This window comes from Seriola lalandi, unplaced genomic scaffold (genome assembly GCF_002814215.2).
Source record: "Seriola lalandi dorsalis isolate HSWRI2012SDOR001 ecotype SW California unplaced genomic scaffold, Sedor1 jcf7180002054862, whole genome shotgun sequence".
Taxonomy (NCBI): domain Eukaryota; kingdom Metazoa; phylum Chordata; class Actinopteri; order Carangiformes; family Carangidae; genus Seriola; species Seriola lalandi.
Window position 1 is genome coordinate 83,797 of NW_019525415.1, and position 141,638 is coordinate 225,434.

Sequence of the window (141,638 nt, forward strand, 5' to 3'; positions counted from 1 at the left end):
GTTGCACCAGTCAGACGTTTGGCTTTTTACCTTCAAGATCTTTAGCCACACTACACTCACACCAAGCCTCTGGTCCCCTCTGGCACAATGCCGGGTTTTTGTAGGATGAATGCACAGGACTGTCCCATTAGTGTATGCTGACCATGTCAGAGCACACTTAGTGTTCAGTCCGAGCAGTCAGGCCCAGGGGCTATGTATTCATCAGGGCATTTAAATATTCCAGCGGTTGCCAAATGGCACCAAACACAGGCATCTGAGCTGAGCGGGATGCCAGACTAGCTGCAAGCTTGTCAGAGCACAGATAGCCACAGTGATTTAATTTAAAAGGTAGGGAAAGTGGTTATTTAGCATCCACATATCCTGTAATTTAAGCAAAGCAAAGCAATTTGGTAAAATGTTCTGAATTTCTGGTATTTCTAACAAAACGTGGTAATGTTTGCTTTGTAAAATGAGTATGAGTGTGTGACAGAGTGAAAATAAAGGGTTTTTCATCTTTCATTGCTCATATATCCATTTGCCTTTGCTTTGTGAATTCTCTAAACACAGTTTTATCCTCTACTGTTTTTCAAAAGACCAGTATGGATTGGTCACTTTGGTCTGTGGCATGTCTGCGTCAGGTGCTGACATACTTTATGAACATGATCTATTTCAACAACTTCCAAGGTCATTTCAGATGATTGGTGTTGACACAGAGCTGTGCAGATGATTTAATTACATCGTCTGTGTGTTTATGGATTTACTCTTTGGATCAAGTAATTAGCACGTGTCCTTAACAAGGTTGAACCGCTCATCCTTGGTTTTGCGCGGACATCAGTTCTAAGATGAAAATCACTGAGTTGGATGTAACATAAATGCATGAGTCTTAGTTTTCAGTGGCTTCCAGTAATAATACATAATCAGGCTCTAGTCCCGTCCAGCCAGATAGTGCTTGCTGACATTTTGAACTTGTACCACTGAAATGACGCTGAAGCCTCTGGGATTAGGTTGTGCAACAGGATATATTTGGTAAACATGTCCTTAAGTGTGCTCAGTGTTGTAACGCAAAGGCACAGACCCAAAACAACACACACACACACTGTCTGTCTGATAAACCTTGAGACATTTGTGTAGGTTCTCTCTCTCTCTCTCTCTCTCTCTCTCTCTCTCTCTCTCTCTCTCTCTCTCTCTCTCTCCACACACACACACACACAAAAGCATCTTTTTTTCATTTGATCCATTGACAGTAGTAGTCTGTCCACTGTAGTACACTGATGCAGCCCACACTGAGGCCTGTTTTCTGTATTCTATATTTAGTCAGGTCCAGCTCAGTGATTGAGATGATTAAACAGATGAGTCCCCTTCACTGGAGACATGCCAGGACTTATTAAGGAAGAAGTGAAGGGGCAGCTGCCATTTAATGCAGGTCATCAATAGGGAAATTCAAAATATTTGAAACTATTGAAGCGATTTTGTAAGTTTAAGCCAGAAATAACAAGTGAGCAGAGTGAATCATCTGCAGAGCAAATATTTGCTTCAATGCCTACAATGCCTTTAAACACAATCATATAGACCAGTGCCCTGCACTGGGGCGTTAGTGGGACAGAGGTCTAGTTTCACCTCATAATAAACTTTCTTTTTATGGAGCATTTCAACGAGATGCAAAGTTCATGACAAGTGATAAAAGGATAATAAATAAAAAGCCAATAGGATGCGCAGTAAAAATCCCAGAAAGGGAGAAAAAAGGTTAGAGGCGAATAAAACGGGCAAATTACACACCAGTACACTATTTCAAGCCTGGAAACTCCCCGGCATGTTTTATGACATACTGCAAATGAAGTCATGAATCGTCCTCATGACCTCTGGGCACAATGACATGCTGATATCCTCAGGTGAACATCCCACAGACACACAGCCCATCTCCCACCACGTCATCTCCCTCAGCTGCCTCTGCCTTTCCTCAGCTCTAATGAGTTATTGACCCCCTGTGGATGTGTAAAATAGAGTAGGTCTTCTTGGTTCTTCATTGCATATGGCAGCTGGTGTGTTTGTGCTCGCATCTCTGTATCCGTGTGTGTGTGTGTACACAAGCATGCACTCATGTGTAAAGCTATTTATATTTGTTCATGTGTGTGTGTCTGTGTGTGTGTGTGTGTGTGTGTGTGTGTGTGTGTCTGTGTGTTTGCTATGTACTGCAGGGTAGGGAGTTGCCGGGAGTGGGAGGCTGATGTTCTTTGCTTGAGGACTGTATGACTAGTTTTATCCCTGTCAGGATTGCTGGGATAATCTGTAATTTAACAACTGCTGGCTGTCAGAAATCTACAAATAGTACATACTGGTGTGCATGGTTCACAGCATATGTAATGCTACCTGTGTTTCTTCAGCACTCGAAGCATAATCATTTTTGTAACCTCACTCTCTGCTGCCACTGGAGACAACCAAATATCTTAAAGCATATGTGACTAATGCCATTACAACTGCTAAACAAACAAATGCGTAGCTTAAATATGATCTTACTCCTCAGATCATTCTAGTATTTGTGTACAGTGTATTCTGGATGGGAGACAATGAGATGGGGACAAGTGTTCCACCCACTTGCACGTTTTTAATTTCCACCCAGCTCCTTCTCACTGTGTCTATAGGGAAAGTAGCTCTTGTCATCTGGTGAAGAGGTGTAGAAGGGATTAGAGGAGGAAGGGAGGTGTCTGTCACTGTGAGCACTTGTGCCTATAGCTAAAGTACATACTCTGCAGCATGTGTCTGGGGTTTTAGAACTCCTTGAGTACGGTACATCACTGCACCATTAACTACCACTGCACAAGGGCACATCAGCTGGAAAAATGTAAAGCAAGGCCAAGAGACTAAACTGAACCATACCTTTCTATACCTTGCCTTGTCAGTTCAACCTTGTAGTATTTCTTCTTGGCCTTGTAGCAGAGAAATACAGATGTGTGTTCATCTCATGGTGTGTAATTAAAAACCAAAGACAGCATGACGCCCGCCTGGCAAACCCTTGCTGAAACAGTAATTCTTTTCCAAGGACATTGCACTATTTATCCGCCTCATCTGTTGAACACAATCCTCATTGCAGAGGTTCTGAGCAGATGCTATGTGAACATCTAAACACAAGGCTTTTAACAGGTTCACACTGTCTGTGCAGCCGCAGCCGCAAATTGAAATGGAGCTCTTTGTTTTGTGTTTTTTTCAACCGTGGCAAGTGTTGAAACCTTTATGCTGCAGCTGCTTCGACGTAGTGAAGTAATGGCTGAGAAAAGGCAGAAATCAGCTTTCGAGTTCAGCTCAGACTGACATTAACCACCGCATTCAGAGCTCACTGCTCATCATTGGTGCGCATACATTTGTATGTTGGAGCACAGGGGACTGCAACCAAAATAGACGCAATATGATCTAATTTGTTTAGCAAATATGAGGTGGATCATGTTCAGAATCTCATCTCTCATTTCAGCTGATTGATACTTAATTATCACTGGCTTTAAATCGTTTGGCTCAGATGTGAATATTCAATTTATTTGCTTTTTTTGATTCAGGCCAGTTCAGGCCATCAGTGTTTTCTCCGCACTCCCTAAACATTTCGCTAATCCTTAAAGATATATTCTACTTGAGTTTAGGCATTCAACGCTTGTCCACAGGGACTGTCACTGAGTGCTACGCTAGGATAAGCTTTAATTCCTAGATCACTATCACCATCATTACAAGCAAGCGACAGTAAGGCGAAGGGTCAGGAGGGGATCGGACTCGGTGGCTGGGTTGTTTGTTTGGGCAGTGGCAGTGTGGGCTTCTCCTGACGTCATTTGTCGGGACTTGGCATTGGCTGGCCTGACCAGTGACATTTGCTTTCCCACCATGTGGCCCCTGTACTTTGAGGCCAGATGGCAGATGATGCCTCCAAAGCAGATGACACACAAACATAGCACAAGGCTGCACACACGCGCACACACACACGCACACACACACGCGCACACACATACACGCACACACACACACACAAACACATTTACATAGACGCACACACTCACAGTGCTCACAATCAAGTTTCCCTTCACTCAGCAGAGAGAGGGAAGCAAAGCAACAGATCGATTTGTCACCCAAAATAATTTATAAAGTCCTGATAGAATGCCAGAAAGTAAACTTGGGGAAAAGTGGATGTATTATGATTGGAGCCGGGTAGATCGATGCTTTCCTCTCTCTGTGAGGCTCGGCTTGTTTGTTCAGGGTGAAATATCATCATGAAGGCACAGAACACAGCTCTTCCACCTACCCTTTATCTGGACTGCAAAATTTGTTTCTCTTCTCTCTGTCTCGCGTCCCCTCCTTTTCTTTTTCTTGTGTCCGTGCCTTAGTCCCATACGAGGGAATCGTCAGTCATCTGTGAATAGTATTCAGTGAAACAACCAGTGAACTGAGGTTTGTCAATGAACCACATATCTTGTGATATAGTCCACACGCCCAGGGAGACATGGGTTGAAAAACAAACAGAACCCTTTGTGGGGTGTATAAAACTGTGGCCTATTAACCTTGCTAGGAGGAGGCAAATCAATTTAGTCCTTTTGAAAGTTTTATCAATCATACGCATCACAGCTTGGAGGAAGACTAAATGAAGGAGGGCTTCCTCTAAATACATCATATCAGTAAACTGCGATAAGCATCGGCACTTTAATCTAAAGCTCCTTTGAGCTGCTTTGGTAAAATCATTTATGCTTTGCTAAGAAAGCACACAAACCACACACAGTCACAGGAAATTATAGGGACACAGAGGCGATGACAGGGAGTGCACATGGTGATCAATCCGTAAGAAAGCCCAGTGTGAGTTGCTTTTCTTAGCATATTTCATTATTTCCAAATTTACTTCCCACTGCTTTTGTTGTGTAACTCATCACATTCTAAATGAGCAATTATTTTCTGTGGGAACTGAGCCCAAGCATTTGACAAAACGACTGCACAGGGCATCACATAGAGGGGGTGGGGCTGATGTTTCCAACACTGACAGTTAAAAGAATTGCTCGAAATGTAGGAAAATATGCATATTTGCTTTCTGGCAGAGAGTTAGATGAGAAAATCAATACCACTATCATATCTGTCTGTCGGCCGGCAGCCGGCTAGCTTAGTTTTGCATAAAGACCGGACACAGAATGACACAGCTAGCGTCACTCTCTCAAAAACTAACAAACTACCTACCAGCACCTCTAAAGCCCCCTAATTAACATTATGCCTGTTCATTAATCCGTACAAAAACCAAATAATTAAAAATTATAAAAATAGCAGTTTAATGTTTTTAAAATTATCCGGGAGTTACTGCTCTAAGGTGTTTTCTGGAGGTGGAGCAGTAACTTCCTGGGGCCTCTGCTGGTTGCCTGGCAACCACTCAGAAACAGTCAGAAATAGTCCGGCATATAAAAACTAAACAGCAAATTGTGATTTTTATGATTTAGATTTTGCAGAGCTGCTGGTAGATAGATTGTGCAACTTTCATTTGGAGCTAAGCTAGCTGTTTCCCCCTGTCTCCAGCTAACCACTGCTGGCTGGAGGCTTGTATTTAATGAAGAGATATGAATGTGATATCAAAGTCTCAGAATCAGAATATCAGAATATTATCAGCAGCTATTTTCAGAGTAAGATATTAATAGGGGAAACACTGTAAGCAGCATCTTTAGCAATAAGAGTGCACATTCAAAATGAAAAGAGAAGTGCCGATAGGCTATGTGTCATAAACTCAATTGAAGTTCCATTGAGCACACGATTGCCTTACCCTTTAAAGAAAATCTTTACATGGAACAGCTTGATACAAAGATAATGATGTATTTCAGTCTTGCGGAAAGAGCAATATAGCAAATGAATGGGTGAGCTGCAATGAATAACGAGATAACCTGCCTATTAAAGATAAAGGCAGGTGTTGAGGTCATCAGCTCCAGAGCAGCTGCTATTGGATGGCAGTTCAATTTAAGAGGGGGTGGACCGTCCTTTGAGAGTTTTGTAATTAATCAAAGTCCCCCCTTTAAACTCAACTATTTCACGTTCAATTTTATCTGCTTGTCTCCCACGTGCAAAGCCCTTGTGTGATGTGAGCCCATATCTTAATTACTCTCAGATCACTGATACCCCCCCACACACACTCCTGGTATCTCTTCGAGAGACAGAAAATCATTTTACAGCTGAGAAGATAAGTCCCCGTGCTCCCTTTAACAGGCCCGGTAGCCAAAGCACATCTGACAGTGTTGTAATGACAGACAGGCAGCTAAGGGCCTTGTTCCGATAATTCCTCAGCCACATACTAATAATGAGCCCCCCACACCCGTGATGGATTTCAAATTGAGCCCCTGCAAAAATATTAGAATTTCAAAGCAGACATACATCGTTAATATGTTATTAATGGCAATGGCTGCTGGAAGTGGCCTGCTGCTGTATAAGTTTTTCAAGTTGAGTGAAGGATCATTATGAAACAAGTGTTTGGGCATGGGTATGTGCATTTATGAGCATTTGCTGGAGACGTATCCTGCTTTATTAGTGACCTGTACTAAGGCCACTAATCACTGCGTCTAATTTGATGCCATGTTCTACTTAATGCAACATTTGATCGTATTTGGTGGCCTGCAAATAAACAGGCACACTCTGTGGTCCACTCCATGTCATGTGCAGATCAGTCACCCAACGCATTCACAATGCCTTTTTTTTTTCCTTTGGTTCTGCTGCTGTGATGAACTCAAGTCCTTTTAAAATGATCAGAGGAATGCTGTTAAAAGTTAATCCATGAACGTTTTAATATATGTTTCATGGGTAATTAAAGATTTGTGCGCCCACAGGAGTGACTGCAGTGCCTGTAAAAGTGATTGCAGAGGTGTGTGTTTACACTCATGAATATCTAAATGGAAAAAAAAAAAAGTTTGGACAGGGGGCATTGCTGAAATCTCACAAAAACTCTGTGAAATGCCTGGAGTCGCTTGTCAGATATTATGATGCCAAGTAGCACATACGAGCTTTAGAATGACACAATCCAGCGTGTCCTTTGGTGCTGAAATAATTATAAATCCTTCTTTCTATAAATAAACCTGCCACATTAAAGTGCAATATTTTGATATGCTAAGCCATGGGTTTCTTTATCTGCAAAGGGAAAAAAATGCCAGAGGGCAATGCTGGGGCTTTGAGCATAGCTCCCAGGCTACGCTGACAACACAAGCATGTGGTTGAATTAAACAAGAGACCGGAATAAACACAAGGTGAGTGACCGAAACGGAAATCCTGATATTAAATAGAATTCAACTTTCTGATTTCCCTGATCAGACACAGCAATATAAAAGCATTTCCATTTCCTTGGTGCGCCTTCCGTCTAAATTAGAGTAGTAAAACCACATTTTATCACAATGTAAGATTCTCATTATGGTCGGGCAAACCACCACGAGTATAAACATTGTTAGAGCATCTATTACTGCATAAAGCAACACAAATATTCACCTGCAGCCATTTGGCTTTTTTTTCCCCCACTGGCGGATGAATCAGCATGCAGTTGTCTAATCACCTCCTTTCACTCTTTCAGCTTGTTGCTGGCTAATCATGCTCATTTAAATGGCTCACATGTGTAATTACTGCCGCCAAGCAGTCCCAGGCCTAACAGGTCAGCTTGCTTAGAGGGCCGAGCCCATTATGGAGACGTTAAGTTATGATCATAGCTGTAGGCCAGCTGTAGTAATACAACCCCAGGGAGCGAATGCCAGCTTTTCATTGGGAAAATAAAGTGTTTGTTTAACATAGAACGAGGTGTGTGTTGTGTGTAGCTTCGATTAGCATAAATGACCATAACTCATTTATGGCTCATCAGTGGCTGCTGTTTTCCAATCAGACCATTTCAGTGAAACCCAGCAGGCCCTAATGATGAAAACAGTGACTTTGTGTTTCTGTTTTTCTTCTAACAGCACAAAACGTCTAATTGTGTTGGTGAAAGCTAATGATGGTCATGATGAAGCAAGGACTCATGTCGTTGATTGTTAGTGTTTTCTGTTCCTCCAAGGCAGCATGAACAATGGAGGGAGGGGGGGGGCAGACATAAGTCACGTCTTGGGAAGTACAAAGTAACTTCTTATTTAGGATGCGGAGAGTACAGTGACACTCAGAGGATTAGTCGCGGCGTTTTCCATAAAGCGAAATCGCTCTCAGGACACCTTCAAGTCTTTCTCACTTTCCCTTTAACTCCCTGTTTTCTTCCTCTCACTTTTCTTTTACTCCATTGCCACATTCCCAGGAGGTGAGAGAAATAAGCCCTGAACTGTTGGAGGACAGGAGGAAGAGGAAGTGAGAACAGGGTGAACATAAATTCATGAGGTTTTTCACCAAGATGTGTGTGTGTGTGTGTGTGTGTGTGTGTGTGTGTGTGTGTGTGTGCGTGTGCGTGTGCGCTAGCTGCGTGTGTGTGGGAATACAGACAGACATCTGGAGATGTCATGGTTCCTGCAGGCTATAAACCAGTGTTAAAAAAGCAGCGCAGCTCTGCAGCTGGATTGAACCAGTGTTATGGCTGCTTTATGGACTGTGCCCATCCAATCAGAGCTCTAATTAAGCAGGAGCAGTATGGGAATGGCTAAAGCACAGCACCTCAAGATTCTGTTGTTTACTAGAGGCAAAAGAATCTGCACTGTGTGACTGCTGCAGTGCCACGTTGACATGCCTGTTTTATTATGAGCAAATACAGTTTTTTCCTGTGCCTTCTCTGCTTAAAAGAGTCTAGTGAGGCGGACCCAGGAGGCTTTACATTCTATTTCATTTCCATTTGAAAAACAGTGCACTGGAAATGACAAATGTGTGAGGCCTATTGAGGAGCCTTCAGGGCAGTAATGTAAATAACAGAAATTAATCATCTTCTCCAAAGAGGGAGAAACACGCCTCACAGTCACAACAAAGGTCACAAATCCGGCCTACGCCTTCATCTTCCAAACAAGAAATGACAGACTTCTGACACGCCACTAATGTTTGATTGTGCGGTCTGTGTGCTTTACCGCGTGTGTGTTTGCATGTTTGTGTATGAGTGTGTGGACGCATGTCTCTGTGAATGCTTTTTTTTTTTTTTCTTCTGTGCATTTCTGAATCTATTTGTGTACAAGTGTGAGGCTGTGAGTGTGCATCTGAGTCCACGTGTGTGTGTGCTTGCATGACTCTATTGTCTGTTTGAGTGAGTGTCTGGTCACAGATTCGTAGGATACCTTTTTTCTCTGTGGCTGAACCATCTACTTTTAGCTGACAGCAAATAGTTGAGCAGAACCAATTTAATCTTGTTTTTCAGCCCAAGATGACATACGGGAGAATAAAGCAGTGAAGCTTGTCCTAACTCTCCTGGTGGAGGCAGTCACTACAGGCAGCCGTACACTGAGGAATAGATGGTAATTGCAATGTGTTGATTTGAACTTTATAGGCATCATGGGAAGCTATGGCAACACAGTGTGGTATTACCATGCACTGGGCAGAAACATGTTGCAACCCTCTCATAGCTAGTCTAACAGCTTCCAGGGAAACTAATTTGCAGCTCGGGAAAATACTACCTGACAGATCGATTCACCAGTTGTACCCACAATTAATGGACGATTCACTCTCACGGAAAAAAAGAATCCTCTGGGTTGCTTTCGCACTGGGGGGAAAGGGAGCACAAATGTTGCTCTCCCACATCTCATAAATGTCACAATTAAAACCAACCACAAGCTCTGTGTACATTACAATTCCTCTCGGGGGACAGCTTGACATTTGGACAATCATGTCGAGTTTCTCATCACGAAAGAAGTTGGATTTTATGTACCCTGAAGAGCTTGCGCATTGCAGCATTATTGGGCTCATTTAGAGAGAAAGAGGCAATTGCATTGGAAATAAAGCGCTGCAGAATGTTGCACATATATTCATAGCAGCTAGAGCCACCGAAATAGGCTTTTTCAATGACAGAGATCTATACATAGAGCTGGTCTAGAGCTGAAGTGTTGCTGGTGAAGAGCACACACCAGCTGCCAGTGTGGGGAAAGAGAAGAAAATAGCTTTCATCACGGAGGGGAGAGGCGACTGCCGGGCCAGGGGGAGGCAGAGACTGAATCAGTCATACATTTTCAAATAAATTCACTTGGGTAAACCGGAATTTGAATCCAGGGGGGTACATAACGTAACAGAACTGCTCATCCTCCCCAGAGAATCTGCAGATGAACAGAGTAAAGCTACAAACAACAAATCCTTTCAGCTCCCAGAATTCTGCAGAGTCCAAACCAGATTAACAGTAGCTTTGCACAAACTAGTCGATGAAAATTTAGAGGAAAGGCCCCCGATTGTTTTACATAACTCCGGGGTGGATGTGACTGAACTAATGCTGACTCTATCCAGACTTCCTCCATTCGGAATGGCTGAAACTGGGTAGCTTAATCATTGCCCTGTTGCTTATGTTTTTGTTGATGGACAAAATTATGGGATTTGACTAAGAGGATTAAAATGACAGCAGTTAATGAGACACAGCTGGGACTGGATCACAACAGACAAAATTGTATCCTTTTTTCTCCCCTCCCGTCGGAGTGACAAATCCATAAACACATAAACAGACAACACATGCACACATGGGCATACACATCAACACACAGGCACATATGCTCCCTCTCTCTCCCCCTCTGTCTCTCTTACTTTCTCTCTCTAGCACACACCTAGAGGCCAGGAGACAAGCTGCCACTCACTTCCATATAATGCTTATTACACAGGGTTTATTATCCCATTCAAATGAACCAGATTAATTCATGTTTTTTCTACTGGATTATGGTTACTGGAAGTATTTAGCCTAACAAGACACACTGGGAATAATAGCATAATTGTAAGCTCTCCCTAACCTCTTCTCTGTCAAGATGTTCCTTTTAATGTTAGTTACATGAAGAGGAGCAACATATCACATGATAATGAGACTTCTGATTTAAATCAAATTCAAAGTATTTCTTGTAACATCGGCTTCCATGAAAGGATAAACAGGAGGTCAGTATACTGTCACCGGTCAGGCCAGTACACTGACATCCGTAAGACAAAGTAATTCTCTATTCTGACATGGTATCAATACTGATACATAAACTTAACTTAATATATTACTTAATATGTAACTTTTATACTTTTTTGAGCTGTGTACTTACATTATCGCAAATGTTTGCAGCAGTTCTCAAACCTAGAGAAAAACGTGATTTTAATGGCAGGTGTGATTTGGTCGCCTGTCAATGACATCATATGCCCTGTGGGCATAGGTCCGAGTTGTGCTTGCCTGCCAGAAGCTCAAAATTTAATTTTATCTAGTTTTAAACCACATAAACTTTTTTACACCTTGGTCATTTTCAACTATTTTATCCAATTAGATTTTTTTTTTTTTTTCAGGTTTTTTTTCATCGGACGTCTGGATCTTAAGTTATCAGACAAAAAAGCCAGGCAAATGTAAGACAGCTCGTCTCCCAGGCACTAGAGACATCCTGTCCTGTGTCCTCTGGGGAGTCAGTAAATCTCTTGATTTTGTGAAAGTGAAACAGCTTCATTCGTTTACCGGTTTAGATCCCCTGGTTCGTTCGTCATGGAGAGGAGCGGATCACTGCGGACAATTCACTGCCGGTAAAAACCTGCTGAACGTCTGGTTCATGAGTTATTAAAGAAACAAAGGTAAGCAGTCTCAACCTCCAGAGACTCCCTGTCCACCCAGCAATCTCTGACTTTTTTAAATCTATTTTTTGTGCGGTTTTGCCGTTGTTCAGATAGCTACAGTGAGACAGACCGGCTGCACTATGTTCAGCAGCTCTGGCAGCTTTGTTTGACTGTTGTTTTGTGATGGGCAGGTAGCATGTATGTAGTAGTAGATTTATGGGTTGTAAAACTTTAAACAATGAACAGAAAGAGGCTAAAACGCTCCATATAACTTAGGGGAAGTTGTTTGATTATTCTCTGTGGTCTTTTATCTTTCATGTTACACTGTAGTCATCTGGCCCTTTGTTAATTATTGCAGGTTTAAAGACGTGAACCATGATCCAATCATATCAAAAAATAAAATTCAGAGGTTTGGTCAAACCCTAAATAGAAACCTCCTAACACTTGCACATTGATTGACAGGTGTTTTAATGCACAGACTGATTGTAAACAGCAGCTAAATCAATGTAATCATTGTTTACTGATGGATAAGGGCTAAGGTCAGGTGTTAGGGTTAAGGGTCAGGGTGAAACGGTTGTTTACATCAGTAAACACAGCAGTAAAACTGGCCTAATTTAAGTTACGATGAGCTAACAAACAAACTAAAATCGTCAATCATCAGTCATGCAAAAATGCCTATAAATTATACGATTAAAAAAATAATAATCAGATATCTTCTACGTAAATGTCTTCATGTGATGTTGAGTGCAGCAACTACAGTATCCTGGATATGCAGCAGAGCTTACTTTCATTAAATTATCACAGATTGATTTCCTTTGATAATCAATGTCATGATAATTTCTGTCACCAGGTTTGTCCTCCAATCTTTCCGATAAGTCGGTGTTTCCATCCTTCTCTTTCTGCTCGTGAGTAATGACAAATCCACTATATCTGATGGTGATGTGTATGTAAAACGTTAATGACATTCCTGGACATGATGTCGTCACTAGCAGCCTGCAGCTACCTCCATACACACTAAAGACAACATGCTTAATTAAATTTGCAGGGACCGTGATGGGCCTACATGACAGTAATGTGGTCTGAACCTACATGATAATGTAAAATGCATGTTAATAAAGAGGCATCCAGTTTAAAGATTCTAAATAATGTAGGCAACACATTATTAATCTTGGCTGGCAGCACGTCGGGAAAGACAGAGTGCCTGCAATGCATGCACTTTGAAGCAATCCTGATGAAACAACTTGTGTGTGTGAGTGTGTGTGTGCCTGTGCATGTATGTGTGTCCATCTGTGGGGGCGTTTTAATCTATGTACACCGTGTGACTTCCACACACAGCAATGATGCATTATATTACATTTTCTCATACAACAGTCAAAAATGACATTCCCTGCATCAATTTGGTGCGGCACATTTATTGTGATTCCTCTCATCTTTCAATCCTGCAGACAGCCCAGTGTTCGCTTGGTACATTCAAAAGAGGCTGAATGTGTTATAAGCAAACTTTGATAAAACTAGCTACAGTTCTCCCAGAGATGCATACATTAAAGCGAGCCGTGCTGGTCGGTCAGATACAAAGGACAAAATGCAGGGAAGGATTGGAAATCAGAGGGAGATCACAGCAGCAAGACCGTGGCTGTGAATTTCAGTTACATTGTGTGATGTGGGCTGAGGAGTAAGCTAGCAAGATCAGAGGGATAACCCGTCCGTTTGCAGCTTTCCTACCGGCAAGCCTGCAGGACAGACACAACATCTCACCATGCAGTGGCCAGCCTGCTGCTATTAAGATTCAACAATTAAGTCCAGCACTTGGTCAGGCTGTAAACAGTCAATCTGCTCTAATATTTGGAAACACATCGCCCTTTCAAAGCTCAAGGGCCACAGCATTATTTAGCTTAGCCTGATGCTGTGATGAATTAGTGAAATTCTGTGTGTGTGCTTTGAATTTCATTATGCTAATATTAACAGACGGCCCATCTGCAAGGAGCATCAAATAGGATGTATTTCTGTTCAGTCGAGCCATTTCTGCCCGCTGGAACATAGATTTAACCACCTGTGCACATATTCTAATACAACATGATTTTCATGGAAGCACTGTGGCCATGGCTGAAGAAATTTCCTGTAATAGGAATTGGCATACTCACTGAAATGTAAAAAGCAGTGCAGGTGGTGCCCAATGACCCACAGACCCCTATCATCTCTAGGTTAAATGCTGATTGAGACCAATGACTTTGAATCTTACAGTAAGAGGGAACAAGAAGTTATGCTTCCATTTCAAATCAGGCTGAGTTTCAGCCCACACACAGGACATGCTTCAGTGGTCTGAGAAATTACAGGATACCACCCCTTCCAATTTCGCCATCACTGGACCAGACTGTTGCAGGCTTTTGAAACAATTACCCCAAGGGGACCAGAGTAACCTTGTTTATAGCTCATTGAGCATCCACAGTTCCAATTTAGCACAGGTAATTACAACATCGTTATCTTCTCCTAAATCTTCACCAAAGGTGTTATCACAAAAAGCTACCTTTGACTCAGGTGTTTGCCTTTTAGACGTTGATCGAAACAAACACAGCATCAGTATGCCCAGGCCTTTCTTGGACGGGCTTCTGTTCATTCTCCAGGTGTTGGTGACACAGCGCAGCCTGCTCACCCAGAACACATCAGTCACACTAACACACATCTGTCGCACCGGTCCAACCTACTCCATCACAGCCATGGCTGGTCTCTCTCCTTGAATGTCCCGCCCCGCTTGGAGAGGACAAACAAATTTTCTGATTTGCCTCTAATCTGCAGTCTACCCTCAGCGTGGGCCACCGACAACCCAGCACATCAAGGACAAGCACTCCATAGGGGGGCGATCCATTAGCACAGCATCCTGCCTCCACCATAGTGTGATAGGGACAGGGCAGAGAGATACGCTCCAATTAGAGATGGAGACATGGGGACTTTGCCCCTGACATGTCCCCGCTGCTCTACAAAAGTGTGAGCACACCTTTCTCACACAAAAGGAAGGCTTTCCTTCCTGTCATTTCTCTTGCCCCGGGCTGTTGCTGTTCATTCACCTCATGAAGCCAAACCATTTCGCATCACGCTGTTTTTTTCCATGTGTGATGCAGCCTGGGTGTGTGAGCCTGTAAGCATGATTGAGCGGTCAAGCTTATGTTGGTGTGTGTGTCTGTGGAAGAAAATGTGTGTGATCTTTTGTGCTTGCTCTTTGCGCCTGTGTGAATATGCTGTCTTGGGGTGGTCTTTGGCATGCATCTCTTGTCTGATGCTCCCATCAACAGAAATCCATCCATCTATATAGTGCTGCATGTTCTGCTTGCCTGTACTTGGTTGAGGTGGGCTGGACCAGCTTCATGCTTCATGCATTTGCATGCTGCATGAACACAATCTGCTGACGCCCCATGGGAACTCCTTCTATCCATTTGCATTGTTTTTACACTCCTACGTGAAGGGAACCAATTTGTGGCCATAGTTTGTCTGATTGTTAATCAGGATTTGTGTACATGAGAGATAAGAGACACAGAAGAAACCATAACAACAACACTCTGCTATGAATATTTCATCTTTGTTCTATATGAATAAAACACAACATGGTCCCCATTCAACCACAGGACGGCATACCTTTCACTACTCCCTTGTGTATCTGTCCATTCTAAAAGAGAGAGATGAGCACTGACTTATGAATGAGCTGTTCCATTATAAGGCACCTCCCATAGAATCTAAACTTCACCAATGGCCTGCAAATGTGAGTGCAGCCCTGAGAAAATCTAGTGTATTTGGTTGATTATGCAGTGTATCAACTATGCATGAAGCAATTACATACCAAGGCCTTGGGGCTCGGATGGAAACCAAATGGATGAATTCCTACAACGATCCCGCCCTCCACTCTCAATACATGTCCATTCATTAATCCAGCCGGGCAGCCATTTGTTTGTGTAAACATCCATTTAGCTGTTTGTTTGTCTGTTCGCTCAGCCATGTAAGTTTTCCTTTTTCTTTTTCTTTTTTTTTTTTTTTTCCTCATCTGCTTCAGGAGACATCAGTGTCTTGTGACACAATCTATAGGGATTTCCATCTGCGCTGAAGAGACTGGCTGCACTGATAAATAAAGGTCAGAGGTAGAAGAAGCAAGCCTGGGGACAAGGCTTGTGGTGACAGAAGAAGTGAGACGAGAAATAAAAACCACTGGATCTGCAGAGGCTTAGATTGATTGGAATTTAGAGAGAGGGAGGAAAAATTAAATTGGGGGAAGGGTTGGAGGGGGGTGCTGGATCAGAGTAGATGGCGAGAGAGAGAGAAGAGAGCAGGAGTCAGCATGATAGGGGCAAAGCAGAGAATGAGATTTTTGCCCTGAGAGCACCAGCTTCAAAAGCTTTTGGGGGCATGCCTTTACACAATTTTACTCTTAACATAATCCAGATTTCTGTGTGTGTGTGTGTGTGTGTGTGTGTGTGTGTGTGTGTGTGTGTGTGTGAGGCAGAGTGAGGCTAGGGATGAGAGAGATGTAAGAGAGAAGCATCTCTGTGGCAACCACACCCCCTCATTGATCCCCTTCAGAACAGAATTAATAACTCATCACCCATTTCACTAAGTCCAACATTTATGATTGCTTTGAAGGTTAAGCTACACACTGCATTAGCATGTTCTAAATTAATCTTGAGCATTGATTGATTCATATGCTGTGTGTGTGTGTGTGTGTGTGTGTGTGTGTATATGTGTGTGTGTGTGTGTGTGTGTGTTTTCAGGTCATCTCAAATACTTGTGTATGTCTGTTTCTTTGTTTTTGTGCTTGTCCGTGTGACTCTCTGTCTTCCTTTCTTCCATCTGGATTCTTTTAATCCCATTCTCTTCCTCTAATCCACCCCCCCGCAATTCTGTATCTCCCCCTCTCTCTCTCTCCATTTGCTTCATCACTGCTGTCTGCAGAGCGAGGAGCTGCATCTTAGATGTGATCACTTGGCAGCCATACACAAAATAAACATGTTGTGGTGGACAGACGCCTGTGTCCCGGTCCGGAGGAGCAGGAGGGGGAGGACAGACTGACGTGGGTGGGCCCTGCACCGGTCAGGGCGTCAGCAGCGGCCAGCGCCAGACACTTGGCCAGATGGTCCGGAGTCGAGCTCCCGCCACTGTTCATCAAATGCACCCGCTCGCTCTGTCTTGCCTCGCCATGGCCCCTAGCATCGTGTCACAGTGGAACCAGAGAAAATTAGCACCTAATTATAGGCTCCTCTCTGTGAAGAATGGTACTGGTGTTCGTAGTGTGTGTCAGCGTGTGGAGGCTGGGTGGTTGACTCACTGAGGGACCGGAGCCTTTAGACCACGCAGAGGACATGCACAACACATAAACAGGCCATGGAAGACACACAAGTGATTACACACTCACATGCATGGGAGCACAAGCAAAAGGCTGAACCTCTCGTCTTTCTGGTTGATTTGAGCCTCAGCAGGGTCTGCCCCCCCCCCCATGAGGATGCCACAACAGAAACCACTTGTGTTCCATCTCTGATCCAACAGGATTAATTACACACACAATAGAAGCTGATGCCTCTGGTTTCTATGCTCCGCAGGCTCCCTTGTGTTGAGGATGGTGTAGTTAATCTTCACTGGGAACAATGGATATTTTGTTCTGGTAGATTTAGAAGAGAGCTTGACTATGCTGCCATCTTGTGATTGCATCTAGACAAGTACAGGACGTAAATGAATGGACTTGGAGAATATCCTGCACTGTTTTATTAATGCAATACTAAATAGGGAATTGATGTCAAAGGTAAATAAAGGGCTAAAGGTGATTCAGTGGAGACAAGATACAGGTCGGGGACTCAGCTGAGAGCCTCGGTGATCAAGAGAGCGTGTGCTGACAGCTGCTCAGAGGGGTGAGCCAGCAGTTGTCAGAAAATAGCTGCACGGTGAAACTATGAAATTAAGAGATGGCTCCTGCTGAACTAGCAACGGCTCTGCTGCCAGCACGGTGAGAAATCAAATCAATTCAATCACAATCGTCTGGAAAGGAAGCAATTAAATCTTTATTAGGTCTGCAAAGACTTACCAAAAAATAGGTTAATATAACAAAAAAAAAGTCAGTTTCTCATTCTTAGACCATACAAAACCACATAGCATCACACTTCAATACTGCTGATTATTCCAACATGTCTTAACATTTATATATTATGCCATTCGTTTACAACACAACAGAAAGGAGAAAATAAATTTCATGGACCGAGCAAAACATCGAACCAACATCACTCAAAGATTCGTAAACCACGCTGTTGCCTTAACCACACTCTGAATGTGGATGCATACTTGTAAATGTCATTTCTGGAGTTAATACAAAACTTTGGCACAATCGATTTTCTACCACCACGAATACTGTAAGCAAATGTTCTTGCAGGTTTTAGTGTAATGTTGAGTATGTTGTAATCCGTTGAAGAGCAAAGGACTGCTGAGTTTGATTGATGCGTGCACATGATGGGGAAAGGCCGGTGGGTCAGAGGAGGAGGAGCAGCGATGGAATATTGGTACAGTTTATTTTAGGGCACAACCACTTTGTAAGGGCTCCCGGGGACGTTGTCGTCACCCCATTTGACGATCACGGTGTAGCTGCCCTTGTCCTTGACGGTGTAGGTGACGTTATAGAGCTTTTGGCCCATGTGCTTGACATACACCTCCTCGCAGGGGGTGTGAGGTCCATGCACGCCCACCATCAGCATGTTGGTGCCTGGACAGAGCAAGAACAGGGGGATTTAATGATCATGGTGTACAAAAGTAGCACAGGTTCATGTGTTTGTGATTACGATTCAGCTTTACTTCAGCGCTTCAGTGTCTTTCAGCACTTTGTTTTGGTTTTTACGGCCCACAGCTTTAATGTTCTGTTTACTCTCACATATTAAACTAATTTCCAGCATTAGCAGGTAGATGTTTTCAGTAAAAAAGCTCTGATAAACTGCACATGATCTGCCCAGCACCAATCGACAGATGAAGCGACTAGCTGGTGAACATGGTGGTGCATTTTGCTGCTGAAGAGCCCGATATTTCCCTCAGGAGTTGGTGTAGAACAGAGAACTAATGCGAGAGTGAATACTGGACTGGTCAGCTGTATGCCATATGGCCAAAACAATCTATTAATATTACTTTAGTCTGTTGTGTCTGTAGAAACTGTGGTTGCCTGATTTATGCTTTTACTCTATAAAAAGACAATGCGTCTGTGTCTGTTATGGATGATGGTCTCACCTGCTTTGCCGCAGTCAACTGTAAAGTTGTTTTTCTGTCCCACCAAAGCCTTGGACAGACCCGTTCCACGACAGACCACCTTGCTGGCGTCGGATGTCAGTTTGGTTGAGGTGGTGGACGAGGAGGCGCTGTACGCACCGGCCACTTTGGAAGTCTTGGTAACTGTTTCAACCAAGACAGAGGACGTCTCATGGAGGCTGTGTCCCCCTGACAGCCGGGCACCTGGAGGTGAGGGAGAGAGAGAGAGACAGAGAGAGAGAGAGGTTATCTAATGTCATCAAGCTTAAGTCCAGACATTACATAACGTACTCAGCATGGAGAGAGATATGAGGGGAAACAAAGATGCTGCTGCTCATGGGGAGAGTTTCTCTCCACAGAAAAGTGCAAGAGAGTGGACTATTGCCCTGGGCTCAAATAGAAAAATAATTCATACCACTTTCAAATAACTTGAAAGTGGTATGAACTTCCAAGACTCATGGGAATTCTTTTCAATCTTGAGAGTATTGAAAAAAAAGAAAGAATTTCTATGCACCAAGTAGTGACAAGAATATATTGCTACGGTGCCAGAAAAAGACAGCTTTTATGTAAGATGTACCACTGAGCTGTATAAACGCAGATGACATAACATTTTCCTGACTTCCACACTTTTTTCAGAAGAACATTTGTTTCATAAGTGAGACACTTGTCATCTGAAATCTACCAGATCAGATGGGAGAGTGACTGTGGAGCAGACCTGTGATTTTAGCTTTGAAAGGACTGCCCACTATGTGCTGTGGCCCGCCGTATTTGATGGTGATGAGATAGTTGCCGGGTGCCATGGGAGTATAGGTGATCTTGTATCCTTCAGGACACTCCCGACAGTCCATCTTAACCTTGGACGGCCCGTCGATGTTGACAGATAGAGTGGCTGAGCCTGCGTTACAGGTGTTGACCACAAACTCTGAGGGTACACCTGGAGGAAAGAAGAAGATACAGATGGTTAAAGAACGGCTTATAAAAAGGAAAAAGGTAATATCATGTTAAATTATCAGCAAACACAGTGCACATTTCATCGGTGGGGATGATATCTACCTGTGGTTCCTCCCTGCAGTCCAGGGCCATGTGCAGTCACCATGCCTGGGTCTCCAATCAGCCCTGGGTCTCCCACTCGCACGTTAAAGGGGCTTCCAGGAATGTGGCATCCATTGAACTTGACATCTATGGAGTGGACTCCATTCTCCCGTGGAATGAAGCGGATTGCGTTCTTGTCTGAAAGCACAAAAAGAGAGGTGGAGATGTGACAAACTTGCACTCACAAACGTAATTCTCACAGATAAAAAACTAAATTCTCAGACTTTTGAATTTTCACTTTGTGAGGTTAGTGCGTACCGCTGTCAAGCTCAGTGACATAGCATTCCTCAGAAGAGCCGGAGGGGGTGTGGACTTTGGCGTCTACCACACCTCGAGCCCCATTTCGCTGCACCATGAAAGATGCTTCTTGGTTCACCTTCAAGTCCTTCTCCTGCAGGAGACAGGGAGGAATATCATCAGAATATCTGTGTGTGTGTGTGTGTGTGTGTGTGTTTGTGCGCGTGTGTGTGTTTGTGCGCGTGTGTGTGTGTGTGTGTGTTTGCGTGTGTGTTTGTGCCCGTGCCCTGACGGACACAAAGCGTGTGACTCATCATGCCTGAACGAGAATAGATCGAGCAGTTGGGTGTGAGAGGCAGAAAAGGTCAGAGTTTACAGCGAGGCGTTTAGTGTTTTTGCCCCACAGGCGGACGAGCGGTCCTAGCAGATATAACAGAGAGGTAGCATGACATTTTAAATGTTGGTCTGATATTGCACTTCACCTGGCTTCTAGTGGAAGAGAAAGCACTCTGAAGTGGCATTTCACTTAACTAAAAATATATGTTTTTAGCATTGTTGGCAGTTGTAATGGAAACTGTGAACGCAAATAAAACAAGCGTCTGTGAAGTGAGGAGACCGACCATGTGAGCCGTCGCGGGTATCTTTATCTCCCGCTCACTCTTTTCTGTCTTCCTTCCTCCCAGACAGGAGCACAATCGCACAGACTAGCCGTCTGCCCACACATAGCACAGCTTGTGTTGCCCCACATGAGCAAGGGACAGTTAATCCAGCCCTTCATCACTGGCCAGCATCACAGTATTATAGTTGTGGATACTGCTCCAGCACTGGCATTCAAGTACACTTCAAGGGCAAAGTGCTATTAGACAGAAATATCTACAACTACTCTCACATTATGTTAAATGCAATCTGTTGCTTACACATTCTGAATGTGTGTCAGTTGTTTTAATTTTGTGCAACAGAATAAATTGGCTTTTCTAAACTGTGTGTGTGTGTGTGTGTGTGTGGTGTGGTGTGTGTGTGTGTGTGTGTGTGTGTGTGTGTGTGTGTGGTGTGTGTGTGTGTGCGTGTGTGTGTGTGTGATCTTACCTGAAGGCTTGTGACAGTGAGCCTGCGGGCCTCGTCTGACAGTGTAGCAATCGGAACAATGAATGGGCTGTCAGGGATGTGCTCGTTGTTGAACTTGATTGACACCTCATAGTCACCTGGGGAAGCAGACAGGTTGTTTACTTTCACCGTTAAATGAACTGGAGGGAGTATGGGAAGAATTACTGAAAAGTTTAAAGGTGCAGACACGAACAACACTCAGTTAAAACGTGTAAATGAGGAAAATTCTACATTTGTGCTACCTGGTTCTTTCACTATGTAGGAGACTCCGCAAGAACCGTCCTTCCTGTCCTCAAAGGAGATCTCAGCCTTGCTCGGGCCCTCTACAGCGATGGACAGACCACCAGCACCTGCCTCTCTGGTCCAGATACTGAATTCAGCTAACCAAGGTAAAACAAAGCCAGATCAGATGAAGGTTGTGTGACGAGGTTTCATGAAACATTTCTTAAATAGAAAAAACTAAATTCATCATGTCCACATGGTGAACTTACAGGGTGCTCCGGCCACGCCCCTCTCCAGGCCAGGTCCTCCTGCCCGGACCTTGTGTGCTCCTCCCTCCCCCATGGGCCCCACAGTAAACTGGAAGGGGCTTCCGGGGACGTGCTGGCCTCTGTATTTGACGTTGACCGTGTGGGGTCCCATTTCCTGTGGGATGAAGCGAACGCTGTAGGTGCTGCTCCCTCCATCCATGATGTCGGCATCCACCGTTTTCCCACCTGGGCTGGTCACCTGAGCCGTCATGGCCTGGGAGCCGCTCTCGACTGGTGTGGCAGAGCAGAACAGCAGGTTAGATACAAACAAGAGATCTCTGCAGGATGTGGATACTGTTCATTAAGACAAAGAAATATTGCAAAGCACTGTATATCTTTTTAGTATATAGTGTTTCTACAATTCAAAAGGGATGAATGTGGACTCTCACCCTCAGGTCTGGCAGTGATGCCAGCAAAGCTGCTGAGGCTCTCTCTGCCCAGAAAGTCTCCAAAAACATCTCTGAATGGGCTTCCTCCTCCGCCCACCTGGGTGCTCTCCTCCACTCGCACCTCCCTTTTGGTCTCTCCGCCGCGGGTTTTGCTGATCTCTGTGCGCTCAGTGCGCGTGTACGTGTGGCTGCTGCGGGTGAACGTCCTGGTCAGCCTCTCCTGAGCTGAAACCATCTGGAACCAGTTTCCTACACCGAGGAGAAAGCAGTGAGAATTCAAATGTGAGTATGAAGCAGGTTCATTTATTTTAAGGTGGTCGACCGCTGCCCTCTAACCACTTCTGGCTGGCTTCTGTACTCACCTGGGATCTTGAGGTTAAGGCCACATGTGCTGCCCACTGAGGCAATAGAGGACGCCTGCCTCTTCCTGGTAATACTCTCTTTGATCCTTCCTTCTCCTGTCACCTTCACTGTGAAAGGACTTCCTGCATGGGAAAAATGCATATACAGTACATCAGACAAAATTATCATTTCTTTTTTTAAGTGTCAAAAATTTCATATTTGTACATTTTTCAAGTAAAAGATTCAAACCTGGGATGTGCTTTTCAGCAAACTTGATGTTAACAGTGTAACTTCCAGGTTCTGTTGGACAGTATGTCACTCTGCACGTCCCATCCTCTACATCTTCACAGTTGATATCCACTTTGCTCGGACCCTCAATTGACAATGCTAGACCTCCATAACCTACAGGGACGAGGGAGACATAGTATTAAAGTATTTGTTGCTTCTGTATTTTTCTCCCAACAGCGTTTTCCATAAAGATGAAACAAACCGCCTCCGATGCTCACCTGCATTCCTTGTATCCACAAAGAATTCAGCCATTTCGAAGGTGTGTGCCTCCACCAGGCCTTTACCGAAAGCCTTGACTCTGCTGGCCTCGCCGATCTCTGACTGGCCAACCATGATCTTGAAAGGGCTGTTGGCCACGTGCACGCCGTTCTTCCTCACACTCACTTCATGTTCACCGACCTCCTTAGGGGTGAAGGAGATACCTGTGGACATAAACAAGGTGGAGAGGGGGAAAAAAATCAAGGAAAATGAAATCTAAATGCATTACATAAACCCAACAATGCCTTATCTCTTCCTGTTATTTTGTGTGTCTGTCGAGTGAATATCTCACCGAGGTGTCTGTTGGGCAGTCTCTTGAGCAGGCAGGGCTCCTCGTTGCCTGATGGAGCTCTGATACTGGCAGTCAGAGAGCTCAGATCTGTCTCTGTGATCTTCAGGGACACGTCAGCCGCTGTGCCGACATTCAGCTGGGATGTCCTGGTTATGGCGTCATCCCCTTAACATAAAAAAAGGTGCTTTAGATTTTTGTCAACCCTTAAAACCTGATTTATAGCGTAAATATACATGGTGTATAAAAAAAGTTTTAAAAAAGGCTGTGGGAGAAATACTTTATCTCCTCACCAGTGATCTTGGCAGTGAAGGGACTGCCAGAGATGTGCTTGTTGTCAAACTTGACAATGATGTTGTAGTCTCCGGGAGCCGTGGGCAGATAGGACACAGTGCAGGTACCATCTTTGTTGTCCTTACAGGTGATCTCGGCCTTAGAGGGACCCTCCACCGCCAGCGACAGACCACCTGGGAGAGAGAAAATAAGCCCCGTTTCTTCCTTATCTGCAGTGTGCTGTTGCCGACAGTTTAACCAGGTTAACTGTATTACCTGCAGATCTACTGTTAAGTGGCAAATATCCCCAGAAATGAAAGCTATTTTACCTTCGCCTGCATTCTTGGTGACCACGGTGAAAGTGGCGGCCTTGTTGACCATGCCGTAGCTCAGACCTGGACCGTAAGCAGTCACCACTCCACTGTTCACAGCATCCACATAGAACTGCAGAGGGCTTCCTACAGGGAATATAATCATCGGCAAACAGTGATTACACTCAGAACTGCGTATAGAGTCGCCTCGGCATGAGACATTTATCGTTTCCTGCTTACAAGAATAAGATAGCAAGAGCAGCCGCGTCTTATCCCCGTAATGTGGTGTGTTACTAACCTGGAATGTGGTTGCCCTCATATTTGATGTCCATCTCGTGCAGGCCTCTCTCTGTGGGCTGATACTTGATGGTGATGGTGCCATCCTTATTGTCAGTGATATGTGGGCGGGCAGTCTTGCCTGAGGGCATCCGCACCTCACCTAGAAATGACAGCAGCATGGTTAAATGTCAGTGACCTAAAAATACTGTTTGTTTGTGTGTGTGTTTGTGTGTGTGTGGATTTAGTTTCTGTATGAGTGGTGGATGTCACACCTGTGATTTCTCCTTGCTGCGGCGTGAAGGGGACGAGGAAATTAACGGGACGGAAGAGAGGATCCACGGTATCGCGGGGAGCGACTGGCTCATTTGTGGCCTGTCAATACAGGGAGAGGAGAAATAGTTGGTTTCATGCAATTGAATGTCAGGAGAGGAAAAAACAGAGCACACAACTGTGGCAGCTTTTTACCACTCGTTTACTCACCACCACATGGAAGGGGCTCTTAGGGATGTTCTGCCCCCCAAAGCGGATGGTAATAACATACTTCCCGGGTTCGGGGGCTGTGTAGTAAATGTCAAATGTCCCATCATGGTTCTCCACCACGTCCATGTCCAGCTCCATCCCCTGTGGAGTCAGCACCTTACAGGTCACCTTGCCTTTCCCAGCAGCCTTGGCATCCACTGTGATGACTGTATCCTCGGAGGTCTGCAGTTTCTGAAGACTCGCTGGGAAAAAGGGAAAAAAGGGGGGTAAAAAAAAGTGCTGCATAAATGCCTGAAAGAGCACAAAAAATAAAAACAAAGCCTTGGTTACTCACACACGCCATGTCCTCCAATCGACACTGAAATGAAAAATAGCATAGTTGTGAATATACATATAGAAATGATAATGAGAAGTATTTTTTTTATTTATCAGTATCGTTGTGGATCCACAGTAGTTTTCTTACCAGTCAGGAGGCATTTGCTGGCGTCTCCTGTGGGCAGGGACTGGATGCGGTATGGGGAGTAAGGAATCTCATCTCCTCCATATTTAATGGTGATGGTGTAGGGGCCTGTGGAGTCAGGCACGTATGACACAGTGTAGGTGCCGTCCCTATTGTCCTGGATGGTTGCATTCTTCGGTTTGCCCTCTGGGTCCTGTCAGTAAGAGGATATTGAGTTATTTTAGGTGGCAACTTGTGATTCAAAAGCTAGAGATCTTTGAGTGAATGTGTCTGAACCCACCAGAATCTGCACAGTGAGCAGTCCCTCTCCGGCATCACGGGCATCAATGGTAAACTCCACAGGCAGGCTGGCAGAAACACCTTTGGTGTCTAGACCGGGGCCACTGGCACGTACCTTGCTGGCGTCATGCCCAGGCTGAGACATCACCTTGAATGGACTGTGGAAGAAGGACAGAGTATCAAATGTAATTACTAAACCCAATCCTACAGAAGACAGAAACAGGAAGAGAAAATATGTTGAGCTGCACTTCTCTTTCTTAAATCCAGCCAGACAGAACGGGGCTTTAATTAAGACATATCTGCACATACTGCCTGGCTTAGTGGGATCTTAAAAACTCATACTGTACCTGTGTGGGACTTCCTGATCTGCATATTTAACAGCTACAGTGTAAGGGCCGTCCTGAGCTGGGGTGTAGTGGACTGTGTGGGTGCCATCGCCGTTGTTCTTCACACCAACTGGCTCCACGGTACCTGGGAATAAGATATTATGGAAATAATCACATACCACAAACTCACTGTTTTTTTCACTGTATTTATCTGTCACTTTATCAGTTTGTGGGTTTTCATTGCTGCCCAATTTGTCCTCACCCGTAGGGCCGTAGAGTTTGACGTCCAGTGGGGCCTGTCCAGCCTGAGTAGAGTCTACTGTGAAAGTCTGAGGAACATGGGCTCTCACTCCGCTGCCCAGACCTGGACCTGAGCATTTCACTTTGCTGGGGTCCACGGGGTCCTTCACTGGCACACGGAACGGACTGCCAGGGATCGGGTGACCTCCGTAGTTAATGTTGACGTCATAATCTCCAGGAGTGAAGGGGACATACTCCACACTGCAGCTGCCGTCTTTATTGTCTTTGCAGGATATTTTTGCCTCTGAGGCTCCCTCAATGGTCAGGCCCAGGCCCCCTGTCCCAGCACCCCTGAGAGGGAAGCCAACACTTTAAATTTATTGCACATATTTGAGTTAAGCCCCAACTAACATCTCCTTTAAATGCGATCCAACAGTACCTGGTCTCCACAGTGAAGCAGTTAGACTTGTTGGTTATTCCTCCCTCCAGACCTGGTCCGTAGGCGCGCACCCGGGTGGGATCGCACCCTTCCACCACAGACACTCTGAAAGGACTCTTAGGCACAGGCGCATCCTCATACAGCACCTCAATCAGATGCATTCCTGCACACACAGGTACATCAGGTCAATATGTGCTATCATACCTCTCCGCGTCTCTCTGAGTGTTTTCAAAGCAAGCAAATATTTTCTGGTATTGCCACTTGCTTTTAATTATGGGGCAGACAAATTCCCTTTTAGGGAGATAAACATCTGTTTATTTATGAAAGATGCCATCTAGAGTGCAGACGAGCTGGTGAACGTACAAAGAATTACATCTGTTCCCTATTCATTATTCTGTTACAACATTTTTCTGACAGGGCCCTCTCAGTAGGTCTACATGCCAGATTCCCAGCCACACTGCTACGATATCAGAGCATGTCTGGTGGTGGAGAAGTGCTCTGTGATCTCTTTGCTTTGTGTTATAGGTCTCTATTAATATCCCCTGTCATTCCCCTGCTGTATTGCTGTGTGCAGGCAGCCTTCAGCACACATACCTGCCTGGTTAAGAGCTTCTGTTCCAGAGCACCCTATTTATAAAACAGAGCCTGTCTGCCTGCCTGCCTGCCTGCTCTCTGCCCCTCAAACCTTTGCTTCACTGCATCATTCTGTATTTATACCCCTTTCTTTCTCGCTCTTTCTTTTCCCACTCCCCTGCTTTATTCCCAAATGGCTCCCCACACGAGCACCTGTTAGAGGTTTGAGGTTTAGAGGCTGTCTGTCTACATGCACTCGCTCAGACGGGCTGTCTATGTAAAACCCTCTGATTATCTGCAGCGGATAAATTGAGATTTTCAGGTTTGTAAAAGTTTGTTACACTTTTTTTTTTTAAAGAGATATTTGTTCCATCATTGTTGTTCTAACGTCTCTCCTCCTTATCCTTTATTTGCACTGTTAAATGACATAATGCAATATGCTCCTACCATCCTCAAATGCCGTGTACTCCACTCTGTAGGTGCCGTCTCCCTTGTCAGTGATGTAGTTGTCTGTGTTGGTGCCGGAGGGGCTGATAATGTGAACCTTCACATGATTTCCTCCGACCTTGTTGAGGGCGCGGGCATCAACGATGAAGTGGGTGGTGACCTCCCTGAGGACCCCTAGAAATGGAAAAAGCCTTTCATGTGATTTGTTGCCAGAGAGTAACATCAAACACAGTTCCAACACTACACATTATAAATCTTTATAACTGATTCATCAGCTGTTTATGACCTAGTTAAATTAATAGACATGAGAGCTGCAACTGCCAGTTAAATATTTCCATTACCAATTAATCAAGTAATCGTTTGGTCTTTGAGATGTAGCGGTGAAAAATTCTTGTTCCAGTTTCCCAGAGCCTAAGGTGATGTTTTCATATTGCTTGTTTTGTTTTTGTCTGAATTTTTAATGATATAAAACAGAGAAAAGTATCTGGGATTTTTTCTTAATAAATAAATGATTCTTTGATTTTTTTGCAATTACTTTTACGTTGAATTACCAATAATTTAATAACTTTTTTAGCAATAGTACATACTGTAAGTGCATCAGAAGCTGAATATGACGTGCTAACACATTGTTATGTTTATTTTGAGGTTCTTGGTCTTGTTACCTCTGGGCTCCACTCCTGGCCCGTAGACATGCACCCCGCTGGTGTCCACAGACGGCTCAACCTGCAGGACCTTGGGAAACTGAGGAATCATATGGCCACCATACTTGATCGTGATGGTGTGTGCGCCATGGAAAGGTGGTATGTACGTCACAGAGAAGATCCCCTCTGCAGTTTTCTGGATGTGCACTTCAGCCTTAGCCCCGGTCTCTGACACGATCTCGATGGTGAGCTCAGCGTCGCCTGCACGGGTGCAGTCCACGGTGAAGGTCGCTGGTTCGCCTGCCTTGGCCCTCTCTAGACCAGGGCCGCTGGCCGTCGCCTTGCTGGGGTCGAAGGCTGGGCGCACTGCAGCTTTGAAGGGAGAGCCGGGGATGTGCTGCTCTGCATACAGGATGTTGATGGCGTACTCTCCAGGCTCTGTGGGCAGGTAGGACACTGAGCATGTTCCGTCGCCGTTGTCCTGACACTCGATTTTAGCTTCGCAGGGACCCTCAACGGTCAGGCCCAGCCCGCCTGCACCAGCTCCCTTTGTGTCAATAGTGAATGGAGCAGGTTTACCCACAATGCCTCCCTGCAGGCCTGGGCCAAAGGCTCGCACCTGTAATGAGAACAGCTAGGTCAGTTTTTGAGATGTGGTGTCACAAACTTGTATTTGAGAAGTTGGGACAGAGTGAAAAACTACATGCAGCAAACTTTCACCTTTGAAGAATCAGCGGGCATCACTGCCTCCACCCCAAAGGGGCTTCCCATCACTGGGTTCCCATCATAGCTGACATCAACCTTGTACTGCCCCTCCTCTGGGGGAATATACTTCACACTGTGAGTGCCGTTGGCTTTGTCGGATTCCAGCTTGCATGGGATTGGTCGGCCAGAGGGTGAGGTCATCTTCACACCTACATTGCCCTGCCCACCAGCGCCCTTTGTGTTAACTGAGAATTCCTGATCCTTTCCGACCTCGACTTCTGCAAGAAAGATTAACACGACACACTTAGCATTTGCTATTAATTACTTTTATAGTGTATGTGAAGAGGATATGATTCAGTATTTGTAACTTACTGGTGTCTAATCCCTCCACTTTCACCTTTCCAATATCCAGAGGTGGAGCCACTGTGATGTGGAAGGGGCTCTTGGGAATGGGATCTCCTCCATGAGTCACTGAAATTGTCATGTTTCCCTGCAAAAACACCAGAACAAGAATGAATATTTATTGATACGGGATATTACTGTGAATAATCCTGCTCTAATGGTATTGGGCTTCAAACAGAGGCCTCCAGTACCTGTTGAAGAGCCGTGTACTTGACAGTGTAGGAGTAATCGTGGTTATCGATGATCTCAAAGTCACGAACCGCCTCTCCTGGGCCTGATGCTGCAAAATGCACCTCAGGCTTGGCCTTGCCAGCTCCCTTTGTGTAGATGGTGAAGTGGGTTGGAGTGCCCACCTCCACTCCTGAAACACACATGTTTTTTCAGTCTTATCAATCCAAGTCAAATCACATGATTTTCTGTGACATAGAAGTATTGTAGTTGGTGTTTGCTCGCAAATGAAAACACCTAATAAGTTTAGTGTGCTTGGTAGCTTTGTGTATATCTCACCTGTCTTGTTGAGACCAGGACCCTCTGCTCTCACCTTGCCAGCATCATGGGAAGGATCCACTTTGACTTTGAAAGGACTGATGGGAATTTCCTGAAGAAGGGAAATGTAAAAGTAATCAAAACAATAAAAATCCATCATTTGACAAGTGATGTGACACACAACGTCAGTCCCTCCTCCAACAGGAACTGTATTCTTACCTGGTCAGCAAACAGCACCATGATGGTGTATCGTCCTGCACCGGGGGGAGTGTACTTGACAGTGAAGGTGTCATTGTCATTCTTGATGATGTCAAAGTCGATGTCTGCCTCGGCGGGGCCGACCACTCCTGGGGCACACTTGATTCCAATGCTGATGTCCCCTAATGGTGCATAGCAATGAGCAATGAGCGTAGTTCATGAAAATTATTCAAAATTAGATTGCTTGAATAAACCCAAGAAGTCCATCCGCTACCTAGAGCTTTCTTTTGAGCAACATTTTACCAGTTTCAACTGACTTCACCTCATCTGCTCAACTCAGCTGCACAGATTCACCAATTTTGTTCATTCTGTGCTTTATATTTTCCAACATTCACAGCACTGATTTCACTAAGAGTCAGCTACACTCAGAAGTGTTTTTGTAACCGCCCACATAATCTCCTTGTACATGCTCACCTTGACCAGCCTCACTGCAGTCCACAGTGAAGTATGTTGGCTCGTTAGCCTTGAGCCCTGTCTTCTCCACTCCCGGCCCATAGACCTTGACTCTCTCTGGATGAGAACCCTCTCCAACCAGCACCTAATGAATTCACAGTGTACTTGAGTTAGAAGCAATTGGTTCAAGTAGGACTGCTGCAGTCCTCTTACTTTGTCTTTATTTGATGGAGTATCATTATATTAAATTGACTGAATTTTAAATGCAGTATAGCTCTATGTGTGTGTGTGTGTGTGTGTGTGTGTGTGTGTCTGTACATCGTCATGTGTCTTACCCTGAAGGGGCTGTTGGGCACGTTGACCGCCCCCCAGCTGATGATGATGGTGTGTTTAATGGGCTTGACAGGAGTGTACACACACAGATATGTGCCGTCTCCCCTGTCAGTGATCTTGATGTTAATGGTGCAGCCTTCAGCGTCCTTAGTGGATACAAAAGCATGTCAGCTATGGTCTGTACAGCCAAATGCAATATAAATGATGCGTTCCTATAAATAACCAATGGCGGTTTCACAGACTGGTGCTGTCCATACCTGCGCGTATATCTTGAGGTCGCCCTTTCCAGCCATGCGAGCATCAATGGTGAATTCGGTTGGTTTGTTCACAGTGACACCAGTTGCCTGCAGACCTGGTCCATAGGCTTTCACCTGCAGCCACAAGAGACATTTGAACTTTGTTTAAAATATAGTCAGAAACGATCACCATGGTAACCGGTTTTATCCTGACATGTATGCTTTATAACTCAGTGAGTGGGAATTACCTTCTCAGGGAAGACGTCATTGACTGCAGGGAGGATGTGGGCCATGAAGGGACTGTCCTTGATGTCCTTATCGTCACAAATGACATGGACGGCGTAATCACCGGGCTCAGTGGGCCAGTAGCGTACATCACAGGAGCCATCACCCTTATCGTCACACTCAATTTTAGCCTGTGATGGGCCTTCAATGGAGAAGCCTGAGCAAAAGAAGAAAGTATTCCCACATTTAGAGCACAGATTTGAAAATGAAAGAAACCCACTTTTTATCACTTGTGCACTCACCCAGAGTTCCAACTTCAGTGCCGATGGCCTCTACCACAAAGTCAGCAGATTTTCCCACCATGCCAGTTTTCAGACCAGGACCCCAGGCCCTCACCTTCTGAAAACCTGCCTCCTCACCCACCTCCACTTCGAAGGGGCTGCAGCACACAAGAATGCCCAATATTACCTTCTGTAAATGTGAATGTGCATTGTTAATGAATAGCTAAAGGCATCAACAGGACCCTACCTGCGCGGAATGGGCTGGCCTCCCCAGGTGATGCTGACTGTGTATTTACCAGGCTTAACAGGGTAATATTCACATTCATACTCTCCATTCCCTGCGTCTCGCACTTTCACTTGCTCCTCTGCTCCAGCTGAGGATAAATAATACAGTCAGTATGGATTCTTTTCAAGTCGAAGAAACATTTTATGCATTTTCGTATACCTAACCTATAACTGAGTGAATGCAACACTGCAGACGAAAACCCAAACAAAGAAAATAATTCCAAAATATGCACGAAGAGGAGTGAGGAGAGATGCAGAGAGCTGTCTGACTCACTTGGTCCTTTGACGGAGACGCTGAGCGCTCCGCTGCCAGCTCCCTTGGTGAAAACTTTGAAGTCTGCAACCTCCTTTACTCTCACGCCTTTAGGCTGAAGGCCTCTGCCTGTAGCTCTGCAGGCGTTTGGGTTTATGGCTGAAACGAATAACAACAAGTGTGAAAGAGAGAAATATTCAGCAAAGCAAAAGGCAGCTGAGAGTAGCCAGCAGCTGACAGCGGTGTTAGTGGCAAAGACATTAAAATATCCAATTCAAATGGGATTCCTTAAATGTTGACTGACAGAACCTGAAAATGAGAATGACGCTTTTTGCAGCACAAACAAACAACGCAAGTACAGAGCATTCGCTGCATGGGATATTGACACAAATGAAGTGCATCAAGGGAGCTTCTGACAACATTTCCGTCAGTCAGTCAGAAATGTTGACTGCAGGCTTAAATTGAATGCTGGCTGATGCAAATTTATATGCAATAAAAAAACAAACATGTCAACGGCACAAGCAAAGATATTTCACAGAGAAGAACAAAGTGGACAGAAAATGCAAACTGGGACAATCGGAAACTATTGGCACAACATTGCATCTCATCTCTCTGAATTTAAACCATCAAGCTGCAGGACGCAAGAAACAGCACCGCATTGAGCCGCGGCACCAGAATCTTAGAGAAAGCACAGAGGGGCGTCGACAAGGTGCGGCATAGGGAAAGGTTTGGGGAGGGATCTGGCTGAGCAATGGGCACAGGCTCCTTCCCAGCAGACCATACTAACTTGGGCGGCCGGGTTTTGGAGGGGGAGCCCCCTTCCCACCCTTCACTCCAGGAGGGGCGCGCACTGACTGAGGGATTATCTGCAGGGGAGCTCCCTTGGGAGGAGCAACAGGCAGAGCTAGAAATGACAGATAGGAAGGGTTATCGTCTATACTGGGTGGTTTGACCCAGGGAGAATAAAGATGACTGCAGATTGTGATGGATAGATCGCCCTGACACTAACAGCACGCTAAGAAATCTGATTTGTCTGACAGTAATTTACAACGCAGACAGATGGCTCACCCTCTGAGATGTTGACAGTGAAAGGACTCTTGGGGATCTCCTGGCCTGCAAACAATATGTGGATGGTGTGAGGGCCCTCTAACATGGGACGATAGGTGCAACGGAAAACACTGTCGCCCTTATTCTCCAGGATGAGCTCCACTGTGTCCTTTTTGCCCTGAGGATCGACGATGACCACGCTGACGTCGCCATTACCAGCACCTGAGGGTGACAGAGAAATAATCAGCTATCAAAGGACAGATCTGATCCTGTAGCTTGAGTCTCTCTAAGAAAACTCCAGTGATTCTTTTGATTTAGGCTTTGACTGTCATGTCATACATGTCAGTATGGAAAGTGGTAGAGTTTTCCATACTTACCAGCTGTGTAGATGTCAAAGTAGGTGGGTTTGTTTGCCACATTGCCTGTAGGCTCCAGACCTGGTCCTCTTGCATGGACTTTGCTGGGGTCACCCATATCCTTTGCCACGTTCACAGTGTAGGGGCTCTTGTCGATGTCCTGACCAGCAAACAGCACTTTCACCTAGAAAAAAAAAAACAGAGTCTGGTTTGTCCTTTTTCGTGCTGGGTGATCGATGCACTCAATGTGCAAACAACAAATAATAGCAGTTAGGTCCTTACCTTGTGGACACCCTCAACTTTAGGAAGATAGGTGACAGTGTAGGTTCTGTTTTTGTCCTTGTTGGGTTTAACCTTAGCCTGAAGAACAAGTAGACAAAGCATGAGAGGGTTAGATAAAGATTAGATGCTACACTTTTAAACTTTGAAACTTAGCACCAGGATTCTCTGAGAAGGCGTGTGGGCTATATGTTAATAGTCCTTGTGTATCAGGTATAACTTGCCTCCTCTTTGTGTCCCTCCGGATCCTCCACATAGACCAGGACCTCACCACTTCCAGCTTCCAGAGTTTCCACCGTGAACACAGCTGGTTGCAGCACCTTGTTGCCATGAGGCTCAATACCTGTAATGTAAATATAAAGACATGGACTGTGGTGAAATACTCTGCAAAGACTGATGCAATGCAACAATATTAAGGTCAGGCAACAAAGTGAATGCACCAACAAAAAAACTATTAAAAAGTTTCTTTAAAGTAAGCCGCTTGTGTTTTTGCTAAGGTATCTAAGTGGCACTGCTGCCTAACATCACTGCTTTGATATTCATGACTAAGAAGGGAAACAATACTCATTAAACATTCATACTGTTCATATGAATTGTTGTGAACTGTGCAGGTGCGGGCTACCCACCTGGTCCATAGGCTTTAGCCTTGTCTGGGAAAAGCTGTTTGGGCCTGAGAGGAGCGCCGGGCTTCAGTTTTGCTTTGGGGAACTGGGACAGGTAGGTCATGACTGAGTGCTCATCCACATCTGGGTCCACGATCTCCTCAGGTGCAATCACCTAGAGCACAGAGGAACAACTGGGGTTAATCACACAACATGGCTGCATGAATATCTGGTTGGCTTGTGTTTAAAAAGCATAGGTAAAATGAAGTGTAAAGTTCAGTTTTATGCAACTTCCTGCATTAACTGTGACCATAATAAAAACACCATAGCCTAATTTATGTTTCCGTTGATTGTATTGTCATTTGTAAGATGGCGATGGTTAACTCTTCATGCAACTTTTTAACCTCATTTTGCATAGTGCAATTGGATTTAACAAGGATATTTGTTCCCTCCAACTCTGACTCCTCTCGCCCTTGCAGCGCTTGTTTGCCTGTCTGTCACACAGTGGCACAAAGCCATGCTCCATGCCAGTTATATTTAACCCCAGGACAGCGGGGTTAAGGATTGTTGCCTTCAATAAGCCAGCCAGGGGGATTTATCCTGAGCCAGACCTCTCCCACATCTCCTTAACACCACCACACTGGAATCCAGCCCCCAGGCTCTGCAGAGCCATTACATACAGCCCCCAGCTATCTCGCCAATGCTAAGCCTCATGGAGAAGAGCTAACCCTGTGTCTTAGACAAACAAGTAAACAACCTGCATAGTGCACATTACAATACGAAGACTCAGAGTCTTACAAATGGGACTGAAAATATTGCACTCTTGCTCTGTTCACATTGTTATTGTGATGAGCGCGGGCAAATTTACACCTGTGTTTCCGTGGCTGGCTCGGAAGGTGTTAAGAAATCTCACACCTCCACAACTTCACGAATCTACCAAATAAAACTCCTACACCCTCACTCACTGAGAGCTACAATAAAGTAAATGGAAATATTAGAAGTGAGCTGGGTAATAAATATTTCATGATACCCTCCAGCGTGATCTCCCTGGAAAAACACTGGGCTCTATATCATCTGCAGTGCAGCCTTTTTTCAGTTCAGTGCAGCCTCACAGGTGTATGCACATGCGATGAGGCATGTTTGCATTTTCAAATGCATCATGCTATTTGCTTGGACATGATTTGTGCTTACTCAATGTCTTTCCACTGAATATATGTTGCTTAACAGAGGAAACGCATGTCTTAGATCAACCCCATCCAGGCGAACTCTACAATTGATATCTATATTGCATCTTACCTGAGGCACACCCAGCCAGTCGTCGGCCTGTTGCATGGCTTCCCTGGCATTCTGCACAGGCTTGTTTGGGTCCCACTCCGCCCAATCAGGACACAAACCTATCGGAATGCAAACAGATTAGACAATTCTGCACAGACAAATTCAGACAGTGTTACACTTGCTATAATAAGGCCACTTGGGCTGTCACTACTATCTCTCCAATGCCTCCAAATACAACCTTACCCACACTGCTGTGCTCCTGTGAATTAAAAAAAAAAAAAAAAAGTGGGACAATGAAAGTGTCTCCTGACTGTTCAAAAGAAATAACCTCGACAGACGCTCTGGCACTTTCACCGTGGCTGACGCTAGCCTCCTCTCTGCTGCTAATACCTAAATTGGATTAGTGTTGGAGATGGAGTGGCCACTCACTCAACAGGTCCATACATGCACACCACAGAATACCATTATCCAATTAATATAGACACAGGAGCAAAGTATTAACAGGGCTATGTTTATATAGATCTGTGAGGAATGGGTGTGCTGTGACGGCACAGAAGAAAAATGCTTTGTAAAGCCGTCAGCAGGGAGGAACCAGGGTGGGCTTTCCGCCATGTTATTGGGAAATCAGTGCTGTTAAGTGATGTCAGCTCTGGAGTAAAACCATAGCCATGTAGTTCATAATGCAACATCACTGTAGTACCAAGGGAAGCAGGCATATGATGTAACTATGTAAGAATAAAATAAATATAGTAACATGCAATTGTAGCTATCTGCCTGTTGAGTTTCTTCACGATCAATCCAATAAGTTACTTGTAACTAGTTTTGCACATTTGTATCTGAATTAAAAGCAGAGCTTCTGTGTTTCAGAACAGAGATAGTTTCTTCAGTAACCCTGCTGTTTGGTGAAAGCTGATGAAACAACAGAGCCTTGTATGGTCAGTGTTGCAGCACAGTGTTTGAAAGATGTGTCTCTTCAGATCAATGTCTCATATAAACACAGTTTAAACATGGCCTTCTACACTTCTGCTACTCCTCCACCTTTCACTCTGCGAAGCACAGTCAGAAGTGGACTCTCTAATGTTCAGTGTTGGAAGCAGAAGCCTAAATTGGCAGTGACTCAATTTGTGGACTTGTGGTCCTTGGATGTGTGGCTTAGGCACCTCCCTGTGACAGATCACTCTGCATTTTGATGCGGAGCCAAGCATCCCCCTTGACAGAAGAGGAGGAATGGTGCCCAAATTTGGGGGTGTTGTGTAGCAGCATGGCTATAAACACGAAAGCCAGGCTTGGGCCTCGGGGCTTGAAACAGTGAGAGTGAAAGCTTCAGTCATTGTGGGACAGCTGGCAGGGACGTCCTCCGGCCATCAGCAACCCCTCTACAACCCACTGACACTGCCTGCTCTCCAGAGACAGATTAAACTGGCTGACATATGAATCTGAATTTGGATGTGTGTTTGTTACTGTGTGTGTGTGTGAGTGTGTGTGTGTGTGTGTGTGTGTGTGTGTGTGTGTGTGTGTGTGTGTGTGTGAATGCTTACGAGATATATACAGCCCTCCTTTCTAGATGAGGAGCGAAGGAGACAAATTCTCTTGAGAAGGTGATACTGTCTCAAATACACTGACTGACACATGCTTGACCCAACCTCCGTAGCAACCAAGCAAAACCACCATATACAACGAGCCTGTCAACAGGCAGCGCACGTATTCTGACTCAGCACTTACTCCACCCGCCCTGTAGACTCAGCCGAAGCCACTACAAGCTTCTTACCGGGGGCACAGTTGTCGACCAGAGCTCCCAGGGCTTTGCCATCCCGCCAGTCACGGTTGAAGTTGTTGATGGGCAGCTGGGGCACTTTGTTCTGTATCCAGCCCAACAAACGCTGTTTGGGGGTCAGCTTCTTGGTCTCCTCGTCATCCTCGTCGTCCCACATGGGCATGGAGATAGAGTAGTGGAGGATGAGAGTCCAGATAAGACCCAGGATCAGCTTTAGATTCCCATCCACAATGGCTTTGCTATCTGTAGTTGGACAGCAGAGACAACAGTGTTGATGAGGATTAATAACTTCCAAAAGTTCACATAATGCACCATGTCTCACAGTATTGGGTCGTATACTAGTCAACTGCATCTTCCAGCTGTATTTCCATTCTCACTTGTTTTCGTGCCCTTCTAGGGAGATTTGTGCAGTGTAATAGTGAATTGGTTTAACTCCTGTATGTTGTATCACTGACCATTGCACCCTAATGCTAAACCATAAATTGATTATATAAATATGCTCCTTCCTTGCTGTTATGCCGAGATGACCAGCCTTTTCTGAGTAGAAATATAAACAATGATGATTGACTGCTGCGGAGACAAGAATCTAATGCTCCTCACTGCTTTCCCCAAGCCCCTTTCTCTGAGACAGCTGTCTGGCTGAGGACCCCTGACAATCTGTCATCCAGTGACAATGGTCCTCTGAAGACAGTGACAGCTGAGGATATGTGGAAGTGGATCCCCTCTCTGCATAAATACCACTTGGATTTCAATTACCTCCAAACTTATAGCGTTGGAGTGTGATAAATCAAACAGACAGAGATTAGAATCATCGACAGCGAGCACACAGCCCCTTTCCTGAAGTTCTCTAAGGAAAAGTTTGTCAAATAAGCAGTTTTAAATCCACTCTCATTTCCAAATTCAGATCCTTTAAGCCAAACAACCTCTGAGGAGTGGTAGAGTTTAATGTTACATCAACTAATCTTGTGTGATACACTCCACTTAATTTAGCAAGACTTTAATAACGGAGGCACTTGATGCCAGTTGTTTATCACAGGACTCTTTTATTGAGGCTGTTTATCTTTTCATAGACCAGTGGACCCCGTCGGAGGGTAATGTTTGATGTGTCACCGTTTGACTGGCACCGGCAGGTGGCACGACGTGTCACAGTGTAGTTTTGATCCCGCCATGTCCGGCTTTAAGGGCAACTGTGTGGTCAAAGAGACATCCATCAAAAGGTATCTAGTTACACACTGTGACACGTGTGCAACTAAGCCTGTGGTGATTTTTTTAGTGTCTCTGGGTCACTGTTACGACTGAGACATCATATTAATCGGGCTGCTTTGCCACCTGCATCCAGAAAGAGGCCAGGAAGTAAAATGCAAGGACTTCTTCTATTATCATGCCCTGTTTCTGTCAAAACAGTCTGACCTAGTGTGTGTCTGTACAGCTGCAGCAACTGTGCCAGACACTCACTTACACGTTCATTGCTCCACACATTATCCTGGACACACGCTCTGCTGACTTTGAGGTAATATCTGTGATTGTGACCTTTGCCCTCCTGTGATCAGCAAGACCCCTGAGTATTGAGACTGCCATTGACAGTTTCACTCAGTGTCATGTCACACACACACACACACACACACTTTCGAACAAACACACTCAGTGCATGTCCAGCTGGACAGACTGTGGCCTTCACAGTCCGCCGGCCAAAGCCTCAGCCATCCCGGGAATTTCACTCAAGTGTGTGGCAGGGTCATCAGTCACCAAAACAGAAAAATACTCTGTCAAAAATTTAATAACCTTTCTCCTGTATGAATTGTGTGGCTGTCTACAGGTGTATAATTAAGCCATAACTCTTCATATTGCAATATCTGTGCTTTTCATACCATGCTCCTAGTTTCTCCTCGGTTATTAAATAGTTTTAAGGAGCTGGCATCCTGTTCACTCTGGTGAAGTGAAGCCTTCCTGTGGATGTGACACAAATTCGACAAATCCACTACAATTTCATGTAATTGCAGCTATCTGTAACTGTAGTCTGATCCCCAAATCCCACCAGAGTTAATCCTCACCTCACGGAAATTGCTGATGGTACTGGACAGGAATGGCTGTCAGCTAAGAGCCCCACTGAGTCGGTCTGACCCCTGACCTGTCAGTACCGAGTTTATGTGTCTGTGTTTGTGTGTTGTACTGCTGTCCTCATATAAATTCTCATTAGTACAGTCCTAGTGAATTTCCAGCCTGTAGTTGACCAGATTGCTGCAGCGGGACTAAGATAAAGCACACTATGGAGCCACTAAGCCATTGGCCCTGACACAAGTGAGTGACCTCAGTGACACCTCTGCCGTAACTTTCCAATAAGCTGTTGACCTCTGCTCAATGCAGCTTTCCAGAGGCCTGTGAAAGCCATGTCTCACTGCTGGCTGACACCTGGGCTGATAACATACCAGCACGGCAGCTACAGAATGTGTTTGTGTTTGTGAAGATATGACAGCTTTAAAAATATCAAAAGACATGAAACGTTTTCATCTTTAAAATAAGCACTGCATCTTATTAGGACCTGGGCACACAGGGTCAGTGTCAGCTGTCATAAATCCTTCCCTCTTATTACTCGCTCCTGTCTAATAATAGCCTGCTAACGTTTTTATGTTTGCATTTTACAGCTAAATAGTTCCCATTCATAAAGCCATTAAAGACCGACTTACCTATGGAGACCAGTTTGATATGCTCTCTGTCCAGGAACTCTAGTGCCACAGAAACATTTTCCAGTTTCATCTGACGGAAGTTGGGTCTGCTGTGGTACTTTCTGTACATTTTCTTCTGGCTCAAAACTTCCAGGAGTGAAATGAGCTTCAGCCCATCACTAAAATCCTTCTGCAGGTCGGTGATGGTCTTGTTGACGCACTTGAGGTGCTCGTTGCACCACCTGGTGAAGGTGTTCTGCTGGATCTTCTTCCATGGCGCGTCCTCAGCCAGATCCTTCTCCGTGGCCGGCATCTCGTCGTCCTCCTCTTCCCCAAAGTCAGTGGCCTGGTAGTACTGTGGAGGCAGCTGCTCGTCGCTGTAGTTATTGCTCATCATGATGGCTTTTTCCGTGTCCACTTTTATACCCGGGTGACACTTAAGTGTTGAATTGTGCGCTCGGCAGCGCAGAAAACTTTAGCGGGTCGATGGCAAGCGGAGGAAAGTTCAAACTTGGAGGAGTTTAAAAAGCAGCCTAGAGACTTTTCGGATGTACTTGCGAAGAAAGCACTGAGGTCAAGGCAGTGATGGATTAAATTATCCGATTTACAACGTGCAAGGCAGCTGGTCGTCGCTTTTTTTTTAATTGGCACCCTCCTGACAAGTCGGTCCTTTCTAATATGGCCCCGAGAAGAATGTCGCTTTTTGAAGAATGGAGGTTGGTGGCAGGTGAGCTGGATCAGCACTGTAGGAGTTGACTCTGAGCGTGTTTAACTTGACTGTTGAGAGAGCAAAGACGTGGGTTTATAAAGGACCCCTGGCCACGTCACTCAGCCTCTGTGATCATAGTCTATTTGTTCATCCATAAGGATAACGGGAGTCGGGGTCGGTTTACTGGGAGGATGGGGCAGGGATTGGCCAGACCCCGATAGCGCAACAGTTGCGGCATGCTCCTTATTTTTAGGCGCTCCTATTTGGGCGCATGGGGGCTGGGACTTACCGATTGTTGTGAATGTGTGTCATGCTCAGGGTCCAAGCGGCTGAACAATTGAGCTAAGAAAAGAAAATGAGAAGTGTAGTGAGTTTCCCTGTCCCAATAAGTTGTCAGTTTACAGAGAATAATTATCCAAAAGTGTAATTTTTACACATCGATATCTCTCACTGAGGCCACAGAGACATATTTTAAAGCATGAGGTCATCCTGGTGAAGATGAAGCAACTGCATTACGTGTGTTTCACATCTATCTGCCACCACTGAGTGAACAAGCAAAGGTCAAACAAGCTCAGGATGGGTTATAGGTTGATATATAGCTTGATATTAAAGGAAAACTGTTTATTTAGGTTTGATATGGAATTAAATCAGTTTTCTGCACCAACAAGTAATGGAATAGTATTTAAATATACTGTAGGACAAAATTAAAAAATGTATATACGCACATATAGCACAGTTTACACATTTAAAATGATCTTTTCAGGCCACATAATTTGTTTTTGTCAAAACCAGAAAGGACAGAAACTGAGCTGTCAGTTTAAGGAAATTTCTCAAATGAATCAGCACCAATTAATATTATTTTTGCTGCAGGTTTCGGGACCGTCACTGTGTTGTGACTCAGCAGTCAGTGACATGGCAGTGACACCAGATGCCAGCAGCAGCCTTGATGAAGTAGTGGGAGGTAAGAATAACTGTGACACATGCAGAAAGCAATCTTGGGATACTCAGTCTGGACACAGACAGGGGTCCCCATGTTGATCCTCTACCAAGTAACACGATACTCTAAAGCTTTTTTTATTCATTTTAAAAACATTTTTAACCAGTTGTTTAACTGTTCTACAACTAATTTATCAAATTACTCTATGTACAATATGAATCACATACACTATAAAGTCACCAGTATAAATTTAAATGATCTTGTCACTTGTGTCACGTCAGAGCCAACCAGAAAGCTCAGGTCATGTTTGTGAGTGTGATTCGTTTCCGTCAGGAGAGAGATTTTAACTTTGTTGTTGTGCCACAAAAAATGTCTCTTACAAAACGTATCGTCACACTGACATATCATGGTTACAGGTCTCATGTTCTAACTAAATACCACCTACAAAAGCTGAACGGCATCAACATCTGTCACTTTGAGTCGGTTACACGATGACACTGTATATTTTATTTTGAAAATGAAATAATATTGTTTTTGTCCGTATCTCCCACCCTTGATAGGACGTGTCAGGTATATGTGAATAAAGTGAAAACCAAATCACAGAACTGTATCCGTTGAGCTAGACACTGTTTACTATATCTCCAGGGGAATGCCCATGGCTGCTCTCACAGTCAGCTTTCCTTTTAATTAGCTTTCTCCCTGTTAGCCTGTCAGTTGAATATAGCCTATTAAATATTTAAGAAGGGATTTGGGGTGAATGTGTTGGACAGATAGGCACGAGGCTGGGGGCCAGTTGATTAGATTCACTGGTGATCTGGATCTGACGTTTTGACCATTAAGACACTTCATTTCTTTGGCCATAACTCTGAAAGTGAATGAGACAGAAACCTGATTCAGAATCAGTGGGGAATATTTCCAGGCTCGGGAAACTAATTTAACTTAAACCTCAAGTGACAGAAGGATGTTCAGTGAAGCATCATGCTAACTGTACCCCATGACTAGTTTTTCATGAAGCTGCATATCCAGGCTGCTTTTACATAATTAGCTTAACATAGTAAAACATGAGTCGAGACAGTGGAGTAATGAGCGTGGTTTAGACGCCTCATCGGTAACACTGACACACCAGTTCCTGCCATCTGTAAAAAATCCAGGTCTGTGAGCTCATGTCACGTCTCTGGAGTGAAGGTTATTAATATCCACACAACCCGTGTAACGTGATGCCAGGGGAGAGATTGGTCTCACTCAGGTTGACTGCTTGTGATTTCATGAATGGGATTCCACGACACCTTTAACCCTGTGACTGTGTTAGCTGGTGATGCCACCTCCCAGGAAAAGAAAGCTCTCAGACATCATGTGGGGTGATTATATTTATTTTTTCAAGTCATTTACAGTACAAAATAGACCTCCAGGTAACAAAATAGCCACAATTATATTGAAAACAACACTGCTATTAATATGTAAAGCAGCAAGCTGAGCAACACTGTGGAATATAGAAGCTTATGAAGCTATGATAAAGTTAATATTCATGAAATAATGATAATGTCCTGAATCCAACAACATTCATATGTACCATTGCAGTCAATGGGAATTTAATTTCTATTGCAAATTCAACAGTGACAACATATGCAGTCCACTGGCACATTATTTGCGTAGTGTATGTTCATATGCAGAAACACCAGGCTTTGCTTATCAAGGTTCTGTTTAATGACGAACGTTATAGAAACCATTTCACTACATTTCTGAAATTTAATGGAGTGGAAAAAACCAGGAGACATATTTGCTCTTTCTGGCAACTAAGGTCAAACGTAATCTAAATGCATGCAGTGACTATACCACTCTTGAACATAGAGGTACTGGAAATGATTAGCAATGCTAGTAGGTCCTCTGAATAACGCCACCATAAATAAACATTTACATAGCATATAATTTTGCTATCAAATATACGATGCTCTTTCAAAATAGAATAAACTTTCTACAAAGCTAGTACAAATGGATTTAAGAAATATCTCTCCCATAGTACTTTATGTCACATCTATTTACATGAAATACAAAGTAACATAATCAGCATAACCAACATAAATTATATATTGTGCTTCTAGATGTTTTATAGCATGCTTTTTTCTGTCCTAAAAGATTTTCACAAAAAAAGTTTCACAAATGTAAACAATAATCAGAGTCCTTCCACATATACATATATATTTTGTAATTGATGCTTAGACAAATTAAAATTTTCTGACACCTTCTTATTTACATATGTTGGAACCATGTCAATGACTAAATGCCCACACAAACAACCAACCATGATCATTCACTTCACCATGATCTGGGTGTGGCCAGATGCCAACCGGTGTTGATCAGATCTGCAGTCTGTCACATAAAGCGTGTCATCAGTAAACAAGGGGATGCTGTTAGTCACACTGTGTACCTTTAACAAACCTGCAATCACTGTAAAACTTAATAGCGACACACTTGGAAAAAGCAAGCCTTTTAAATCCTGCTGGAGAAAAAGGAAAAAAGTTTATTACTCCACATCGAAATGTAAGAAAACATAATTATATAGCTCAATTATCCCAGAATTTGCTCCCACAGTTGCTGAGATATCTTTATTATAGCGCATAACAAAACGACAGGAAAACCTGTTTTAAGTGTGTTAATGCAGCTGTGGGTGTTAGGCCTAAGTGTTGAGATTTTCAAAGTGAACCGTGAGCTGGCAAGATGAATCAGAAACACTGCGCTGACTTTCTTGCATCTTGGTTAACTGATAATTAAAAGGGGGACGTGGGAGTCGTCTGATTTCAGATTCAGACACAAGACAAGGCTTGGGCAGGCGGACAGACAGAGCTTAGAGCAAAACACATCACTGAAAGAATGCGAAGACGTGCTACCTCCACCCACCAGGGGTGATGTCAGGTTGAACATTAGCTTTACACACTGACAGGTGCTTAATTAACCATACCTGTTCTCCTTGTAATAGCATATTAATGGTGTTTACAATGGACATAATTGATATCTAATGTTGGGAAGGGCAGAGTAACAGTGGCAGAATAGTAGATGCAGTATGTTAATTCATGAATATATTTAGATTTCTAATACATCTTTGCGGAGGTGGGCAGTGGGGGTGTAACTGATAGTAAACAACTCATTAACAAAAATGCAAACTGTTCTCTGTTTTTTGAGGGTTTTCAGTGCGTTAAATGTTCGGACTCCAGGCTCCTTGTTATTTTCAAAGACAGCCATGAACAATATTTAAACAAACAAATAAATAAATAGTTAAATAAATTGAAAACCATTTGGTGCACATCAATAATCAAAATCTTCATGTTATCACATTGTTTAGCTAAAGGAGAGAAAAATATATTCACAGACACAGAGGAGAAAAGACAGCACTAGCATACATTTAGTGGAGTGAGATCATTCCTCATGTGGGCTCTCTGCAGGTCATCGTCATAGCAATCTTCTCATCGAACGCCAATTAAATGGGACTGAGAGCATCACTCTCCGTTTGTGTGTGCATGTAGTACCTTCTCATTACAGATTAAATTTCCCGTACATTTTTCTACCACTAAGTTGTCGGCTCTATCACATTTAGAGAATTCCAGTTCAGTCTATAGACATGGCAGGAGAGAACGAGGGCTGGTCTGAAGCAGACGTCTGTCCCTGTGCAGTTGTTGCCCATCCAAGTCAACATCGGACGAGAGCTCTCAACAAGCTAGTCATCATTAGCAGCACTGCTGTGGCTGCAGTGACAGTCAAAATGGAGTTCCAACCTACCTCACTCCCCTGAGGGAAGACAGGAAAAGGAGAGTGTTAAGAGTCAGTAGTGACTATCCATCAGCCACAAATAAACCAGACTGGGCTTTTTAAGGAGAAGTTCAACAGCTTTCTTACAGAGAGTGAGATGAGAAGACTGTTGCCACTCTTATGTCTGTATGTTTAATAGGGAGCTGGAGCCAGGCTGCTGTTAGCTTATCTTAGCATCAAAAATGAAGCAGCAGTGAACAGCTAGGCTAACTCTGTCCAGCACATATGAAACCCAATAATTAGCATGTTGTATCTTGTTTTTTTAACCACACATAACACAAAAGTTTTTAGTGGTTTAAGGGGAGTTACTTGCTGTTTCTATTTCTTGAGGAACAACACTTTATCTGTTCATGCAGCATCTGTCTCCTCTGCTTGTGGTGACAATGAAGACTCCAAGCGCTTGGCAAACAGTTAGCTAGTTACAGCTCAAAACTCCCCCTAAGACCACAAGTTATTGTTTTTACATTTCTGTTTGTGCACAGATTAAACAAAAAAGATACAATGTATGAATTATGAGTTTCAGAGGAGCTGGAAGGCATATTTTTGAATTCTGGACAGAACCAGCTGTTTCCACCTGTTTCCAGTCTTTATGCTAAGCTAACCATCTCCTGGTTGTAGCTTTATATTAGAGTGGTATCAATCTTCTCATTTATTTTGGCAAGGAAACAAATAGGCCTAAACTTATTTCCCAAAATGTTGAACTATTCCTGAAAATGACTTATCCGGTGTGATTCAAGGAAATATTTAGTTTTAATTTGACAAACTGCCCACCCGTCCCATGTCCACTCTCATGAATACTTAATATCATTATCTTTAAGTATCTTAATTTACTGGAGATTTTTCCCAGCCTTAAGTTCAGACCCTCCCATAACAACCAACGAGTAACAGAGATTCCCAATAATTAATATTAAAGGATCAGCTCACAAAACACATTTACCTCTAATGCTCTTCAGCCATGCATTGAGTTTTGTTTTTATTTTCCCAGATCAGCCACAATTCAATGGAGGTGAAACGTATTTTGATTTGTGATTCTCACAGCATTTAAAAATTACATTACATTTTTTTCAACAGCAACACACCTTTCCAAAAACTTTGTCCTGGTTACTCTGGATAATCCACAGAATTGACTCTTAATGGTTTTCAATGGAAATGAAGCATAGCGTCAGTTCAGGCAAAGCACTGAAGTCATGCTTACATTAACTGATTGGTATCAGCTGTTTAATTATTGCTTCACAGTCTCCAGTTGATTCATCAGCTCGTTATCTACCAGCTAACCACTATCGTCCAGTCCTATTCCTGCAGGTGTACAGTGCAGCTGCTCTAACGTGATACTTCTCATGATTACTCTGTTAATACCTTCCTCATGTTTATGACGGGGGAATTAGTTCTCCCAGAAGAATCACCATTCCTGCTCCTTTTGAGAGATCCCTCAAAAAGAAGGGTCTTTTTGCCGACTCAGTCTTTTTCAGAATTTGCTGTAAATGGCTGGTTCCTTCACTTTAGTGTCTCAAATGAACCACTTCCTGCTCAATGAAGTGTGAATGGAAACTGTAGACAGATTATTAAGCGTGTCTGGAATTTCAAGAACGATCAGAAACCAATTCATCACACCTCCATTGTACTGGTGTAGGCATAATTCTCAAAGGTGGATATCTCAAAACCTGAGCAAAATCAAACTGAAACTACAGCATTTGCATCACTAAATACATCTAGTGGTATGTAATTTGCATGAACTGATCCTTTAATCTGTGCGTAATAACCATACGTATCATTACGTATCACATAGAGATAAGCTCCGCCCATACCTTGCTCTCTGGGACGCCAGCTCCGACAACCAGCACCAGACCACAGCTACTATTACAATCATTCCTATGAAGGGGATGGAGAGAACAGGGTGCTCAGACGCATGGATGAATCTCTGAGGAGGAAATAAAAACAAACACAAGGACCATGGAAATGAAGGGAATGAATGAATGGATGGACTGAAGTAGCCAAATAATAAACACAGATAAAACAAATGTGACAACAGCACAAAAGGACCACCACTACAAAAATCACTAAAGTAAAGGTGTGACATGGTTTATGGCTGTGATAAAAAAGGGGAGGGACTGTGATGGAGTGATGTACATTTCTTATTAAACAAACAATGCATAACTTTATGGTGACATACACATCAAGTCAATGGGAGTGTATGTGAGCAGTCCTGTGTGACATTTACTGGCTGCATGTGATGTTATGGTGACAAAAAAAGGAAAGACATACAGCATGAATGTTGTGACTACCATATATGGTGGTATTTTTGTCCCTCTATCCTCATTTTATAGTTCATTTGTTTATATGTTTTTTAAATTTGCAGTTAAACAGGCTGAGAGGTCATGGACATTCAGAGAACAAGGACAGCATCAGAGACAGGCACGGGTAGACAGTTTGACACAACGCAGAGACATCTCATCATGGCTGTTGTAGACAAAACACTAGGTTGTTCTTTTAAATATAAAGATAAAGGACCTTATTAGACCATACACCACCAATTTTCCAAAACAGCATATTTTTGGGGTTGTTTTTGATTTGTTTGTTTTTGGATGTATATTTCTATCCCTCACAGGGAGTCACTGGTGTCCATTCTTTTCAAAATTGAAGGAAAGTCAACTTGCTGAACAGTTAGTCTGTCTTTGTGAGGCACTGCAGCTGAAACCACAGATTGTCCTGGGGTTGGTGCATTAAAGTGCCACACTGCCCTGCATTCACAATATGTGTTATCAGAAAGTTCAATACAGAAGACGAACAACAAGCAAATATAGTTGTCATAAAAATGACAATGAATTTGGTAGCTGTAGCTTCTTGCGTTAATCTTTCCCATGAGCACTTGAATACACAAATCATTTCAAAACTATCCATGCTTTCAAACAAATGCAACAAGTGTAACTGTGACTGAAGTAAAACTGGCCATGCTGTTAATTGTTTTAATTACCTATTTCAGACAAGTCTAATTTCACTGCATGACTTTCATGCAGCAACTCATTAAAATGAACAGAAACCAGTCTTAAGGGTTGGAAAAACGCATTTAAAAAATCTAAAGATAACAAGGTTCTTTAATTACTTTTTCCTATTGAACAATATCTGAAGCTCACATAGTGGTGAAATAGGCATTCGTTGCTTGATGGCTGAATGCCTTTTTGTATATTTTGTGTTTTTGTCCAACAACAGTATTTAAGCATTGCAATCACAGAGAGGTAAGGACACAGACACAGTGGGGGGGGGGTTCTGCTGCCCGAGGCACACAATAAATACTGATATGGGCTGACTGGCCAAGTCAGTTCATATCAAAACATATATTGCTACAGTATGAGACACATATAAAGTGGACTCAACACACATGGGATACAGTAGGTGTGATGTGAGGTGTGTTAGTTGACAGTGTGGGTGCAAAGACACATTTTCGCAATTTTTTTCTTTAAGTTTCCTAAAGACCGTGAGAAATTATATAACATTTAATTCAGTTTCCCTTCTTCTGATACCAGTTGTATACTACTAAGTTATTCATGTCTGCCCCTCACCTGAGCCCCCCCTGACAGCTTCTCCAGCTCTGCCTTGCAGCGCTGCAGCTCCTCCTCCAGCTCTGCTCTTTCCCTCTGACTACTGTCATACAGTACCTGCAGCTCCTGCAGCTCCATCTTCAGACCGTCACACTGGAGGACAGAGAAGTCAAACAGTCAGTCTGAAAACCAAATGTATTGTATTTGATTGTCTTTATGTACCCAAAATCAAAAAGAATGTTCTAATCATAAACATGTCCGTGTTTTATTGATATTTCTAGTCTTTTCCCATCATACCTCTCTCTGAACCTGTGAGGCCTTCTCCTCGGCCTGTTTCAGCTGGTCCCTCAGGGAGAAAATCTCCCCGACGCCTCCATTCCAGCCGGTCGGTGTCATGGGCTTCCCATCAAATGAGATATTCTTCTGGATGGAGGCGTCCACCAGGCGACAGTTCTCAGACTGGGCCATGGTCATGTAGCTCTCTGTCATGACTTCGTCTGAGCCGGTTTCCGTCTCTTTCCCCTCTGTGTCCTCCCCTGCATCTTCCTCTTTCAGTGACAGATAGACACTGGAGCTGTGAGGTGGACGAAAGGAGTAATGATAAAGAATACAAAACACTTCCAATGTTTCAGCTGAAATATCTCAAAATGGGCTCCAGATGTGTTTATAACTTCAATTACCAAAGGCCAGACATGTTTGCTATAGTATTTTATGTGATTACCAGAGACCTAGTCATTATTATTTCCTCTGTGTTGTCACACACAGTGTGCAGAGATGCCCATACAGCGTACACACAGTCTGATAACCAATGGAGACACTGTTTTTTCAATTGATCATTATTACATTATTTCTGTTACAGTTGTTTTGGTATCTAGTCAGCCTTGTAATAGGACTGCAACTAAGAATCATTGTCATCTTTCATTAGTCAAATTGTTTTTTTTTAGTTTCTTTATAAAACTTTCACAGTTTTATCAACGGTTTGTTTTTTCTGACTAACAATCCAAAACCAAAATTTAATTTCTTTAAATTAAATTGATAGAACAATCTCACCACACTCCATTTAATAGCTGTTCCGGTAATCACAGTTATGCTGTTGTTGTTTATCGAATCTGAAGTTTCCTTTGGCTTTTTCTTATTTTATGTTATTTTGTGGTTATACACTTATTTCTTCCTGTTTTATCGACTGTCTTCTCCGTCCCCTCTGTCTCCCTTTTCCCTTTTCTTTCTCTTGTAAATGCTATAAATAAAGTTTTTGATGCGTCACAAGATCTTCAGCAGATGGAGTTTGCTCAGTTCTCCATCTGCTGAGGTAGATCATGTGATACGTTCAAAAACACCAGAGCAGCTACTAAATAGATCTTGTGGGGAAACTGCTTTCAAGGTCAAGAATGAACTTTGAGTCTCAAAATTGCTCTTGATTAATTTTCTATCAATGCTCCAATCACCGAATCAACTAATGGTTACAGCACTCGTGTGTGATCCCTCGTATGATGCTCCAAATCTACTGCGCTCATTAAACAGGTGGCCGGTATTTTGTAAATGAGACGTAACGTGAATTTCTGTGATGAGGGGTTGTATTCCAGAGGGTATCCCCCCCAGCTGATCCAGTAAGCACAGCTGATGAGGGAGCAGCCATTGACCTCTCACCATGTCCTCTGTCTCTGCAGCAGCTGCAGCCTCTCAGAGAGACGTCTGTTGTCCTCCTTCAGGGTCTGACACTCCTCCTTCAGCATACGGCACTCCTCCTTCAGCAGGTCCACGTCACCTGACGGAGCAAGGAAGATCAGAGATGAAGATATTTAAAGAGGATGCAGCTCAGCAGAGCTCATCTTTAATCTCACTGCTTGAGCTTTTAAAATCATTACAGCATGCGTAGAGTATATTAGAGGAATAGTTCAACAAGATGAGACGCTTGATGCTGCTCTCATATCTGTCAGTTATAGAGCTACAGCTAGCCTGGCTCTGTATAGAAGTAACAGAACTCACCTACCAGCACCTCTAAAGCTCATTCATTAAAATGTTATATCTTGTTTGTTTAAGAACCGTACAGAGGTGTCAATTTGCAGCTGGACTATATCGTGGCCAGGACCAGTTGTCAGGCACACCGGCAGGAAGTGTGTCTCCGGGAAGTGTGTCTCCCCAAAATGTTGAACTATTCCTTTAAAATGGATCTCAACTGTGACTTAGGTTACAGTTGCATACAAAATAGATTTTCTGTTATGTTCTCATGAAAGAGCACAACAATTACATAATATGAGATCTTCCCCTCCTCAGTCCCACCCGAGGCTCAGCTGCAGAGCCCAGTGGTGACATCATGTGTCGGAAGTGTATGTCCCACCCCCTAATGACTTCATGTTCCCGGTATCCTAAGTGCACACACACACACACACACACACACACACACACACGCACACACACACGCACACACATCCACACATATATTCCTACGCTACACAAGTGTGGGCCACTATTTCAAGTGATTTTGAAAAGCCAAATAGGAATATAAACTTTTTGTTTGAGCTCCTCTTTCACAAGATAACTTCAGCACCGCTTTTGTAATTACTTAAAAATGGACGAGGGGGGATGTGTCACCCTGGCCGATGTCCACCTATCGCAGAGGGGACCTTCTGAGCCTGCAGTGGAAATGTGTGTGCTGAACACTCTGACTCGGACATGAATACATACAAAGGTTTTCTCAAAAATAAATAATTTCACTATATTGTTACAACATTTAAAGGTTGCACATTTTACATTTTTAGTTTTTACATCTGTGGTTTAAAGCACCAAAACCATCTCTATGTAGTTTCACATCTCCTCTCTCTTCTTCTCATTGACTGGCTAACTGTTTTCTAAGTGACCTAATAAAAATATAGCAGATTTCAGGTAAAAACTCGGTTGGACAGCGGGCCAGGGTTGGGGCATGGCTGAGGGCGCTGACTGCTTTATTGTTACATCAAAAAGTTATGGAAGTCTTTGAATATGGGCTGTGTGCAGTTCTCTGTGGACTGAGCATTAGTATTAACAGAGAACCTAGACTTGCTTTATAATCTAAAAAGACTTGGAAATCTCACTTTCTACAATATGCAACCTTTAAACATCCTGCTTTGACAAATATTCTGGCAGTAATCATATTGTTTTGCACTCCACTGGCTCTAGAGTGTCTATCTAGAAATATATATATAGTGCATACAGCATTTTATTTAAATTTGTCTCAACTTCACATTTTACTAAAACATCAGCTGCTTGTGACTTTCTATAACATAACAAAGTGAGCTCTCTCTGAGCTGATAGGTGCTCAGAGAGAAGCTCCCAGTGTGAACGGGACTTAGTGGCGCAGTGGGTTTGTATCTGAATGTTTTCCATACCTGGAACATCAAAACCTCTCACCCAGCAGAGGGTGACGGAGGGGGCTTCGGCCTCCCCTGACTTCCACAGAGATAGAGGCAGGGAGTTATGTTCTGGAAAACCATGAGTGGCTAATGTTTGCTGCAATGTGAAGGAGAGATTTGAGAGAAGAGTGTGTATATACTCTATGCACACACAACGGGTAATTTTAATGACTATATGACAGTGGCCCTGCAGTGTGTCTCTGCACCTCCTGTATCCGTACTGGGAGGCCCTCTGTTCGATAGGATCACACTCACACAGACACACCGCTCCCTTTGCAACCCTCTGCAGGGTGCTGACATGATGTGAGCAAAGAACAAGAACAGTCCTGAACATCATGCCTTGTTTTCATAGCAGCAGGGACAGAGACCCGGGCTATTTCTGCTTGTAGGGAACTGGACATATTCCATGGCACCAGCAGAGACAGGAGGTGTTTGTGTTTTTTACTGTGCCCTTCTCACTGATGGCTGTTTACACAAAGTGTGAAGACGAGGTGTAAAACCAAGACTTATTGTATTTTAACTTTGATGTACTATAACTAAAACAAGGTCGTATGGGAGTTGCGGTCTAATGAAGCCACTTCCACCCTCTGTCTTTCATCCCTCTTCTTTGACATCCATCTATACACATTGTTTTAGTGTTTTTTCTCCTCCATTAATACACAGATCTCTCCCCTCCATCCTCCTCATCCCTTACCCTCTCTCCTCTCGGCCTCCCTGCGCTGACTCTTCATGCTGATCTCGGCCCTCAGTGTGGTGATCTCCAGCTCATACTCCTGGGTCTCCTCGCTGAGGCGCTGCAGCTCTGCGCGCCGGCGACACAGCTCCTCCTGCAGTGAGGCGATGTCGTTCTCCCTCTCTGCCGCCGCCTCCTCCGCCGCCTGCTGGAGAAGAAGCACCTCCTCCTGAGCTGCACGAAGCTCCTCCTGGGCCTCAGCCAGCTCGCTCTCCTTCTCCTCCTCCAGACTGTCCATCTCCTCCTGCACAGAGCGCAGCTGGGCTGTGTGGAGAGGAGGAGGAGAATGAGAAGTTTTCTTTATGGGGAGATGTGTGGGTGAGAATGCAGCATCAGTATGGGTGTGTGTGTCTGTGAGTGTCTGTGTGTGTGTGTATGTATGTGTGTGTGTGTGTGTGTGTGTGTGTGTGTGTGTGTGTGTGTGTATGTGTGTGTGTGTGTGTGTCTGTGTGTGTCTGTGTGTCTGTTTGTGTCTGTGTGTGTATGTGTGATCTCACCTGAAGTTTTGCAACAGTGGGCCTGCATGTTTTTGTCTGTGTGGGCGGTGTGTTCCTGTGTGTGTGTGTGTGTGTGTGTGTACATGCTGTATGTGTGGGTACTCTTTGAAAGAGGTGCTGATGTAACTGATGGTAACAGACTTGTTCTTTCAGGGTCAGATTCTGATTATTAGTTTAGTATTTTCAGGAAAGGAAACTCTTCTCTATCTCTCATAACAACAAGAGCAAATCTGACAGTTTACAACCATTTTTGCTGTAATACAGTGCAGTGTACACAATATAGTGTGTATTATAGTAGTATTTATTTTTTTATCTTCTTTTTGTTTTCTTGTTCATTATTCCTTAATTAATTTTTCATGCTTGTATTCAGAACCATTATCCTTGTTTTTTGGAGGGATTGTATTAAGACTGACGTGTTTTATTCACCTCCTCATAATTAAGCACATATTCCATTAAGGTGTTTTTGAAGAACAATTATGTATCCGTGTGAATGATTTCTTGATTTGCTTATACATCTACTTACATGTAATGAAAAAAAATAGTCATAAAAAAGACATTGCCCCCAATTCAGTTAGCAAAATGATTGCAAGCATTAAACATGTTCTAGTCAATTACATCCCAATATACTCAGTGTAGCTCTTTCTGTCTGCGACTCTTCATTAGAGACAATAGAAATCCAGAGGATGAAAGTCCTGTTGATTAATGCTAACAAACTGTTCTTCATTGGCAGCTTACAAAGTAAAGCTATTGACAGACATAAGAAGCGAAATATGCAATGTGTGACTTAGATTTCTGAGTATTCTTCCTGTTTCCATTATTGATAAATCAAATGAAATAGTTATTGTTACTGTCTGGGTTCATCAAAGAACAGAAGTTTATTGCTGAAGGTTTTTATAAGTTTGTTACCTTGTAGATTCTGGATCTGGCGTGTGAAAGCTTCAGCCTGATGAGCACTAGCCAGACGCTCATCCTCCAACAGACCTGGTGGAGAGGTGAGGTGAGGTGAGGTGAGGTGAGGTGAGGTGAGGTGAGGAGAGGAGAGGAGAGGGGAGACGAGGAGAGGGGAGTGGGTAGAGAGATAAGAGGAAAATGTCAGTTCAGCGGACCAATAGAAAGATGACAACTTGATAAGCTGTTCAACCTTGAGGAATGACTGAATGACACGAGCATTTTTGTGTGTGTCTGTCTGTTGAATACAATGTGAGCAGGACAAACAGAATAGTGTTAGAGTTGTTATTCATTCATAAAATATCCATTTTATTAGACAGTGAATCTAATAACTTTAAAGGACAGCAGAACAAAATAAAGAAGATTATTTTACCTGCTATTTTTGCATATCTATATCTTTTTGGTTTTATTTAGTGTGTGTCATTCCAAGTGACTTTGTCTCTCTTCAGGCAGATTCACTAGTGGTTGCTGTTGCTATATACAGCCAACCGACTGAAATACCTCAACAAATACCGTCCCAACTGACATTCCCATCTGCCGCAGCTGTACTTTGTGTTTACTGCTAATTACCATTAATATTAGCATGCTAACACGCTAAACTAAGATGGTGAAGAAGGTAACATTATACATGCTTAACATCAGTGCACTAACATTTAGCTTATTAAACCACTGTTGTACATACAACCTCACAGGGCCACTAGCATAAGTTGTTAGTTTTAAATGTTTATTTTAACTGACTATCATCAATTCACATGGGGATTTTCCATTTTCAATACTGTGAGTAACACAAACAAAATGCCATTCACCCACATCATATTGGTTTGGGGACAGAAATATCAAACTAAAACCACAACATCTGCATGGCTAGACATCCAGGGGAAAATTAGAAAATATAGTTTGAAAATACATTAGATATCGATATCGTTTGGTGTAATGTGTCCATGCCTCTTTTATCAGCAACATCCTGGCAGATTCTCTGATGTTTGGCCACATTGTCATTCTTCTGGTCCTCTTCTCTTGTCTTCTCCAGATTTTTCCGGCTCAGACCTTCCAGTCACAGCCATCGTATTACAACCAGTATATAACTGGTGAGGATAGTGCAATCTATAGCCATAGATCTATCCATGATCTTTACCTACACCTCAGCTTACGTCATTCTCTGACCATGTACGCTGTGGACCCCCACCACCACTTCCAACAGCTGCCAGCAACCTGAGCAGCCGAACGTTCCCAGTGGGAGTCGACCAATAGTGATTTCTGGTTGCGGTTTAGGACACCCAGTCTGGAAGCTTCCCTCTGCATGCACGCAGTTGTCTGAGGAATGCCTCCACTGCTGCCAGACAAACAACTGAGCTCACTGCGCCATGTTTTTTAGTAGGACACACAGATATATACACTCACTCATACACACATACACACTGAGCTCACTGTAGCGCCATACCTAAGGCCTTACTCACTGCTTGTGTCCCTGAACATTAAGCTCATCATTTCTAAGATATGATGTGATGCTCCGTTTAGCGGCTATGAGGAGCTGGCTGTGTCAGTGACCGCATATAAACATTTACACTTCTACATGTTCAGCTCAATTGTGATGAACAGGCGATGTCTCTGCTGGAAGGTTAAGTTGTCCAGGACGGGTGCAGGGCTTTTCTTCAGTCACTGTGTGTATGTGTATATTGTGTGAAAATGTAAACAATCACTGAACTGTAATAATTGATAACATTTAGATGATGAGATCTCCCAAACAGGAATCCATAACCTCGACATTCATAACCTCATACACTCAATCCTGGTCTTATTCTCGTATTTTTGTCGACTTTGTTTATTGGTCTAGGCAACATTTTTTTCTCACCACCTACATTGTTGAGCTGTGGGAAAATTAACAAACATGGCCAGAAGAACAATGTTGATCAGCTGTGGCAAACAACATGTTTCACAAAAGCGATTTGTGAGCACTGCTTACACCAGAGTCGTCAGTGGTGGCAGCATCACCTTTCACAAATAACTGTCACCTGAAAATGACAAATACATTTCGAAGCCAGGGAGGAGTTGTGCCAAAACTAACATGACAGGAAATCATCTCATATTGTAAACTTCAACTTGCATATTGAAAATTGGGGAAATGGGTCCCTGCATTGAATAGCATATTCACTTGTTTCTCAACTTGTCAGCTGGCTCTCGCACTGGTTTCTATTGATTCTTTACCAGACCACAAGTATATGGTTAGTGTGTGCGCACTTAATTGCAAAAGTAAGACACAAGCTACACACTGTGCATATTGCGAATTTCAGTTGTGGCTAGTTGCTCTACAACTGCCACAGTTTGCTAAAGTAGCTACAGGGATTTCCAGGAGTTTAAGTTGGACTAAAAATGAATATTTAATTTCTGTTGAACTGAATATTTTTTAGTGAGCTGTTGTTGCTGCAGCGACTCTCTCTAATTGTTGATATTCTTGCCAGTCTGCATTTCATAAATCTCTATAGCAGAGCTAGGGAGTGAAATGCTGTCATGACTAATGGTCACAATGGATAAAAATATGCGAATAAGACTCAGGTTGATAAATGGCAGAATTTCCCGTTAAATGCCATAAAATTTGCCAAGGTTGGCACCATTCAGAGTATGTGGTGGGGTGATGGAAGATGCATTGGGTGTGTTAGGATTAGATCTTGATTTATGGTCACATGGCTGTTTGTTAATAATGGATAAAACATTGTTATAAAGGAAGAGTAATGATTCATGGCATTAAAAAATGAATGAAGAGTCTCAGTGGTCTCACCTTGCAGCTCGTGGAAGCTCTCCTGGTGTTTGTTGGACGTCTCCCTGGCGTCCTCTAGCTCCAGCAGCATCTGCAGCACTTGGGCCCTCAGCTCCTCCAGCTCCTGCTCCTCTGTCAGCGGCTCCTGCTCCTTCCTCTTCTTCTCTTCCCCTTCGCCTTCCTCCTCCTTCAGCTTCTTCTCTTCCCCCTCCTCCTCCTCCTCCTCCTCCTGAGCTCTCTCCTGGTCCATCTCCTCCTTCTCGTTGTTCTCCTCCAGGACGCCTCTCTCCTTGGCTGTTATCTCGTTGTCCATAGTGGGGCTGCTTTCTGCTTTCAGATCGCACGGGTCATCTAATGGAAAGATGACAGCGTATATTAGAGAGGGATGCCTGGTAGAAAAAGAGAGGGAGACAGACGGGGAGATTTACAGGTGACAAACCCCTCTGTCATCAGTCATGCTTTAAACGCAGCATAGATTCTGCTTTCCTTTGAATCAACAGCACCACCTTGTGATTAAACTTGCACTGCGTCCATTGCGCACCCGCCTCTATTCAACTCATGTACCCTAATCTAACACGCTGCAAAGTAACAGACAACCCCTTCAGGAGATTAGAGCTGAGACTGTGATGGAAAGGAAACAAGAAAATCATTCACTAGGGGAAACATAAATCAGAATATATGCTGAAAACTGTCAAAGCGTGTCACAGGTTACATACCATTTGGAAGTGAAATGAAAGGACGAATATGTTAACACAAGTTGATGACGACTAATTCAGAATTTTAATGCACAAGTACACGACACACTTTGTTCTACATTCCTCAATCTGCACTGTGGACTTCAATTTTTCAACCAGTAGGTGGAGTGAGTTAGCTGACACAATGCGGAGAGAGAGGAGGGGGGAGGTGGACCAGTATGCTGAAGCAATCACTATGACTCACCACCCAGCAATGCACCCCAAAGTCCATAATAACACAAGCCACTACTCATAGTAAGAGACAAACAGACGTCTTTCTCACATCACACTGTGTCACATCAAGTTTTTTTGGGGCTTTTTTTGTGAAGGTTTTCCTCGTCCTTGTAGACAGCCTGGCCTGGTGCAGGAGCTGTTGTTAATGTGGGCCTGTAAAGCCTAATGGGACATTGTATATGATGTAGAGCAATGCAAATAAACTTGGTTTGACATTACCACAGCTCTAGCAAGCAAGAGCCGCGAAGACAAATGCAGAGCAGGTCAGAAAGCGCGAAGGGTAGGCATCAAGCACAACAACACGACAGCAAATTCCCATTTGAAGTTTTTTCCCATTAGTCAGATGAGATTCGCTGTGAAAGGCCAGAGCTAAATGGAGATTATATTCACAGTGCTGGTTTGTCCTCAGGAGTTGTTTTAAAGGTAAAACATCACTTGTGTCCCATTTTCAGTCTCATCTGATTAAATCCTGCTTACATCACGCACACTGGCCTGCTATCCTCTCTCTCATATCTCTCAATAACCTTAACATAAATTGATATGTAGCATCGCTCTTTCATGTTGGAGTGGTCTCCAAGTGCCTCAAAATTGCTGCTTGTGCTCTGGGGCAGCGTGAGGATGAGCGTGGGGAACGGTGTAGCCGGAGACAGAATAAAACATTAACTAAAGATCTACCTAATTAAGAGTGATGCTCACCGGTATAATCTTAGCTCAGGGGATGCCTCTAATTTCTCGTGGTAATTATTTCTCTGCCTTGTTGTTCCCTTCACAAGATGTGACTTATTTCCATCACAACCGCACCACATTTTCATCATATCTGTATGACATTAGCTGCAGCCTCATTTTCTCCTCTCTCATAATAACATTAATTTAAACAATGCGGCCCCTGAGAGGAGTGCGAGAGGTTTCATGAGCGCTGGGCTATTTTGTCATTAAACTTTGATGCTGCTGTAATGAGTTAGTCATAAAGAAGAGAGCTGAGGCCGTGTGGCAGGGTAGAGAGCCAGAGCTGCTTGTATAGCCGCGGGCAGCTAAAGGCCATCAAGAGACAAAAGACTTCCTATTGAATATCACTCATATCCAAATCCTTCAGGGATGTCTAGCTCAGGGTGTAATAACTCTAAGCTTTGGCTCGACTGAATTGCACTTTGTTTTTGTACTTTGGCTTTGTAGATGCAGTAATCAGAGTGTCTTCCAGTCGACACGAACTACAGCTGATCAGGAAGAAACAGTAAGTATTGCACAATTCTGTTGGGCATTGAGAATCTGTTACAGAAATCCTTTAATACTGGACAGATGTAGTGGGCAAGAAACCCCTTCTTAACTTTGTTCAACTTACTTTAACAGCATGTCGAAAAAATAATAAGTCACTATCATAATATGATAGTGATGATATGATATTATGGTACCTCTAAACAAATTATTCACCTACTATCATTTCCAATGTTCCCATAAGCCCTGTTAATCATTTCACTCCTTAAAGAAGCTTCATCACCTAACCTTGTGAGTGAATGTCAAACACACTGCGCAGAGGAATCGGCTGCCATGACACCTGTGATCACTCCACTGCATACTTGGCACAGTGCTGGTCTTTAGCCACGCTGGGATTGCATTAGACATGGACGCTGCATGCATACAAGAGCAGGGCAGGAGACTCATCTGAGGAGCAGTGTTACAGCTCCAGGGAGAGGATGGCTTTATCTAGCCACAGCACATTCCTTCATAATCACATTGCAGCAAAACACATTGAGTATGTCAGTGCAAACATTGTGCCTCTTTAGAAAAAAAAAAAGACAACAAACAGGCTGAGTGTTCTTTGTCAGCATCTCGGAATAGCTGTCTGAGATCAAATTTAAACATTAATGTGACAACACAAGCCCTTTGTTTTGCTTCCGACTTGGTGTTCAGTGATGGAGTGAGGAGTGTAATCAAATTTGCTCTTTGCAAAATTGAGGAGTGGAGTGAGGATTTTAGCAAACAGATGCATTCTGGGAGAGGGATGGATGTCAAACATGAGAGTTGTTTTAACCTGGCACTGCAGGGAAACTGTTTTTTCATAACACAACCAGTGGGATCCAGCAGTTTGAGTAACAGTTTTGTATGCAGCAATATACTGAGCAAGATATGTCTGCATAAGGAGTTCTCATTTTACCTTCACTCCAGATTTCATAATGCTTTATGTAATAAGCTGCAATATGATTCAAAATAGAACTTCTCTAAATGAGTCTCTACTATTCTCTCCCCATGACTGCTAGTTGAATATCTAATTTTACTGTATTGAGAGAAAAACATTGGGTGTCCAATCAAAACAACGGCTCACTGAAACAGCTGCTGGAGGCTTTCTACAGGTGTGGCGTAATGGGTACTGGTGGAAGTGTTAGTGTTTCTTGTGTGCATGTGATTCTCTGTGTAAAGTGTATGAATGCGGCATGAGTATAAACTGTACGTGAACACCTCTGTATGGTCATGTTCTTGTACCTGTGTGCCACACCTGGTGAGCCTATGTAAATACATATGATCACACAAGTCTGCTATGTTTAAACTGCATGTGTTCAGTATGTACATGCACGCCATGGATCTGCTGCAGCTGTGTAGGAGGCCATGCATAATGCACACCGCCCCCTCCTACCCCAGCTTTGAAGCCACCCCATCCCTGATGTTGTAGCTTTTCCCCTGCACTGGCACACTTACGGAGCGGGGGGTGGGGGGGTGGGGTCGTAAAAAGATGGAGAGACTGAGCAGAGCAAAAAAGGAAAGGAGAGGAAGACAATAAGGGAGATGCAAGGGAGGAGAAGGAGTTATGATATGGCCTGAGGGCGCTCGAGCTGCTCTCTTCCTCATGAAACTAGCACTGAAACTAGCAAGAGTCAGAGGAAGACATACACTAGATTATCTCCATGGTGACCTCTGTACACCAGCAACACAGGGCTTCATCACCCGGCTGATACAGCTGTGTTTCTATCCACAGTTTTGCTTACCACAGAACCCTCTTTGCCTGCCATTTGCTTTACCCCACAGAGAAGCCCAAGTGATCTTATCAGGTGCCCCCTCATGAAGCCCACATGGTGAGGTCACCATCGTGTGAGATTTGCTGACTTCAAACTGTGTGAGACGCAACAGCTTGACATGAGGTGTGAGCTGCAGGGGTTAAGGCCTCATGAGGTTAATGTGAGTTTATCTCTTTTTCTCTCTCTGCTCTCTGAGCCCGAAAACTCCAGGGAGGAGAGGAACAACAGCGGAAGCAGAGGACAAGAAAAGAAACAGGAACCACAAGCACCCGAGAGTTGGGTTGACTTAATGAGCTGCTCTGTTATTTAAATGGAATATCCATGTTTGCACTTTCAAAGGGAAATAAGAGAAAGTGGGTCAACAGAGTAGAAAAGCGTCACAGAATGTGCAATAATTTGGCCTCATTAGATGAGCATGCACAAAAACCATGTCAGTGTATACATACTATAGTGACTGATTCAGGGAATATGCTTTTTTATAGGAGTGTGTGTTTGTGTGTGTGTTTGTTTGTGTGTGTGTGTGTGTGTGTGTGTGTGTGTGTGTGTGTGTGTGTGCGCGCGTGCATGTTGTTTAGCTACTCCAATAGGGGATAATGAATAGTGACAGAGAGCAAAGCATAAAAACAAGTGATGCGGTAATAATCCATTTGATCACAAATCAGTGCTTCCCACCTGAAAGCAATCTCCCTGGAAGGTTTGACATCGCTTAAATCACAGAGGAAAGAGGGGATGCCACAGCTCAGTATGTCGCTGCCAATTCCACAAAGGATAAAGACCCAGAAGGAGAGAGAGGGAACACTAATTAGAGGTTGACAACGCAGAGCATTTCTGTAAGGGAGAAGAAAAGTTCCATAGAATAAGCTGCAGGAGGGAGCCACATGAATTCATGAACATTCACCTGAAAGTTTTAAGAATTTTTTTCCATTATGCAACCAAGAGAGAATAAAAGAACATTCAGTTTTGTCAGGGACCTGCGGAGTGCTTTGAAAGCCGTTTTTTAAAATGAAGTACTAAAGTCTGGTGGGGAAAAGGGGAATGTCACATTGTAGGGCTTCAGGGCTGAGAGAGAAGGAACCGGGACACCTGAGGGTGGGGAAGCATGTAAGATTAGTTCTCATTTTGCCCCATGACTGGTCATGTTAAACACTGAAGATGTGAGAGTCTCACGTTGTTGTTTTTCTCACATCTACAAAGTTTGTCTAAGACAGCAATTTTGCTGTTTATTATTTCCAGAGAGCTGAGAAAAGTCCTGTTTGTACCCCCATGGGGAGTATCACTGCTGATGTGCATTTCACAGCGTGAGGGGCACAACACTGGAGAGGAGTGGAGGGAAAGAAGGAGAGGGCAGGAGAGAAATGCTGTGTGGGCCGAGGCGCTGGCAGGTGCAAAGGTTTGTGAGTCTGTGCATGCACATGCATGTGTGTGTGTGTGTGTGTGTGTGTGTGTGTGTGTGTGTGTGTGTTGGAGGGTGCGTAGGCGCTTAAGAGAGCAGAGGATCGCAACTGAAAGAGGTGGAAGAGATAATGAGTGGAAAAGCAGAGAGAAGGATGGAGAGAGATGGTCGGCGACTCGTGCAAGTGGGAGGAACAATATGGTGACCGATGGTTGCAAGATATACAGACGGCTTGCAAATGTCAAATAAGCCGGTGATGGTGTTGTATTGCTCAGTGGGAGTGTGTGTTTGTGTGAGAGCATCTGTATTCCCTGTTGGTGGATGTGACAAGTGATTTTAGAGGCACTTCTACCAGTGCAGTGTGGAATTCATCCCCAGCAGGACAGAAACAGCACTGGGATTAAAAGCCTAGAAAATAACAACTGTTCAGGATAAAGTCACCTTTTTCTAAGAACCCAGACTGGTGTCTAGCTAAAACTGACCCCAGCCAGGACAGAATAAATGCTCTTTAATCCATTTAGATCCCTGAGCGTATGAAATTCAAAAAGATACAAGTTAATACTGGCTGCCACTCAGTTGACTTTTGCTTTGCTGTATGTCTATCTTTATTAGGGTCAATCAGACAGGATTCATGCTACATTAAGCAAGACACTTGCCATCACTACCCGCTGATTTTTCATCTTTAAAAACATGCCTGAGGCTGTGATGAGAGGAAACAGGTTCCCAGAGTTAAGATAACAGGAACAACCTTGTTAGGGAGGAAGAAGTTCTCATGAGACAGCATGCATGTTACGAAGGTCAATACAAAGGCTTCAGCATAATAAATGTTATTAAGGAAATGACTCACCGAACAACTAATATCACAGAGCACGGATGCTTTAAGAAATAATCCAACAAATAATCGAGAGTTCAGTTTTAGGACAGTACTACACAGGAAAAGGAACCTGGCTGCTGGTCAAAGGGCCGCTGACCCGTGGTTCTCTCTGAGCCCCTCCACACCAATAAACATCCTCCTCGCAGTGTCCCACACAGATAGTCGCTCTGTCTGCATACCCATTCACAACATGCGCAAAACACACACTTCTTCCTTGTTAGGACGCACGGACACAAAAAAACATTCCACACATTCTCCTCTGAACTCTTGCTCGCTGTCACACAGTGCTGATTCTGTATGAGGCAAAAGAAGAAATGGAGATGCCTTGTGCCAGATGTCACACACCAGCATCCAGTGGTATGAAGTTACCCAAGCAAGATCAACTGCAGCGGTTCAACACAAGCACTACATGCAAAGAGAGCCTTCATTTGTGAGCTGACAATAAGCTGAGCATAAAGTATAAAAAGCTCAACTAAAATTACATCCCAACACTGCCTCAGAATAACATATGCAACACATCTAACACATCTAACACAGCCTGGACTAATGACTGCATTATTTCCTGCCTCTGGCTGCCAGCCATCCACGTTACCTGGCAGCGTGTAGCCTCCATCAAATGTCCACAGATGCCATAGCTGACAGTAGTGCCCGCTCGTCAGTCAGTCTGGCAGCTTGACTACAGCTCCTAATAAAGACGGGCTTCCACAATAATCTCCCCACCTCCTACCACCTGACCACCTCTCTTCAGCTCTTCCGCCTCCTCAGTTCACCACTTCATCCCTCACTTTAGGAGTAAACACTCTTTCTCGGTGGAGATGAACGTCGACCCCTTCTACCTTTTTCCGCCTGATCATATCTGATCTGTAGTGCAGGGCTAAAAATAGCCGCACAGCATCCAACTGCACAGCATAGCCGATAAACAGAGACTGACAAAACAGCTGCACAGACCTGTAGAGTCCAAAGCCTCCTCGATGAGTGGAGGTAAACGCAGTCCATCCATAGCCCCCTGTAGCTGCAGCGAAGAGGGAGAGACGGAGAAGAGAGAGTGGGCGAGAGAGGGTCAGAGGCTCCACACGCCCACTTCAGCTGCAGGGAGAGAGAGAGAGACGGAGAGAGACAAACACAGGGAAAGTACTGAGCACAGCGTCAAGTACTCGCAACGCGCAGGCTTCAATGCACACACACACACACACACACACACACACACACACACACACTCTCTCTCTCTCTCTGCTTGGTTTACACACTGTTTACTATTTTTACCCTCTTTTTTTTTCCAACCCTAAATTCATATAGAAATGCCACATTTTGTAAAGATTAATGGAGCTCCCTTTCACATTATGATAAGTCTTATGAAGCATAATTAAAGAGCTCAATCCACTTGTATGGAGGTGTTGACAAAATAGTTTATCTCCAGTGAATTTCAATGCCTCTAGCTGCCACGAGAGCTGAACCTCAATATGTTTTATCACGTGACTTCCAATCATCCTGTCAAGTTCCTGATAAAGTCGAGGATGTAAATATATGTCATGATGAGTAAAATATGGCAACTAACAGATTTTCAAAAGTACCGTAGCTCAGAGGATCACAGGTTTTGCACCGTTTTTGCAGCATTCATATGTGTCTGTCCTGGACACACACACATATACACACAAACTTCCTCACACACTCGTGCACCTTCAGCCCCTAAGCCATTATTATTTTACCTATAATGAGATCCAGACAGGTTGTTGCAGTGGAGGCAGCAAACGCTACAGATTACTGATCATTTCCCCTTCATTGTTCATTTCCTCCCCTCCCCTTTCTGACTCTTTCTCTCTCTGTTTACTGCTATGCTATATAGAGCATCTGAAACCCCCCCCCTCCACACACACTCACACACACTACCCTTCACACACATATTTCTTTATCTCTCTGTCTGTCTCTCACCTCTTTCTTTCTCTCGTTCTCTCTCTCTCTCTCTCTCTCTCTCAGCCACTATCACATCTGGCAACTTGTGTGTAGTACGTCAGGAGCCAGAAATGTGAGGTGTGTCGTGAAACAGTCAGAAACAAAAAGAGAGAGAGGAAGGGGGGGCAGGCTTAACTGTTCGTTGGCCCTGTAGGAGGATATTCCTATCACAGCACTGTCAGAGAGTAGGAAGTGCTTTGCAGACACACACACACACACACACACACACACACATATAAACAATTTAGTCAAACATGTTCACATATGGAACCTGGCGGCATCCGAAAGAGGAAATGTTTAAAAAAAAAAAAGCAGAAGTTTGTCTAACGGAAATAGAACGAAGCAGAAAGTCTGTGTGTGAGGCTCAGCATGTGTCTGTTTGCACCTGTGATAAACAGAGAGTAAGTTCTCAGGGACAGACAATAAGTAACAAGGGATAAAAAGGTTTAAGATTGAAAAGATTGAAGTCTGCTCATAACCACTTCCTACACTTCCACTCGGCTCTCTGCAGCTTTCCTCAGGCAGCTGTAATCCCCAGACAAGCACAGTGAGTGTGGAGGCATCTTTCAACGTGAAGCCATCCCACAGTCTCCTCACCACACACAATATCAGCACCCCACACACACACACACACACACACACACACACACACACACACACACACAAAGCCTCACAGGAAGGGAGAGCTGTGGAGAGAGTTGGCTGACAACGTGTTGATAATGAGCTGACAATGTCTGGCTTCAGTCCACCCGTGTCACTCCAGTGTGGCAGGAGTCTGGCTGCAGAGGACGGACAAAGAAGGAATGCAGTCTAATGCTTGGTCAGATGCTAAAATAATTTCTAGTGTTTGTTTTAAAAACTGCTTGCTGAACCAGATGGGTGGGATGTAACTGCCTCGGGACAGCTCACATAGACCCAGCCTCAAAGATGTTTGCCAAAATACACTCAGCTGATTGTTGAATGCTGCGCTGCTGGAAGATACAAGAAAAATCTCTTTGCAACAATCCTCACCCGTACTATAGCTAAAGCTAAAAAAAAAAAGTTAACAATAAAAAGGAAATGAAATGAAAGGAATGACAAAATATGTCCACAAGTGACATTTGACCAAGATCTGGCCGCCCTGCGGTAGGAGTATGCCAGAGATGAGCTGTTTGTTCTGTAACAGAAAGAAGTCCCACAGAGTGTGAGGTCATATGAAGGGAATCTCTCCTCTCTCCTCATACTGCAGTCTTTGTTTTGCCCAGATTCAACAAGTCATACACACGACACCCACAGCTACAATATAGGCCTCAGGAATGTTAGCCTTCAATTAACATGGATGTACGCAGACAAAAACACACAGAGGACCAACAGTTTCTTAAAGTATTTGCAGTGCACATCTATGTTTTCACGTTATAACATTACAGCTGTCTCCACTGACCTTCAGTGGAATGATGGTTTGACAGGGAGTGTTTAAAAATGGATTTACAGAAAATCTTTTCAATTTTGTGGTGCAGTGGTTAGCAATGGTGCCTCACAGAAAGGAGGTTTTGGGCCTTTCTGTGTGGAGTTTGCATGTTCTCCTCGTGCCTGCGTGGGTTTCCTCCAGGTACTCCGGCTTCCTCCCACAATCCAGAGACATGTACGTTAGGTTAATTAGTGAATCTAAATTACCTGTAGGTGTGAGTGCGAGTGTGGATGGTTGTTTGTCTCTATATGTTAGCTCTGTGACAGACTGGCAACCTGTTCAGGGTGTACACTGCCCTCCCCCAATGTCAGATGGGATTGGCTCTAGCCCACCATGACTCTAAAAGGGTAAGTGGTATGGCTAATGAGATGAATGATTAACATCAAGTTGCCCAGGGATGCAGATGAAAAATAGCCATTGTCTATGTCTGTCAGATTTGCATCATACTGATGATTACCAGATTTTTAGCCACTTGGGGGAATCTGAAACAAGCTGTAAACACAATATATTATCACATTGGACGTGTTAGTAAACAGTGACTCGCCGTTATTTACAAACCAACCTGATAGAGTATATTTACTATATTCAGTTCTATGATACATAGCAACATTAACATTTATTTAGTCACATTTGTGTATTCCTGGTAAGTCTAAATGTAATATTCATTCTACTTTTAGCTTTGTTTTGGTCTCCACCAACTACTGAATGAAATATCTGTCTCTTTAGCAGCTAACTGCTCCAATGAGTCCTTAATTGTGTCTGTGTGCTGTTGTTGGTGCTAGGCAGGGAGCGTACAGTGGGTTTATCAGAGCTCTCCTCCTGAAAACAGCTGCCTGCTGCGGCTGGAAACAAGGTTAATGAGAGCAGTGAGAAAAAACAGTAAAATTTGCAGGCTAGAATACGACAAATAATAAATGCTCCATAAACATTACCTCATCATGAAGCACTTTGTAGAGGGGCACTGAGCCAAAATGAAGTTTTAAGAGGTGGATTTTTCAGGTGATGTTGTACCCAATGCAGAAAACCTCATTTTTGTTCCAGGGCCACAACAGAAAAGATCTCTAAAAGCAGAGACCTACAAGTGCATATGAAAAACATAACTTACTGTAACAAAAACAAATGAGATGAATCATAAAAAGGACAAAAGGTATATATATATAACCAAATTCAATGTTCAAGCAAAAGCAATGTAGGTTGTTACATCTTATTCAATCAATGAATAAAATGATGAACTGATTGTCCATAGACTCTGGTCAAATACCCCAAGCCCCTCTGCAACTGTTCAGCTGACATCATTTTCCTGTGGATACACCAGAGGGATGGACAGGCTGCATAATTACTCTCCAATGACAGTGTATCATTGTCACTGTCAGCTGGCCATGTAATGGAACCTCAGAGCTATAAAAGACAATGATTCACCCCACAATCCACTTTACACGACCGGGCTGCCAGCCTTTAACTCTGAGCATCGCTGTGGCGCTCCATGGTTGCTTAGCAACTCAAGGAAATTGGAGGTGCCTTTGAATTAGGGCATTTTAAGAGGTGATTTATATGAAGACCTTGATGATAAATGTCTCCATAAATCAGAAATTTTCTGCCGCCTATTTCTACCTCTTCGTCACTGGAAGTTCTAATTCTGGTCGCAGACACTGCAGCGTCACAGAGCTGCAGACCTTGAGGCAGCTGAAGGATGAGGCTGTGGCTCATTGCTAGATGCTGGGCACATTTTTATGTTATAGTGCAAAAGCAGAGGAAGGGAACATGGCCTGTTTCCATGACACCATAAACAGGAAATGGGAAGGGCCCAGTGCTGCCAGAGGAGTCTAAATCAGTGTGGAAGTTGCCACAGAGGTCAGAACTTTCCCATAATCCAGTCCATGTACTCAATGAAAAAAAGACTGACACACACAAAACCATGCTCACACAACAAAAATTCACAACATGAAACCCAGAAATGCTCCAAGCTAATTCTATCTACAACACTTCCCACTCTCACCTTCCTGAGAGTAAAAAAAAAAAAGTGTCCCTCTCACTCCCCCTCAGTAGAGGAGAGCAGGAGTGGAGCTGTGGCGGTTCTTTTGGTGGCATCCTCCATGTAGGTCCCATCCCCTACGGTCACCATGCCAACTTGTGTGAGGAGGAGGTTTAGCTGCAGGCCCAAAGAGACTTGATGAGGTCCTGGGATAATTAGCAGCTCATTATGGAGACCAGTGAATAGGCCAACGAGCTCCAGGAGCCACACAGGAGAGCACAATGGAAAACACACAGGATCGGAGCTCACATCAAAGGAAAGCGCTCACTTTTTAGATCACATAATACAGAGGAGAAAGAGATTGGGAAAGAAAATATTGCTCTCCATTCACACCTACAAATATAGCTCATAATCCCCATTTTTAAGCCTCTGTGCGTGTGTGTGTGTGTGTGTGTGTGTGCGTGTGTGTGTACATGTGTGGGTGGCTGTGTGCATGTGTGTGTTAGTCAGGATCTCTGCGTCACACCAATCTGAGTATTTTTTCTCCCCCAGAGGCCTGAGTCTCTCCACAAATGCATGAAACACAGGCAGTCCGCCTACACACATGCACACACAGACATATGTGCACGCAACAATTCCACTTTTGAACTTAAGCTCTCACAAAGTATGGGAACACTGTGTAAGTGGCACAGATCCCCAGTTAAGCTATCTGTCTATCATCCCCATTCCTGCCCCTGTATCTCACCGTGCTGGCTGGCTCTACCTCTGCTTGGCATGCAGGCAGACAGTAGCCACACAGTCTAAACCATGCACATCGCAGGGCCAGGTGACCCATATTGCAGTGCGGCTGATTTTAACCATGCATGAGCTTGATCGTGTGTGTATATGTGTGTCCCTGCATCTGCACCTACCGCTCCCTGATAGTAATTTGCAGCAGTAATGTTGATTCAGTTGTAGAATATGAATGATATATATATATGTGTGATGTTATTTAAAATGGATATTTCCCATGTTTTGTAGCTATATGATGTGTCATTATTTATTATTGTGGCTGTTTGATATAGTTGGAACTGTGCTAATTCATTAAAGTGAAAATAATTGAATCCATCTCTCTCTCTCTGATCATCAGCATCCTCGGAACAACATTAGTCACTGTAACAGACAAGTAGCGTCCTAGATTTGCTGTTAAAGGAAATACACAGAGATATGCTGCAATGGAGCCATGCACTTGAGAAATTAGTAGGAATGCTGTAGTTTCAATATTCATTTGTCACAACAGCAGAAGGCGCTGCTCTTCCATAGTGTGATGTTACTGCCACAGGACAGGCTTGTCTCTGTTTTCTGTGATGTTGTGATCTTAAATGTTTGTGTGAAGCGGTGGCATTGATTTTGACAGAATGGAAATGAATATTTTATACATAAAACATGCATAAAATCTGGTTGGTAGCATGCAACCTTCCAAATTAAAATCTCTTCTCATGTCAACAATGCAGCACCTACACCCCCTGGTGGTGGTGGAGGAGAGAGCATTTAGTACTGTGAAAACTGCAAATATGTGTGGTGTTTATATTAAAGAGAGTGTAAGTACTAGAAAGTACATGCTAATTAAGTTTTTCTAAGGGTTTTTTTTCCCTCTGGTGCTGTTGCTTTCGAGACGTTTCAGCGAGTTAACAAACTTCAATCTCAATGGCCTTTTTGGCACCAGTGAGACATGAAGTAATATCTGATTTTCTGACAGTTCTCCACACTACTGTGACGTCTCAATGCTGGAACATGTGCGAAAAATCCAATCATCTGACACATACCAAACTCTCAACACCAATTCCAAAAATCAGTCGCATTTTGATTAAAAAGGTTTGTTTAATTTAACAGAAATTGTCAGACAAAGGCACGTAATGCATGAAAATACAACTGATTGATCACATAGTGCACCGGAGATGAAAAGAGAATGTAAACCAGATCCGTAGCTCCGCAGGTAAACCTTCCTCAAATATGTCAAAATAGGAACAAAAAGAAAAGAAAAAAAACAAAACACGATACAGTCAGTAGAACAACACAGACGACGACAAAAATCAACACAAACATGTTATAATGGCAGACAAACATTAAAAAGTGGTCCGTAGCTTCATGTGAGATCCTTATAGGCAATGTTTGTAAGACAAACATGAAATAACACATTAGTCAGTCCATAAAATAGGCTCATAGTTCATTACTCAGAGCCTGTGATGTGCTCCTCTGTCATCATTGGAGTACTGAAGGCTGTTTGTTGCTTCTTTAAAAAAAAAAAAAAAAAAAAAAAGGGAATTGCATTTTTCCTCAGAAAAAGGCCTTGTATCACAGTATAACCCATCGCCTCTCTATCACATTATTAGTAAAAGACAAACATCAAACTGGGCAAAACCCATAAGACATGTAAATACAGAGAGCCAAGTGTCTGACTCTGCTTTTGTGTTATTTGGGTGTGTGCGCATGTGTGGCTGCACTGGTGAGCTGGCATGTGTTGATGGTACCAGACTACCAGCACAGTAATGCAGTTGGATTGATTTTTGGCCCTTGAGAGAGGAGACAGCTGGTCTTATCTGAGCCCAGCAGTGGCTTCAGTGGTTATGGATCTCTCATGCCAGCATTAATGACACTTCCTCACCCCTCCTCCTGCCTCCATCCATCCACCACCACCAACACCCTGTCACTGTAAAACATTGACGTCATACGATCACTCCTAAAAGAATCATTTTAAACACGGTGCTCCTAAAAATCAAATATATTGCACTTTAAACATCAGGAACAGAACAAAGAGCAATTTTAAGAGATGACTGACCACACAGGGGGCAGACAAGGCAATAAGAAAAAAAAAAACTAAACATCATGAAAACTGGATGTCGATTTTCCTATGTGCTTTTAGTCTGTAGGTTCCTCATTAAAAGATATGCCTATTCTTTTTTTTTTTTTGCCAAATGTTAGATTAGAAATTCATACCCCTCTCATGTCTGTATGCAAATTCGAAGCTAACACCAGAAGCCTGTTAGCTTAGCACAAAGACTGTAAACAGAAGGGAACCGCTAGCCTGGCCTTGTCTGAAGGTAACAAAGTCCGCCAAGCAGCACCTAAACCTCATACAGCGATACAACTGCTAGCCGAAGCTTAATATTGACCATACAGACATGAGAGTGGTGGCAATGTTCTCATCTAACTCTCTGCAAGAAAGCAAATAAACAAATTTCCCAAAATTTCAGACTATTCCTTCTTAGCATTTCATAGCTGCGGCCGACAAGTTACCAAGCTCGAGGTTTTCTTTGTGTCTACATGTGCATGCTTGCAATAGTTTGAAAGATATTAAAGTTGAGCTGAAGCAAAATGAAATAAGAATAATCATCTGCCTCAAATTTACTTCATCTATGGATTATTTCCCTGGACAGTGGTAAAGAGGGAGTCCCATGTTGCTGCATTATAGTGTAAATGCACTTCTCTTCACCCTTCTTATTCCTTGAATTTACCTTTTGTGATGATTTCTTAGCAATCACTAGGAAAGTAACAAAATTTATTGTTATATAAATATTATTTCAAAGGTTAAATGTAATTATTAGCTACACACATTCAAGTTTTAGACAAGAAAATGACCATAACTTCATTTCAGTCTGTCTTTTAAAAAACAGTGACTTCTGTAAATGCATGGCGATCGTGTCCTCTGACGATTGTACAACCAATCTTCTTAGACAGTCCTATCCTGACAACTGACAGCGTCCATGTTATTGTTGTTTTCAGTGTGTTCTCCCCACTATCAGCCAAGCACCAGCACCCTGTCTATGGTGTACTGTAAACGGTCCCAGTTCTTCCAGAATATGGTCAAAAAGCAAATCCCCAGGAAGGTCGCTACCACGTGGTATCGGCTCCTCATCAGTGGAGCGGCAAACTTGGCAGCGGTGGAGACACAAACAAGGATAACGGTGATGATGGCCAGCATGATGTTAATGCTCTTCCCCAGCAAGACTCGGGCGTCATGGCTCTCGAGCTGGACCGTCTGCTGCTGCTGCTGCTGCTGGAGCTCCAGCTTGGACACCCGTGTCTGACACGACTCGAGGGCTTCCTGAAAAACACAAGAGAGAGACTTGGTGGGCCTGAATGTTTCCCAAGTTGCTGAAGGGTATTTTGCTGACCTTTTAATACTCAATTACCCAAATTCCCCAAAAAGATTAATTATTAATTATGCATCAGCAGAAAGACGAGACAGAGGAGAAGCACATTTGTGGTCATAAATGTCAGCTGACAAAACAGACTTTTGTTTTGTAGAGCGGTATCAGATGAAGGGAACCATTACACACCGGCAACTAATACATTCACCTCTATATGGTAATGGCTATTGAATGACTTTTGGTATCAACGAATGTCAGACAAGTTTCACCAGCGCATTGAGATTTTACTTAGATATCTACTGGTCCACCAGCATGTCATCATTTTATGAACCAGTATAAATGGCCGTAGTACACAGAACATATGGACTGAATAGATTCATCATAATATACCTGTATGTCTCTGGCTCTTTCGTGTGCCTGGTAAGCCACCCGCTCCTCAATGCTCGCCAGCTCTTGCTTCAAATTAGACATCTCATGTTGGTGAAGCTCTGTCAGGTCGTTCAGCTGGTCTTCCAAACGCTCGTACCTACCAATCAATGCAATACAATTATTATGTATAGGTAGATGTTTATGGGTGAATTTTACATGTTTATATGAGTGGTATTTTTATCTATTCTCAACCTGATAATAGACATAATGTTATACATTAGGCCGCGTGCTGTATTATGTAAGGACAATTAAATATTAAGTAACATAAACATACCTGTATCTTTCTTCCTGCAGTGTTTGGCTGATGATGCCATACTCTCTCTTGAACTGAGCCTTCAGCTCCTCCATATCCTCCTCCAACTGGCTCTGGGCGTCTTTGATCTCCCTCACCTCCTCCAGGCTCAGGGCCAGTCTGCTCTGGTTATCTCCCCCTGCTGGTGGCTGCCCCTGGCTGTGGCCCTGACCCTGTGCCTGCCCCGCTGACCCTCCTCCCCCCGCTGGGTTCCCGTTACTGTCTGCCGAAATGGAAGCACTGCCCGAGGAGCACTCGTCATCACTGGGATACTTGGGCTTGCCCACCATAGAGGTGCTGCTGCTCAGCCCCTTTCCCGTACTGTCAGTGGGCAACGGAGAGGAAGCGTCCAGAGTGGTCTTGAGGTGGGCGATGTTGTCAGCGCTGCCGAACTTGTTCCTGATGAGGTTGGCGAACTCTCTGGGCTTGCTGAAGAAGAAAGGAGGGGAGAGGGAAACACCTGGTCCGATGGTCTTGATCTTGTCCATGGTCGGGTGTCGACCGCTGCCGGTCATGTCCCTCAGCAGCTCTCTGGGTGACTCCCTGGGTATGGTGCTGTGTTTGACAGTGGATGGGTGAGGGGTTGGGCTGTGATGGATTTCACTGTCTTTCATCTTCCGATGATACTGCTCCAGCTTCTTTTGCATCTGAGCGATGTTTTGAGCTGATTTCTGGTTCTTCTTCTCAAACACCTGCTTGATGCGGCCCACCTGCTGCTTGTCCGCACTGTTCACCAGCTTCAGGTACTCAGCTAAATTCTCCTCTCGTGCCGTTTGCTCAATCTTCAGCTGCTCTGTGACCTTCAGGATCTTCTGCTGGAGGTTGTCCAAGCAAGACCGACTACGCTGGACCTCGTGACCGAGAGCAGGACCGGGACTTCCATCAGTGAGGTCCAGATCCAGATTGTTCTCTGAAGAACCCCGCCGCATTGACCCAGCGATGCTCAGGAAACTGCCCTCAGTACTCCGATCCTACAAGGGGGAGATTTACAATTCCAATTTCATGCATTAATAATGTCATTATTATCTAGTTTTCAGGATTCAGGCAGGTTGTGATACAGTAGTTTTACACAGTGTATGATTGTGCAAAGTTGAACTAATAAGTAGCTCTGGAATACCATGGGTGTTTACAACAAACAATTTAACAGACAATTTCAGATGAATGGTTTGGATAATTGGGTTGATTGGTTGAACTGATAGTGTTGCTGCGCCCTGCAGACTCAGTTGTACATGTGTCAGGTGGTGTCGCTGCTCCCTCGTGTCTCTACAAAGCAGCTGGTGAGTAAAAGGTTAGGAATGATGGCTAAACAATAAACATAAGACCAAGGTTGTGAAGCAATGTCATTTTCCATTAATAGCCTCTTTCCCTTGTGTTTGAATTTCTGCATATACCGTATTTACACGTAGTTGTCGCTCCTGCACTATTCTCCTACTGATGCTGCCGCTGTGAGACCATCTGGGTGTGTATGTAATGCTCTTATTTGGCACATCTGCTACGATTTAGCAGCCAGAATTTAATCCTGTCTGTTTATAGTATAGTCCACAGATGACAGATGACAAACTTCAGATAACAGCTATTAATGTGTATGAAAGAAGTGGAGCATGCACATCCAATGTAGGTCAGTGATAATGTCACACAAGGCCACGAGGCTCAGGAAATCCCTTTTCCAGACAATGTCCCCTAGTTTTACAGTAAATTACCATTTTCCTGAGAGAGGCGCAACATTCAATTCGGTTCGATGTGCCAATAGTTCTACCAATAACTCTGAGTTCTTTGCTGTAGATTTGAGGAAGTGAAACAGAATATATATAAATATGGATGAAGTAAGCAAGTTTAACTACGGCAGGAAACTTTAAGAGGAAACTGAGGAAAGCAGCGAATCAAAGATTTCATTTGGTTTCCGAGCTGCATTTTTAGAGCAGAAGTGTCACTTCAAGAGTAATGGCACTGCACTAACAGTGGCCTGAGAAGCCTCTGAATCTTGCAAGTTGATCACAGTACAACAGCAGAGTAATGACAGGACATGTAAGCTGATAATGCCTAATACAAAGTGCTGAACAACAAGCACTCTGGACTGTACAAAGCTGAGCTAATCCTTAACAAATGTAACACTGCTAGTTTCAAGCAAATAAACAGATCACAGCTAACTCATGCAGACTTAGGGCTCAATCCTGCTTAGCATTTCCACATCAACACGTAACAGTTAAACATTGCAACCCGTATAATTGACTAATGCGTCAAGTTCACCATACGCTGACGCTCCTCCACACATGACTGTCAGGCGGAACTCAAGTGAGGGTTTATCAATAATAGGGATATTATGTATGGTGCACACTGAGTAACATATAGCTGATACTCAGACTAAAACAAAAACACATTCAGAAGGACCCTCTTAATTCAGTTGTATTTAACTTATCCAATTACACACATACCCCCGCCATTTACTTGCTGCTGGCACTAAGACGTCACACTCCTCCAACTAGTCAGACTTGTTTTTGAGGCCGTTATGGAGAGCAGCAGGAATTTGGTGGATCATCTCTGAGTATTACTAGAATGTGGTTTCAACATAATGTGCGACAATAAAGCTGCTTTGTATTTGTAGATCGAAATATCTGAACATCTATTGGATGAATTGCCATGATATTTTGAATTCATTCGTGTTCTCCAGAAGAAGTCCTAATGATTCTGGTGATGCCCTGACTTTTCCTCTAGTGCCACCATGAGATTGACATTTTTGTTTTTTAGTGAAATGTCTGAACAACTGGGACAACAATTAGTACAGAGGTCTCATGGTGCTCAGAGAATGACCCCCCCCCCCCATAACAAAACACATGCAAAACTAATGACATGATTTGCAATAAGTAAATGCTAAATTAAGATAGTAAACATGGTAATCATTATGCCAGCTAAATATCAGCATGTTTGTCATTATGAGCATGTGGCCATGCTAGCATTAGCATTTAGCTCAAAGCACTGCTGTGCTTTAGGCTAAAAGCACAGCTTTAACAGACTGCTAGTAGCACTGTAAACTCTTAATCTTCTTTGTACATGAATATAAATGTGTAGTGTCTCTATGTGCCTGTTATCATACTGTACATATATAATATATACTTATTTATGTGTAGTGTGTGAGCAGAGAAAGCCATGCCTATTTCTACGAGCATGCATAGGGTATTTCAGCCTCTATCCTCATCCCATTCTCTCCCCCTCTCTGGCGTCTGTCCTTCTTGAACACAGGACTCTTTCTCTGCAGAGAAAAAAGCAGACTTTGTCATGTCCTACCTCTGCTCTGTCCAGGATTCTGATGAGCGAGCTACTGCATATGGATTCACTGGCCTGACGTAGCCTATAGCCTGAGGAGCCTTGCACCCAATTGCAATCCCTCTCCTCCCAGAGACTTTGCAATATCTCTTGTCAAAACAATCGGGTTCACACATAAGCTGCCCTTTTGTCTAACCTGTTTGTCATACAAAAGAATGAGGAGCCTAATATCCTTCTCCTCCGAGAGGAAGTGTATGGCAGGCTGGTGTGTAGGTTGCTCATATTACCCAGTCTTTTTAGTTTTCAAACATGAAACACAAAGAACTGACTGTTCGACCAGACTGCTTGCACTGCATGCTATTTCTGCAGTGCTGGAACTAAGCTTGCTCCTCAGGCACTCTCCCACCACTAGCTTTTACTTTGTCCAATCTTCTCCTCTGTAGCATTGGGGACCAAATAGGGGTCTAGGTTTATTGCTTCAAGGTGCTGTGATATCATAGATAGGGGAAGAGTGTAAAATAGATGAAACAGTGACCTGGCAACCACTGTCAAGGCCTGCAACAAAAGCAGACCTTGGCAGGGGTGGGAGATGTTTGGAAAGAGTATCGACACATCTTCCATACTCATACTCATGCACCTGGAGCAGCGACTGTCGAGCCAAAATTGTATTACACAGCTGGAATGAGAGGCGTACACTTTCTGCTATAAAAAACAAGATGGCTTTTGGCAGGACGAGGCCTGATTCATGAGCAGCTCAAATAACACGGATAACACGACCCAGATGTTTTTCACACAATAGAAACCAAAATCAAATTTGACATCTGACAGTTTCCTGATAAGAAATTTCTAAGAAAAATGTACCATTTCAGTTTAATAAGCCTTTTTCCAACGCCGATGCTGCTGCTGCTCTTCAAGATTTCTACCCACGCTGACTAACTACTGGAGCAATCTGAGGGTCTCTCTGGATGAGTGGGTCTGCTAAATGAATTAGGCTCATGCTGATGAAAATGTCCTCCCAAATATGCTGAGGAGCTGCCCTACTTTTCACTCCATTTCTCCCAAACACTTATGCAGCCGTTGTCCAAGGGTTTTTGAGGTAGGAGGGCAAAGACTGAAGGTCTCTGGGGACAGCTGGAGTTGACAGAGGGGGTGAAAGCCCAGTAACTAGGGGAAAGGCAGCTCCAACACTGCAGATGGCAGTGGTAAAGTCTCAAAATTATGTCCTAAACTGAAAGGTCACAAACTGAAAACAGGTTAGAGTTTTACCATCAAGCACCAGGTTATCTGTCTAGGCGATCTTATCTTCTAAATCTATCACAACCAATGTGAGAAGAGCTTGTTTTTATTCTTCTCGCAACAAACTATCAAACTGTTGTCTTGAAATTAACATGCCAGGCACACACCCACTTCTGCGTGACTCACCCAGTGATATTAGTGTGTCAGTAGAGCAGAAGAGGAGACAGATAGACAGTGGGAGACAAAACAGAGAGAGCGCTACAGAAACTGAAACAGATCAGAGATAAAGGGGACGGGAGGATAACAAAGAGAGGACGGTCCCAAAAAACACAGCTCAGCAGCACACATCACCTCAATCATCATCATCATCATCATCATCATCATCATCATCATCATGATTTCCACCAACTGGGTCTACAGGAATCCTCTGTGGCCCCAGGGTGCTTCCCTTACACCTCAGCCCTGTATGAGCCCCCTGTCCCCCACGCTGCCCTACATAGCACACAGTGTCTGTGCAGCATTATGACCCATTTAATATTCTCTGGCCTCGGTAGACAGCATAACATAAGGATCCAACTGCATTAGCCTCAATCTTAACCCAACAAGCGAAAGCCCTGTGTTGTTCTGCCTGAGAAATCCGCCCCAAATCTTTGCTCCTTTTTGGGCACAAAGTCGGGGGGGGGTCGATAGAAACTGCAGATGCTGCTTATCTTGCACTGCAGTGTTCTCTGTCTCTCTCTGATCAATGATCTAGTTAGTGACTCAATTTTCCATGCAAAAAAGGAGAAGCTACACTCATCTGCCCACTGCAGCACCAGAAGAGAATCAAGAAGCAATTCACCAGTGTAGCAAAAGCACAGTGATTATTTAGATCTGGGTGTGTATGGGTGTAAACTAAATACTGAACTGTATTCGTGCTATAAATATTGGTTCAGATTGTTTCTTGTTAAACTTGCTATCCCTTCCAATTAAGAGGGAGCATTATTACAACTACAGACAAGACATCTTACGCAAACAGGAAGGCATTGTTCCCATTATGAGGAAGTGATGTTTTTAAGTACTCATAGCTGTAATCTGCTGAAACCATCGGTTCACAATGTAAGGTCAGGTCATGCAGGCGAGCAGATTCTCAGATACAAGCACAGGTGTTTACAGTAAGGTAGAAAAAAAAAAAAGACCAAAATGATGAGGCTGTGGTGTGTGGTTCATAGGGTAGCACTTAATTATCATTTATCATTTACACACATACACACACACACACACACACGCACACACACACGCACACACACACACACACACACACACACACACACACACACACACACACACACACACACACACACAGCAATAGAGCTGGCACACTCGTTGAGATGGAACAAAACCGTCCCTTCAGCAGAGAACAGACCCACAGAGGGGAAGAAGCCCGCAGTGCTTATTGGTATTCCCTCCAGCTGATCCTCATGGATACAGACGCTCTCCCACTCAGGGCTCACACAGGGAAACGGGAAGAAAACCAGAGACAGAGAGAGTGAGAGCGACAGGGAGCACATCTTTGATTGTAGTCAGAGAGCTGACCCAACATCTCCTCCTCCTCCTTTCATCTGCATCCCACAGCTGCCTATGTGGTCACACTTTGATTGCTTTCTTTGGAGGGAGAACAGTATGCCTCATCAGAATAAAAGAGGAAGAAAAACTAGCAACAGAGTTTGAAGTCTTAAGTTTTCTGAATGACTAATCCCCAGGAGGTCTGTGAAATGAATTGCTTAAGACGTATGCGCTATTATCTCATAGACAAGCTGGTCCAGGACTAAATCAATAGCCCATTAACACTCCCATCATCTGCTCGCCCCCATGGACTGGGGGAGTATTGAACAGGATTCAATTAAGATAAATATGCAGCTATATTCAATGTACTGATATCAAGTGAGAGAGTGAGTAGAGCCCATGATGAAGCAGAGTTGGTGAACTGTCAAGCAGCTCATTAGCCAAGAAAAAGCTAAATAAAAGAGAATAAAAAAGTGTAAAATAGTTTCTATTTAATGAAACAGAACATAGCATGTTAAGAGGTTGTCAGTTATACAGACGTGATGGCTAGTATGTTTGCCGTTGTCTGGTGACACAAATGTGCGACAGCCACAACAGGTAAAAGCATACAGTTCATGTAAGGACAGACATGTCACTAAGGAACGGCACGCGAATCTCTACAGAGCCACCATCCACTGAGGGTTAAAGACGCTTTCTGGAAACAAGCCACTCCAACTGAATTGTTGCGTCATCTTTGGCCTCTAACCCACTATATCTTCTGCACAATGGCTTTTTGAGAAACAAAACTGGAATGTCACTTGTGGCCAACAAAAGGAGGAAAAGCATAATTGCACAGTCCAGCAGTGATAACCCAGAGTCAGATATGTTGTTTCATATACATATATATTGAGCTGATGGTTATACAGTGGCTTCAGAAAAGTATTCAGAAATGGAGTATTATTGTATTGTATTGTATTGGAGTATTATATTATTGTAAATTTATTGAAAATCAAAAACTGAAATCTCTTATTTACAAAAGTATTGAGATCCTTTACTATGGCACTCCAAATTGTGGTGAGCATCCTGTTTGTTTTTATGGTCCTCTGGATGTGTCTAGAACTTGATTGCATTCACCTGTGGCTAACTCACACTCCTGTATATATAAAGGTCCCATGATTCACAGTGCATGTCAGGAAAAAAATCAAGCCATAGCATATAAGGAATGCTCTGTAGACTTCCACAATAAGATTGTGATGAGGCATAGATCAGAGCAATGTTATAAAACGATAACGATATTGATATTGATGAGAAAAAAATTGCAATTTCATCCATTTAAAATTAAATCCGCAACACAATAAAAATGTGCCAAAAATGAAGGGGTCTGAATACTTTCTGAAGCCAGTGTACTACAGCTGTCTAATTAGTTACAAGTCATTGACAAAACATCCGCTCCACCTCTGAAGAATAGAGGTGACTGACTGTCAGGCCTGGATGCTCATACATACACCAGAAGGAGAATCAACATACTTGACTTTCTGGCTGCACAGGAATCACACTTGACCAATTATTCCTCTCCTCAGTGCCACTGTGACTGAGAACACCTGGTTTCAACCACATCCTCAGGTTTATCTGTCACAGCCATTAGCGGATTTCATCACCCATTCACACACCCAAAACCTGTTAGTGTTAGTTTAAAGGACTTTTTGGGAGAGGTTCTTCTTATCCTGCTCAAGTGTCTGAGGATAGGTGGAGCTGTATGTTGTCTAACCTGATGAAGCTCTTTCAGGCACATTTGCGAATTGAGCTGCATATTAAAAACATTTTTTTTTTAAAAACAAAAAAAAAAGAAACAGAGTGATTCGACTTGACCAAGTCAGTGCTACGTTTCTGGATGAGGAAGTAAAATTAGGTACATAGTCTGACAGTAAACAGGACATTTCTCTATGTGATGACCTCTTTGCTGTGGGCTTAATGTTTACAGCACATTAGCAATGTTTTTACACTTCACATGGAACAGATTTTTGCATAAAATTATTATAACGTGTTATGTATATAATATTTTAAGAATGTGTATAGTGGTAAATAAAAATTATGTGAACAATACAATAACTGGCCATAAAGGAAAATGTATTTTATCGTCAGAAAGCCTTAAATTATGTTTAATCTCAGAGAGTGCTTTTCCACATCCTCTGATGCTATATATTCTAAATGTCAGTTTGACAAAAGTAGGGGCACACACCACTACATGTCAGATACAGTATGGTTATAAAAAATTTTTTAAAAAGTCAGTCAGACATTGAGTCATTTTGGTGAAACACAAGATGGAATGCAACACAGTAGCTCTGGAAAAATGCATTACTTTAGACTTTTACTTTCTGTGTAGACCATCACTTTTGTTCTTTTTCTACTGACTCAGTTGTATTTGAGGCCGTAGTTTGTTGTGCTGATGTTGTATTGGGCTGCATTATACTGGAGGTTAAATACTTTAACCATTATATTTGGTTGGATTTGAAAAGATATTAGAAAGACTTGCAATCCAATACAACATCAGCACAAACTATAGCATTAAAAAACACCATATAGTTGAATCAACGCCATAAGGATCAGTTTAGTACAGGACTGCTGTAGTGGACTGGAATGTGTAGGGGGTTTTATTTTTCTCGCTCACTCCGTCTAGGCCTTTGTATGTTAAAATGGCACCACAGCAGTCAGACAAATAAATGCCTGCTAATTTCAGTTAAAGCTGAAATGTTTCGTTGATTTTATCGATTTATCAACTGACAAAAGATTAACTGGCAAACAATTCAGACAATCTCTCGATCATTTCAGTATTTTTTTAATGACCAAATCCCCAATTTCCAATTCCCTGAATCCAATTTCTCCAGTGTGGATATTTGCTGGTTTCTTGGTCTTCTGTCATAGTCAGCTGATAATATTGGGGTTATGGACTGTTGGCTGGAAAAACCATTTAACACATCATCTGGGGCTCTGAGAACTTTTCACTATTTCCTAACATTTTATAATATCATAAAATACTGGGAAATAAAATAGTCGTCAGATTAATCTATAATGTAAACAACAGCTAGTTTCATACCTCAGCACAGAAATCTTATTGTCCCATGTGGATATCATCCAATATGTGGACAAACCCTTTATGTCCCGACCAGGGTTTTGTGTCCCACTGTACTCAGAGTTCACAGTGACATACACTTGAAGACATCATTTTAAAACAACAACAGCTCCATACAGACACACATGCCCCTGTTTCTGAGACATTTGCCCACATGTATCACCGGGGTACTGAGGCTCTTTGTTGGGAGCAATATGCAGCTTTAAACCGGCGCAGCTGTTGGTTTCACATGGAGCTGAGCAGACCACAATGTATCGCTGGTACAGTAGTGGACCTGCCGTTTGTGACACAGCAATGCTGCACATACACTCACATGATACTCACCATCCGGCTGCTGAGGTATTTCTCCACTTCGGATAAACTTCGCACGGACACGTTGGCGCTGGGCATAATAATCCCGAGTGAGTGGTCAGCCAGCAGCCGCTAGTTCTTCAGTTCAACACCGGCACTAGTTTACAACTAACGCCTAGTCTCGTTTCCATGTTTAGCTCTGGTTCTCTCTCGCTCGCTCGCTCTCTTTCTCTCCCTCTCTCTCTCTCTCTCTCTCTCTCCTTCACACACACACACACGCCCGAAAAACACACAACACACTGGCTAGCCTCTTCAACGTACAAAAACTATGTGTGAACCCAAACTCCGCCTATTTGTCTCTGCAGGCTGAGCGAGGAGGGGTTAACGCTTTCAACACACGTGACACACACATCAGCCTCCTCATTTGTCTATAAGGTGATCAAAAACTGTTTCTTAAGCAGCTATATTTATTTATGCGATTTTATTTTTATTTATTTGCATTTTTTAATTTTTTAATTTTATTTCTATTTATCATTATTTTACTATCTTGAGATAAATGATTTTAAAATTAAAAGTGTCTGAAATCTAATTTTTGGGAGAGAGAGAGAATAGATGATAAATTATGCTGGAGAAACTACATACAAGTTTTATCATTCACTGTATCAAATGTAAGACCAGGCCTCATTATGAGTGGTGGAAGAAGTACTCAGGTCCTATACTTCAATGTAACAAGACTGTTACAAGTAAAAGATGAGAATCTAAAAAATATTCAAGTAAAAATACGAATGTATTATCAGAAAATTTACTTAATGCTGATGAACTGATGTGTCTGAAGAATATGTGTAGCTGTTAAAGTACTTTCTATATGCTGGGTAGTTCAATCTAGAGTAATGCACGATATATTAACTTATGGTTATATGTTCTCCATTTCAAATAACTAATATCCAGCTGTCAAGAAATTGTAGTGAGTAAAAAGTACAACAACTTCCCCTGACCTGTGGTGGAGTAGAAATTAAGTGGCATAAAATGAAAATACCCAAGTAAAGTACAAGTACTTCAAAATTGTACTTTAAATATATAACAGTTCTTGAGTAAAGATACTTAGTTTCTTTCCAGCGCAGCCACTTATACATTACTTATTGTAATTATGTACATAAAGAGCCAACAAAGACTGTAAAATATTGTATATATTAAGTATGAATTCAAAGTTAAATCTTTACCTGAAATTATCCAAAAGTTATTAGCAAAATAGATGAAAACCAATATGATTTCAGAGCAGTGTGCATATTTGCAAAACAAAGTGTGAGGACTAATATAAATAATTTTTAAAATAACTGTATTTCAGTTAAAGTGGTGAACATACTGTACATAACAAATGAAATGAGGACGAGAAAACGTGCAGCACACTTTGCAAATAAAAAGTGGTAGTTGTGCAAATAATAAATTGCATATCCAGACAGCCAGAATAGCATGTGGTCACTGGTACAGTAGGAAGTGGTAATACAAAAATACATTTTTATCTGGTACTCCTCATGATAAGTAGGTGTAATAAACTGTAGCTTCAGCCTCACTCTTTTCAGTCTGTTGAAAATCTTTAAAAATCAAAGTTGCTAATGTAAAAGATTCTTTCATAAAACCAGTTCTGTCTCTTTGCTTTGTAAAATCTACAGCAATTCCCCTCAAACAGTCAAACCCAAAACCCCCCAAGAGGCCATGGGAACAGTCCAACTGGCCCTTTCACTCACATTCATTCAGCTTGGAATGAGCTAATCCACCTAGCCATGAACACAAAAGCCCATGTTGCATCACAAATCCCTTAACCTTTACAGATACAGACAATCAGTGTTTGTTTTTGCAATTGCGAATTGTTTGGGCGGTTTGTAAAGAGATGACAAGCATATCCTCTTTTGTTTGCACAGAACATACAGTGAGTGCACCATACATAGACATGCATTAACCTCTGTGGTTCAAAGAGGTCAAATCAAGCGATGCAGTGACATGATAGGGCCGTGACAATGGACTTCTAAAAACAGCAGCAGACAATATCATTCATCTAGTCATCAAGTTTTAATGCTGCTATCAGTGCCTTTAATTAGCTGGACACATTCACTGGGTAACTACAGCAAAAGAAAGCTTACACAGGAACTGTCCTCTGTTCACCCATATCCACTGAGCCCTAATGAAAAATTGATTGGCTAATAACACTCACTGAAAGTCTAGTCCCACCTTCACGTCACTTGACACAAAAAACTGCAATAAGTCAGTGGGGTAGGATGTAGATTTTGCATTATTAATTCAAAGGGAACATGTAAACAATCTGCTGTGTTTATGGAAGCAGGGGCAAACTCCAAGAAGTGTGATTACTGAGTTTTCTTCATAATTAAAGTAAAACTCAGAGCCTCATTAAGTCTGTAAAATAGACTGATACAAGTACAAAAGAAACGCTCCAGGTTTCACTCTGCAAAGTTATCCAGATCATTTATTCAACCTGCTTCTGGGAAGAGCTCCAATGTGGGTTAATAAACTCCTCCACACTCAAGTTGTGGATTAACTGCACTTGATGATGTAGAAGGCAATGTGTTTACAAGACTGCAGTGTTCATCCCATAATCAAACTGATGTGGTTTGGTCAGTTTCAGTGGGACCAGTCAACAAACACTACAGAATCACTACTCACACAGTTTTAAACTAAAGAATGTTTATCCCTATTCCTACAGTGAAGGCTGCATTTGTCAGTCTGAAATGATTACATGGCTCAGAATTTATATAGACTATTTTCTTTTGTAATTTTTCATTGTTATTGTATTTTAAGGGTTTTTTGTAGCAATGACACACATAACCCTCCCCGGTGCTTTTTAATTAAAAGTTCTAGCTAAATATACTCAGAACAAAAACAGGCAGAGCTACAGATAATACTTGCTCTCTTCATCCACACAGAAAGCCTATTATAATGCAGACTGTTGACTTCCCAATTTTTCCCAACATGACTGAGCATGGGTCCAACCCATCATATTTTAGGCTGCCTGCTTTGTAGCCCACAGCTGCTGTTCAAAATCCTAACACAAAAACAGAAAGAAAACCTTGTCGGCTCCTTAACCTGAGTCTCATCAGCACTACATAAAAATTACATTCAATACTGGCGATCGGCTCCACCAATTCAAACTGATACTGTCAATCAAAATGAAAGCTCAACTGTGTAAATAACAGGGAACATGATTGAAAGATGTTTTTATTGTCAAATGTCTTGACAATTATTTTCTGTCCACATTAATTTGTCCAAAAGATTGAATCTATGAATTACCAAGTGCTGCCCAGTCTTGGTGCATTCTATATACAAATATACACAATGACTTCAGATCCACATGATGTCAAATAGTTGACATGTGATGCTGCCCTATCCTTTGGATTGGCAAGAAAATAAGAAATAAAGGTTATAACCTTTAGCAATAACAACATCTCACAAACCAATTCACATTATGACAAGTTTTTTTCCTCATAATCAATAGAAAATAAAAAAGCATGGCAAATGTATAGGAAAGCAGTGAAAAACAAACCAGATTCCTTAAAAGTACAAACAAGATCTGCAGAAAAGGAAAGGCTTGAAGGCAATGAAGCATAAAATACTATGTACAATAAAAAGCACAATCTACTATGCAGGTTTCAAGGGTTCATTCCTCAATGGGCAGTTATTGGAGGGCTTGCTTGCCACTGGAGTTGATTTAATGTGTCTCTTTGTGAATTGTGCTCTACTGACTAGTTACTGAGGAGTCAGAAGTAGGAGCAAGGTAAGAGTGAAAACAAAATTCATACAGGATGCTGTCATAAATACAGTATGTTATGACCACTCAGTGACCAGTCTGCAAAGCACTCTGATTGGCTGGCTGTTGAGTTTTCACAGTCCAATGTTGCTACTACAGGTAGCAGTGTGTCAGACACCAGAGACCGCCTGGCTGTTATAATCAGTGGACTCCATTTTGAGAATGTAAGGGATGATGCTGTCAATCTGCACGTTCCCAATGAGCCCAGCGAAAAACAGCTCCTCTGTGACAGCTGCACTTATCAGCCTGAGGGCGGGAAGACGCAGCAACAGCTTGGATAACCTGGGAGTAATGAGGGGGAAAGGAGACATACAATTTAAACATATGCAGCGAGTACATCAAAGGTACCATCCCAAATCTTTCCTTCTAAATATAGAGTAATTCTGCATTACTACGTCATTGCCTTTCCAGCAATGAGCTGGCATTATGTAGCATAGAAGTAAACACGACTAACCGATAAGAGTCTTCTGGGTAGGTCCTGGTAACATAGTCCTGCAGCTCCATGTAAGCCTTCTCCTGGAACCTCTCAATCTGTGGGGTGTTATCTATGCCTGGGTGATCTGGTACAGAAACAACACATGCACAAAGCCAGACATTAGATATAGGGATTGTTCCTAATACAAAAACAACTTGAAAATGAAATTTTCATTTTGTAAACTGGCCAGTTATATACGCACCAGGACTAAAGAGAACGATGGCTTTGAGGTAGGCATATTCATAGGAGTCTGGGGTCAGCTTGGACATGCTGTTACAGAACTCCTGCATCCTCCAGATGTGCTCCATTACTAGTTTTACTCGCTCTGGTGACAGCTTGTCTGTTGGACACATAAAAAAAAAATAAAAAAAGACAAGTTTAGAGGAGACATAGATGTAAAGGGCCAAGCATCAGTGCAGTTTTTAGCAGATTCAACACAAACTGCCACAAAAAAAAAGAAAGAAATGGACAGATTTAAAATCTCATTATTAGAATATGTTTCATGTCTGCAAATGTTGGTTGCTTTCTTCATAGCATTGCATAAACACTGTGCTTTTGAAATTGGATTCAAGCAAAAAAAACCTTGCAGGCAGGCAACAACAGAGCCCTCCTACCTTCCTGTAAGCTGGTCTGCAGATGGTTGATAATAGCACTTAAGATGGTACCAACATTCATAACGTTGGAACACTGTGCCAGACCCAGGGCAAACAGTTCATTCCAACAGGCTTTCATCAAGTTAATGTCATTATCTTGACCACTGCAAAATAAAAAAATGAATAATTTGAAACTGTCATTTTATAACTGACATGTAATGACAATTATTTAAAAGTATGTATTTATGAAACATCTTGACACAAAGGCTTACCCAAGGGTTTGAAAGGCAGGTATGGAGCGTGCCCAGTGCATAGAGAGAAAAAGTAAGCGGGAAGCTGACTCACAGATGTAGTTGACATTGAGGTACTCTGGCACAGGCAAAGGCATCATAAGCTGCAGGAGAGGAAGCAGACATGACTTCAGTGTAAATCAGAAAACTGTGTACCTCTGTAAAAATCAGCACTGCTTTTTGGTCTCATTTGGCGTTTATTCAGAGTGTGCGTTTACCTTGAAAGGGATATGGCTGTCAGAGAGTAGAGGTCCCTCCAACTCCACCACAGGACCTGACTGGTCTCCTGACATCAGCTGCATTGTGGCCTCCAAGGAGTCCGCTGCTGAACCATCACCAGGGTGCAGCACTTTCGCCAGGGTGTCAAAAGCGCTAACAATATACAAAAAATGAAAACAAAATGCTCACAATAAAAGATCCACATTTTGATTTATATAGTTTGTATATTGTAGCTCAGAAAGAAACAGGAAATATAGCATACGACTCAAAAGCACTACAGCAGACATAGTCCAAGATGGGATATTTTTGATTGACTACGACTCAATCTAATTAAGTCCTTAAAAGCAGAGTCAGAAACCACATGGCCCTACAGGAAATTCAATTAAAGCTTTGTGACAAACAGAAAAAAACAGCAAACAGCCCCTGGGTTTCTCTCTAGTGCTCCTGCAGATCTCCACTCGCCGTATCAACTTATTCAGAAACCTCTGCTCAGTATCAAAGTCTCTTGATTCATTATGACATCTCCCTCACCGAGTGATATCACTTGCAGTTTGCTCATCTCCTTGGATGTCTGTCATCGAGCTGTCGCCATTGCTAAGCGTTTCAACTCCCATCAGATCATTGCCGCCGTCACTTGCCTCCCTGGTCTTGTTGAGGTGGGCGAGGGAAGTCACTACGTTTGCCAGCGTACCAAGGTCACCTTGAGAATGGTCATCCTGTTGAGGAGGGCAATGTAATAATCAAATATGCTTCAAAAATACAAAGTGTATATTTGTTTGCACTGCCCTGCTGCGGCTTAGCAAAATGACCTTATTCATTACTTTCCTGCTTCCAGAAACAACAGGGACAAAACTCACAGATATCATCACACATTCACAATTAATGAACAAGCAATTATTGAATTATTAATTGTAAGGTGGCTTTCATATTTAAGGATAAAATAACACAAAGCTCTAATTATATGTAGTATAATTTGACTGCAGAAGTGTTACCTTGTCAGGGGATGCTGGGATCAAGATGGTGTTTTCCAGTTTGGAGAAGGGTTGTTGGATGTTGAGCAACATGCTCGACTCGAGCAAACTTGTAGACCTGCAGTGAGAGATTTGACATCTCATATAACATTGTATTACACAATCCCCATTTTTCCATGATATCATTTAAATATTGTATTTTATGTTTTGGTATAAGCATCCTGCCACTAGACAGCAATTCAAAGTTTTATTTGTCACATGCCAAGGTACAAGGCAGTGAAATGATGGTCAGACTTGGCAGCAGGACAGACAAAAAAAAAAGAAAAAGATATTATGAAAAAAAAAAATCAAATATGGCTGGAAATATTGCAATATTGTTGCATATTTATCCCAACCTATACAGAGGGTGTTTCCAGGACCAGGTTTTTCCATGATATCACACACACACACACACACACACACACACACACACACACACACACACACACACACACACACACACACAATTACAAGGCAATACTGCCATGCTTGAATATCTGCAACAGTGTTGGGTAAGAACTTCCCAAACCATGTTTCTGTTTCATTGTAGAAAGACCACAAGTGTCTTTGGCTGCTGAATGAGTCAAAAATTACATTTAGGAATTAAGATTCCAAGATTCCTGTGTCTTTCTCATTCATTTGTTCCATGCTTTTACTTCAGAGTTCACTGAGACGTTACACTATGCAAATTGTTGGTGTTCTAAAAATGTTGTACATTGGTACTTTATATATTATATAGAAACATGCGGTATAATAATTATCACAATATGTATAAAACAATTGGGCTCCTTGTCTCATGTAGTGATGAAAGTCATCACTCAAACTCTTACCCGTTTATTAGTTACACATGTACCATCTAATTCAATTCAATTCAATCCAATTCCCTGCAGAAAATCTCATCTTTCTTAAACCTATAACGGTCAGATAATGACACTGCACCAGGAAGGTGCTGATTCAGCTCTATGGTAATTTTGAGGCTATACTTACTGCTGATTGCATTTGACTGCATCATATTAAGAGGCATTTCTAATTTCCTTTCTCCATCATGCTTGTAAATGGGGAAGATAAAACACAAGAGACAACTTTCAATATGATACAGCCCAACACAATGTAATAGTTATTAGAAATGTAACACAGATATTATTTACAGCAGAGCCACTTATTATATTGTATTAGACTGTGCAGGGGAATCTGATAATCTGGGAGATTAGTGGATTATATTTAGTGGTATGTACCTAGCGGTTTCCTTGTCAGATACAAAAGTGGGTGTGGCAGCCAGAGGGCTACACAGGTTCTTGCGGATGTAGATCTTCTCAGTGGAGGCAGCACAGTTGACAGATTTCTCTCTTGTTGTCACTTCCACAGGCTTCCTCTCACACTGCACAGCTGAAACACAAAGACATCAGACCTTATTCACGCACATGTCCTAAATAACATATCCTCAACTGTATATATTGAATATTACAGTCTCTTACAATCTTGTTTCATGCCCAGAGCTATGCAGCGCTGCAGTCGACAGTACTGGCATCGGTTTCGGTGAAGCTTGTTGATGGCACACTCTCCGGAGCCCCTGCATGTGTACACCAGGTTCTTCCTAATGCTGCGTTTGAAGAAGCCCTTGCAGCCTTCACAGCTGACAGCTCCGTAATGACGCCCTGAGAGAGGAAAGAGAAAACAAGGTCGCGTTGGTAAATGCTTGCTTATTTGTTACTGAAAAACATTAATGTTTAAGCAAATTTAAATTTCCTACCTGAGGCTTTATCCCCACAGACAACGCAGTACTCCACAACTGGCTTCACAATAGACTGGTCTGAGCCTTCAGTCACAAACTGAAAAATAACCCGAGACAATAGAATAATTAAATACAGCAAACATGGGATTAAGTTTAGACTGACTAAACTAAATGCTTTAGTCATAAGACCTTTCAATAACTTGTTTATTAAAACTGACTGGAAGAAGTCACTAATATCCTCTGGCAATACCTGAATCTGCTGCCCAGCAAGTTCAGGGGAGGCAAATAACAGCTGGTTAACTCCAGAGCCGTCTGGAGTGGCAAGGATGACCTTGTTGGGTGAGCCTTCCTGCTTGGCCAGGATCACCTTCCCACCAGGGGAATAGTCAGCATTTGCTAGAATAAATTGCTGCTTTCCAGGGGAAGATGGCTCAAGTGCTGTGACAATCTGGATCTTCTGGCCAGTCTGCTGATCCGTTACAATCTGTTAAAAATGAAAGAATAAATAAATAAATAAATAAAAAAGTGAGGGAGTGCTGACTGTAGAGTGGCTGTTGCAAGCAAATTTATGTGATAATTGTGCATATGTCTTCATCCAAACACAATTAAAACAGTATAAGTCTCGAGCGGTGCACAGGCTGTCACATCACCTGGATTCTGTGTCCTAAAGCCATGTTGTTGTCTGCTGACACAAGCTGAATCCTTTGAGTCTGTCCATCCATTCTGATACTGCACACACCTTCTTCCACTGCTCTTTACATCAGTGCCCCATGAAGCATGCACACCTATTGAAAGAGCATATGTTTTACTTTATGTCTTACTTTCGCAAAGCTTGGTTCAGGCCATGGAATACCTACAAGGATATGGAAGGGGTTATTTTCCAATTTCCTACTGTCAACAATGCAATGTGTACTAAAAGGCTTAAATGTATAGTTGTGTTTTTTAGAAGGCTGAGTATTTCCCTAAGACAGCTAAGCACTGTAGTTGTTGTGCTCTTATTTGGGACAGTTTTTAGCAGATTTGTAATCGTTAGGGGGACTTGTAAGTATGTACAGAATCCAGGTTGTATATGTGGGATTGACTCACAATAAACTACAGTGCTAAACTACAGTGTACAGAGCAAAAGAAAAGTTATCATGGGAATTTGTTGACAACAAAACTATACAGACTATCACCAGTCTCATCCTTTAATTGATGCTTGAGTTATGTGTTGAATTTAGATCCCATAGAACATTTCATAACATTTTTACCTTAAGTGTAATTGCCGTTTACATGTGGTGATGTGTGTGGAGGAACTCGGAGCTCTTGCTCATACTGTTTCCAATTAGATCCACTGTATAAATCTTCAGAGCCGTTATTAAAATTGCCACTAAGTCAAAGTGGGTCTTACAAACACTTAACTAATGTTGCAGCTATTCTTAATATCCCTCGTGTTTACTCATTTACCTCTCCCTTTTACTGGAATATGTTTTTGCCCAAAACTTTAATCGATATTTCTAAACGATGTTGACGAAGTTGAAAAAAGCTCGAAATTATCTGTAATTAACCAACAGATAAAGTGCAGACACCTGATTAATTATATTGCGTGTATCTAACTAATATTAGTTTGTGGCCTATGCTAGCCAATCTAGCCGATGCTAGCTCGAAACTGCACTATTGGTGGCCCTGTTTTAAAATACACCCAAATATCACAGTGAAGCGACTACAAATGAGCGGTAAAGCTGGAGCAGTAACACAAACAAGCTCTTGACAGTCAGCTATTTAAAATCGATACGGAAGATAAAGGTATTTCTTTTCCTGTGGGTGAAAGGTCAACATTGAAGGGTTAAAGCATGCTAGGGTTCAAGGCCCATGATGCAGAACCGCAGAGTCAACGGTGGAACTTCGGTTTTGACAACTGGGCAAAATTCGCAATACTTTCGCACTGGATTTCCACATCCATCGGCAATTCAGCAAAATAGTTGACGATTTAACACCACGACGGACCGCTGTCGCATTCAAACTTAATTGAGTGATGTGGTTGTTAAGTTTGCGGAGACTGGTTAGCAACGCTAGCACAGCAGCTAGCATCAGCTAGCATTTACGCCGTTAGCTCTCGCGGCTAAGCTCGTCGGCTTACTAGCATGTCCGTTATCTGTGTTCCTGTGCCGAATTCCCTCTAACAGCTACGCGTTAACCTTGCTAGAAAAAGCAGCCATCTATTCGCACACAAATACCAACATCATAAATACTTGCCAAAGGTAGCTTTTATGCGCTGGGATTCGGACGACAACACTAACGAGCTAGTTTAGCTTCTGCTAGCCTGTAGCTAATGGCAGCTTCCCCGTTGTAGACGTACTGAACACTCCCTCCCCTCCTGTGTTACCGGCCACTCGTGTCTCTTTGATGAACCCCTCATGCGTTCCCTTTAGTACATATTTCTTACCTGTCGAGGAGCTGCTACGTCAGATAGTGTATTACTTTCAATAATTTAATATTTTAACTATTTTGCTGCAGTTGGTGGGAGGGTCAGAGTTCGTGACCTTTTCTCATCAATAAACGCCGTTGCACATGCGCACTTAGGTAGCCGCAGCTCTCAACCTCCGTTGGTTTGTGATGGTGTAAACCATGATATAAACCTGTTAAAATGTAATTATCTTCTTATTTGGCTTCAGTTTTACAGGGGTACTGACATATGTCACAAGCACATCACACAGTAGATAGTGAGATCTTTTAGTAACCCAATATACTGAACGCACCTCAACGGTTCAGTATGAGGTCCACCTGCAGCCACATCGGCAGTTAGTCAAAGCAACATCACCATGCTGCTAAAGTGTTGTGCTCGTGTAGAGGTACTGGTACCGCAGTATTTCACTTAGTAGTAATTTAGAATCACTCAGAATAATCGTTGGTTTTAGTTGGTTGCAGAATACGTCACTGGATGGATGTGATATTATGGTACCATTCTCTGATTAGGCACAACTTACAAAGGGTTTATGAGCTGTAATTAATGGTTTTCTCAATGATTCATAAGTGATTCGCTAATGTTTTATAGATCAGTTATGATCCATTATTCGAACAACATAACCTAGCATCTTCTGGGTTCATAAAGGAGACCCTCCAATGGACTGTTTTGGTGACTTATCTAATGGAAAAGGCCTGCAGAGCATCTGGACCAAAATCTGTTTATTAACTTATCCATAAAGTCTGACGAGCTGCTGATGTACGATTACAGCTTGGAATAGTGCAAATGATGAGAAAACAATGTCAATTTGAAATGTTAATTGCATATATTACATTTTGAAGTGAAGAAGTTCCCATTCTGTTGTTTGAATAAAGACTCTTGCATCAGTGTGCCCTGTTTAAATCTATTGTTTGTTACACACATCTGTATGTTTCTATTCAGTATTAATGCACTTATTAACATTGGTAAACCTACTTAGGGTTTCACCCTTTTCATCAGGTTTGCAGATATAAATATTACTTCTATTGAACCATTAGCAAAAGTGAGTCATTCATCTGCAGCTATTTAAATCATGGGTACAATTCTGCAGCTGTAAATGTTAATATGCAATTTATAAATGGATTTTGGTCCAGATGTCCTCCAGCCCTTATCCAGAAGATAAGTGATCAAACAGTCTGTTGGGGAGGCCTCCCTAATAAATACTAAGTTAAAAAGATGAGCAAAGTGCTGAAAGGGGGATTTTCCACAACCTGGCAACCCAAAATTTGTTTCAATTAATTCCTTATAGCTGATCTATAAAGCATTGGTAAATAGTGTACCGTACTAACATTAATAAATCCATTAAGTACAGCCTACTAACCCTTTAGAAATGGTGGCTTATCAGAGAGTGGTTCCACTATTATGAATTCAAAGTACAGTATTTCAGTAATACTTAAAAAATACTTAAGTACACAAAAGTTCACAAAAGGCTATTCAGTTACAGCAACACCCATATTCATGTAATTTGTTATTCCCCCATTTGCTGACTATTAAAACACCCTGCTCTTCCACTATTTTGATGTGCAGTCAAATTGTTTGTTCCCATTTGTACAACTGACCATGACAAGAGCACAGTAAAACAAAACATTTATTACAGTGACAGAATTAAAGCAGTAAAAATGAGATTCATGGACATTTAATAACATTTCATTTACAATTATCTATATTTACAAATGATGTGTGTAGGGATGAAATCTATGTACAGACATTTGAGTGACTCAAGTGCAAAACACATTATGGTACAATTATGTCAAAGTACACTTACTGTATGTCCAAACAGTGAATATTCCCCTGATACACCATTAAGACTTAAGGTGAGACTCAAAGTTACAGAAAGGCTTACTAATGTAAGGTGAAAATTTCACCTACAAGCATGAGGAGTGCACATTGTCATGTCACATCAACATGATTTGTTTCGACTATTATTGGGTACATGCGGATCAAAATTATCTTTATTACAAATCTATAGACAACGGTTTTTACTGACAAATCTGTGGTATGGAGATCCAAGCAGGTTACTAAACAAATAAATTAAGATGTAGCAACAAAATCAAAGCGTAAAAGTCTAAAAAAGCTACAGATGATTGTGGAATCATTCTTAAGCTGTGGCCAAAACTACATAAAACCTGGTGGAAAAGATTCATGTTAACATACAAAAATGAAAATGGATCATTCCTACCTTCACAGGAGTGCTCTAAAAACTATGTAAACTCAGGTAAATCTGATGAAAGCAGTACATTACTTTGTATGTATGTAATTTCACGTGGCGCCTCTGGATACTTTTTGCAGTATTCAGAGAGCACTGAGGTAAAACATTTTCAGGCAACGGTGAGAAAGTCTGCTGAATAACTTCACACGTGGTCTGAAGGCATTAAAGCACCGTGGCTTCTTTGAATGAGTTGATCCATCTATATATATATATAAAAAGAAAAGATAATTAGTATTATTGTTGCTGTCATCATATGCAATAATGGGTAGCATCCCTCTTTATACTGTACCTCTGGGCTGTTTGTTCATCTTCAGCTTTAAAAATGTAGTAAAGTGTGTTTTTGTGATAGAGCTTAAACTGTAACGTCTCAGATGAATCTTCTATCAACATGAATCCCAACAGGGGCTGACTCTCTAAGGCTGCAACATCCTGCATGAAGACACAATAAAGCACAGATGGACATGAAATCGGTTCCTCTTGGTCCAATTACAACATAATGATGTGCTTTCATTGAGACAAGTGGGAGACCTTACCTCACTTGCAGCATACGTGTACAAGACTTTGTCTTTGATGACGAACCACAGCCTCTTCCCCTGCTTCTTATTGCCCTTGAACCTCTGCAGATACCCACTGATGGATGAGTTGTCTGTGTTTGCTGTCACCTGCAACAAGTAAAAGCCATCTGATGAGTTTTCTGGTCGTTATAAACAACAATGCAGCCCGATCAGGACAAAGCATCAACTACCTCTTTGAGTGCCGCAGGTATCTTCTTCTGCTTCCTGGAGAAAGCGAAGGTAGCTCTGTTTCCAGGGGATACAGCTGATGATAGAGACCTTTCATCTGATGCATAGAAATGTGCAACAGACAGTGGTTTAACACACAGAAGATACAGAGAAAAGAGGGTATGCCTGTGTCTAATTCAAGGTGTTGTTTTAAACTTTAACAACATAAAAATGTGAGGAAAACAAAACGTATGTTGTCACTGGAGACAATGTTAGAAGGAAGCTGCTCTTACTTGTCTGCTCATGAAGAACATAGAAACACTGGTCACACACTCGTCCTAATTGGTTCTTTAGGTATTCAAGACGGTATTTGTTGGCGGAACAGGACTGGCACACCACCTGATGAGAAGATAAAGGACAAGATACAAACTTTTTCTGTTTTGTAACGTGATCTGCTTTCCTGTTTTTAAAAGAATAATTTGACATTTTGAGAAATACGCTCATTTGCTTTCTTGCCAAGAGTTAGATGAGAAGATAGAAAGATAATAGATGATATCAATATATGTCTGTACAGTAATTATGAAACTATCACCAGCAGCAGGTTAGTGTAAACACGACAATTTGCCCTTTTATGTGGGAGTACATGTCGCAGCGGATGTTGAAGTTATTTAGTTTTTGTACAGATGAAACAAGCGAGATATAATGTGTTAATTAGTGAGCAGCACAGTCACCTTACCTTTCCACATGCACGGCAGTGGTGTCTCCTCCACGTTAGGGAGAATTCACAGGTGCAGATCATACACATGGTGGTCCGCGGGTCAGGGATCCATATTGGGGCTTTGGATCCTAAAGGTGCACCATCACCACTATCGCTCAGTTCCACCTGAATATAATAATAAAGACCAAAACACAGGAGTTATCACTCACTGCTCATACATACACTGTAAAATAGACATTTTAGTTTTGATCGCCCTAACATCTGTGCAAACAGGGAATGTATGAGGTGTATTTTTGAGGCTGTCTTACCTCTTCTAGAGGTTTTCCTGATATAAAACTGATCTTCCTCTTGGTGTAGTCACTGATCGCTGTGGAGATGGCCTCAAGCCATTCATCTCGCTCTGTGGCTGAACTGCAGGAGGAGAAAACAAAGTGTAACTACCTACACAGTGTTCACTGACCTATGCACTGCGAGGAGAAACACAGGATGACTATTATGTAATGGATTATGAAAGAGATATCTTTTGTTTCTGAGTCTTACCTTGCAGAGAGAATGAAGGAGCGCTCCACGCTCTCAATGTTCAGCTCATTCTGATAGGCCTCTTGGCTTGGTTTGCTAACCTGTAATCATTTTCACTGTGAGCAGTGATGCCAGCGTCTATCTTATCTTGTGATAATGTATGTGTGAGAAGATGAGAAGTGAAATGAGAAGAGAAGTCCTCACCCTCATCCCAGCCAGACACAGCATGTTGTTGAGCTTGTACTGGCCTGACTGAACAGGAGTGGTGTACAGCAGAGTGTCATTGAACTAAAGGAGGAATGACATAGAGACATCATTAATTAATTCAATCAATCATTGGTACTTTTCTCCGTGGGTAGCATTCTTTGTATAATCAAAGGCTTGATCACCTTTGAGCCCTGACCTCAGCACAGTAAAGAGTCTATAAGTCTAACACCTCACAGCAGCATAAAAACACAAGGATGTATTGACCATATAATGCCCTGAAAAGAAACACTTAAATAAAAAGGAAGCCAGACTGAGCATCTCTTGGAACCCGCATCTGATCACAATGATCCTTTGCAGAAGCATTTGGGGCAAAGTGAAGTTGGGGGAGTGTGAGAGAAGAAGGAGACAGATGTGTACTATACCAGGAAGAACTTTCGGGGCTGCATGACCTTCCTTGCTAGCTTCATCAGGAAACCCTCCTTCAGGAAGATCTGAAGCACAAAACATTAAGTCATGCTTGTTGTTTCACATGTTTAATTCAATGAGACAGATGGTTATTTTCTAAATGTTAAGGAACTTCATGATGCTCTATATTATACGGTAAGTCCTATAGGCAATAAAGGATTTGGTTGATAAATGTTTACAGCTAACAGTGTTGTGTTTTCCTCTTCATCAGAATAATCATTACTCCAGTTCATTTTGCACCTTCAGAACTTTGAGGTGACATTGTTTTGTCAGCTGTTATATTCAAGGTGTTCAAAAGTGAACTCTGAAACTATTTCACCAACACGGACAAGACGGAAGAAGGAAATTTAAACATCTGCTGTTCCATGACAAGTGTGGAAAATCCATTTGTGTGTGTGATGGGGTTGAAAGCTCCTGAAGGGCTACTAAATGGATCTAAAAGTGAGTTTGGGTTACCTAAGCATTTATAGGGAAAAGGGCTTTGGTAGTTAATTGAAATGAAGAGAAGTTAATATTCTAATACATACATACATTTCCTGATGGTTTACATTCAAAAGTTAGTAACATCTATAAGGTCTCACCCGTCCTGGCTGGACTATCTCATGGTGGCCATTCAGACTGCACTGCACCTGGATCAGCTTCTGGAAATTATCCTGAGAATTTTTTTTAAAAGTGGAGATCAGAAACCTGAGTGGAGCATTTTATCAACTTGTTAAGAAAATGTTCTGATTGTCTCTCACCCCTTGTTTCATGATGTCGTTGGCATGATTGGCCACCTCTTTTACAAGAGCAAGGGCAGCTGCGTAAAAAAAAAAATAATAATCACATACATGACATGTAATGTTTCAATTCCACTGACAACGTCACATAGGTTTAAAGTATGCAGTGGTAAAAGGTCCTTGGTTTACCTTGTGTGTCCGTGTAATCATCTGAGTCCTCAGATAGGTTTTTTAGATAGTCTAAAACAAAATTACAAATATTTCAAGGTCGCGTCAACAATGCAACCAAATAAGTGAAAAGTACTTTGTACATTTGGTCACAAGTGCTCAGTGTTGTGTAGTAAATTCCTGGAATGTAATCTGAAATTAAAGTCCTGGATAAAAAGGTCTGCAGGTGCTTACATAATGCAATTATACAAGAGTGACGTGAGGAACATTCTTCACATTTTGGCACAGAACGCTCGACCCTGATGCATTAGACTCATGACACCCTAAGCCCACTCATGTTAAAGCTTGTGTTATGTCACTAAATCTGATTTGGACTGCACTTCAAAAATCTTATTATCCGAGGATTGAAGAGGCAAGACAGAACTATTGACTAGTTTTGTTTTTCTGTACACCAGGGGGCAGCATGTTGCCTGTAATAAGACACCACAGGCTGGTCAAACATGCAATGTTTAGGAGCCCACAACTCCAAGGATGAAGTGATTTGCATTTCTTTTTCTTTTTTTTTTTTTTTTAGAAAAAGCTTGACTTTGAGTTAAGAATGATGTGTCAAGAAATAAAATGGATCAATTTAACGCTTGATCAGAAGTACCTGTGAACAACAGCTGATACTGAGGAATCCTCTGAACAGGCTTCAGCAGGTAATGCTTCAGAGCCAAGTTGGCACAGCGTGGACCGGTCTTGGACAAAGAATAATACACTTCACAAAAGGCGCTATTTTCAGGAACAAACACACATGCACCATTCTCTGCACATGCATAAACAATGAAGCGTCATTGACATAAAAGACACCCCCCCCCCCCCCCCCCCCCAGACAGAGAGAACAGGTCGAGCAAGCATTGTTACCTCAAATTCCCGTACTACAGCTCCGAATGCTGGGTTTCTCTTACTCTGCTCTTCCAGTAGAGCCACATTCTTGTCATACTCGCGGATGTAAGTGGAGTACATCTTCAGATAAGGCCCTTTCTTCAGGAAAATGTCTGCTAGCTGTGCATTCTCATCCCTGTGCAGAGAATAAAGTAGTATGAGATAAACTGAACAATTATCATCATTTTAACTAATATTATTATTTAGATGTAACATTTGAATTGATTATTAATGTTCCCTTGTCCTTGAGTTCCTACCTGCCATTGTTTTGCAGAGACAGTGGTGAGTCTCACAGTAAACAGTGTAACAAGTGCAGATTTTGGAATGACTGGAGAATGCTACTCATGAAGAAAATATGTTTACAGACTGATGGCAGCAGTGAGATTGAGTAGCATTCTCCAGCCAATCCAGGCTGTGGGCGATAAATAGGCCACAGTTTCTCGAAAACTTCCTTAATCAACACAACAAATCAACAGCAAAGCAACACAATAAAACACTCAACTTATCTCTCTCCCTCTGGGCTCATATCATGCTCTGATCATTGTGTATTGTGCAGATTAGTTACACAACATGAACAAATAAGCATCAAAATGTGAACAGTATTTAAGATAAGTATGTATCATATGTAAACCAGATATTTCAGGAATATGGTTTTCAAAGCATGCACCCAAAACGTTACACCAATATGTAATCGTTAAGCATTTCAATCCAAAACCGTGGTCAATAGTATGTTGCTATGACAGTCTGCACCCTACTAGGAAGGATTTTATAACCTGGCTGAAGGGATTTACTCATTCAGCCACAAGAGTGAGTGCCTGGTGAGGTCAGGCACTGATATTGAGTGATAAGGCCTGGCAGCTGTTAGCCCACTTCACCTCACAGGTGTTGAGGTTGAGGCTCTGCCAAGTTATTCCTCACCAAACTAGGACAACAGTTTTTTTTTGTATAGAGCTTGCTTTGTGCACCGAGACTCATGTTGAAACTGTTGCCACAAAGTTGAGAGCACATTATTGTCTAAAAGGTTATATTTTATGCAATTGTAGCATTAAAGACCTTGAAGACCTTGCTGTAGGTGGAACAATGTTTAACAATGATTATCATAATAATAATAATAATAATAATAATAATAATAATAATGTTTCACTTTTATATTCAGTTCAGTTTATATTCACTTTTTTTCCTCTGTGCTCTTCTCACTAGTTTGAGGTGGATGAAGCTCAGTTGGAAAAATGCAATGTCATGTACTTCTGTGCACCAATCAGGATTTATGCAGTGCTCACATCTTAAGGGATGGTTGGTGCAGATGGAAAAGATTCCTCTGCTAACAATACCAGTGTTCTCATTACCTGGCAACTCAAGAGAGATTGTGTAATTAGAAAGATGGGTGTGAGAAATTGATGTTTAATTAAAGTGAACAACAGCCACTGACTGATGTGAGGCATCTATAGTTGTTTTGTTTTCAGGGATTTCCATACTAGGAAGTGCCAAGTGCTTTCAAGATGATGATTTGGAAGTTGACATGAATGCTGTTTACAAGTTGAAAACTGGTAATTACAGTAACTCTGAAATGACATGAGCACAGCACTGGCAACCTTTTAATGACAACCTGATGACAGTTGGTATGATGTTCCTTAACTGTTAATCAAAGCTAATTAAATCACGTCTGCACAAAGCCCTGGTGAAGCCAATTAGCTTAGTTTTGGATTGTAGAACTCTTACTGATACCTAAAGATGTTTTTTAATCTTTAATATTGTTTTTCTTTAATGAATATTTCATCTCTGTGATATTTTATCACAGAGATGAAGGTTTAAGGTTTAAGGGTCATTATGATTTCCCTTAACTGGAACAAGGGGCTGAGCAAAAACCTTGAAAAACAGTTCTGGACCAAAAGTCTGTCCACATACCTTTGGCCATATGGTGTAACTGTATCTTTTGCTCTTGGTGTTAGTAACAGTGATCCATAAACATCAATGTAAAAATATTGTGATCTTGTACCATTTGGCCAATCTCTGCTTCAGCTCTCTCAGCAGGTCTTGGTTGAGTTCGTAGAGTTGTGGGAGGTAGTAAAGGATCTGGTTGAGAAGACGCTCCTCAATCACAGGCTTCCCGTTCTGACGAGATGCTTTAGACACTGCATCCCGAAAGTCCTGCAGGTCAGATAGTCAGACAAATAAAGAGTCAGATGGTCAAATACAGGAACTAAGGCACACTGGGGAAAACCCAGAGTATGCAAAGTTTGCCTGGGTCTCTTTAGATTTTCTTGAAAATGCAGTTCAGTCTGAGATCATTAAATGAAACCCAAGGAATGGACTAAAGAAATACAGGTATAAAAGCTGTTTGCTGTGCAAATTATATAACATGGTCCCCAAAAGAAGACTATAAATTAGATCAGCTCCAGGAACCTTGAGTATAAAAGTTAAAGAGAGAGGAATACTGCTGACCCATGACCTACAAACACCTGACTCGCATTAAGCATCCTCAAGTTTCCAGAAAATAGTGAGTCAGGACTAAAAAACGAGCACAGAGGAGCCTGAGGGCGCCATCTCTGCTTCTTTTTCTGATGATGTTGAGTTTTTTTTTTTTTGGTGGTTTATGTGATCACATGGCAAATAAAACCACTTAAAGACTGGGCCCCCGTTAGAGAGCTCCTGCGGTTAACATGTGTGATCTCCTACTACTACAACAGCTGCCAGTGATGAAGGCGGGTCATGTGGATGTTAGAAAAATATGGATGATTCACGAGATAAAATAAAAATCAGCAGTAAAGTGAAGATTTGTTAGTGATGTTAATATGCTGCTGGGAGGTCAACAATTTGGAGACAATAGGTTTTAACTTGACAGCAAAAGTACAAAGAGCATGGCACTAGCATGGATAAAAAATATAGTTCAACTGATAACTGATTAAAATACACAACAAATGTTATCATACAGCGGTTTGTGGAAAGCTATTTGCGGACTTCCTGGTGAAGATGGAGAATGAACACATAAGTCACACATACTAAGTATGTAAGTCACCTCCACATTCTTGGTATGACTGTTCCTCATTACTGGACTCCATTCCCCTACAGTCTACAGAGACCCAAGCACTTCCTGTCTGCGCTCTGCACCAAGGAGCCATCGCTTGTGACTCAGTCCTACTACATTCTCATTCATGATTTTGTCTCTCCAAACATCAACTCATCTGACTGTACTTATCTTGTTAGAATAAAGAGGTAGAAAAATACCATTGATTTACAGTCTGACGTTATATGTCCAGTTTTTAAAGTTCAAACTGTCTATTACGTCGACGGGACTGGCCATTGTAGTCCTGATCAAATTACTTGAGAGATAAAGTCATTTTTCCGTGAACTGTCTTTGTTTCTAGTGGGGTGGCAATGCTGCTCTGTTGGTCCGTAACTCTGAAATGTTTCAACAATTATCGGATGGACTGATATAATATCGTTATGGTTCCCAGAGGATGAATCCTTCTGACATTTGTGGTAATGTGAATTTTCCTCTATATATGTGGTTTGGAGTGAAATGTTTCAACAAACACTAGATGGATAATTGTCATGACATTTGTACATACATTCATGGTCCCCGCAGGATGAACTGTAATAACTTTGGTGTGTGTGGCGCCATCATCAGGTCAAAATTTCAATTTGTCCATAGAATCAAATAAAACTAATTCCCTTCAGTCTCAGCTGTACTTTGTCTTTACTGCTAATTTACAAATGCTAAAATGCTAACATATTAGACTGGTCATAATACCTGCCTAATATCACCATGTTAGCATTGTCATTATGAGCAGGTTAGCATGGTGATGTTAGCATTTAGCTCAAAGCACCATTGTGCTAAAGTACAGCCTCACACAGAAACTGGCTATGACTTCAGGTTTTAACCATCCTTTGTGCCAATATGACCCACAGCCATAGTGGCTGTGTTGGTAGTTGTGCTTAAGTCCTTATTTTATAAATTGCCTCCATTTTTTATATTATTTAGTTTTATTTTATTTTAGTCTGAAAGAGCAAGCAAGTTCACACATTTGATTGTGTTCCTTTATCAATTCAGATACTGTACATCACATCGTATAGCTGATTGCGAGACAGTAATTGTTAAAGGTTGTTGTACCTGTTACCCTACATTGCGTTTTGTCACGTGTCAAACATCTTAAGGGTATTAGAGCAAGGAAAGATTAAATTTCTCAAAATGTCAAAAGGAGACAACATGACTCTGTTTAGGTCCAGAGAAGTGCAGTGTTTCGGTTAGATTGCACTACCAGTGAAATTCAGTAGAAAACCATGAGGAATGTGAACTATGAGGGCAAGACTGAGGGGAGCTGGGTCTGCAAACAGTCTTATCCTGCATGGGGTGTGCCCCAGTGGTAAGCATAATCAAACACATATGGAGAATGTGGGCTCTCACAGTAGACTAGCACTAGATAAAACATATAGAGAACAACACCAGCCTCTGCTCTCATCACAGCAAACATGAGGCCTGTTTTTGTGTGAAGCAAATAACACTGAAGGGTGATGTGTGGGGTTCTTACAACATGAAGCAGCTTCAGGACATCAACAAACCTGGAAAAGAAAACAATGGAAAAAGTTAAATAAGTTATGGTAAATAAGTAAAGCAAAGTGAAGAATACAGATAAGAAAATACATTCTCTCACTTTTCTTCTTCGAGTGTTATCTAGCCATGCTGACATTTGTGCTTTTATTTGCCAAGGTTTTGAGATATCTGTCTCCGCCCAACACAATGTGCTTTCATAGGGTTTTATCTTTGCTGCCTCACAGCATAAAAAATGAACGGACACATGTCTGTCCAAAAGTAATATCCTTTGTGTTACACAATGTACAGACCCGAAGTGTTTTCATTTCATACAAGAGGAATAGTCTCTATGAGGCTGTTGCTAGTGAAGTTTGTGGATTATCCAGAGCAATGGGATCACTGTTAGTAGACTGAGATACTGCTGTTCAGTTTCTAAATGTCCCTAAATGTTAGATGTTCCCTTCACCTCAGATACACTCAGAGAGCGATATCTCCAAACCAGGGCAAATAAAACCATAACTATCTGCGTGGCTGGACACCACAAGTAGCAAGTGAGAAAATCTTTTTTTTTTTTCTTTTTGTAATTTGAGTGAATCTACGCAGAAAAAAAGAAAAAAAAAGAAGACTCTTACACACTCTCGGAGGACATGATTTCAGTAGCGATGTGGTGAATCTTATTCTTCTTCTGTCCACTCTGCGTCTAACAACGGTGCAAAAACAGACTTTCATTAAATGGATTTAAGATCAAGGCTCATAACAAAAAAACCCACAGATACATGCATCATAATACACCCAGTTGCTCATTAGGAACTAGAGGGGTGCGGTTTGTGGTGCTTTTGAACTGTATCACATCAAACAGAGGGGTGTTTCTGTTCTTTAGCCTACCCTCATTAATATAATACAGCACCGCAGCATGCAGCCTCCAAAATGATCCTATAGTCAGACCACACCTCTCAAAACACTTTCAATGAAAATTGTGAAGGTACGATTTATCATATATTATACTGCATTAGTGTAAGCTAGGTGTTTCTTATAAAACTGGAAAGTGAATGTACATTCAGGAGGATATTCGTTATACATGAGGTCAGTGAAAATGAGGGAACAAAGTGTCAAAATGATGAAAAGTTTTCAAAACTTTTATCTCTCAGCCCTTGTAAAGAACAAACCCTGGGAAATGATTCCAGGAAATATTTCTGAGCACACAGGGGACTGAAGTCATAAATCATAAACAGCGTCTGCTCTCCTCACCGTACTCTCCTCCGGCTGCTCAGGGTCTCCTTTACTTGAGATGGAGCTGCTATCGTTGTCCTCCTCATCTGAGGACGAGATGTTGGCCGCGATGTCATCATCCGAGGGACCATCACTCAGGGGTGCAGATTCCTCATTGGCGGAGTTTCTGTTGAAAGGGCAGGATGTTAGGCTCAGACACGAACAGAGACAGATGCCAGAGCATGAACAAAATGTGCAGGTGCTACGGACACATAGAAACAGCTTTAGTCATTCAAACGTGATGTGATGAGAAGGCTACAAGAAAGTGAGGATGTTATTTATGGAAGAGACGAGGCTGAAATAAAAAAACACCTATGTCAGCATTTCATAAGTGGGAGTGTGCCCCTTTGGCAGTCCAGTGGTATTTGAACATTTCCTGCTCTGATCAAATGGGAGTTATGAAAAAGAACACACAGGAAAGGGAGCACTTGACACAGCCGGAAAAACATTTAATGATAATCATCAACACTGTCACATATCACTAGCCCCAGTCCAGCTGCACACCGCGGGTCACAGAGCAGCAGTTTGGCTAAATGCTGCCAAGCCCAATAGGAACAAACTCTAAACTAAACACAAACCACTCGCCACGATCATCACAATCATCACCATCATCACAATCATCACACACTTTCTTCATTTAATCTTGCAGCTAAAAGAAAATGACTAGATACGAAGAGCTAAAAGGAAACTGCACCAAAGAGAAATTGCAAATCTAAAATACCACAATTCCCTGAGGGAGCGCTCGCTGTGAAACGACGGCACCTCCCTGAACAAAACTGCAGAAAAAGAAATAGACCCTAGCATCAGCAGCAAACCCATTAAGTCAGAGTCAGTGGGTCTCACATACTGTGACGTGTTTACAATAACTGTTGTATTTAACTGTGACTGGTCTGTGTCTGTGAGCCGCTCAACGTGTTTCCAACATGTGATTGTTGCACTGTTTGACACACTAAGCCGTGAGAGGCAGAGTGTACAGTTACACAAACTGTAATCCTATTTTTCCAACTGACTTCTGCTCATTCATAACACACCATGCATTCTTTATGTAAAAGGATAATTTACAAAGATTACTCCCAAGACTATAAACATACTAAAAGTTTAATTGAGCTAATTAAGCATGTTGTGACCAAACTTTTTAAGGGTCAGTTCACCCAAAATCACATTTCCTCACCTTCTCCACTGCTACTGTATATCTGTATGTGTTTTTTTTTTTTTTTTATCCTAGGATGTGAGCATTTGAAATCACATTATGAAAATTCAGTACCAGTGTCTTGTTCCAGTAACAGGGTGTCTGTTCCTCTGCTTAATTCACAGACCTCCCTGTCAGTTTTATAGAGACTATTTCTTTGATAAAAAACAAGTTTAAGTGAAAACTATTGACAGCAGGCTCTGGTGATGACCGGGAGTAACAAGAACATGGTTTCTGGAAAGACACACTGCTCTTTAAGAATCAGTTTTCATTGCTTTGAGCCGCACAAAGGGATTTCCCCTGTGTTTGAGTGAAGTTAAAAAAACAATTCTCAGTGACAGATATCTCAAAACCTGCAGTGCTGGTGGATGAACTGAACCCTTTAATAATGGAGGCACTTCTTGGAGACACTACCTTCTTAGCCTCAGATAAAAAGATGCTGAGCTACAATGCACAGGTGACAACTGTTGCCTCTGATAATAACCTGTAGTATATACTGTACAGTATAGTGCACCATAACCTATAGTACATATTTAAGAAATGTAATGCGCAATCAAAGTATTTAAGTCAACTCATAATCAACTCCCGAAAGGTGTGGCAAACACACGTGCCCCCTTACTTGTCACACACCCCAGACAGGAATCTGCAACAGAAGACAATGTGACACGAGTCTTAGTGATCTTGCCTTTTTACAAATGTCATTAACTAACAGATAACTGGTTTTACGAAGCCTCAGGTGTTTCCTGTACTCATTTAAGAAAACAATGCAATCATCTAATGTGCAGTAAACTCATGGGTAACTTTAGGATGTGATGTAGACAGACATGAAAGCCACCACAATCTACCTTTCATAGTCTGTAGATGTCTGACACTGTTGGTGTCCAGTGTTTTTCTCGAAGGACATATATGGCTCCTGCTCCTCGTAAATGCCCTCATCGTTATACAATTCACTGTCCCAGGCCGAGGGCTGCGAGAGGGAGGCCCGAGGAGATGACCCCGCCTTCCCCACGTGAACGTTAATGTAGTCTGGTATCTCCTCATAGTGACGAACGTTCTCATAGTGAACAGCCTCATCTATTTCATGGAAACAATCATCTCCATCCACGCTTTGCTCTACTCCAATCAGAGGGCAGGAGAATTTACGTTCAGCCCTGAGACTCTCTGGGAAGTTCTGACATGCTTCTTGGTCCTTGTCCACACTTTGTTCATTATCATCCCCGGTGCAGTCGGAGCTCTGGCTTCCTCTTACTATCAGCTTGGGCAGCATCTTCACTGAGAGCTTCAAGTCCAGCAGTTTCCGGAAAGAGGTTCTCCTCTGTCCTTCAGAGCGAGTGAGGTCAGCAGTGGAGAATGACTTGGCTTTCTGTTTCCCCAAGCTGCCCCGCAAAGGCTTCATTCCAGCTGTTAAGAGGTCTCTGCTTGTTTTCCCATCTGGAGGCAAAGGCAGCTCCCTCATCACTCTCCCTTGAAAAACACTATCTTGTCTGGGAAGGGCATGTCGTTTCTTATTATCTCCTAATTTCCCCTCTTCTGTCTCCTCAGAGGAGTCCTGTCTCTGCGTGAATGGCATCGGGCTGCTGTGTCTCTGTGGCTTCGTTGGACGCACCTTGACCAACCCATCCTGTGGTGCCACGGTGATCGCAGGAGGCTGTCTGATCTCCGGGTGACTGAGCAAACTGTTATGAGGAGGACAACGTGTGAGGTCACTGTAGACCGCCTTCTGATCCTCCTCTCCTTCCATCTCCCTCTCCACCTCTTCATCCTCCTTGTCCACTGATATCTCCATCTCATAGATGATGCTGTCCCAACCCAGATCCTCCTCATCCACATCCTTTGGCAGCGTTTCAGGAGCAGAGGTTGGCACTTTCTCAGGTGCAGACAGAAAAGGCTTTTTCTTGGGTGGAGGGGCTGGTGGAGCACAGGCCTTTCTCAGAGGCAGAACAATTGGCTGCTTGTTTTCACTAACAGGTACACTGACAGACAGGGATGAGCTGTCCTTCCTCTCTGATGACACCCTCACCTCTTTGACGTTCATTTCCCTCCCTTCCTGGTTTATAATCTCTTCCCTCTCCATCTCCACCTTTTCCTGACGAACCATAACAGCTGTCTTGGGTTTCCGTGGTACAGGGACGGGTTTCCTAGGGGCTGCTGGGACTGGTTTGCTCTGGGGCACACTAAGTATTTGCTCTGAGCCAAGAGCATCTTCCTCTGGTCCTCGCCCAGGTGCACTCTGAGGTATCACGTTACCATTTACCTCATCGCTCCATGTTCTGTGAGGAAGAGACGGCCTAACTCTCACCACGGGACTTGAGGTACTGATGTCTGTGTTGAGATTTTTGTCCAAAGTAAGCATCTCTTGTAGAGGTTTATGGTTAGTGAGGTGGGTATTGGTGGGTGAAGGCAGTAGACAAACATTTTGTGGAGGGTTAGCGCTCGTCACCTGGCTCTTGACAGCGTCTGTTCTCTCCCTGCCGTCCACGACACCTTGAGATGTAGGGAGAAGCTTCCTGTTTTCTTCAGCTTTACCTTTGTGCAGTGTTTTCAAGTCTTTCTCCATTTTGTCTCTGCTTGCTGATGTGTTCCTGATGCACTGGCAGTTTTCCTGGCTACACAAGCAAATAGGAATAATATAATCCCAATCTGGCTTTTTGTTTTCTTGCTGTATTCCATTTTGGCCGTTCAGTAGACCAACGGTCCGAGGGTTTCCTGTTACAGATGTTTGGAGCAGGCTCTTTGAAACGAGAGGTTTGGATTCCACAGCGCTGGTGAGTTTGGAGAAGCTGGGTTTAGGGGCCAGTACTGGTTTAACCTTTCTGGGTGTGCCCGGAGAAGGGATAGAGAGGCCTTCTCTTCTGGGGGTTGAGGGAGACAGCCCCGGCGTCTGGGGCTGCACCAGCTTTGGTTTAGGGGCCAGAGGCGGCTTGTACATGCCTGAGGAGAGAAAAACAAAAGATATACACTTGTCTTCACTGAAACAGAACCTCAAATCATTCTATATCTACATTATCTAAAATACAACAAAACAATTATGGCTCTAATCCAACACAATGAAAGAGGCATGTTCTGAATTTCCAGATGGCACATTAGATGTATTTTCTGACAGATGCTGCACTGACGGGGTTTCACTCTTTAACTCTTTAAATCTGCTCTGAAGCATTGATCCTAACCTAGTGACAGCTTAGTGTAAAACTGTTGTAAAGTACTCAACCAACTCGCCGGGGGGTTCGAATATCACATGGCTTTTGTTTTCCCCTGCACACAGCAGCAGAGTAATCCAGCTAATGGCCCATGTCAACAGGCAGAGGAGGAGGAGGAGGAGCAGATGGGAGATGAAGAGTAGGAGAGAAATGGAGGAGGGGGAGCACAGGGACTGGATGGAAAAGAGTCACGCAAACTTGTACATCTGTCTGAACCAGTGTCCTTAAATCTTCTGTTGGGGGAGTGTAACTGTAACATGCTGACCTACAGAGATGTTGTTGTTGGTTTTTTTTTACCCCTCAGCAAATCACATATTTCTCTTCTTAGCAAGCCACAGTTTGAGAAAATCTGCAAGTCTAGAAAAAACAATGTCATGTGGTTTGATTAGGAGATTTTTGGCACAGTGAGTGACATGCTGTTTATGAGTGACACACAAGTTAAATATAAAACTTGATGATTGCCAGTCACTTACCTGTACAATACAAACAATACAAACAATACATACATTTATTCTTTCTTTAGTCTATTTTGTTGCGTTTGTCTTGGATCTGTTAATACACTTGTTTGGCTGCTTTCACCTACATTTAAAATCCTAACCAGGGACTAAAGTACAAACATACAGCTGTTGCATCGTCGTTCACTCACTTACCTGAGTTCATCCTCGCTTCGCTCCTGTTTCGTCTGGTCTTATGAATCAGTGCAGCGGAAACAAACCGTCCTTCATGTCCGGATACATTTACAAGACTCAAACTAAGTTATGTGTGAAAAAGAAATCGGCATTTTCCCTGCGTCTGTTCGAGCAGCAGCACTTTGTGATCCCGCTGTCAACACTTCATTCTCACCGAAGCCGCACTGGCTGCCAAGTGAGCTTCCTTTTTGTTTCCGTGAACGGGCCACTAGAGGTCCTCAGCAGGCGCAGACTGCCGCATCCAATAAAAAGTGCTTCTATGTGTCAGTTAAAATGAAGTGTAGCATTAACTAAGCCTCACTCACGTGTATAGTAAGAAATAAAAAAATCCTGAGCCTTTGATGCTAAATTATTATCTTCTCAGCATCTGATCAACGTTGCATTTCCACCCAACCGCATTAAGGTTTCTAAATTGCTTATCATCATTACACAGAAATGTTCCATAGAGTCATACGCACATATCTTTCCACATACATCATCATTACTAATATTAACCCCGCTGTGACTAAGAGGCCAGAAATACGAGTGGATGCCAGCTGATGTTTTGTAAGCAATGTTTGATTCATGGTTGAGGAAGTAAAACTGAAAAGCCATCATTTTTCGGCGGTGCTGCTTTCACCATGCCATAACTTTATAGTCAGGTTGATCTGGCAGATGTTCTTACAGGAAACATCCCAGATTATAAAAAGCAGAAAGGAAGGATGATGAGTGGCAGCACGTGGCAAGATTGTGAGATTAGATTTAAAAAAAAAAAAAAAGAAAGAAAGAAAGAAAGAAAGAAAAGACAATGCTGTGTAGTTTAGTGTTTTTATTACATCTGAGCATCTTTACTGAAAAAATACAACAAATACACATATTTCCCATGGATATTTATACAAGATGAAAAGTGTATTATTCAGACAGCACTGACACATCTGCACTCACCCCTGATGCCCACAAGTGTTGCCAGTTTACTCCTTACTGTCAAAGGTTGAAGGGAATATTTAATCTGCAGTTACAGATTGGTGCAAACCTGCATAAGCGGTTTGACTGCAAATTAACCTAAAGTGTAAATCGACAGCTGGTGCACTCTTGTAACTGTGGAGAATGACACAGAGGTAATCCTGTCACTGGAGTATATTCAGTGTGAAATAACAGGAACATTAGGAAATGCAGGATTCTTCTTCTTTGGTTTGATACAAAAGCCCCTGTGTCGTCGGTGTGATGCCTCTGTGGTTCTTCTGTCCAGGGAGAACACATTGGCATGTAATTTAATCAGATATCTCAAAAACTGTGTTAATTAACAACACAGCCAGGGTGAAGATCAAAGGTGGAAAAGATTTATGACAACACAACACATTACAGGAAAAATGAAATTACAATTTAGCTTCATTATTCACCCAGAGCAATGAATTAGCAGGGATTATAAAACAGTATCAGTATCAGTCACAAACCTCTCATTGGCCTTTTCCACTGAAGCAGGCAGTGTTGCACCATCTCCTTCTTTTAGTGTTGCATGTTGTGAGTTGTGTGCATCTGTGGCTGTGGGGTTATTCACTGTGTCACTGCAAGTAAAGCACAGAATAGAATAAAAGTAATAAACTAAATTAAATCAGCTTCTTTATATTCAATCTGTAATTTATTGAAACACTTAACCTTCGCTTTGTGACGATGAATTTTATTGAATTCTTATGTGGTTACAAATTCCATGATCACTGACGATTGTTGAAGTCTATATCCTTTACATTAACACTATATGAAATGATGCATTTTCTTACAGTGAATCAGAGTCTCAGAGGGGATGGTGCTGTAGTACCTGAACTTGTAGTCTGGTGGGAGGCTCAGGCCTAATCTGTAGTCTCCCCTGGTTCTGGAGATTTGCTTTTGAAGGTCCCTGACTGAGCAGCTGCGACCACCGAATATGTAGCCCACAAACAGCAGCTTCCCTCTGATGTACATCTGTCACGTTCACAAGGAGAATTCACATTGTACATGTGAAAATGGGGGAAAAAAATCACCACAATGACTGACTTTTACTGTTGTATTTAAAAGAAGCTTCAGTCAGCATATTTTTCTTTAGATTACAGAAGAGGTTTGAACCACGTTAATTCTAGCTTTTCCTAACATACGTCAGATCAGTCATGTGGTAATGTTTAGTTTCATATTTCACAACAGAGGAACGTACAGTGTGTGTGTGTGTGTGTGTGTGTGTGTGTGTGTGTGTGTGTGTGTGTGTGTGTGTGTGTGTGTGTGAGTGTGCAGAATCCTGTCAATCATAATGGCTGCTCTCCCTGAGCCTCTGAGTAAAACCTCTGGGCCTTAAGTATTTAAGTGTAAACGCTGTTCCATGTCCCTGATACTAGTCATTTCTGTTTGATTTATGGGCTCAAGGAGGAATTTTCATCTTACAGCAAAATTCATTGGAGCAGCTGTCATGACTTTAGGCTAAAAATTAAAGCCCCCTTTTGTAATTAAGAAGTGTCATCCCTCACTGCTGTCAGCTCACAGCCCTTTTATAATAAATGTCCGGGTTTCTTGGAGAGGGCAGTACCTTATTCAAAGTCCTCCTCACCCCATCCCCCCACTGCTTACACCTCCTCTGCTTCAGACAAGCACTGCTGCTGCCCCCCAGTGGTGGCCGTGAGAACATGTACTGAGCAGAGCCTGCAGCCTCAGGCCAAGCCTGCAGTGGGTTTACTGACCAGGACCATCCCAGGAGAAGCATTGTGTCGCTGCTGCAGCAGGATGTTCTCAGATCCACAGCTCAGCTTCTCTGTTGACATCTCGTACCTCACCAGGCGAAATGAATCCATCTGGCACTGGATTAAAAAGGAAAAAATACTGATGCTGTTACTGAGTTTCCAGAAATATGTTGTATAATAGCATGCTGACTGTAGCATGTTGTGCTCTGACGTCTTTCCCTCACTTTGTTGTGTAGCCTGTGCAGTGTTGTGTTGTCGTTGCAAAATGTGCATCAGTATCAAGGAAATTTCTGCACACTTACCGATGAAACTGAATGTTATTTTAACTACAGTTATGCAACAAACAAGGGATGTTCATACTGTGTATCGGAGACTGTAAAGGTCTGTATATGTCTCATACAACAGCTGAACAAAATAACAGAAACGTGTTGCGTATTGATTTGTAGATTTTGTTATTTTGTGTTTTTGCATTCACACCTGACTACATGGCATGGTTCTGTGTTTATTCCTCCTCCTGTAAAGCTGCTCCAGCGCCTCCTGGTCAGGCACTGCGTGTGTGTTACTGATGGGCTGGCGTGGCAGAGTCACACACACCACCAGGATCTGTTGACTGTGTGGAGGCTGGCCCATCACAAAGGTATCGTACTCCAGGTCCGTCACCACTGGCATCAGTGTCACACTGCAGCAGCAGCACCGCCTCCGCCTCCCCTCCCCCAGCAGGGCAGCTCGCAGCAGCACAGGGCACACTGTGAGGGGGACGGAGGGGGTGAGTGACGACGGGGCTGGGCAACGGGTGACAGCAGCAGGCTGCGACTCTGGACTCTTTGGAATAATCACTGACCTGGCAGTGGTGATAGTGAAGTTGTCATTATAAATAAGCCTCTTAAAAACGCCAGTAAATGTCATTTTCTGCGCAGTAACATTTGAATGAGCTGTAACTGTAGCGCCTGTCAATGATACAAATAGTTCTTACTTACTCCGGCTTGATGTTGCCGTGAATTTGAAGAGGTCCTATCTGCGTGACATGGGGCTCCTCCTTTGATCGCTTTTTAGTCGTCCTGACAACAATCACATTAAAAAAGTGAAATGGCGCCTGATTATGATCTACATAGTGCAGCATACATCTGTTCATAGTCTAGCAGAGCTCAAGCACTTGAAACTGATCAATAAACGGTGTGTCTCCGTCATTATTACAAAATCAATCTCTGGCTTCTGTTTAAGGATAGATGGCTAGATTATGATGCACTTACATCCACAAATTTATCTTGGTTATACATAGATAAAATAAGCTAATGTAATGTCATTGCTTGTTATTTAGCAATTTATGAATCAACTACACTGAGTAGACTTGTGTAAGGTATCACTAACAAAGCTTTCAAATCCCAATTTTTAATAAAAACAATTCATTGTTCGGCAGTACAACCATGTTTTTCAAACCCCACACCTCTAGTTTGGGATGAAGGCTTTCTCTTATAAATGTGTTCTCCTCAAGCCCTTACTGAGATAACGCTGACGACATCACATGGGTCATGTGGCTCTGTAATACTTCCCATGATCACTAAATCTTCTTTGACATGCTAAATCAGTGGAGTGGTCCTGTGTCCTGGTGTGAAGTGTGCACCTTGGCAGCCTGACTGAAGAGTCAGCAGGTCTTTCTGCTGACGCTGACAGGTGTCTGTGCAGCTCCTGTAGCTCAGTCCTGCACTCCTCTGGCTGGTTTGGTTTTGCATCTGCCCGCTCAGGTGGGTTCAGAGGAGGCAGAGCAGCTGACTGCACCTCTCTCCTCAGCCTGGTCCTCAGTGGGGCAGCTGGCATCCGCTCTGTGTCAGGACACTTGATGCCTGAAGGAGAGGAAGAGGTCACTCAGAAATGCACACAGACACCGAGTGACACGACTGACCGTGAACAAGATCCTGATGGAACTATTCAATAATGTTGAGTTTGCAAGATGAGGTGATGCTGTAACTTTTTGCTTCACTGAACTACTCGAAACAACCTTACCAGGTCAGATTGGCTCATTGTTACTTTTATGTGCACTACATACTTTAATTACTCTTACCCATCCTCCGGTGGCAGTTTGAACCCATCTGGGAAGAGTCAGCACATCTTACGTATTTCAGAAAAGCTAGAAAGATAAACTCTGAGCTGTTAGGTACCAGTGGCTGCACGGTAATAATCCAGCCAGTCCTCCAGGGTGTTTCGCACTCTCTTCTGAAGCTTTTTCAGCTCCCTGCCAGCAAGCCCTCCTCTTCTCCACCGTGCTGACGGCTCCTCCAGCCCCTCCATCTCTCTGACCATCTGGGAGACCTCCCGGGAGCACACAGACACCTGCCATACATCATTACCAGCACGGTAGAATATATGACAGAGAACAACACAAGCCATTTAGCAAGATGTTCTACACAGAGTGACTCAGTGAAGGCATCTGCAGAACCTGTAGAGGCTCACAAAGGAATCGGAGGTATTCATGTGGCAAAGAATATTTTCTGTGCTCAAACAATAAAAGGAAACAAAACACCTGATTATGTAAAGAATGGTCTACATTTCTATGGTTGATGTCTGTTTCCCTATTGATTTGTGTTTGCCTTTACCTTAACCTAACTTCAACATAAGAGCAGCATTGACACTCAAACATCATACTGTCATAACAAGTGTTTTACAGGACTGAGTGTCAGGTTCCTCTTGCTCTGTAGGACCACAGCAGGGGATTTTATCGTCCTTGCCAGCAGGAGGTCTTGAGCAGCATCAGATGTAAACTTTACATCAGTCTGCAAGCACAGCTGTTAATGCAGAGAAGATATTATAAATTAGACTTTTTAAAAAAAAATCATACATCTATTGTCTACTAGATAATCATAATCTCACCGTTTCCTTAGATTGGTTAATGTTAGGCAAGGCAGAAAGAGGAAGTTGAATACTTTCATTGTTACACCTGAAGTTAAGCATGGCAGAGGTACCGCTGAGCAGCATCACAGAGATCAGATCTGACAACTGTAGGGGACAGAAAGAATTTACGCAATCTTGAAAAGCCAGAGATGTTGTGAATTCACCCATTTAATCTGCATGAAATACCCCTGTTCTAAAACTAGCAGTCATGATGAAATGCGACCGTCTTGCTCCTGTCAGAGACACATCGTGTTCGTTCATCAGTAGGTCATGTGTCATACACGACACCCTCTGCTACGTTTCCCCTAAATGTGACATTTCCTATATAGATGTCTCACATGACAGGTTCACCTGAGATTTTCAGTCCTTCTGACACATGTTCTCTATGAAACATGTAACTTCATTCATATTAAGACTGTTGCCAGGGGACCTCATTTGTTTATAAGACAAAGAAAATAAATGTAAAGTTGTAGTTTTTCTCAAAAGTCACTATCCTGGATCTGTAGCTGCATCTTCACCTGTATAACGATTTTCTCCTTCAGTGCACGATCAGTCTGCCAGCTCCACTCCTTAGTGATGTTCCCATAGTGGTCACTTATCAATCCACCATCCTGGTCCCACACTGCTGTAATAGAGGAGCTGGAGAAACATATGAGAAAGACCTACATTTCAAACATCATCAAAGCCATCACACATAAATGACTACAGAGACAGTTTAAAAGCATTCAGCATTTTGTAACCACAGTGCAGTGCAAGGCATGAACAAATAGCTTGTTCCAGATATGTGGTAAGCAGCAGATCAGAAAATGTATGTTGGTCCTAAATCATTCAGTGCTTTATAGACAACAGTAGTATTTGTATTTCTATGACACAGGAGATCAGTGCATTTCCATTAAATTGAGGGACTCACAAGATTTTTTTAAATGGTCAAAGTCAAAGCAGTAGAGGCGGAGATATTATGACTTTTCATCCCTCATATGGGTCAAGCTCCAAAAACAAGAAACAGGATCCTAACGTTCACATAATCATGGGAGATTACACAAATGTTTACACTGTACTCCTCATGATTAGTAAACTGGTGTAAAATCAGTGGAGTGCACTTTTAATCTATTCAGATATTCTCACATATCAGCACTGAACTCACCTGAGAGGGTGTGTAACAGCCCCACGCCCAAACGCTGTGATAGTCGCCAGCATAACGGGAAACTCACTGTCACTGAACACGTTGGTATAGAAGCCTCCATAGGACAGACCTGAGTGGCTCTGGCACACTGCCATACAACCAGATGGATAGCTGAGAGGGAAGGGTCAAGGGGTCAAAAGGTCAGCTGCAGTGACACATTTGCCATATGCCCTACACTGTATTTGCTTCTTGGACAACCACTACAAATAAAATAGTTATGAATAAACATGATGGGAGAAGGATACTATATAAATGAGGAGCCGTCGTCGATCCTGTAGTGTAGTTTCTGCCGTGCTGGAACCTGCAGCTTCACCTTTGGTATCTGGGGTATCCCGTTAACTAAAGTGGCAGGCTGGGCCTTTCTCCTGGCTCTGCCGTCCTTCAGTTTTGCCCTTGCTTCTCCATAGTGACGGAGTATGAGAGGCTTGTTCAGGTTCTGTCCAGCTGTTTGCAATTTTCTGTGTGAAGATGAAGTCATTTCTTATGCTTAAAAACTGATCTCTCAAGCTACAGAGATGGCATTTTTGTGGGGTTACAGTGAAAAAGTAAACATGATTTCAAACAGCTAATGACCAAATGTAAAAAATTAAAACTATAATTTATACCACTTAGCGCACCATGTTAGAATGCTTTTTCAATTAGCAGAGTACAGCTGAGGCTGATGGGGATGTCTTGTAGGTATTTGGTCAGAAAGAACTGGATTAAGTAAAATTTTAACCAATGAGGGTGCTACATAGATCATTATGATTCATGCCAAGTAGGGAAATGAATGTGTGTTGAGACATATCAACCAGAACCGCAAATGTCAACCTCACTGTGGCGCTACAGGAATTACCAGGGTGTCACCAAAGTCATTAGGATGCATTGTCCAGGAATCATGAATATCCGCAAGAAATTCTGAACCAATCTATCCAGTCGTTGTTGAGATATTTCAGTCTGGAACAAAGTGGTGGACGTAGTGATCAACTGAACACTGCCACTGCTAGAAAAATCTGATTATCAAATATGAAATTTTGGAATGCAACCAGTCATTTACACACTTTTCTAATAATGCAGCTATGCAGGTTACCAACGCACTCAGGGTTTCTGGCCGCGTGCAGTCGCTCCACCACCCACTGACACAAACTGATCCGCTGAGGCTCATCATAGGAGGGCTGCTTTGGCTGAATGATCCAACCTGGACACAAATCACATCCAGCTGAGGCAGCAGAGGCACAGCAGTAACACAGTCAACCAGAGTCACATCAGCCAACATTAACACAATGCTGCAGCTCCATGTCATACCTGGGTCTTTACAGCTGCTGGATGAGATAGAGAAACTCACGGTTGAGGAGTTGTGAGCTGTTGGGGAGAGAGAATATGGGACTTAATCCATATATAGGATAGCCTGAGTTCTTATATTCACCATTTTATTAAATCTGTATGGACAATACTGGTCATATACAGTTGCTACCTGGAACATCAGGGAACTTAATAATGTAACTCAATAGCCCTGTAACTGATTCACAAACAGCAGTACATCTGTGTCCAGCCACCAGCTGCCTTGTCCGATCTGGTAAACAAATCCTCTCCCTTCCCTCGGCTTGCAACCAAAGATGTACACAACTTTATTCTTAGAAGGTCAAGAGAAATTACTTTTTTTTCACCCCTGTCACTCTCATTATTTCTGTCTCTTACCTGCATTAACTCTCACATATAGAAGAGCATTATCACTTGAGAGTGGTGCAGTGACTGCTTTGCCTTTCCTGCCTTATTGCTAGTTTTCCATATAGACAGTCTATGGTGTGTTGCCTATATAACACTAGCATTTTCTATTAAAGAATACCTTATAAAGAGTGTATGTTGTAACTAAGGACTTAATTAATGGTTAATAAAACATTTAATAATCTATAGGCTGGTAATAAGCCATTTCTAATATCAATTTTTGTGTTGCCAGGTTGTGGAAAAGCACTTATCCAGCATTTCACTTGTGACAGAAACATTTACACTTTTTTACACAATATTGTAGTGGAAGAACAGTATATTAATGACTTGCCAACATTTCTATCTTTACACCTGTTCACTTATGAAGTGAGGAATAATAATCAATCAAATCTTAATTTATCAGCAAATCATCATTAAAGAGTTAATCATTTGCTCTTAACCTATCATAAGTACTTATAGCCTGTGGTCTGAGAAGTGTGGAAGCCCATTTCCATCAGTATGGGGGAAAATGAAGAGTTGACATGATAGTGAGTAATAATTTATCATGATAAAGGAGAATAATGAGACACACAGTCAGTCAGAGAGATAGGTCACCAAACTGGAGTAGCCCACCAAACAATTTTGACTTAGCAGGCTAAATCACCTAGCTTAGCCTGCTACGTTTCTTTCACCGCGACTTAGCAGAATAGGTCACAATGAAAAATAAGTACATTATTATTATTTTGTGAAACCTTTCATGTAGTTTTTTTTTCCTGGCAGTAATGGCCTGAACCACGGAGTCATTTACCTTCACTGCAGTTTTGTTTGCGCTTTTTCACACGTGGATTTATGCTAACTTGTGGTTTCCTCTCTGAGGGACCTGAACTTCCCACAACACCCGAGCTTCTCTGTCCCGTCTCCCTCCTGCCACTGGCGGACACCTGGCGGGGAGTTTCGGCCGACTTCCATGAACCTTTGGACCTTCGTCGTTTGGGTGTGTGTTCCGGACTTTTTGGATGCACCACCCCTGCGGTCACATCCTGCCAGGAGTAATTGAGAATATTTACAACCCCGTGAGGAATACAGCCCTCCTCAGTCCACTTATGTTGTGAAAGAAGACGGGCCAGTTCATTTAATATCTGAGGGGCCGCTCGCTTGTACGCGTCCACCGGACTGTGGTCCTTCGTATCGAGTGAGGCACCGACAGCGGATGAGGTATCAGGTTTACTGTCCCCACATGTTTCACCTGACAGCCTCTTAGTGAGCTCATCACTTTCTTTGTTGTCATTCTCCCGATACCTACATGATAAAATAGGAAAGTTATCAGACACATGTATCAGAAACAAACTGTAAATACATTACTAGCATCAAGGTACAAATGACCTTTGTGTCTTGTCCTCCGACTGCGCTCCTTCATGTGCCCCATTAAAATGCAAAATGTTGCTCCGTGTGGCTCTAACTCGGTTTCGTCTTCTTGGCTGCAGAGAGGTAAATTAAATAGTTAACGTCTCACACCTTCTTTTAAACTATACAGTCAACAAAATGAATCATTAGCCCACCTGGTCAAAGAAATACAAAGGCCCAGTTCTGTATTCTGCCAGCTGACCAGAAGAAGTCATTATTTCCCACAAAAAATGAATCCACAGGAATTTGTTTCAGATTGTCCCCACTCTCAGAAAAACGCAGTATATGCGCTTACGAAACCAAAATAATATCAACAAAACACGAGTGAAGTGCTTTAAAATCCACCTTTCACTCGTGTGAAATGCACCTGTCTGTCCTCTCAGTGTGCTGGGCTTGTTGCCTGGATACACACTTCTACGCCCGTCTCCAAATACTCGCGTTACGCACCATTAATGATCGACACCTGGCATTACGTCGAAAGGCGAGGATATCTGTGACAATACAGAACAAAACAGTGCTCGCAATAACAGATAAGGTGTCGTGCGTTTTGGCAACGTGCACACTCGGGAGAAGTGTCACACAAGTCTTATTGAGGAGCCGCAGTCACAGGTGCGCACGGCCAGGTAACCTGAAACTCAGCGACTGGATGTTCAGAGAAAATGATGACTCCGGCGTGCAGTGCGGCTCTTACATGTCATGCATCAGGACACGTTGGTCACATAAACTGGCATTTCAGCCTCTGCAGAATGCACGCGGTTCGTGTTGCTCTCCTAGAACCGTTTGTACCTAAATGTAATTTTCCCTGCAGAGAAAAAAAATCTGATGATAAATGAAAGTTTTTATATCCTCGGAACAGAGGAGGATCGTCTTCCCTCTATTCGGGTCAAGTTGTAGCACAGAGATTGTCTAATAGCTCATTATTGGCTCAGCTGCCTCCAGCACACTTTTCTGCTTTGACCACTGGAGGCTCCCAGCAGCTTATGCGTCACTTCATCTCTCAGTCGCTGATCATGGCGGAGCTACAGCTACAGCACGAAGTGGAGCCTCAACTTCTCAATGGGGACGACTTGAACGAGGAAAGAGAAGATGCAGATGCACCAGAATCAGTAAAGAAAAGGAGAAGAAAGAAGAAGAGGAGCAAGACCACCGCACCAGGTAAGAGGCATCACTTTGCGGTTAGAGAATCGATGAGAAAATAGCGCAAAATCGTCTCCTCTGGTGCCACTCGATATAGAGCAAGAGCATCAAATATGCGGGACAGGAGACTTTTCAACCTGTCAGATGGTATTCCTGTCCAGCTGTCCCAACTCTGTGAGGCTGCCGCTGGAGCTGAGGGCGCTCATCTGGAAACGGGACAATCTCTGAAACACGTAATTTACCATCAAAACAGATTGAAAGAATTCATTTGAAGATATGGATGGAATAACATTTCATTTTTACTCCAGATTAAATATGTTCTATCCTATAAATCCCCCTAAGCTGCATGAAATTATGTAATAGAAGTATCCACAGTTTTAGTGCAATAAGATGACAACCACTCTTATGCAAAAAAAAAAAAAACCCATGATGATCATTGCAGCTTTACTGCCTCAAAAGGGGGAAATATAAAATCCTAAAAATGCCTCATTTGTTGAACCTGCCCCAAGTCCAGTGTGGTCCACACAGCACTGTCTTTGAAGGGCTAAATGTCATAATGCTGCAAGGTACATATGCCCTTGAGGATATTGACTCCCAAGGTATAGAAAGAATTTATGCACAGACCCTGCCAAGTTGAGATCGTAGTGGATGCACTTTCTTGAAATGACTCTGAACCACAATAATTTACTCACTGTGTGTGTGTGTGTGTGTGTGTGTGTGTGTGTGTGTGTGTGTGTGTGTGTGTGTGTGTGTGTGCGCGCGCACGTGTGTGTGTCTCTCTCTGTGTGCATGCTATGCATGTGCATGCACGCCACCGGTGTACACGTGCGTGTTCACCTGCACATGCATGCACGATGGTGTGTGACTTTGCAGCAGGGACAAATGAGGCTGAGGGGGGTGGAGAAGCTGGAGGTGTTGGTGATGTGACAAAACAGTTGGAGCTGCAAACACTGGAGGACAAAGAGAGGGAGGAGGATGGAGAAGAAGGTAACTCATCACCACCACCATCACCACCACCATCATCATCATCTGCAGTGGTGATTGTGCTGAACTTTAAGTCCCTGAAAGTGCACGGTGAAATCCAGCTGGTCATATCTGCAATGAGATATCTGATTTTCAGTAGCACACTGGGAATAGTGCCCAAGCCCCTGTCAATATTTCTCACTTTACAGACTGTATTGAAACTAATGATGCTTTCAACAGATGGGGACGAGGGGGAGAACTCAGCTGGAAAAAAGAAGAAGAAGAAGAAAAAGAAGAAAGGATGTAAGCCTTTTTTCCCCCCTTAGTGCAGCAAACTGCATCTCTACAGGCTACAACAGATTACTCTCTGGCTCTTTTTGACTCGAATTGAAGCTACAGCTCAAGTCACAGTTTTCATTGTCACGTGTTCTTGAATTGATCAGATAGCTCTGTAAGAACCGTGTTCCAGCATGAGTGAATCACCGTCCTGAATCAGCTGCATCAGAATGAATTAAATCATTAGGTAAATACAACAGGTGCACAAAAGCAGTTTGACTCGGCTAATTAGTGTCATGCGAGTTGCACGATGCAGCACAGGCACAGGAGGTGTAGGACAAAATGCTACAGGACCTTACACGACGAGCAGATTGGACTAAATTAATGACAGCAGATTCAATGTTAACACACACACACACATGCGGGGAAAGCTGAGTGAAGCCAGTGTTAACAGTTTGAACTGAAAGTAAGTGATCCTCAAAAATTTACATTACATTATCCCACCTACATATATCATTATAACCTACTGTATAATACAAGTGCTTTTATATTGCCACAGATTTGTCTGGTAATACAGTTCAATGGGTTTCTTTTACTCTTGGGTGACTCACTCAATTAGACCTGTAAGTCAGGCTCATACAATTATTCTTTAGCCGAGTTAAAATATCAATGTCATGAAGATAGGAAGGATAACTCTTGTGTTTTCTTTCCTCTCTCCTTCTGCTTCTCCTTCTCTCTATCTGGGCCACAGTGAAGGGACAGACTGACCCTCCCTCAGTCCCTATTTGTGAGCTCTATCCCAACGGAGACTTTCCAAAGGGAGAGGAATGTGAATATCCCCCATCAAAAGACGGGTGTGTGACCTCTGCATCGTTGTCCATTGTGTGACATGCTTCGTTTTTATTTAGTTCTCTCTGCTTTGCACTTATTCATACTGGACGCCATAATGAGGTGCAGTGTTTAGTGTGTGAGTTCATTTCCTGTTCAGGGGTAATTTGGTGAAATTTGTCCTCAGTTAAAAAGTATCAACACTACTTTCACCTGTGCAGACTTTCTCCAAGAGTGTGTCATAGCCTCATTATAAATATTTGTGTAATGAGAAAATAATGAGTGCCTCCTCTCTGTGGTGTGTCTGTCTACCTCACACCAGGCGCAGCGCAGCGTGGCGGATCACCAGCGAAGAGAAGCGGGCGCTGGACAGGGCCAACGAGGAGATGTGGAGTGATTTCAGGCAGGCGGCCGAGGCACACCGACAAGTCCGCTCCTACGTCAGGAGCTGGATCAAACCAGGGATGGCCATGATTGACATCTGGTGAGACATGCACTGAAATATTGTCTGAGCTCCTTTAAAATGACTTTAATCTCGGCTCCTCATCCTGATTCTGGACTGATATTGACATGATTTCAGCACTTCCTTGTCCTGTCCTGAAAGACACTGTTTTAAAATGATCACAGGAGAACTGCTGTGTGGGTTCAAACTCCTCTTGGTACTTTATCTGTTCTGACAACAAGACTCATTGTTCCTGTCACCCACTGTCCCTTTGTGTTGCTGTCTGTTTCTGGCAGTGAGAAGCTGGAGGACTGCTCCAGGAGGCTCATCAAAGAAAATGGGCTGAAGGCCGGCCTGGCCTTCCCCACCGGCTGCTCCATCAACCACTGTGCTGCCCACTACACCCCCAACGCAGGAGACCCCACCGTGCTGCGCTACGACGACGTCTGCAAAATTGACTTTGGAACGCACATCAACGGTAAGACTCACTCACTAATAACTTTTTTAAGAGCCTTTGGAGTTATGCTGTGCCATTTCACACTTGGCATTTATTGTGACGCAGTAAAATAATGATTGAATTATAATTCTTACGGCCTGGAATAAACTGTTCTCATAAGTTAATTAACTTCCACTTCTTCTAGATTAATACTCGCTGAATATTTCTGCAAAAATCATCACCTCATAACAACTGTTATGAACAATCAAACTGTTTGGTCTTTCAGGTCGAATAATAGACTGTGCCTTCACCGTCACTTTCAATCCAAAGTATGACGGGCTGCTGGAGGCCGTGAGAGATGCAACAAACACCGGCATCAGGGTAACGCGGCTCCTTCTCTCATGCATGATGCTGGTTACACTTCACGTTATGAAACACAAAAACCCTGAAGAGAATCTTGAGAATCATCATACAAGTATTCAGGGCACATTTACATTCATATTCATACGTAGATTAATGTCTATTATAATTAAACTTTTAACATAATACAATTATATAATAATTTTTTTGAGAATTTAGTTCTATCTGGTTCTAATAGTTGATTCCCAGTAAAAACCCAAAACGCTAAATTTGATTTGATGCAACACAGAAATGGTATGATAGGGTCATCATGTGGTGACGATGGAGTCCTGCTAGCATGACGTACAACTTTATATAACATGCACACAATTAGTAACTCATATATACATAATGAGGGAGTAATGATTAAGATAAGATCAACTGTGACACTTAAATGTTCCCACCCAGGAACATTTAAGTGTCACTGCAGTAAAGGTTAAGTGCAAGAACAGATGAATATGATAAGTAATAGATACGGTGGAGATAACTTTGAATGCAGATAACATGAGAGAATTGAATATGCTCAATATGTGCACAAATACGGCCATTCAATGGGCATGAAGTACAGACAAACAATAACTTATATGCTTTATATCTCAGTGGATCCTCTTGTAAACTTGTGATAAATTACTTTAAAAACTAAGATACTTACACACCGTTTGAGCATCTACAATACGGAGCATTAAAAACAAGTATAAGAGGTTAAATATACTACCTATATAAATCGTAACTATGAAGTATATTGTGAAAAATTGCAACAAATAATGGGATACAAAGATATCACATGATTAGTTGTTGGTTTGTTTCTCTTATAACCTGGTTCAGAGCTCAGGTCGAAGTGGTCAGTTTACAGATTCACACATACCTGGGTACTAATTATTCTATATTAATTCATTAACACAGTATCTACCTGTCAAGTAACCTCAGATGATATTATATAGTCCTTATATAATTTAGAGTTATTCAGGAACTACTATTCATGTATTAGCAGTTAGCTCCTGATTTGTTTCTTGGTCCCCGCTCAAGAGTTTCTGTACTCAGCTGTGAAGTGTTCCAGCGCTCCTTGTAAATGAGACACATCACAAAAAGGGCGGGTGGGGGGGGGGATAAATATTTGTTACTACGTAGGTGTCTGTGAGTGAGAAATGTGATGTTATTTACTGATGCGTGTGCAAACTCCTCTCTGTCCCAGTTTGCAGGAATCGATGTGCGCCTGTGCGACGTCGGTGAGACCATTCAGGAGGTCATGGAGTCGTATGAAGTGGAGATAGATGGGAAAACATATCAAGGTAATATGAAGCCATTTATCATGTTTACCTCGTGTGCAGGTTCACTGCTGCTTCCTGTTTGTGAAACCTCTGCATGGGTGTTCTCTTTACAGTGAAGCCAATCAGGAATCTCAATGGCCACTCTATTGGACAGTACAGGATACACTCAGGGAAGACAGTCCCTATTGTTAAAGGCGGAGAGGCCGTAAGGATGGAGGTTTGTACACCAGTGATCACAGCTTACTTTATTCGAATTTAAATAGTTATTTCATCTGAGACAAGTGGATGTGACTAGATTCTGGAGCACGAAGCAGGACTGCAGGCTTTTTTACTGAAGTGTTTGAAATTAAACCTTCCTTAGCTGCTTGACCTTGCATATAAATAAACCCTTTTTAATTCTTAAGTGTAATTGGAAGAACATGCGGCTGGTTAGGGTTACGATGGGGTGTGGAGAAATGTTCCAATTCACTGCTCTAACAGCTTCTTAGTCACCCTCGTCAGCACTTTAATTACACCTTTAATGGAATTACCAGCCGCATCGAGTAGCAACACGTGTTAAAACTCCAGCCCCTCATTTCACTGCAACAGCGCTGAAATGTGGGCATCCAGAGTTCATTAGCAGGCCGATGCTTCGCCAAGGAGAGACATGGCTTTGCACTATCTTACATTTCCCTGGACTACACTGAGATCCATGCCTGGCTCACAACCGCACAGCTGCAGTACATGACTGTATTTGGATAGAACTGAGCATTTTAATTGGCAAGTTGCTGCGTCAAGCTTTTTACCTGATGTTTCCAGGAGAGGGGGAGGGGGGGGTGCTGATGTGGCAGCTTTGCGTATTGTATTTTTAGCTGAAGTGTGTTGGTGTAACAGGGACATTACCCTCTTTGTGATCAGAGAGTGCACGACTGGAGTGGCAGCTGGGCGTGCCACGGGGCTGCTAGCACTTTGACTGATTATCGGTGCAGTGAGAGAGGGTGTCGCAGTCTTATCAGCTAATACCACAGGGACTCTAACAACAGACACACGCTGATAGAGACACGAAACGCCAATGAAACCCAGCCAATCAAGTCACAGGAGGCGCAGCTCCAGAAAGGACACTACTGTCCTTAATAGACTTCACATGAATATGTCAGCAACTGACAACTTGACGTTTTTGTTAAATTTACTCTCTGTGCCCCCTGGAGTGTTTTTGTCCTTTTCACTAATGTCCTACTCATTAAGTGCTGCATGAACGGGAATATGCTGCAAATACAATTAGATAGGTAACTTTTAACAAACTGTAAAATACTTTCAAGGTAATTTCTGCATTTCATGTCAGCAACAAAGTGAAAGTGAGAGTGTTTCTGTCCTTTTTTTTTCCCCCTGCTGCCTCTCAGGAAGGTGAAGCTTATGCTATTGAGACATTTGGCAGCACGGGAAGAGGTGCAGTCCACGATGACATGGAGTGCTCGCATTACATGAAGAACTTCAATGTTGGACACGTGCCAATAAGGTTGCTGTTTTCACCTCATCCCTGTGTTGAAATTTCACAATATTAAGTCTGAAAATTATTAATCCTATCCATCATTCTAACAAACTCACTTCTGACTCTTATGTTGTCACTGTGCTGCAGACTTCCGAGGGCTAAACATCTGCTGAATGTGATCAATGAGAACTTTGGCACCTTGGCGTTCTGCCGCCGCTGGCTGGACCGCCTGGGCGAGAGCAAGTACCTGATGGCGTTGAAGAATCTGTGTGACCTTGGCATCATAGACCCGTACCCACCTCTCTGCGACATCAAGGGCAGCTACACTGCCCAGTACGAGCACACCATCCTACTCAGGCCCACCTACAAGGAGGTTGTGAGCCGGGGAGATGACTACTAAGCATGCGCCAGAAGTTGAGGCGTACCCGGAGGAGCATGACAGCTCAGAGACAACAAACCTCTTCAGACTGATAGCAATTATGCAATATTTCTCTGACCTAAATTTTCACTGCTTGAGTACCTTTAGGTAATTGTTAGCAAGAGCAAAAGACTTGTGTCATGGCAGTAGCTTACTAGTACCACTTTTTTCCCCAAAGGATTAAGCCAGTAGACAAAGGACATATCTTTAAGAAATGTAGTGTTGTCATTTTAGTTATATTTTGATGTGCTGCTTTTAGGAAATATGCAAAAAAATATATATATATGCAAGAAAATCATGTAAAAAAGGTTTTGGTGAACACTTCGCCTGAAATGCTGTGCTTCATTCATTTATAGAAAACAATCACAGTATATTTCTATATTTATTTGCTCTATTTTAATTTGAGGCAGTTTTTATAAGAAATAAATTGTTATAAATCTTGCATTGAATGCTGTGTCCATATTAATGTAGCTCCAACAGCTGGAACAAGCGGAATTACAACTGTTTATTATTTTATTCACTCCAGTTATTATCAATGAGGGTAGGCTAAGTAACAGAAACACCTCTCTGTATGAAGCAGTTCAACAGCATCACAAACTACAACCTCCAAAATTATAAAGTTTAATCAACCTCTCTCTAAAACAGTTTGAACAAAAACTGAATATCATAACCTTCATGAGGGCGGGAACTGATAAAGTGGCAACTGAGTGTGTATGATGATGTCAGATGTTTAACCACGTAGAAGTGTATTTCTCTCTTTTAACCAAAGGAGGGCGGTACTAAAACACGGGTCAAACATCAGTCGGCCACCCCTGCTAGTAAAGATGTTACAGGAAGACACATCAGGCTATTCATAGCCCCGTGCTTCAACATAATGTGACCATGGAATGAAATAGACTTTTCCCAGAAGCATTAAGAATGAGCACACTGACACAGAGTTTATGCAGTTTAGATGAAAAAAAAGGAACATATAGGACACATAGAAATAGTAATACCAATATCACAATGACAGCAGAGCACATTCATGCACCCTAAATCACCACTTTGTCCTTTACAGGAAAAATTTCCTGCCCATCGTCTCTTATTTTGGAAAAGTCTTTGTGACAAGGACATTGGTGGTGATGTTATGACTGAGGGATGCATCATGGCTCCTCACACAGTTTGTCCTTCTCCTTGGAGACAGCAGACCCGGCCTATTCTTAACTGGGCCTCACTCAAAAATGGCCTGTGGACTCTTGGATGTGATACACTGTGATGTCAATGAGCACCCAGGCTTTTAATACATATTTATTTTGGGGCAGCAGGAGTCACAGGCCAAAAAGAGAAACATATGTTAAGAGAGTGTGTGCGCTCTCTTTCTCACACACACACACACTGGCTCCCACCGGGTTGGGTTCAGAGGGGGCCTCTCAAGTGAATCCTCCTCATATGGAAGTGGGTCTTCTGAGGACAGCAGAAAATCCTCACAGAATCGAGTCTGACTTAAGCAACCTGACAATCCACTCTAGTAACTGAACCAGCTGTAAGAGCACACTCAATCCCAAGTGCTTTAGCTGGTTGCATGTACTGCAGAGCAGAGAGGGTGGAGCGGAGCGTGTTTTGCTCTTGTCAGACAGCAGGCGGGCAAGTGTGCCAGAGCAAAGCAGAGCTGTTCAGATTAAGCCGACTGATTCCTTTAATGTTTTTTTTTTTTTTTTTTCATCCTTCATCCTCTCTCCTCATCCAGGAGTTACTTGTTCGGACCTGCACCGTCCCAGACTCGCTGCCAAGGACATCAAGCATATGCACACATCTACGCTTGCACACACTCACGCACACTGATGTTGACTCATTCATGATTTATCGCCAATATGTGTGAGAAGACAAGGATAATACAGTCAGGGCCTTTGCAAGATTTCAAAGTAAACAGCTCTCAATGAAATAGATACAGCAGGACGTGACTGTTTTGGCTCATCGACTCCAACAGCAACTTCGGCCAAGGAATAAAGTATAATTGAGTATTTAACATGCGCTCCTTACTGCTTTATAAATAATCTGGAGAGAATGATGAGCCAAGGTGCATCGCAAAACACAAGAATGAGATTCTAACCTCAGCTTTGTCTGGATGAAGGTCTTTATAGCTTGCTTTGTTCTCTTTGATCCTTAAGTGACTGCAGTCTGGCGAGGTATCTGCTTACAGTATGAGCTTATTTCTACCACAGTTTTACAACAACCACAGCTTTGTAGTGTTCTGTTTTTTTGGGGGCTGTGGACTCGACTCGGGAAGACAAATGAACGGTGAAATCCTTGTGGTGGGCATTGTTTTGTCTTTTTTGCTTTCACTTAAGTGTCCAAGCAATGCCTAATTCAGACACTTCCTGTGTTCATTTCGCCCATTATTTCACTCATCCAACACATCATCTGCATGTCACAGCTGATCCTCCGCCTCCGCCCGTTGCAGTTCTTAGCGATGCCCTACCGGCGGCCGCAGTCTTTCCTGAGGATGTGGAGGATTTTGCGTCCCAGGCTCGACTTCCACGGTTTAACAAGGCTCTTGGTGTTGACCATCAGTCGGCCGGTCTTCCAGTCTTCATGACCAGCCACTACATACTCAGATCCTGGAGAAAAGACAGAGCAGAGTGTCAGTGAATGTCAAGTCAACTGAGAATGCCACTAAAATACACCCAGAGCAGGAGAAAAACCACTGTGGGAAGTACCTTATGTAAAAAGAGAGCACGTCATTACATAACTATAATCAACGAGTTAAATACTGTGCTGCGATGGTTGGCTTGGATGAATGTTGCCAGAAAGGATTATTGTGAAGTGTTAGATGTGAAATAGTCTTATAACAGAGAGGTGGCTCTAATCTTTAAGCTGTAAATGTGTAATCTAAATGAGTGATGCTAGGACATTGGCACTCACTCAAAGTCCATGTGAGGAGCGACAAAGATCTTCTATTCAGCACAAAGCTGGCAGATTGTCTACACAAGAGTCGACTAATTATAAGCTTCTTGCATCGTGAGCAATAAAGTTTCTCATTGGAAGCGGCTGCGGCTGACCTGGGTTGAGGATGGGACAGGTACAGCCTTGGATGGTCCAGGACTCTGGGTAAAGGGTGACACTTCCCCTCTGGAGCTTCATCTGAGGGTTCTGGTACAACACCTTCTTGACCTTGACCTCCACCTCTGCATGGGAGCCTTTGTCGTGAGCTGACATCACCTTCACCAGCAGCACTGCCAAGGAAGCACATCAATAAATCACTCGTTCAACAAATCGGCTCTGTGGAAGAACAGCCCAACAGCTACCAACTTCACACTTCTCACACCTTCGAGCTTTTGCACCACAGACCCCTCAACCTGTTTTACAAATCAAAATCACTTTACTGGTCATTGGGCACATTACCAAGACTTTGAAAAAAAAATTTCTACAACACAGCAATGCACCAACAAAGGAAGAGGAGAACTGACCTCAGGGATACACATGATAAACTGAAATTTTGAACTCCATAGGTCCCTTTAAGTTAAGGAATCACGACACATGATATCAAGAGAAAAAAACCAGGGGCATTTTATAATTTTAAGCTTTTAAGCTGCCACAGATTTCATTATGTTGTTGAATGGCCTGACAATCCATGACTGCCATGATTATCTCACACAATGCTGAATCAATTTGCTGTGTCAAGCACTGTGTCTTACCATAGTCGTACTCTGCAGCACAGAAGAGTTTAGGGCTGCCCAGGGTTACTTCGACACATTCACATTTCTCTGTAAAAATGAAGCATAATCAATAAGATTAACGTTAATCATTCCATCATGATGTATAGATTTTAAGATCAAAAGAGCTGCATTTTTTATCCATGTGGGCTGATGAGTGTGCAGTGTATAAAGTGTGATATGACCTGCGACTCACCAGAGTGGTGCAGTGCAGAGAAAAGCTCCTCTACCCTAAAGAGTGCCGTCTCACTATTATTGCTGCTGTGTCCCATGTGGCCAGTGGCTGTATAGAAGACCTCCACATCTGAGCTGCGGCGCAGAGGTAAAACCAGTCAGATCCAGGGCTCCACTCAGTGTTAATAATCCAGATTGCACTCTCCCTCAACACCACACATCACTTTCATACACTTTTCTATTTGCTAATATATATGGACATATAAGTCTTGGCTCTCACCCAGGAATGCAGTCACCAGTGTAGGGGTCGCAGTCCCCTGTGCAGTCACATGGACGGCAGCCGTATTCATGAAGCCCCCAGTATCCCGTCATGCAGCCGTCACAGCGGGGGCCTCCGACGCCAGGCTTACAAGTGCACTCCCCGCCGCTAGGGTCGCAGAGGGGGCTGCCACCTGAGAGGACAGAGCCCACGGGGTGGCAGGAACAGGCTGCAGAGGAGAGAGGTGACAGAACAAGAGGGCCGCTTGTTAACACCTCTGTCTGTCGATGCAAAAGAAGTTTGTTTTCTTCGTTTTCTGGCACAAACCTGCAAGCACGCAGAAACGAGGAAGAAACAAAAACTAATATTTAGAGTCTACACAGTGAACTCCCATGGCAGATAAAATGTGTTTTATCATCCTCTTGTAACAAGGGACAAGCTGGGCGTATGTACTCAACATGCTTTAAGCAGCTGCAGCGAAAAACAAACAGTAAATCACTCCCTCTCTCGCTGCCTGGATGGTCCCTGGTGATGACAGATTGTTTTTTGTTACAGACTTGCTTCATCTGTTTCCAAAAACGGCATGTTTGTTCTTAAAAATGCTGCAGCATGCCTGGTGGTGGGGGTGGGGGCTAAGAATGGGAAAAATGTGCTCGCATGGACCATGGGAAATTCCTCCATTGTTTGCAATTACAGTCACATTCCAAAACAGCAACATCTCCGTCATTCCTGCCAGATAGCGGACTGGAGTCTTCTTACTATCACATCACAGGCAAGACAGTGACATAGAAAGGTGCTGAGGGGAAAATGCTCTTATCAAAGAGAAATCCATCTGCTTTAATCTGAAAGGTCACAAAAAAAAAAATCTAATCTCCATTACTGCCCTCCAAATATCAAAAGCTGCTTGTCTTAATTGGAATTCTCAGCTGGCATTCATCCAGACAGAGTCATGCTTTAAGGGAAAGAGGAGCTACACCCTGGGGAAAAAAGAGAGAGAGGCCTTACGTTTGCAGGAGTCAGGGGCCGTTTTTGGACGACCGGGGTCTCGGAAGAAACCGTCTTTACAGTTCTGGCAGTGACGGCCCTCTGTGTTGTGGCGGCAGTCGTCACACACGCCACCACTCCGCCGCCCTGTTGCTAGCCACAGTCCACGACTGAAGTGACAGCTCTTGGCGTGACCGTTACACTTGCACTCTGTGTTTAGATACACATGCACAAGGAAAGGAAGAATGAGATATTTTCCTCTATTCAGCTCATCTTGCAAAACCTAGTGAATCGCAGTGACAGCTCTTACAGCAGCTGACGTTAAGAGAGGAACTGCTCAGGTTATTTATCAAGCATCAGTGTCTGAAAGGTTACATGTGATTTATGATGCTAAATTCATTTTGGAGATAAGTCTACATGCTGTGTGTCCTACTCTGCATTTGACTCTGTTGGCCCATCACTCACTCTGGCACTTATGCGGTGTCCCTATGATGCCGTTGGCCGCCTGCCAGGGCTGGTCATTGTAGAGAGGTGCACAGCGCTCACAGTGGTCACCAGCTGTGTTGTGTCTGCAAACACACTTGCCATGGACCTGCCAGGCAAACACGACAGACAGAAAATAAACCGTTATTTACACATTTGAGTAAAGCTGAATGCATGTTTCAATTGTTCGCAAGCATTGCAACATACTGCATATTGTCTGCATTGTAATCACCTCAGAGAGCAAATGCGTTCACTGAGTTTGTCCTCTTTTGGATTTTAACTCTGTGTATTTCTTTGTATTTGGACATCGTTGCAAATGAGGGAAACCTCAATGATCTTCAAGGCTTCAATAAATAAATGAGAGGAAATAAATTGGACAATTATATATATGTAAATAGAAAATAAATGATATATATTATATATATTTTACTCTTGCTCTTGGGGATAAATGTATTCTTGAGAGCTTTCACTGTTAATTGTAAATTGTTTTAAGAGGTATATCACCCACAGAGCCTAACACTATGTCACTCTTTTCATTTATGCTGATTTGAAATAGCCTTGCACCTAAACGTTACGTGTGTTATGTGTGAATTGCAACATACTAACATAATATACATAATAACATATCTGCATAATCAAAGTGTTTACACGCTCTGAAGCTTATTACTGTCTGTGTAACTTGTTTCCACCCCCTCAGGCCATGTTGAAATTAAACTGCTGCTGCTGTTCTCCATTTACAGTAAAGAGAATAACATGTCAGAGACTATGGGCTGTTAAGGCATTAGGCTGAATACCATAATTAAAGTTTCCACATCCTTAAATCCCTGTAATAGTAGGTAAAACTATGGCCTAATATCCAGTCTTCACTGCAACCCTCAGCTTCAGCAGCACATACCAGAGCACAGCTGAGTAACAAGGGAGTGGTGGGAACAAAACCCCAAACCCTCTACCCCCAATCTCACCACATCAACTAAAAACAAGGGAGACAAACAGCACCGGTCGGTGGACTTCAGCAAGACACAACATCTGAGTGAGTTTCCACAACAGAACAAACTGTACAAGCGTGTTTTGTTGGTGGAGTGGGTGCACCTGCAAGCTGCATGTTCACAGAATCCAGCTCAGAATAGCTCACCATGTTACTGGTCTTCTGTTGGCCGGGCTGGTAGCCCCTGGCCGGAACACAGTGGTCGGCATGTCCGTTGCAAAGGCAGCTGCCTTTGACAACAAAATCATATATGGCGAAATGGCCCGTGGGGAGTCCAGCAGCGCCAGGATGTTTGGCCTGGCAGGGACACGGCTGGCGCTGCAGCAGACGCACTCTCAGGTTGGTGATCATGAGCTGGTCTTGAGCAGCTGGTCCATAGGGATCCACCGAGTGCCAGGGAGACAAGGCCCGATAGATCACCTGGAAATTGAAGAACACAGAATCTCTCAAAACCTGTGTTGTTTCACTTGTAAAATAAAACTGACATGACAAAATGCCATCGTTGTGGTTTGCCTTTCATGGTCTTCAGGCAGCTGCTATTCTAAGAAAATCACGGTAAGCTCCAATGTAAACATGGACAAATGCTGCCTGTTCTCCCTCATTAGGACGTTTATCTTTCAGATTCATCCTCTCTGTCTGTCTATGAAAATGAACAGTGATTTAAAAACTGCTGAGATGGTCGTTACTCCTAATTATAATATCACAAAATTACAACTGTCAGACACAAAGTAAGGTGCTTAAGGGTGTTTATAGAGATAGCTGTTTATCACTGTAGGGTGATATTTGCATCTCCAAAGTACTAGCCATTTTTTTTTTATCTTTAATTTAACTGAATTGAATTAAATTGAATTTAACTGTGTATTTTCAAGTCAGTACCTCCAAAGGCCAAGAGCTGCATTTTAACTTTGTAGTCTACAATCAACACGTGATACATCTGGCGTCGTCCATCTCCGCTGTGCACAAGGGAGACCTAATGCTGTATCCTAATGAACATAATTTGTACTATGGCACCATTTGGTTAGTGGGTACATGTCAACAACAAGAGGATTTACTGTAAAATCATTGCACTTGACAAGGAACTTGATTCTCATTAGCATTAAGAACAAGTCGGCTTGTGGTGGCTGTGCGTATACTTCAGCTCATTACTGCTGGCAGGGATTTAAATTGAGCGTGATGTCTGTAGTGTTGTTTTATGACTGAGAGCGTTTACATTTTCACATAACATTTTGGGGACATCTTTGAGCCTTGAGCAACAGAGACACTAATTATAATGGGTGAGGGGCTTACACGAGGGAGCTGACAAACTGTAGTGAGACACATACTTGCTGCAAATACGCTGCAATTATGAGATCAGTCAAAACCATATATTCACTCAGACGACCCAGAACCTCCCAACGTGGTCTGAGGCACTTTGGAGTGAAACAAATCTTTACTGGCCTGTGAGAGTCTCTATGTCTGACTCATGAATTAGCTATAGCTGGTACAGCAGGTACAAGTCGACGCTGATACTCTACCCATGCATGTCAAAGCAGTTTGCGGCTCAGAAGGCTGGCCAAAAAAAAAAAAAAAAAACGTCTCCCACGGCCCATCAGAGGAGATCAGTTTACAAAGCTTGGTCAATTGTCGGGTGGTTTGTGTGATATCATCTTATAGAGCATCTCTGTGCCAGTAAGTGGACAACAAGAGCAGAGCAGATGGTGAGTGTTATTGCTGTGAAGTGCTGGGGGAGTGTCTGGCAGCATGTTTTGATGTGGTCACTCTCAGATCTCAGAAACACAATCACAGTCCAATATTGAAATCATCTCTTTGTCCTTTAAAGCTTCGTCTGAGCTACAGCATCCTGCTCACTCATCAGACATGAGTCATTATTGGCCTTATTGTACTGTATTTATAAATAAGTTTTAATTCAGTGAACATAGTTCCTGCCACTGGAAATCAAGCTGATAATTTTATAGATTATATTATCGTATTTTCCAAAAATATAATGGTAATATTCATTGAGGAGATTCACATGAGGCAAAGATACTTCAACAGTTGTCTTGTGTAGATGTCCGTCATCCTTCAAACAAACAAACAAACATATAAATGCCAGTGATACTAGCATATAAAGCCTTGATGTTTAATAACTGAATTAGGTGCAGGTAGGACTTTATAATGGGCAGGGTTACAGCTGCACATTACTCATCCAGGGGTGGATCTACAGGAGGGGGACAGCTGCCACCCTTAAAATGAGGCCCCCCAAGATCTCCTGCTCCTAAAGATGTTATTGTAAAACAATGTGATTTTCAGGCACCTCTATGTCCCTGAGCTGTGAAAAGCACCGAAACAGGGAAGAAACTGGCTCTTGTCATACCACACTGTCAAAACCTCGTGTCACCCCTCATGTAGCACGTGTAGCCACTGTACTCACCTCTCCTCTGGTACAAGGAAAAGCTCCTGAATACTTTGAGGTGCATGTTGCCCCACTCTCCCCGACTGATGGCCCATCTGCCAGGCCAAACACCTCCTCACAGTCCCTGGCAAAGTATCTGAGGGTCTTCCACGTGTGCCCGTGATCCTGGGAGCGCTCCAGCATCATGGCAGCAGGGCGGGGGGAGCGGAACACCAGGATGAGATGGGTGAAGAGGAACTCAGTCTCCAGGTCCAACTGGAGCGTCTCCTCCTTCACCCCCTCCGCAGACTGCCACCAGGTGTCAGGGTAGCGGAATGAGGAGTCGCTCATGGCAGAGGGAGGGTGCGCCTGGCTGGGGATGGCAGAGCTGCACTTGCTGCATTTTGCCGCCGAGCAGGACTCCTTTCTGCGGGGGGCAGCTGTTTGTTTGTAGAAGCAGTAGGGCTCTGAAAAGTTGGAGCCGCAGGTCGACTGGGTGCTCAGCACCCTGCCCTGGGCCAAGTTGCCCATGCGGGGGTTGCAGGCTCGGCCGGAGCAGCTGCTCTCCACAGCTGGATCTTTGCCTCGAGACGTTTCTGGTGAGAAAAAACTTGCGTTTATTTTTGTACAATCTGTGTGAAGGTGACTGAAGAATTACAGTTGAAAATCGATTTCTGTTCTCAAAGACCAGGGCAGTGTATTTAGGCTACTGCAAAGGTTGCGAGTTCGGTTCCCGCTTCCCCAACTCCCTGTCCTGTAAACCTGTGCGCTTATGATGCTGTGAGGCTCGTGCATACAAGCGTTTCCCAAAATAGCACGACCAATGCTTGTTTTATTTATTTACATCTTCATAAAGTGCGTGCGTAAAGGTCTCAGCCACACAAGTTCAAACTCACCGGCTGAAAGAGGAGAGGATGCGCACACCGGGAAAATGATGAGTAAAGTCCACAGTCTCATCCTGAAGGAGTTGTGTTTAACGGCAAGAGCAAGAAGGTGCGTTCACCAGCTCGATCCAAGGAGATCCACCTGTTAATAAGCCAACATTCCTTCACGGCAGAAAATAAACTGTCAACAAACTGTTTCGACGTAGAAATAAAGAAACTCAACAGACTGGACCGTGAACCTCTTCCTGTCTGTCATGGTGCAGACATGCCACGTTAGTCTTATCCAACAGCTCTGCAGTCATTATCCTCACATTATTCCATCTCACACACTCAAGGGTTCAACTTTGCTGTGGAGAGTTCATTGACATTTGGGGATATGAAGAGGTTAGCACCGCCCTCGTCTGGTCGTTTCCCACACCCCTCCCCCCTCTGATTTCTAAAATCAGACTTTTTTAAGAAAGGAAAAAAAGGAGCAATGATGTCAAAACCATTTCTGAAATGTTTTGGAAAAAGTTGATCATCTTGTATTGAGAGAAGACGATTAAAATAATGAGAGGGATTATTATTCAAGTAGGGCAGTAAATGCCATATATGCATATTTCCTCAAGAAGCACCAATGATGGAAGAAATTAGTTGTCATCAGATTTCGACAGGAAAAGAAGTGTTTATAGTTGAAAACAATAACTGGGGCATTTAGATTGCCTCCACAAACCACACAAGCACTCAAGTGTGTCATTGTGTTGCATTCCTGCCACATATCACCACTTATTTCTAACTGCCACTCATTAACCACGCTTTAGCTGCCTCTCAGACAGACAACAGCCCTGGACCTGAGGGGTCACACAACCTTTGACCCCAATAATGATGAATGATGATTTTTTTTAACTTTAACAATGACATCATCTCCTTGTGTAAAAAGAGACATTTCAAGAAAAAGATGGTATATAATACTATAGGCAGCTTTGCCCGTGGCTAGCAAGATTTATCATACTCATCTGATACCATGTAAAAACTTTAAAGTGTTGACTGTCTGAGAAGAAAATGGAGCAGACAGCCAAAGACAGGACAGGCTGATGAGTGAAGATGAAAAGGGAACAGTGTCATTGAGAGTATACATCATACCTGTGAATACATGAGGTCAGGAGCAATCTTTTCTCACTGTGAATGTACCCTGTCACATGAATCATCCTCTCATATTTGTGCATGTGCATGTTAAAGGAGGAGAAGGGGAGTCATGAGCATTCTCAGTCTCTTCCCTAAGGCATCCCAGCCCTGACGGATCAGGACATTCCTTGAATACTGTGACTCTCGTCACAGTGGCGGCCTCTTCTCTTTAAAGGGGACAGGGTTCATGTATGTGTGTTTTTAGATTTGCATGGGTTATTTCGGTTGTCTCCAGATGATCTGCCGGGGCAAGGGGTGATGCACCTTGAGCTGTTCTCTTTGTACATCACTTGCTTGTTTTCGATCCTAAAATCCCAGGAGTCACCATGAAAAATGCTGCAGGAAGGATGTCTAATCTTGGCCAGTCTGTTGTGTATTCCCCTGGTAGGATGAAAGCAAGGCACATTACAAACAAATTCCTTTACTCTCTTTAACTCCAGCTGTTTGTTGTTTTTCTCGGTTATGGCTCACCAGAATTAAAGTTGTGTATCATTAGAGGAATAATATGATAATTGGGGGATTACGGTTGTGCGCTTTCTTGCCGAGGGTTCAGTCAAAATACTGATACCACTCTCATGTCTGGATGGTAAATGTGTAACTGCTGCCAGGAGTTTTTTTTTTTTTAGGTTAGCATAAAAAATGGAAACAGGGGAAACAGATTCTGTCTAACAAAATCAGCCCATCAGCACCTCTAAAGCTCACAGATTAACATGTTATATCTTCTTTAACCCATACGAAAAGCAAAGTGAAAAAATGTCAGTCTGCTGGGGTTATGTGTAGAAAAACTTTTCCAGGAGGTCACTGCATCCAACTGAGAAGTAGTCCTGCACTCAACCCCCTAGTAAGACCACAACTTGTCACTTTTGGTTTGGTTTATTGATTAAACAAACAAGCCATGTACCATGTTAATCAGTGAGCTTTAGAGGTGCTGTTTTTGTACAGAACCTGGCTAACCGTTTTGCTAAACTAAGCTAACAAGCTGCTGGCTAAAGCTTCATATTTTATCATACAGACATGAGGGTGGTATCAATCTTCTTCCAACTCTTAGCGAGAAAGGAAATATTCCCCAAAATGTCAAACTATTCCTTCAACAGAAAACACTGTTCCCTTAAAAAGCTGCAGGCTCAAACCTCTACATCCAGGAATTGCATCAGTCTTGTTGTATGAGCAACTTGTAACTGCATACCACAGGCAAAGACTCATGCATGTATCTGGGAATACAGCAGATAAATGCAGTTCTGAATATAAGGTCAGACATTACAATACAGTCGGAGGGTTTAGTTCAGTAACATGAAATATTGGGATGAAACACTCCTCCTTGTGTTGGTGCTGGAGCTCCACAGCCAGTGGTGCTGCTGTGGCTTCGTCATCTAATGGCCCAATGAGATGACACACTCGGGGCCATTCCACTGCTTCTGGCCTGCTTTATTTCCAGACTGTAAAAGGATATGGATCCCCCCCATGCTGCCATGTCACCTAGTACCTTCAGCTCACTGAACCGTCTCAACCCTTGCAAGTAATCTGTCTACTCTCCTGTAAAAGCCAGACAAAAAGCCAGACATGCTCCAGGCAAGGAGGGTAGGTGCCGTGCCCAGGGGCTAGGCATTAAACAGAGGGAAGGCTCCAAACTCCCTCTGTCACTGGTTGCACGGCTTCCATTTTTATGACGTTTATCACTGCTATCTGTCTGCTTGTTCCTAGCCATAACATTGCCCTCACCCACATTTCATCAGATGGTTTAATCTGTAATGACAAAAAAATGAAAAAGGGTCTGTGTTATGTAAATATTAGTTCTAAAATGCAACTCTTCCCATGATGTAAC

General features: G+C 42.8%; 9 protein-coding genes across 17 annotated transcripts in view; 2 read left to right on the top strand and 7 right to left on the bottom strand.

Annotated features, from left to right (window-relative positions):
* Positions 1-17,620: 17,620 nt before the first annotated feature.
* LOC111670874 (filamin-C-like) lies at positions 17,621-40,764 on the bottom strand. Of its 2 annotated transcripts, XM_023427803.2 has the most exons (47): positions 40,016-40,764; positions 37,326-37,574; positions 35,579-35,676; positions 34,307-34,457; positions 33,905-34,023; positions 33,684-33,761; positions 33,423-33,585; positions 33,067-33,267; positions 32,786-32,902; positions 32,020-32,157; positions 31,708-31,834; positions 31,482-31,618; positions 31,203-31,396; positions 30,976-31,089; positions 30,721-30,864; positions 30,407-30,530; positions 29,954-30,114; positions 29,756-29,846; positions 29,440-29,609; positions 29,219-29,336; positions 28,862-29,124; positions 28,163-28,760; positions 27,501-27,674; positions 26,481-26,643; positions 26,064-26,392; positions 25,823-25,946; positions 25,477-25,633; positions 25,200-25,389; positions 25,071-25,094; positions 24,737-24,978; positions 24,529-24,628; positions 24,276-24,416; positions 23,996-24,124; positions 23,687-23,860; positions 23,397-23,561; positions 23,065-23,268; positions 22,808-22,960; positions 22,579-22,701; positions 22,217-22,465; positions 21,789-22,058; positions 21,540-21,677; positions 21,280-21,395; positions 20,215-20,347; positions 19,918-20,094; positions 19,580-19,798; positions 18,847-19,068; positions 17,621-18,334 (listed from the first exon to the last, which is right to left on the bottom strand). In XM_023427803.2, exons 1-47 carry the CDS (start codon positions 40,389-40,391, stop codon positions 18,147-18,149), a joined length of 8,235 nt encoding a protein of 2,744 aa, XP_023283571.1. In that variant the 5' UTR covers positions 40,392-40,764; the 3' UTR covers positions 17,621-18,146. The 2 variants fall into 2 exon arrangements, with proteins under 2 accessions (XP_023283571.1, XP_023283573.1); XM_023427805.2 differs by lacking the exon at positions 32,786-32,902.
* Positions 40,765-42,994: 2,230 nt separating this feature from the next.
* Positions 42,995-65,490, bottom strand: LOC111670865 (uncharacterized). 5 transcript variants are annotated; one of them, XM_087179731.1, is made up of 10 exons: positions 65,472-65,490; positions 64,491-64,628; positions 57,321-57,650; positions 54,503-54,577; positions 53,061-53,363; positions 50,625-50,742; positions 49,275-49,551; positions 48,999-49,130; positions 47,247-47,359; positions 42,995-45,420 (listed from the first exon to the last, which is right to left on the bottom strand). In XM_087179731.1, the coding sequence occupies exons 2-10, from the start codon at positions 64,540-64,542 to the stop codon at positions 45,408-45,410; spliced, it is 1,413 nt and encodes a 470-aa protein (XP_087035857.1). In that variant the 5' UTR covers positions 64,543-64,628; positions 65,472-65,490; the 3' UTR covers positions 42,995-45,407. The 5 variants fall into 5 exon arrangements, 4 of the variants coding, with proteins under 4 accessions (XP_087035857.1, XP_087035859.1, XP_087035860.1 ...); XM_087179733.1 differs by lacking the exon at positions 65,472-65,490 and adding an exon at positions 65,249-65,339; XR_015438564.1 differs by lacking the exon at positions 65,472-65,490 and having other exon boundaries at positions 47,247-47,310; positions 64,491-65,224.
* Positions 65,491-70,751: 5,261 nt separating this feature from the next.
* Positions 70,752-83,495, bottom strand: LOC111670854 (transmembrane and coiled-coil domain protein 3-like). Its single transcript, XM_023427773.2, has 4 exons — positions 83,238-83,495; positions 73,745-74,733; positions 73,432-73,567; positions 70,752-72,995 (listed from the first exon to the last, which is right to left on the bottom strand). Exons 1-4 carry the CDS (start codon positions 83,301-83,303, stop codon positions 72,690-72,692), a joined length of 1,497 nt encoding a protein of 498 aa, XP_023283541.1. The 5' UTR covers positions 83,304-83,495; the 3' UTR covers positions 70,752-72,689.
* Positions 83,496-86,416: 2,921 nt separating this feature from the next.
* nr2c1 (nuclear receptor subfamily 2, group C, member 1) lies at positions 86,417-93,880 on the bottom strand. Of its 3 annotated transcripts, none has more exons than XM_023427771.2 (14): positions 93,766-93,880; positions 91,991-92,125; positions 91,591-91,824; positions 91,359-91,437; positions 91,084-91,263; positions 90,844-90,994; positions 89,591-89,687; positions 89,130-89,314; positions 88,598-88,751; positions 88,362-88,483; positions 88,111-88,253; positions 87,699-87,836; positions 87,476-87,581; positions 86,417-87,303 (listed from the first exon to the last, which is right to left on the bottom strand). In XM_023427771.2, the coding sequence occupies exons 2-14, from the start codon at positions 92,060-92,062 to the stop codon at positions 87,132-87,134; spliced, it is 1,833 nt and encodes a 610-aa protein (XP_023283539.1). In that variant the 5' UTR covers positions 92,063-92,125; positions 93,766-93,880; the 3' UTR covers positions 86,417-87,131. The 3 variants fall into 3 exon arrangements, with proteins under 3 accessions (XP_023283539.1, XP_023283538.1, XP_023283540.1); XM_023427770.2 differs by lacking the exon at positions 93,766-93,880 and adding an exon at positions 93,576-93,719; XM_023427772.2 differs by lacking the exon at positions 93,766-93,880 and adding an exon at positions 92,591-93,550.
* A 1,512-nt stretch (positions 93,881-95,392) lies between these two features.
* On the bottom strand, positions 95,393-111,524 carry LOC111670873 (FYVE, RhoGEF and PH domain-containing protein 6-like). 2 transcript variants are annotated; one of them, XM_087179742.1, is made up of 22 exons: positions 111,310-111,524; positions 108,308-110,393; positions 108,082-108,105; positions 106,253-106,400; positions 105,637-105,704; positions 105,003-105,033; positions 102,470-102,621; positions 100,453-100,609; positions 100,199-100,286; positions 99,571-99,621; positions 99,403-99,461; positions 99,244-99,315; positions 98,620-98,688; positions 98,195-98,278; positions 98,012-98,091; positions 97,780-97,882; positions 97,490-97,636; positions 97,047-97,152; positions 96,777-96,871; positions 96,565-96,693; positions 96,321-96,460; positions 95,393-96,230 (listed from the first exon to the last, which is right to left on the bottom strand). In XM_087179742.1, the coding sequence occupies exons 1-22, from the start codon at positions 111,317-111,319 to the stop codon at positions 96,194-96,196; spliced, it is 3,936 nt and encodes a 1,311-aa protein (XP_087035868.1). In that variant the 5' UTR covers positions 111,320-111,524; the 3' UTR covers positions 95,393-96,193. The 2 variants fall into 2 exon arrangements, with proteins under 2 accessions (XP_087035868.1, XP_023283570.1); XM_023427802.2 differs by lacking the exon at positions 108,082-108,105 and having other exon boundaries at positions 111,310-111,523.
* Positions 111,525-112,158: 634 nt separating this feature from the next.
* LOC111670851 (uncharacterized) lies at positions 112,159-121,878 on the bottom strand. Its single transcript, XM_023427769.2, has 18 exons — positions 121,341-121,878; positions 121,165-121,259; positions 120,590-121,080; positions 119,383-119,439; positions 119,176-119,275; positions 118,344-118,556; positions 118,060-118,209; positions 117,434-117,554; positions 116,895-117,020; positions 116,690-116,809; positions 116,186-116,336; positions 115,651-115,870; positions 115,007-115,087; positions 114,507-114,870; positions 114,030-114,146; positions 113,144-113,286; positions 112,782-112,892; positions 112,159-112,568 (listed from the first exon to the last, which is right to left on the bottom strand). The coding sequence occupies exons 1-18, from the start codon at positions 121,398-121,400 to the stop codon at positions 112,469-112,471; spliced, it is 2,820 nt and encodes a 939-aa protein (XP_023283537.1). The 5' UTR covers positions 121,401-121,878; the 3' UTR covers positions 112,159-112,468.
* Positions 121,879-121,932: 54 nt separating this feature from the next.
* Positions 121,933-129,262, top strand: LOC111670858 (methionine aminopeptidase 2-like). The gene is made up of 11 exons (XM_023427779.2): positions 121,933-122,340; positions 123,196-123,309; positions 123,526-123,588; positions 124,313-124,415; positions 124,712-124,873; positions 125,128-125,309; positions 125,554-125,648; positions 126,859-126,955; positions 127,048-127,151; positions 128,314-128,429; positions 128,550-129,262. The coding sequence occupies exons 1-11, from the start codon at positions 122,166-122,168 to the stop codon at positions 128,800-128,802; spliced, it is 1,464 nt and encodes a 487-aa protein (XP_023283547.1). The 5' UTR covers positions 121,933-122,165; the 3' UTR covers positions 128,803-129,262.
* A 491-nt stretch (positions 129,263-129,753) lies between these two features.
* LOC111670857 (netrin-4-like) lies at positions 129,754-138,993 on the bottom strand. Its single transcript, XM_023427778.2, has 10 exons — positions 138,665-138,993; positions 137,808-138,364; positions 135,545-135,817; positions 134,395-134,521; positions 133,951-134,139; positions 132,967-133,174; positions 132,709-132,821; positions 132,495-132,563; positions 131,859-132,032; positions 129,754-131,417 (listed from the first exon to the last, which is right to left on the bottom strand). Exons 1-10 carry the CDS (start codon positions 138,723-138,725, stop codon positions 131,275-131,277), a joined length of 1,914 nt encoding a protein of 637 aa, XP_023283546.1. The 5' UTR covers positions 138,726-138,993; the 3' UTR covers positions 129,754-131,274.
* The window catches only part of LOC111670859 (uncharacterized), a 21,501-nt gene continuing 18,151 nt past the window's right edge, over positions 138,289-141,638 (top strand). The window contains exon 1 of the mRNA XM_023427781.2: positions 138,289-138,367. The gene's annotated coding sequence lies outside the window, so the exon portion shown is untranslated. The remainder of the gene's footprint in view (positions 138,368-141,638) is intronic.

Excerpts from the sequence above, each read along its gene's own strand:
- nr2c1 (XM_023427771.2), bottom strand. The coding sequence starts at position 92,062 with ATGGATGGACAGACTCAAAGGATTCAGCTTGTGTCAGCAGACAACAAC. Across the intron at positions 90,995-91,083 it reads TCTGGGCATGAAACAAGATT|CTGTGCAGTGTGAGAGGAAG; the intron begins GTAAGAGACTGT and ends TTTGTGTTTCAG. Across the intron at positions 88,484-88,597 it reads ACAGCCATATCCCTTTCAAG|CTTATGATGCCTTTGCCTGT; the intron begins GTAAACGCACAC and ends CCTCTCCTGCAG.
- LOC111670851 (XM_023427769.2), bottom strand. The coding sequence starts at position 121,400 with ATGACTTCTTCTGGTCAGCTGGCAGAATACAGAACTGGGCCTTTGTAT. Across the intron at positions 121,081-121,164 it reads TCGGAGGACAAGACACAAAG|GTATCGGGAGAATGACAACA; the intron begins GTCATTTGTACC and ends TTTATCATGTAG. Across the intron at positions 115,871-116,185 it reads TTATTACCGTGCAGCCACTG|GCATCAAGTGTCCTGACACA; the intron begins GTACCTAACAGC and ends CCTCTCCTTCAG.
- LOC111670858 (XM_023427779.2), top strand. The coding sequence starts at position 122,166 with ATGCGTCACTTCATCTCTCAGTCGCTGATCATGGCGGAGCTACAGCTA. Across the intron at positions 124,416-124,711 it reads TATCCCCCATCAAAAGACGG|GCGCAGCGCAGCGTGGCGGA; the intron begins GTGTGTGACCTC and ends ACCTCACACCAG. Across the intron at positions 127,152-128,313 it reads GAGAGGCCGTAAGGATGGAG|GAAGGTGAAGCTTATGCTAT; the intron begins GTTTGTACACCA and ends GCTGCCTCTCAG.
- LOC111670873 (XM_087179742.1), bottom strand. Across the intron at positions 98,092-98,194 it reads TGTGTCTGGCTGGGATGAGG|GTTAGCAAACCAAGCCAAGA; the intron begins GTGAGGACTTCT and ends AAATGATTACAG. Across the intron at positions 97,153-97,489 it reads ACTGCCGTGCATGTGGAAAG|GTGGTGTGCCAGTCCTGTTC; the intron begins GTAAGGTGACTG and ends TCTTCTCATCAG.
- LOC111670857 (XM_023427778.2), bottom strand. The coding sequence starts at position 138,725 with ATGAGACTGTGGACTTTACTCATCATTTTCCCGGTGTGCGCATCCTCT. Across the intron at positions 135,818-137,807 it reads TTCCTTGTACCAGAGGAGAG|GTGATCTATCGGGCCTTGTC; the intron begins GTGAGTACAGTG and ends TTCAATTTCCAG. Across the intron at positions 132,033-132,494 it reads TGCTGCAGAGTACGACTATG|TGCTGCTGGTGAAGGTGATG; the intron begins GTAAGACACAGT and ends CTTCCTTGGCAG.
- LOC111670874 (XM_023427803.2), bottom strand. The coding sequence starts at position 40,391 with ATGATGAGCAATAACTACAGCGACGAGCAGCTGCCTCCACAGTACTAC. Across the intron at positions 31,835-32,019 it reads CGTCTCCGTCAAAGGACCAA|CTGGAGCAGAGGAGCAAGTG; the intron begins GTGAGTCAGACA and ends ATTTATCCTCAG. Across the intron at positions 29,125-29,218 it reads AGTGGAGGGATTAGACACCA|AAGTCGAGGTCGGAAAGGAT; the intron begins GTAAGTTACAAA and ends TCTTTCTTGCAG.
- LOC111670854 (XM_023427773.2), bottom strand. The coding sequence starts at position 83,303 with ATGCCCAGCGCCAACGTGTCCGTGCGAAGTTTATCCGAAGTGGAGAAA. Across the intron at positions 74,734-83,237 it reads AATACCTCAGCAGCCGGATG|GATCGGAGTACTGAGGGCAG; the intron begins GTGAGTATCATG and ends TCCCCCTTGTAG. Across the intron at positions 72,996-73,431 it reads AAAGAGCCAGAGACATACAG|GAAGCCCTCGAGTCGTGTCA; the intron begins GTATATTATGAT and ends TGTGTTTTTCAG.
- LOC111670865 (XM_087179731.1), bottom strand. The coding sequence starts at position 64,542 with ATGGATGGACTGCGTTTACCTCCACTCATCGAGGAGGCTTTGGACTCT. Across the intron at positions 54,578-57,320 it reads GAGCTTCCACGAGCTGCAAG|GTCTGTTGGAGGATGAGCGT; the intron begins GTGAGACCACTG and ends CCTCTCCACCAG. Across the intron at positions 50,743-53,060 it reads GGAGGCCGAGAGGAGAGAGG|GTGACGTGGACCTGCTGAAG; the intron begins GTAAGGGATGAG and ends TTGCTCCGTCAG.